The 121,896-nt window shown below is 41.1% G+C and overlaps 6 protein-coding genes and 1 long non-coding RNA gene across 16 annotated transcripts; 2 read left to right on the forward strand and 5 right to left on the reverse strand.

The window, feature by feature from the left end:
• Positions 1-10,134: 10,134 nt before the first annotated feature.
• LOC110526449 (homeobox protein EMX2) lies at positions 10,135-15,135 on the reverse strand. The gene is made up of 3 exons (XM_021607444.2): positions 14,394-15,135; positions 12,828-13,012; positions 10,135-11,371 (listed from the first exon to the last, which is right to left on the reverse strand). The coding sequence occupies exons 1-3, from the start codon at positions 14,779-14,781 to the stop codon at positions 11,198-11,200; spliced, it is 747 nt and encodes a 248-aa protein (XP_021463119.1). The 5' UTR covers positions 14,782-15,135; the 3' UTR covers positions 10,135-11,197.
• Positions 15,136-23,084: 7,949 nt separating this feature from the next.
• Positions 23,085-51,143, reverse strand: LOC110526460 (eukaryotic translation initiation factor 3 subunit A). Of its 6 annotated transcripts, none has more exons than XM_021607484.2 (23): positions 50,966-51,143; positions 48,293-48,483; positions 47,720-47,856; positions 47,047-47,210; positions 45,040-45,239; positions 43,950-44,158; positions 43,619-43,790; positions 37,917-38,021; positions 37,649-37,747; positions 37,072-37,188; positions 36,530-36,715; positions 35,853-36,200; positions 33,465-33,569; positions 33,212-33,325; positions 29,090-29,212; positions 28,686-28,839; positions 27,435-27,634; positions 26,908-26,996; positions 26,790-26,807; positions 26,223-26,644; positions 25,832-25,982; positions 25,458-25,645; positions 23,085-25,161 (listed from the first exon to the last, which is right to left on the reverse strand). In XM_021607484.2, the coding sequence occupies exons 1-23, from the start codon at positions 51,012-51,014 to the stop codon at positions 24,950-24,952; spliced, it is 3,753 nt and encodes a 1,250-aa protein (XP_021463159.1). In that variant the 5' UTR covers positions 51,015-51,143; the 3' UTR covers positions 23,085-24,949. The 6 variants fall into 6 exon arrangements, with proteins under 6 accessions (XP_021463159.1, XP_021463150.1, XP_021463135.1 ...); XM_021607475.2 differs by having other exon boundaries at positions 25,820-25,982; XM_021607460.2 differs by having other exon boundaries at positions 25,832-26,003.
• A 9,497-nt stretch (positions 51,144-60,640) lies between these two features.
• On the forward strand, positions 60,641-65,851 carry LOC110526492 (DENN domain-containing protein 10). Its single transcript, XM_021607506.2, has 11 exons — positions 60,641-60,659; positions 61,348-61,386; positions 61,619-61,776; positions 62,517-62,713; positions 62,807-62,886; positions 62,995-63,143; positions 63,319-63,430; positions 64,150-64,250; positions 64,697-64,804; positions 64,994-65,088; positions 65,262-65,851. The coding sequence occupies exons 3-11, from the start codon at positions 61,731-61,733 to the stop codon at positions 65,427-65,429; spliced, it is 1,056 nt and encodes a 351-aa protein (XP_021463181.2). The 5' UTR covers positions 60,641-60,659; positions 61,348-61,386; positions 61,619-61,730; the 3' UTR covers positions 65,430-65,851.
• Positions 65,852-66,890: 1,039 nt separating this feature from the next.
• On the reverse strand, positions 66,891-75,128 carry LOC110526498. 4 transcript variants are annotated; one of them, XR_005052479.1, is made up of 3 exons: positions 70,057-71,440; positions 68,357-68,551; positions 66,891-68,214 (listed from the first exon to the last, which is right to left on the reverse strand). It is a non-coding gene; the product is annotated as an uncharacterized LOC110526498 (long non-coding RNA). The 4 variants fall into 4 exon arrangements; XR_002473971.2 differs by lacking the exons at positions 68,357-68,551; positions 70,057-71,440 and adding an exon at positions 75,057-75,128; XR_002473970.2 differs by lacking the exon at positions 68,357-68,551 and having other exon boundaries at positions 70,057-71,384.
• Positions 75,129-83,341: 8,213 nt separating this feature from the next.
• On the forward strand, positions 83,342-89,660 carry LOC110526511 (thioredoxin-dependent peroxide reductase, mitochondrial). 2 transcript variants are annotated; one of them, XM_036982113.1, is made up of 7 exons: positions 83,342-83,487; positions 85,592-85,703; positions 85,838-85,979; positions 86,186-86,321; positions 87,436-87,539; positions 89,068-89,251; positions 89,374-89,660. In XM_036982113.1, exons 1-7 carry the CDS (start codon positions 83,452-83,454, stop codon positions 89,425-89,427), a joined length of 768 nt encoding a protein of 255 aa, XP_036838008.1. In that variant the 5' UTR covers positions 83,342-83,451; the 3' UTR covers positions 89,428-89,660. The 2 variants fall into 2 exon arrangements, with proteins under 2 accessions (XP_036838008.1, XP_021463217.1); XM_021607542.2 differs by having other exon boundaries at positions 89,086-89,251.
• A 284-nt stretch (positions 89,661-89,944) lies between these two features.
• On the reverse strand, positions 89,945-102,755 carry LOC110526503 (transmembrane 9 superfamily member 3). Its single transcript, XM_021607529.2, has 15 exons — positions 102,340-102,755; positions 101,050-101,245; positions 100,716-100,838; positions 96,844-97,004; positions 96,551-96,628; positions 96,216-96,347; positions 95,874-96,040; positions 95,663-95,757; positions 95,215-95,345; positions 94,860-94,999; positions 94,615-94,683; positions 93,217-93,363; positions 92,851-92,934; positions 91,773-91,849; positions 89,945-91,588 (listed from the first exon to the last, which is right to left on the reverse strand). Exons 1-15 carry the CDS (start codon positions 102,430-102,432, stop codon positions 91,521-91,523), a joined length of 1,761 nt encoding a protein of 586 aa, XP_021463204.1. The 5' UTR covers positions 102,433-102,755; the 3' UTR covers positions 89,945-91,520.
• Positions 102,756-106,159: 3,404 nt separating this feature from the next.
• On the reverse strand, positions 106,160-120,714 carry LOC110526516 (lysophosphatidylserine lipase ABHD12). The gene is made up of 13 exons (XM_021607556.2): positions 120,424-120,714; positions 115,781-115,908; positions 115,578-115,683; positions 115,247-115,366; positions 115,140-115,170; positions 115,007-115,052; positions 114,506-114,635; positions 109,676-109,713; positions 109,455-109,534; positions 109,252-109,334; positions 107,067-107,145; positions 106,750-106,874; positions 106,160-106,629 (listed from the first exon to the last, which is right to left on the reverse strand). Exons 1-13 carry the CDS (start codon positions 120,507-120,509, stop codon positions 106,602-106,604), a joined length of 1,080 nt encoding a protein of 359 aa, XP_021463231.1. The 5' UTR covers positions 120,510-120,714; the 3' UTR covers positions 106,160-106,601.
• Positions 120,715-121,896: the final 1,182 nt, after the last annotated feature.

The raw sequence follows: 121,896 nt of genomic DNA on the forward strand, positions 1-121,896 counted from the left end.
TTTGCGTGAGAAGACCGATTTTTTTGTGATGTCTCATGGTCTGACTAAAACTGCTTTAGCTCAATCCCCTTCCACCGCAGATGCGGCAGGCCGACGATTGAGATGCAGCCCATGAAAAAACCCCAGATACATCTAGTTTAAATTGACAGATTTTTATGGGGATTTTTTTATTTTTATGGGGATTTTTTTCTCTCTCTCTCTCTCTCTCTCTCTCTCTCTCTCTCTCTCTCTCTCTCTCTCTCTCTCTCTCTCTCTCTCTCTCTCTCTCTCTCTCTCTCTCTCTCTCTCTCTCTCTCTCTCTCTCTCTCTCTCTCTCTCTCTCTCTCTCTCTCTCTCTCTCTCTCTCTCTCTCTCTCTCTCTCTCTCTCTCTCTCTCTCTCTCTCTCTCTCTCTCTCTCTCTCTCTCTCTCTCTCTCTCTCTCTCTCTCTCTCTCTCTCTCTCTCTCTCTCTCTCTCTCTCTCTCTCTCTCTCTCTCTGGGCTATATCACCAAGGAGAGGAAAGGGGTGGGGATTCCTGAATACTCAAATTTGCAATTAGAGACATAATATGCCCATAAAACATTAACAGCCAGGGACCCTACAGTACATCATGATTCAAGTATTTAGCAACACTAGCAAACAACTGATGTGAACACAAGAAGCATCCCGAGTCTAGACCTATTCTGTAATAAAGGAATTTCAAAAAATGATGTTGCTAAGTTAACAGCTTGCGATATACAATCTTAACAAATGCCGCATGGAGAACATTTCAACTAAACCTTTTGAGCATCAATAACAACATAAGGGTCCACACTGAATATTTCATGCAATTCATAACCACGCGTGCGCGTGCATGCATAAACACTGTAAAACAAAATGTTAGGATCTGAACACATAACTTAACACTTTTCTGTAACACTTTTTAAAACGCCTCAAGGCATTTAGAACTTCAATGAAAACGCTTCACAGTGTTTAGATGTAAACACCAGTACATGTTTATTCACTGTACACTTTTTAAACACATTAACACGTTTATTCAACACAAGGCGTTTAGGTTATAAACACTAAATAATTGGGGCTGTTCTTTTAACAGAGAAGGGTGTAAAGCTGTATTTGCATATTTCCCAGCATGCCATTCCAGTGAATGTGAGATACCCACCCATTATTGTGTTTGTTAGTGACAGCGATAGGCCTGTTTCATTCAACGACTAATTTTCCTGATGCCTTATCCAACTGACTAACAAAGTAACTGTTTCAATTAAAAGCAAACCATTTAATACTGATAATTATACATTTCATAAAGCCTTCCATTATGGCCTAGTTATCCTTGTCATTGTGGTCTGAAAATCCTGGATCATGGTCCACATCAAACCAGCAAGTCAAAAAATGATGGTTTATGAAATGATCAGTAAATAGTCATTCTTATCTGAATCCAGCTAGAGGGAGGATTTACCAGGAATTTTTATATCTTATCACCAACAACCTGCAATAGGAATTACTGCTTGGAGAACTGACTTTTTTAAAAAAAAAATTTACCTAAACCATCTAAACTGGAACAACCATCTTAGTAATTGGAGCAATAAATCCAAACCCTTACATATTAGATTATTCTAAAAAAAAATGTATTTATCTTTGTATAGTATAAGATTAATCAATGTGCATGAGGAAACATAGATATTCAAACAAACTATTCTAAAACGCAACCTGCAACAAAGCATGCTGGGAAATATGATCATGATGCCCATCACACATCTTTTTCACTTTGAGAGAGTTGAAGACTCACTATGCAAAAATCACTCCGCCATTTCCTGGTTGCTAAAATTCTAATAGGTCGGCTAATTTCAGTTGATGTGACAAAACAACCAAGTAAAGTGTAGAGAGTCATTGTACTATCTAACCCCTGTGAAATATATGTTCCATAACCAAAAATATTGTATTTTCAGCTGTTTGTACAAAACCTTTAGTAAAAGACCAAAAACTAAACGTAATATTTAAAACTCAATTTCTTTGTGAATTTGGTCAGGGGTCTCCCAAAAAAATTACATATTGCAGCTTTAACGGAAATTAACTCAACACAGTCAAGTAACAACAACATGTGATTAAAATGATTTCTTGAATCAAATGTCCTGTTCAGTTGAGATGAAATGTACAGTGCATTTGGAAAGTATTCAGGCCCCTTGACTTTTTCCACATTTTGTTACATTACAGCCTTAATCTAAAATGGATTGCATAATTTTTTTCCCTCATCAATCAACGCACAATACCCCATAAAGACAAAGTGAAAACAGGTTTTTAGAAGTTTTAGCTAATTTATTACAAATGAAATACCTTATTTACATAAGTATTCAGACCCTTTGTTATGAGACTTGAAATTGAGCTCAGGTGCATCCTGTTTCCATTGATCATCTTTGAGCTGTTTCTACAACTTCATTGGAGTCCACCTGTGGTAAATTCAATTGATTGGACATGATTTGGAAAGGTACATACCTGTCTATATAAGGTCCCACAGTTGACAGGGCATGTCAGAGCAAAAACCAAGCCATGAAGTCGAAGAAATGGTCCGTAGAGCTCCGAGACAGGATTGTGTTGAGGCACAGATCTGGGGAAGGGTACCAAAACATTTCTGCAGCATTGAAAGTCCCCAAGAACACAGCTGCCTCCATCATTCTTAAATGGAAGATGTTTTGAACCGCCAAGAGCTGGTCGCCCGGCCAAACTGAACAATCAGGGAAGAAGGGCCTTGGTCAGAGAGGTGACCAAGAACCCGATGGTCATTCTAAACAGACCTTCAGAGTTCCTCTGTGGAGATGGGAGAAACTTCCAGAAGGACAACCATCTTTGCAGCACTCCACCAATCAGGCCTTTATGGTAGAGTGGCTAGACAGAAGCCACTCCTCAGTCAAATTATTTCCTGAGTGGTGCAGCAGTCTACAGCACTGCATTTCAGTGCTAGAGGTGTCACTACAGACCCTGGTTCGATCCTGGGCTGTATCACAACTGGCTGTGATTGGGAGTCCCATAGGGCGGCGCACAATTGGCCCAGTGTCGTCGGGTTAGGTGAGGGTTTGGCCAAATAAGAATTTATTCTTTACTGACTTGCCTAGTAAAATTAAGGTTCAATTAAAAGAAATTACAGTTTGCCAAAAGGCACCTAAAGACTCTCAGACCATGAGAAACAACATTCTCTGGTCTGATGAAACCAAGATTGAACTCTTTGGCCTAAATGCCAAGCGTCACGTCTGAAGGAAACCTGGCACCATGCCTACTGTGAAGCATGGTGGTGGCAGCTTCATGCTGTGAGGATGTTTTTCAGTGGCAGGCACTGGAAGACTAGTCAGGATCGAGGGAAAGATGAAGTACAGAGATATTCTTGAAAAAAACTTGCTCCAGAGCACTCAGGACCTCAGACAGGGGCGCAGGTTCACCTTCAAACAGGAAAACGACCCTAAGCACACAGCCAACACAGGAGTGGCTTCTAGACAAGTCTCTGAATATCCTTGAGTGGCCCAGCCAGAGCCCGGACTTGAACCATATACTTATATAAATGTAATATTTCAGTGTTTAATTTGCTAAAATTTCAACAACAAAAAAAAATGTGCTTTTTCATTATGGGCTATTGTGTGTAGATTGATCAGAGTGGATAACTATTTAATCGATTTTAGAATAAGGCTGTAACATAACAAAATGTGGGAAAACTCAAGGGGTCTGAATACTTTCCAAATGAACTGTAGGTAAGGTGACAGACATTCCTTACACAGATCTGAGTAAAAGGTATGTAACTTCACATCAATTTATAATGATTCAATGTACTTTAAAGCAGGACTATGGCAAAGTAAACACTAGTGCTAGTGCTTAAAATCTGAACACAAAAGCTGACTATTGTGTTTAATTAATATTACATTCTAAACGCCTGTGTTTCAGATGAGAACACTTATTGGCAAATCCAAATGCCTAGTGTTTATGTTTTAAACACTGACGTTTAGGTTATAAATGTGTCACGTTTCATGGTTATTCAGTGTAGGCTACAGTCTTGACCCAAATAAAAGTAGGCCATATTAAAACATTAGTGAAAAATAAGTCACAAAAACATGATAAGCTCATTTGGATAGGATGCTAAACTTAACCCCACAGTATTTGCAGGTGTATGTTATCTTGAAGCTAAAATGTAACTGTAGCCAATGATAGGTGTAGATGATTGGTAAAATAGGTATAATAATTAAAGTTAAAGTTAAAGTTACCAGGACTATGTCTTTCTTACTTTATCTTAAGGCAGTTGAAAAAAGTGTCATACATTCAAATGTGAATATTACAAATAAGGTGTTACTATAGGGATACAGAAACGTGGCAGTAGTTGTTGAATAAGCTAGGCAGGGCCTAATGGTAATCAATGGTTATTCGTGATAATGAAAATTGTTTACCTCAGCTGATCTTATGGCCTATGCAGCACTATCCAACATAAAAAGGAATAATTCAAAAAATAGTTAGTTTGCACTTCTAGAATGGATAGGGTGTAACTGTCTCCTAAATGTTATATAATATTATCCAAATGAAAGACCTCAATCAATGTGTGTATGTGCGTGCGTGTATGTTTCCTCAGTTATATCAACTACATAACAACATGAAACCTTTGTCACCTATATTTCACAAATATTATTTTGAAAAGGGCACTTAAAGTTGATTCAAAATCTCTGTTTTGTAGTTATTTTTCCATGTTTCTGGCATAGGCATCAAAACCACGCGATCAATATCATTAGAAAAAGTCCGTGAACTATGCAGCCCGCCAATCGGAATAACAATCGGATTTTGTATTTGTAATGTTGTGTTTGGAAAAAATCCTCATCTCAATAAGCCTATCTCTGCACCATACAAGCCCCCCCCCCCCCCCCCCCCCCCCCCCCGCCCCCCGCCCTCGTTAATAATAAAATGAGAAACTGTATCCGAGAAACTACAATGTTTAATTTATTATTATGTAAGCTATTTGGGGGGTGATTATATGGTAATTGCTCATTATTCTTGTATATTTATCGCTGTACCTTATGTCAAGGCCAAGGGAATTGTGTAGGGTTCATTCTCTCGTTTCAAGGATCAATTTCAGAAGCAATTTGTGAAACAGGACAGATCAAGTTTGTCATGACGTCAGATTCTGACAGTGCAACCGCCAAGCTATAAGTATCAGCTCAAAAACATTTTCTTCTCTGACACGACTTTAGTCTACTAGTTGAGATGAGAATGTGAAATAGCAGTAGCTGACACTGTGTAGACTGCACTGTATACAATGTAAAAAAAAAAAGTAACTACCTAACTCATTATAGAAATTGAGTAGTGGCTATTCAAACATCTCCAACGGTCAGTGTATACAGTGAAAAGTATCATTCTAAAATAGTTTGTTGTGCTATGATGTGTAATTTATCATGGTGAACTGATATCAAAACCGTCAGACAAATTGACGTTCAATAATGAGACAGGCCAGTTCCACTATCAACAAGGTCATGTGTACGTACTAATCTTAGGGCTCTATTTAATCAGCATTGCGGAAGTTCAGTTTTACAGCGTGCTTGAAATTTAAAGGCAATGTTCCTGCTTTAGTGGAGACTACGTTCATGGAAAATGTTGCATATGTGGGCTCAATCGGAAATGACCCTTACATTTATTTTGCGGAATATGTCATTCATCAGATTTACAGATTGAATAGAGCCCTTACTGTTAGAGGCTAATGCAGCATCCCGTAATGCTCGTGGCTCTACCTCCAGTTACTGCAAGAGGAATAAGCACTGTGCTCAACAATGCCTGCTAAAATGACAAATGGTCAAATACATAAAACAATGTTAAACATTGACACACGACCCCTAACAATTAGCCTACTAATCAGAACTACGTAGACCTACTGTTTACACTTGAGGAGAAAAAACTACATTTTAGTGTTCACTACAACAAATGGTGATGTTCAAGTAACTTCAATCGTTATAGTACAGAATACATAATGCAATTTACAACTTCAAAAGATACGGATGGTGATTATGGTTTCCGAGTGGCGCAGCGGTCGAAGGCACTGCATCTCGGTGCAAGAGGCGTCACTACAGTCCCTGGTTCGAATCCTGACTGCATCACATCCGGCCGTGATTGGGAGTCCCATAGGGTGGCACACAATTGGCCTATCGTCGTCTGGTTTGGGCCGTCATTGTAAATAAGAATTTGTTCGTATCTGACTTGCCTAGTTAAATAAAGGTTACATTTAAAACATTTTTTTAAAGGTCACTTTATTACTTTAAGTATTGAACACTGAAATACTTTGAGTTAGCAGAACTAATTACTTTTTTTACAGCGTAGCTAGTGTCAAGAAACGTGAATGAGAGGACAGAAGTTGGCATTACCTAGTTTCAAGCAACGTAAATCCGAGTAGGACGGAAGTCGGCATGCACCACTATGGCCTAGGCCCTAGGCCTAACAGTAAATGCAAAAATGTCTTTAAAGTCTTCAAAAAGCGGATCATAAATCACACTTGATATAAGGCTGTACCATGCTTGCAGTCGCTCATCTGTGCATAATGGTGATGAAAGGTAGCCTATGTGAGTGCGAGTTATGAGTAGGCTATAGGGCCCGTGCTACTCTAAGTGCAGATTAGTCTCATTGCCTGTTTTATATAGTGGACTTCATCTAATGTGTGTTTGTTTTTGCAGATATACTTGTTTTCAGTGTTTAGGCTATAGCAGGGAAGTGCGTTATTGATGTGTAATGGTCGCCATCCAAATACCATTCACATTAGCAAAATCAGCGGACATATTTAGACCTACTAATTGCAGATTAGGGGGTTTGGGTCACTGGGATCATTTGATAGGACGGTTCTTTAAATGGCGGATAATTATTTCACGTCAGGTAAGTAGCCTAGACCTTTGGCTTACTTGCTATCCTTTCAGATGGTGTCAGAATCCATATTCCTCATCGAGTATTTAGCAGCCAGGAATGATCTGGCTATAGTAACTAAATAATAAACCCAAGCCATGGGGCTTTGATGATTGATCGTTTCCCAGTCCTTATTAGGGCGGCCAAAAAAAACGTTAGCCTCTGTACGGCGGAGCAGCGCAAGGTTAAATAAGCGGGTCACAAGGTCCCCAGCACTCCTCATACACACAGCTTTATTGTTTGGGAAAGGAATCGATTGATACAGTATATGGGGTCTAGTATCTCATAACTTAACATTCACTGACCCAGATCAAGTTTGAGTGGAGGAAACAGTAGGCCTACAGGAACCACTAAAGATTAACAATGGCAAACAACGTCTTCACATGCCTTGTTCAAAAAGACAGGTGCGCTTTCCTGCGCACATTGGTATTTTATCCCTTGCGTTGCTGCTTTACCTCAGTGAAATTTTTAAAATTTAAACCCCAAGATATGTAAATCCTTGCAATTGTAGGCCTTGTAAAAAAAAAAGAGAAGGTCGAGGCTTTACGCACAGTCATAGGCCTATGCACAGACTTCTATGAAAAATATGGGCCTATCATAGCCTTTATCACAAAAAAACACCGAGTTATGTTGCAGAAAAAGACACCAAATAGTGTGCAGTGTTAATCCAATAGCCCATTTGACGAATATATCCACTATAAAATAAAATACATTTCAGCATGTGTCATAAAGGCATGCAATGCACGGTTTGAATAGAAATGTCCTCCCCGAGCTCCAAATTAGCTCTGTGAATAGCCTGTATAGACCTACTTGTGTAGAAGTGCTAATGTATAGGCTATTCATGGGAACCCGTGTACATTTGAACAGATCCGGTTCTTCATTATAACATTTATTTAATTTCGCTGTATACAATAATCTGCCTTTAAATTCAAAAGACTGGCTTGTTTAAATCAAAAGAGTGTACAATTCATACAACGAGACCCAGTCATAATGAGGGGGCTGTCCTGCTTATTGAGGCACCGCGGAGGGAGAAAGTGCGCCAAATTTGTTTGCAGCGGATCAAGGCTCACCGCCTTCCACTGCACTTTCTTTATCTTAATTCCAACTTGAAAATATATAATTATCTAGTTTGAACAGGACTGCTATCAAATCCTTCTTTAGGCAGGGTAGGGAGAAGCTCGAGTGGATTGCGCGCTCTGAGCCGCTCGGTGTTGCCGGAGATAGGAGTAATGAAGTTGTGGAGTCCGGAGATACAAAGGGCATTAACCTCATTAGCATGAAACCTTTTCTTCTAACTATTGTGGGACCTTTTCAGCCCTCTAATCCCCCTATTTCAAAGCTGGGTTTGTAATAAAGCTTTTAGGGTTTTTTCAAAGCTAATGGTATTCTCTGAAGATTCGTATTGCTGTTATAGTCCATGGGCCGATTAAAACTCCCCATCCATATATGGGGACCGTAGTTTTGTATGTAGGCCTATAGCCCCCCCCCCCCCCCCCCCCCCCCCCCCCCCCCACACACACCACCCCCTCCGAAAAGCTCCTTTTCAAGATGTGAAACAATTATAGAAATAGACACTACACCTCACATCATACACTGTGCATGGTGGGGACTTCACATGTTTAGGAGATACATAGTGTAAATATTAATACAGTTTAATTTTGCAACATTTAAAACAATTTGATGTGCATTTTTCCCATGTGCATTAATTAATTTAATGATTCACCCATTGATCGGGTTCCTATAAATATCTGGGCATTTGGATTGGCAAGGGTAAAAAAAAATATAAAAACATGCTGATGAGCTAGTTTAAACGCCTCTCTCTAAACAGCCGGAAGCATATTGTAGTCAACTTTCCTGCCAGTTCTTGACTATGGTGACACCAGTTACCAGAATGCAGCAGCCACTACTCTTAAACCGTTGGATGCTGTCTACCAAAACCCTTCGATTTATCACAGATTGCGGTTTTAATACGCATCACTGCATCATGTATTAAAAGGTTAGCTGGTCCCCATTAAAGTCCTGGAGGTCACTTCAATATTCCCTTTCTGTTTACAAAACTCTACTACCCAAGCTTTCCGACTTACCTAACTTCGTTGTTGAAGCATAAAAACACGAGATACCAAACCCTTTCACAGAGTTGGTTAACTCTTGAGGTTCCTCGGATCTCCACCGAATTAGGTAAATCCTTTCTTACTTTTAATGCACCTCACTACTCAAACAATTCACAAAACTCATTACAATAGGATGTTCTAGTGAGGCTATGGCAATTTAAATGATTGACTGAGGATTTAGTAGCTGAGGAATATAACATTTTGTAGCTGAGGAATATAACCGTTTTTCTTAAATTGTTTTGTGCTGTATTTTTTTATTTTATTTTACATTGTATCGATGGCTGTTTTGTTTCCATATTGTATTTAAGTGTGTTACTGTGACCAGGGCACCCTTGTGAATGAGACATTGGTGTCAATGGATTTTCCCTGAATAAATAAATAATCAAATGTTATGTTTGAGTCACTTATAAAAAAAGACGTTGGTCTATTAAGCTCTTAGATGTAAAAAAAACAACCCAAAAATATATATAATGTATTTTTGCCGTACAAGCGTAATAGGCTAAAAAATCAAATGGGAAAAGCGTATACATGCGTTGACGCTGTTTTGTTTGTGATCAATTTGTGGGAAGAGCGTGTGTACGCATATCCTACTCGTGGCTGTCGGAGACAAGATTTTAAACAAAGATCTCATTTTGCTGCACATTGCAACCTTCCCTTATCGCTTCGTGAGGGGTAGTCAGATTGTACTAAATTATGTCCAACCAAGCCCCCTTGGATCCACGGATTAAGAGATTAAAGTGGACCACTGGGCAATGCATCCCCTTTCCCCCTCATATTACTCGCATGATAATTGCCTAAACTGATTTGCACTTTCACAAAAGCTCGTAGGACTCTTTGTAGCCTGAACAGACCAGACGCTGCCCCTCTAAATAAAAACGGATTAATGCAGTCTATCAGACTGAGGAGCAAATGAACCACCGGAAAAACAACCACGCACTTGCCACAGACAAATTATTTTGGATTTTATAAGTTCATTTTAACAAGCCACATTGTCTGGATTTCTTCGAAAATGAGTCATAGGCCTATCTCAAATATAGGCTAATTGTGAGACTGGTTTGACGAAAATCAAGATATATGAAGCGGGTGATTGGTGGCAGCCAATAGCCTATAAAAAGTGTTAAATAATACACGCTTGAATTGAAGAGCGTAACAGGTCTCTTTATAAAATGTCAAGATATGAAAGTTGATCTAAAATCAAAACCCTACTTTTACTCCGCGCGCAACATATTGATAAAACTTTATTGACAAAATATTAACAATTACATACTTCTTGGAAGTATACTTTGTGTTAAAATTGTAGCAAACTTAACACAAACACAACATTATTTACATTCTGATAAAAGAGGGTTTAACAGAAACATTAACTTTTAGTATCTCTGTACATGGATACGCTCAGTGCTTGACGTTTTCTCGCCTCTACGGCAGTCAATTCTTGCATTAGTCCTTTGTGGCAACTCTCACGGAAGGGTCAAATCCTGACAATATGCTCGTGACAGAATAACGGAGACATGGTAAAGCTTTAGGTTTAAGGAATGTCCTGGATACTTTCCCTTTAAGTACTTTATCTGTGGTTTGATAAACTTTTATAAAGTTTTCGAAATACATTTTCTTTAAAAACACTATAACGCAGCACTGCTACTTCATACTGTTCTCACAATCACTTTAACACGATAATCATTAATTAAAAGACTGCACACTTTGTAAAAAGGAAGAAGCACAACATATCTGAGATTGAAAATAGAGTTAAAACAAAGTTGTTTTTGAGAAAATTATCAAATTAAAACAACTACCAGAAAGTCTACCATGCAATTTAAGTTTTACAAAAACAGTTGTGGATTTTGGTATCTTGAGTGGAAACGTTCATATTTAGAAACTTTCAGAAGTGCAAATGTCCAATGTGAATTGGAGATTAATTTTTGGGTGGTTCGTGGGAGATTGTAGTGGTGGGTTGATGCGTGGAAGGTGGTCAGGTAGGTGGACTGCGATACTGTCAATCACTTTTGCCTGGGTAATTTGATATGGTTTGACAGACCCATGGTAGTGACAGCAGTGCCACCAATCGGATCTCTCACCCTCAGCTGCCGATCTCCGAAGAATCGAAATGTGACATTGGCTTTACCCTCTCTCTGTCTCTCTGTACACAGCATCCTTAGCCATGTCATCCTTCACGCCACACGGCTGTCCCAGGTTCAAACAATTTCGTATTTTAATCGTCTGAAGTTACATCAATTTCCTCCGGGCTTCCCGATCCTTGTTTAGTTGCGAGTCTCCATCGGTTTATGTGATGGGTCCCCTTCTTCTTCTGTTGCGAATCTGAACCCTCCTCCTCCAACTTTTGACGCTTGAACTTGGTTCTTCGGTTCTGAAACCACACTTTTACCTAAGGGAAATAAATAAAGGCTACAATAAATACCAAAATACTAAACAAAAACGATCCGTGTGCGTAAAGTTAGAATCCAAATAGCAGAATAGCAAAAGAGATACAAGCATAGACTATAAAAGGAGTGCAAAGGCCTAGCATTTTTGCATAGGCTCTCATAGATCGCTGTGTGAAAATTTGCCCAATGCTATAGGCCCTAAATGACTTACAAGTTAGGCTAGAAGTACGGTTATTTTCAGATGGGATATTGCCTAGGTCAAAAATGGCATGTATTGCATGCTCTATATTTTTAATAGTACAAACATAAGCCAATTACCAGACATTGACGTCCCCTTGGTCGAAAAAAACGGGCGCAAACAGGCACATGAATATGCAATGCATAACAAATAAATGTCATTTAATTTCTAATAATTTCCCCAAAAATGTAAAAGCCACATTGCATGTTAATTTTAAGCCTTTTGTAAATTCATATCTATAGGCTAGTGGGCAATATTAATATATACAAGCCATCCGCCTGACAGCTTGGCAAGTGAGGTGCATTTAATGTGCTTTCAGTCAGCTAATTGAAGTGGGTGATGGTTAATTTCTCCCTCATTCCCCTCTGAAAGCCTCGGTTTAGAGAAGAGCCGGTGGTGACACTGGGACAAAAGACACCGACCGTTCCACAAGCTGATAGGCACAAATACGATCTTAAATATGGCCAGGGAAATTCATTGAGTCCGTCTCATTCTTTTTAGCGTGCCATAGATCCTTTAAAATGGTTAACTGGTTAATTGCCATCCATTTTGAATGGAAACATTTTTTTTCCCAAAACAAAGTAATTCAACCCAACGAGGTTGTACAATGATCATTGATTTCATCCAACTAAAAGCCTCAAGGACGATGGTGGTGTAGACATTTATTTTTGTATCTCTGAAACTGTGGGTTTACAGGTCAATCCAAAAGTAGGCCTAATTTTGAAAAATGAATAAACGTGTGTTTTCATTTATATCATTTCCCCCCCTTCATTTCAATTATTAAAATGGAATAGCATTTAGGCCTATGTGAAATTCCTAAATTTGACGTGCAATACGGATTAACCATTAAGCATATGTGAAGTTTACCCCAATAGACAACACATTGTCGTGTTTTCAAGAAATTAATAAATAATTCCCGTAAATGTCATTTATGGGCTGGCATATGAATTCCCAATAAATAATTAGCATATTCAGAGAAATTTAGCATATTCACAGATTCCATAGCCAACACGAAAACAAGTTATTATTGTCCTATAGCCTAATGTAGGTAGTAGGCCTACAGGCTGTAAAACACCCCTTGAAAAACACCCCACAAACCTGTGCGTCATGTCAGGTCTGGTGCAACTTGACACAATCGTATTTTAAATCCATCCCCTATTCAAAGTAGGCCTAATGCGGACTTAACGATACACTTGTGAGTATTCAATTCATTTTCTTACCTGAGTTTCTGTGAGGCTAAGGGTGTGCGCAAGCTGTTTTCGTTCGGCACCTACGACGTAATGGTTTTTTTCAAATGCGTGCTCAAGCCGCAGAAGTTGGGAAGGGGAAAAAGCTGTCCGAATTCTTTTGGGCTTTCTGGCCAGTGCATTGTGCAAAAGGAAGCTCTCCGGGCTTGTTTCGTTACCTGAAAACGACAATGGGAGGGATATTAATTATGATCACTCTTACGTTGCAAACTGAGGCTAAAGAGATGACGATGCTATGCTCATAATTTGGCTATAACGCAGATTTGGGCCTTCTAACTTTTGACTAAAGTCTACGGCAACACTCAATTGAACATTGAAACCAATTTAGTCACAAGCAACACCTTGACAAATTGTTTTGTAATAATTTTAACAATAGCAAATTGATACAGTTTATATTATTCAAATGGAAACAATAGGGCTATGCAGTGGCTAAAATAAGCGCCGTTTCGATAGTCTTTGGTTATCCTAAAAACACTAGGCCTACACATAAAAAATAGCAACACAATGGTCTACAATCACAAAGGGGCCTAGAAGCCTCTATAGCCTAACCCTTTTCAACTTTTCTTTTTAACATTAGCCTACAGTCACTGGTATACTGTAAGTATATGGTGGAGAATTAAATAGACTACATTAGCCTAACATTTTGTCAGAATTACTATCAAGACCCTTATTAAAATAACCATTATGAAAACAGATCGTTCACTTATTATACAATTTGCATGTCACTGTTTTCAGAAAAAGATTATGTGCATCCACCTGCAAAAAAATATAATTTTCTAATATGACAGTCCAATTTGGGGGACGATAAATTAATAGTGCGATTTTAAAATAGTGCATTGTGTACAATTTCGTAAACAGCAGTTTGGGCAATAAAAACATAGCCCACAAATACGACCCAATGCCTATTCCAAGGCACGGATGATTACAAAAAAATACACAGGCATCTATCAATGTAGTTAAGTGTATTTGCACTCAGTTTAAACATTAAGTAAATATCTAGGCCAAATTAAATCATTATTTATTTTTCAATAATCTTTTTTTTGTTGTTAAAAATAACAAGTCAATTAATTATATAGCCCTACACTTTCCAGTTGTAAGGTTTTATACTTATTTTTGTTTCAATTAAATGTTTTAGATGCTAAAGGACTTTTTAAAGTCCACTCTTTGCAATTCCTTTTTTTTTACAAAATGGAAAATTATAGGCTGTAGACTACCAGCAAAATAAATTTGAACCCGTGTCACCACATTGAGAAATACTATGCCGTACATTAGGCTACTAAAAGTACCCTAGCCTATTCCAGTTGAACAGTGTTCTAATTATAACAGACAAAAACAGTTAGTAAAACTGTTCGAGACAAGGCGATAGCACATATATTTCCAAAATTCGATAGCTCACTGATATTTATCATTCGTTTCTTTATTCTCATAATTACATGTTATATTGGCCTACATAAATGCTATGGAACATCCAAAAAAGGGCTTAACAGCATAAATATACGTAATAAATGCGTTAAAAAGACAAATGTAAATTCAACCTACCTTGGAATCTGTGACCCAAGTACCTATATCTATGTATTAGCCATGGGTAAAAAGTTGAGGGGTCCCTTTGCTGGCTGGCAAAAAGATGGTGCGGACTATGTGAGGATGAAAGTGGGTGAGCCAACGCGTGTGGAGGTGGTACCGAATGAACTGGGACACCGGAGTTGTTCTGATGTGAGACCGCCTCAGCGAACACCAAGTCCGGATTAGAGTAGACGCCCCTGCCGCTGGAATGAAACCCGTTCAGAAATGGATTCATCTGGCTGGAGTTTGCATAGCTCAGAGCTGCTGGTCGTATGGGTTCCTCAGACCTCGACACTGGTAGAGGATTATCCTTCGCTACCAACGATTCTATAGTAAAACACCTCTTCGGTGTAGGTTGAAACATGGTTTGATAGTCAAGATTCCCCAGTTTAGAGTTTAAGAGGTGCAGGCGTTCTTCGTAAAAAAAAATAGGTTACTACTCCACACCGAGAAAGTTTGTCAGCATAAATAACTTTGGAACGAAGAGTGCAGCAAGAATAGAAGCCAAAGTAACAACAAATCAACAAATAGCCATAAAGGTGGTCAACTGCGCCAGACAATCCATGGATGTGATCGGTTCCTCACCAGTTGTGCAAGCGATTTGTTAGTTCATGAGCCTAATTAGCGCTGGAGTCACATAAACAGCTTCCTCTGAAGCCTGTAATGGCATGGTGATTGGTCGCTGCTACTCGCCTTAAGGTTGAGGGAAGAGTCTTTAAGTGCGTCAATAGGAACAGGCACGGAGAGGCGGACTCAAGCAAAACGGAACGGATTCGTTCAGAACCAGATCTTCAGAACATTTTTACATAGGCTACTCAGCTGAACCAGTAGAAAAGCTCAAGGTACTTACGTTTGCATTTTTGTCTACCGATAAGGCCTGAGGACAGTCGGTCTTAAAGGGGCCTTTATGTTTATCAGTGTTGAGTTTTATGTTGAAGTATGGGGCTAAGAGTCGGTTTAACATTCTTTGACATAAGTGTGATACGTTGTTAGTATAAAATGTAGCCTACACCATTGACCTGGGTGTGTTTACCAATAGCCACCACATAGTTCTGTTTAAATAGGAACCGAATTTTACCGAATTTAAGGGTACCTTTTATATTAATTTATATTTACCATTATTATGGTAATTACAGCATACCCAACTACATACCCTGGCCTCGTCTCTCCGTGTTTTCATTTTCTCCTATCAGTTTGTGATTAGTTAGGGGTTGAAGGCTCCCCAATTTCTATTGGCCGGAAGATTGGGACGATGGATATTGGATCCACACTATATTCAGTGCAGTTGGTTTGTTGTATTGACATATAAACGACCCATTTAATTTAGGCCTACGTAAATTACCCTAAACACAACTTTTTTTGCGTAGGCTAACTTCTGCTCAATGCAAGTCAAGCATTCACTGACGAAAGGTTTATCATTTGTAACTTGAGGTTTACAAAGTGCATAGGAAGATACAGGCCTATGCACACGCACGAGTTTAGAAATGTATTTGGTATGCCTTTTATTTGACCATTCATTTAGCGGAAATGTCTGTACCATAATAATAAATCCACCTGTAACATATAACCTATTATATGCCGCAATAGGTCTCCATGTCTTAGTGATATCTTCATTATTTTGCTATTGCTGAATTCCATGAAAATGCGCATGATGGTTTTCTTAATCCAATAAAGGACCTCAGTTGGAATAAGATAACTATGTGTTTCTTTCATTTAACTGTAGGTTTTTAAGTCACTGTCATAATTATGATGCTCATCTTCGGGGACATATGATTCAACCCACAAGTAGACTATAAGAAAATGCTATGGGTTGTGAGTCCAAATCTGCCCGGGCTATGAGTCTCGGTAGTTTAACTATGTTTGCGATGTTCTGCTTATTAGATCTACGTGGCCAATCCGTCCTGCATTACTACAAGCCCATTACATTGATGGTAAAATTATTATGACTAACAACAAATCCATTAAAAAAATGGATGATTATGATTATTAATTAGGTCAATTCATATTATGCCAAGGTTACACTTTTGCGAATGAAATCTAAGATTTACTTAAAAATATAAAAGAAAGATATCGAAGGATGACTTCAGTTGAACAAATTTTACAAATTTTACAGCTCATGTAAGGCTTTAGTGCCAAGTCGATCTTATGATAACATGGTAGCAAGCCATGGTTTGTACCTGAAAGCTGGGATGATGAAAACTTAACTGAAGTCAGCACGCATTGTGTTATTTTAACAAATTATAACCCCAATAAGCATTTGTGTTGCACATCGATATTGCAACATTGCACCATTGTAGGCCGTTGTCTCCTTGCGTAGGAATATGCACTATTTCCCTCTATGTGCAGTGTCTTTGAAAAGGTCCTGTGCGTATGATTTACATTTGACCTGCTGTAGGCCTGATTTGATTTGATTTATTTCATTCACGCTCGCAGTCCACAATACTGAATTTTGCAGAATGCACAGTTACAATTAGACAACACTTAAAAAACACAAGATATTGCATTCAATTGAAAAGGTCCCATACGTCTTTCGAAACGTCCTGTGCATATGATTGAACATTTTATCTGCTATAGGCCTGTATTGATTTATTTAATTCATACTCGTCCACAAGACTACATTTTGCAGAATGCACAGTGGCATTTAGACAATATTTTAAAAAACACAATATATTACATTCAATTAAAAAGGTCCCATGTCTTAGGAAAAAATACAGTTAAAAAAAATAATCACAAAATCAAAGTCTGATGGCTGTGGCTGTGGTAGAATTGACCAGCCTTTTTGTCCTTGCGTTGATTTTGGACAGTCGGTTCTGGTTTCAGAGGACTCTGCCAATACTGTCTCCCTTTCTCTGTGGTAGGAGATCATGTGGAGGGTGGTCAGGTTGGTTCATGGCAGTGACCAATCTTACGGCTGCTTGCTCTTTCCGTGACTGTAGTGGTGGAAGGGTCAGTGGGATGTCTCTGTTTTTTTTTGTTATTATCTTGCTTGTCCTTTTCTGTACACAGTGCAGCTTGCTGCTTCTTTGTGTAGCCCAACAGCAAGACATTGTCTGGCATACTCCAGGCATCAGATGGCCTATATATCATAATGGCCTGCATTAGTCAATGAGATAACGGACGTTTTGCAGTTACAGACTGATAAACAGTAGGCTAATGCATCCACTTCAGCACTAAGGCAGAATATTAGTGATAATAAAATAATATAAAAAAATATAACAATTATTATTGTTATTATTAGTTATTATTAGTTCATCAGTATTATTTTCCAGAAATTATGATATTAATAGCGTAATAATAACAATAGGCCACATGCCTATGTAGTAACGAATAAATATAGGTCTACTCAGTTAGATCTACTTTAGTGAATTGATGCTAAGAGGTAAATTAATAAAAACATTGTTAACAATATAGCTAGCAAGATTCCCTTATATTACACTGGTCTCATTCTTTGGATTGTTTATTATTGGAATCCATTCAATGAACCAGGGATGAAGGAGCGTTTCTCATGGGTGTAGGTTCAGTAGGCTAGCTGTTCAAAACTGCGTCACCTACTGGTAGCCTTGGCAATGCAAATATGTACTTACGCGTATAATCGTTTGTTTATCATATATATTTTTTTTTTGCAGTTTTTTAAAATTTCCGTTGCATATCTGTTTGTATAGTCCTAGATTATTTTGGAAAAACTCAACGTTTTTTTTTTTTACAGCATCCATGACGGATGGTTCTAAACCATTATGGTTCGTGCGACTTCTTGGTTTTGACCATAGAGATAGATAGAGGAATCTAGTACCCAAAAGCCTATCTTGTAGCATGAGCAGCGCCCATTGACTACTTTCACAATTTTTAAGTAGTCAAGTGGGTGGGACTTCCTAAGGGTTGAGGAAGAATCACATAATTCCATCCGGGTTATCAGGGGGATCATCCAATGATTTATACTTGTGTGCAAACATTCCATAACGTCAAGTGGCAGTAAATCAAATCACATTTTATTCATCACATGCTTCATGAACAACAGGTGTAGACTAACAGTGAAATGCTTACTTACGGCCCTTCCCAACAATGCAGAGAGAAAGAAAATAGAGATATCATAGAAAAGTAAAACACGTTATAATAAAAACAAAATGAGCAACGATAACTTGGCTATATACACAGGTACCAGTACCAAGTCGATGTTCATGGGTACGAGGTAATTGAGGTAGATATGTACATATAACTAGGAATAAAATGACCTATAATAAACAGTAGCAGCAGCGTATGTGATGAGTCAATAAAAGTTAGTGCAAAAAGGGTCAATGCAGATAGCCCGGGTAGCTATTTGGTTAACTATTTAACTAACTATTTACAGTTTTATGGCTTGGGGGTAGAATCTGTTCAGGAATCTGTTGATTCCAGGCTTGGTGCATCGGTACTGCTTGCTGTGCAGTAGCAGAAAGAACAGTCTATGACTTGGGTGGCTGGAGTCTCACAATTTCCTGGATGGCAGGGTGCTCGGCCCCAGTGATGTACTGGACTGTACGCACTACCCGATGTAGAGCTGGTTGCCAAGCAGTTACCATACCAAGCGGTGATGCAGCCAGTCAAGATGTTCTCAATGGTGCATGGTGTAGAACTTTTTCAGGATCTGAGGGCACATGCCAAATATTTTCAGCCTCCTGAGGGGGAGAAGACATTGTTGCGCACTCTTTACAATTGTGTTGGTGTGTGTGGACCATGATAGATCCTCAGTGATGTGGACACCGAAAGAACTTGAAGTTCTCAACCCGCTCGACTACAGCCCTGTCGATGTGAAATCGGCCAACCTTGGCTTTATATCTGTTCAAACAACAGTTTCTTTACCAACTCATAGAAGTAGTAGAAGAAGAAATTCAATACTTCAAAATCGAGATGGCCTCAAAGGAGCTGCAGGTACTCTCACAGACGCCATAAACGGACAGACACAAACAACAGTCCTCTATTCTTCTCTATGGTTTTGACCAACATTCAGCGATGGTGCGCTGCCGGCCTCCGGTGGACATCTTGTGATAGTGCGGTAGAATTATTAGTATGCTTTTTACACCCGTTATTAAAAAGTTGCAGCTTAACTATTCTTTACTAACACTCTAAATGTGTTAATTTCAGTTACAGGAAACAACAAGAATGTGAGAAAAATGACTGAACTATGTCTTCCTAATTGTACTCATCGAGAAACATATTATGTCATCGCTTTGTATCGTGCTTTCAGAAAGTATTCACACCCTTAGACTTTTTCCACATTTTGTTGTGTTACGAAGTGAGATTCAAATTTATTTCATTGTCTTTTTTTTGGTCAACTTTCTACACAAAATACTCTGTAATGTCAAAGTGGAAGAAAACTTCTAACATTTGTATAACAACAACAAAAAATGAAGAAAAATAAAACACGAATATATCTTGATTAGATAAGTATTCAAACCCCTGAAGCAATACACGTTAACATCACATTTGGCAGCAATTACAGCTGTGAGTCTTTCTGGGTAATTCTCTAAGAGCTTTCCACATCTGGATTGTGCAATATTTGCCCATTATTATTTTGAAAGTTCTGTCAAATTGGTTGTTGGTCACTGCTAGACAACCATTCTCAGGTCTTGCCATAGATTTTTAAGCAGATTTAAGTCAAAACTGGAACTCGGCCACTCAGAAACATTCACTGTAGATTTGGACTTATGTTTTAGACTATCGTCCTACTGAAAGGTGAATTAATCTCTCAGTGTCTGGTGGAAAGCAGACTGAACTAGGTTTTGTGCTTGGCTCCATTCCATAATTTTTTTATCTGGAAAAACTCCCCAGTCCTTACTGATTACAAGTATACCCATAACATGATGCATCCACCACTATGCTTGAAACTATGGAGAGTGGTACTTCCGAATGTATTGTATTGTATTTACCCCAAACGTAACACTTTGTATCCAGGACAAAAAGTTAATTGATTTGCCACATTTTTTGCAGCATTACTTAAGTGCCTTGTTGCAAACAAGATGCATGTTTTGGAATATTCTGTACAGGACTCCTTCTCTGTCAGTTAGGGTAGTATTGTGGAGTAACTACAATGCTGTTGATCCATCTTCAGTTTTCTCCTATCACAGCCATTAAACTCTTTAACTGTTGTAAAGTCACTATTGGTGAAATCCCTGAGCGGTTTAGTTCCTCTACGGCAACTGCATCTTTGTAGTGACTGGGTGTATTGATATGCCATCCAAAGTCTAATTAATAACTGCACCATGCTCAAAGGGATAACATTCAACATTTGCTTTTAGTTTTTTTACCCATCTACCAATAGGTGCCCTTCTTTGCTGTGAAGCATTGGAAAACCTCCATTGTCTTTTTGGTTGAATCATTGTTTGAAATCCACTGCTTGGCTGAGGGATTTTACAGATTATTGTATGTGTGGGGTACAGAGATGAAATACTCATTCAAAAAAATCATGTTAAAAATGTAAATTTCATCCATTTTAAATGCAGGCTGTAACACAGAGAAATGTGGAAAAGTTTAAGGGGTGTGAATACTTTCTGAAGGCACTGATATAGGCCTAGACTATTTAATTATCAAAATTGTGTGTAAAGATGAAGCATTTCAAACAATTCCCCCCCCCCAAAATAATAAAGTAATCGATTATTAAGTCACAACATAGGCTCCGATGCATTGACATATCTAATATAGTAAGCTAATATAATCATGTAATATTTTTTCCATGTTCATCAAATTGAAACGGATGAAAATAACTGTTGAGGCAGAATAATTCCTACAAACTATTCTTGAGCCAACATTTTTGCATAATGACTATTGAAAAAATACACGTGTAAAATATTGCTGAATGATAAGCTTTGTAAAGTAGGACTAGTATTTTCTACAGCCTTCACGTAAAACCAATACGCTGTATCATAACATTTGCACTCTGCTACACTTTTGCGAACTAATTCTTTCGAGAAAAAAAAAATAAGCAAACATATTGGCCAACACAACTTCCCCTATCTTCATAATCATAGCCCTAATATTGCACATTTTAATCGGCCGTGATTTTCGAAACTAAAGGTGTGCGTGTTTGTGTGACTGTGAGTGCGTGTTGACATATCCCACCTGATTTTTCAGACTACGGTGTTAGCCGACTCCTTTTAAATTGACATTAAAAACAGTTTACCCCAGTTCCCTATAAAGGTAACTTTTTTGAAGGAAAAAAACAACCACAGATGTGTACGCAACGGAATAATATTTATGCATTTGACAGCCCTATATTTACAGCATATATCAAACAATCAAACAATCTACATTAGCCCTATATTTGATGAATTTTCTTTTTAGCTTTTTTCGTTTTGTATTTATACATCACCCTTGCCTTTCTGGTTTAGGCTATGTAGCTACTTTACATGGCTTTGCTTCAAATACAACTGCATTTCAATACATCAAGAGGAAATAGTTGTAGCGCATTCCATGCAGAGATCACTTCAAATAGCCTCCTTCCATGGTGGCAAAATAATATAACATATTCTACACGCATTTCAGACACGTCACAGTTGGCCCACCAATAATATATCAAATCAGGCTTAAGATCCAAAATCACACAAATATGTCTATCGAACTAATGAGGGTGAGTGTTGTGGTTTGGGTAGTTAATAGGACGCGTAAAGAATGGACACAGACTGGTTGCATGAAAATGTAAGATTCGAAATGAAACCAACCGTAGCTTCTTTACACATTCTTATGGGTAGAATCCAAAGGTCAAACGAGTAGGCCTACACTCAATGGGGATGGGACTGGGAGATGATTGAACCCTTTGTTACATAGCCTATGCCCACATAATTGTATAGCCAGCCTGGCTACATAAACCCACAAAGAGCTTTGTTACTTGTTTTTACATTCTCAAGTAGAAACATGTATTTCCCCTACAGAGAATTAAAACTAACAGGGAACAACTTTTCTCAAATGAACTAACCTCTGGATTTAAGATTTTCAGCCATTTCAATTGAGATATAAGATTAAATGCGATTCTCTAGCTTTCACTCCCCCTTATGGATTTAAAAGGAATTGACTGCTGTAAGAAATATGCTGGAAACTCTCCCCAGCCATGCTCACTCGAATCCAAGGGTGTAAACCCTATCAGTCCCGAGATTCTAGCAAAAATCGACATTTCATTTATCTGACTTTCATTAATCCAGCTCTTATATTTGTCCTCACAGTGAATTGTTTTACCATTTCATTTTCAGGACAACCAGGGCTACAAAACGATTTGATTGTTGCATTCGTGACTTTTATTTAAAAAGGACCAAGTGTAAGAAAAACTCTACAAAGAACAAGCTATGCTCTAACCAACCCTTCAGGCCTCGAGCCTCAACAGAGAAATAAACTGTTGCCCAAAGTACTTTGTTAATAAAGGCTTTATCTATAAACATGCAATATGGTTGAATGATTTAAAATAGAACCAGACACTAGATATTGAGTGAGACCAATTATACCGAACAAAAATATAAAAGCAACATCAACAATTTCAAAGATTTTACTGAGTTACAGTTCATATAAGGAAATCAGACAATTGAAATATATTCATTAGGCCCTAATCTATGAATTTCACATGCCTGGGCATGAATTGCCCCACAGTGAATTGTTTTATCATTATATTTTCAGGACAACCAGGGCTACAAGTAGAACACAAAACAATTTGATAGTTGCATTCATGACTTTTATTGACAAATGCCAATTAAAAAACAAGGTCTGCCAAAGCAAAAGCCTGATAAAAATGAAGTCATATGAATGCTGTTAAGTACAGAAATGATTTGCTCACTGGGAAATTAATATCTAACTAGTCAGTGACAACTGTGTGGAGTTTGTGACAGCAACTAAACTGGACAGTTTTATCTCCATCTCTTCATGCAAAGACTCAATCATGGACACTCTTACTGACAGTTGTGGCTGCTTTGTATGATGTATTGTTGTCTACCTTCTTGCCCTCTGTGCTGTTGTTTGTGCCCAATAATGTTTGTACCATGTTTTGTGCTGCTACCATGTTGTGCTGCTGCCATGTTGTGTTGCTACCATGTTGTTGTCATAGGTCCCTCTTTAATTAGTGTTGTGGTGTCTCTCTTGTCATGTGTGTTTTGTCCTATATTTATATTTTTAATCCAAGCCCCCATCCCCACATGAGGCCTTTTAGTAGGCCATCATTGTAAACAATTTGTTCTTAACTGACTTGCCTAGTTAAGTAAAGGTTAAAAAAATAAAAAATAACTATGTGAGCTTATTACAGTATAATAGACACTATGTCCTGGGATTTCCTATGATCTATGTAGAAGAGCCTTACCTTCTAACGACTCTTGTGTAGCTTGTGAGCATCATAGATCAAAACATGTCACGTGCAAGTTTGTGAAAGTCTCAGCTTTTCAAAGATTGCTTTTAAATAGTTTGTAGCTTGAACCATTCTGACTCTACAGAGGTTTTTGTATAAAAGACCTGGCCCGGCCCTCGTCTCACAAACACCGCTCTAGTTCAGCCCCCATTAATCACAGACAAATGGTTTATCTACGGATCCAGAATAGACAAACAAAAACTGAACAAAAATATAAACGCAACATCAACAATTTCAAAGATTTTAACTGAGTTACAGTTCATATAAGGAAATCAGTCAATTTAAATAAATTCATTAGGCCCTAATCTATGGATTTCACATGCATGGGCAGGGGAGCAGACATGGGTGGGCCTGGGAAGGCATAGGCCCGCCCACAGGGGAGCCAGGCCCAGCCGATCAGAGTTAGTTCCTCCTCCTCAGACGATCCCACTGGTGAAGAAGCCGGAAGTGGAGGTCCTAGGCTGGCGTGGTTGCACGCAGTCTGTGGTTGTGGGGCTGGTTGGACGTACTGCCAAATTCTCTAAAACGACGTTGGATGCAGCTTACGGTAGAGAAATTAACATTCAATTCTCTGGCAACAGCTCTGTTGGACATTCCTGCAGTCAGCACGCCAATTGCACGCTCCTTCAAAACTTGAGATATCTGTGGCATTGTGTTGTGTGCACATTTTAAAAGTGTCCTTTGTCCCGAGGACAAGGTGCACCTATGTAATGATCATCCTGTTTAACCAGCTTCTTGATATGCTACACCTGTCAGGTGGATAGATTATTTTTGCAAAGGATAAATGCTCACTAAGAGGGATGTATTTGAGAGAAATAAACCTTTTGTGTATATGGAAAATGTGTGGGATTTTTTATTTCAGCTCATGAAACATGGGACCAACACTTTACATGTTGCGTTTATATTTTCGCTCAGTGTAGATACTCTTAAAAATGCACATCAAAATGGGAATCAACTACTTTTTAGGTTAAGAAGCAACTTTAACAAAATACATATTCAATGGCAATAGAGATAGTTGTTGATGAGATGACACATTTGATTTAACAATAAAACAGCTTTGCTATGCCAAAGTTTTCATCAGCTTATGAAAAGGTTAAACCACTAGGAGGCAGGTGACAATAAGGGGTACATTAGCCATTGCGGGGCCATTTTGAAGCAGATGCTTTGAGAAAGGGTGGACTCAGCGGCGGGCCACAGTGGTCCAGCCGTCATCGTCGGTCTCGTCGGTGGTCTTCTTAGGGCGACCAGCGTTCTCTTTGTCTTTCTCGGAGCGCCAGGAGCTCTTCTCTCCGTCCTCTTCACGCTCGCCCTCTCTGGGTCTGGGAGGAGTCGGACGTTCCTCTTTACGCTCCTCACGCTTGTCGTCACCTGCACGGCGCCAGGAGCTGCCTCCTGTGTGCACAGAACCCCGTCTTGTTAGGGGATGGCATCTTAACTCTTAAGTGTTGTTTAAAAATATCTCCTCCAGACTGGAAATACCACCACAGGACAGGAGTTACAGTGGTCTTGATTTTCATGGTATAGGCAATGAATGATATTATTGCTGCATTAACAGGTTGATGCTTGATACCGGTTGACGCTTGCAATAAATACAGAGCAAGTGGGGATACCTGCTGGCTAAATGGTTTAAAATGAAAGCTTTATAGCAAAACTTTAAACGTGTCTGCAGAGGACTGAGCTCATCTTACCTTCTTCAGGCTCTCTGCTGGGTGGGGGGCGGTCACGGTCATCTCTGCGATCAGGTCGCTCTCGACGGATAGGAGGGCGGTCCTCGCGGGCAGGCTCTTCCTGACGAACAGAGTCTCTCCAGCTTTTCTTTGGCGCCTCATCAGCACCTGGCCTTCTCCAGGCACCACCACCTCCACTACCCTCCTCCCTGAAAACAGAGGTCCCCCATTACTCCACAAAAAAACCTACACCTCGCCATAACACACATATGCTACTTTATTTTCACAATATCAGAGAAACCATCCACCCGTTTTGGGCCACTCCTGATCATATGGTATATGAGCCTCCATTATCACAGCAGTGACGTTTGTAGTCCACATACTGTGTGTCTGACCTGGGTGGGCGGCGCTCTGGGAAGCGTTCGCTCTCCTGTTTTTCCTCTCTCTCCTCCCTCTCGCCCTCTTCGTCCTCCTTGCGGCCACCACCTTCGCGGGGTGGACCCCAGCTCTCCTCGCGGGCCTTTTCCCTCTCACGCCAGCCACCACCTGAAGCAGACACCAGAGCAACTGCCCATGATCCAGCACAACGTGTGAAAAGAACTGGCAACAGTTGCCACTACACAAACATTTACTATTGGAAGTTCAATAAATAATTAACAGAATTACAGGAGAACAAGTATAAGGGCGCTTTCAACAACAACACACTTACTACACAAGACAAACATGCAACCACATTAATTCAATGATCCATATTTGGAACAGATTAAATGAAAAACGCATCCATACCGGGTCGGACAGCAGGCTTCCATGGCTTGTCGTCACGGGGCCCTCCCCTCTCGTCATCTCCTCCTCTCCTGGGGCCCCAGGTGTCATCATCAGCCCCGCGTCTGGGGCCCCTGGACTCATCCATGCCTCTGCGGGGGCCGTCATCAAAACCACGCCTGGGGCCATCATCGAAGCCTCTGCGGGGACCGCGGTCCTCGTCCCCTCCCCTTCTGGGACCACGGTCATCATCCCCAAAGGTTCTCCTTGGTGGACGGTCCTCATCCATGCCTCTGCGCAGGGGGCGGTCGTCATCCCCGAAGCCCCTGCGTGGGGGTCCACGGTCATCGTCTCCGCCACGGCGAGGGCCGTCTCCTCCTCTCCTGAAGGGTGGCTCTCGGTCTCTGTCCTCGCCGACATCCTCGCGGCCCTCGGCTCTCCAGTCCCTAGAGAGACAGAGCGAACGTACAGCACAGTTATAAGACAGATATGAGACAGACATGTCACTTTAACCAGTGAACACAAACATACAAAGTATTTTAAACCAGGTAAAATACTTAAAATTTGCAATCTGAATGAAATCCCACTCACTTAGCCTGTACGGTGACACTGTAGAGAATAATAGACCAGTTTTTGATCAGTGAACACAAAATGATTTTTAACCAGATGAAGAGCTTCAAAAGTACATTCTGAATGAAACCACACTCACTTATCAGGCACGGGGCGACGCCTCTCTGATTCAACCTCGGTGCGCCTCCTCCATCCTCCTCCTCCCTCCTCCTTCTCAGCGCCCCAGTCCTGGAGAGGAAAAGAGTGTCCAACACTGAGTGACGGGTTTCATTACCTTTACAACATAATTATGATCATTTTATCCTACTCAATATACCTTTATTAAGCTCATTTTCAAGTTAACAGGGTACTAAGTCGACAGGGTGAAGGACAACATTCATTTCGCATTCTACACCCAAAGTGCCTGTGCTTGTCGCTCTCAGATCGCCGGTGAAATAGAAGTGCATTTCATTTCATGTCGCTCTTTGAGCGATCAATGGAGGAGAATCATCACTGAGCAAACAAAACTTTTAAGTGACTTTGGGTCCATTAAAAGCGCAACATAAAACCCATGTATTAATATTAGATATTGATCTTAACACCCCTTTAAAAGTGAGTCATCTTTGACTCAACAGGCAAAGTGAGGCTGTGGGAAAGTGCTCTGGGAGGAGATGTGTAGTAGGCTACCTTCGCTTCTCCTCTGGGTTTCTCCTCGGACCTAGCAGGGGCCCTCATCTCCTCCTCCCTGCGGCGCTCGCGCTCCTCAATCTCCTGCTGCCGGGCGCGCTGCTTCCTCTCCTGCTCCTCCAGTTTGGCAAGGCGCTCCTGGTACACTGCCTCCTCTGCCTCGCGCGCCTCCTGCTCGATGCGCTCACGCTCCTCGCGCTCTGCAACAACACATGGATAATACGTAGAACACAGGACCACTGAAGACTTATGGGGCAAGCGTCACATTGGACACCTAGACAAACAAACTCCAACCAAAAACAACACTGGACCCAAAATCTAACCTACCTAAATCTGTGCGCATAACTCAAGTTTTTGCACACATCTTCAATTGACATCAATTAAACTATTCCACCAAGGCCTAAAACTAACACCTGCAAAATGCGGGCATATTTTGACATTGGAGGGTAAGACGTCTATTTCACCAGCCATGTTGGTGGCAGGTCAGGGCTACACAGTGAGAATGTTTTACTCGCATCTGTGACTAAAAATAGTCAAATATGATCACATTTATAGTAAAATAAATGCTGCAGTAGCTGTTTTCAAAGTATTTCCGCTGTTTTGTTCCATAGCTGGAAAATTAATCGCACAAAGTCAAAGAACTACGAATCCTATATAGCCTATTCCACCTCGTGATGCAACACCGCCAAGCTTGGGGCTGTGTGCACGTGAAGAGCTGAGTGAAATAATCATTTTTAGAAGCGTTGCACACAGGCATAAAAGTGGGTCTAATTTACTTGATACGAAAGCCTACTTTGTCCTTCTGTTTCTGGATATTTACATTGTTTTGTTCACAAGCTAGGTTGTTTTTCAAAATTTTAGTTTAAAAAGGTAACGCTTCTACTAGTCAGACTCAATCTCACAGGCAAACATGACGAGTCCTTCAAGTGGCTGGTAAACATTTTTGCATCATCTGTGATATTTTGGTTAAAAGTAAAAAATTAAACAATATACCACATTACTTCTTACTAGTAATACATTTGTGTTAGAAACATTATAAAACATTCTCATCTGTTAATTTTGTGTTTTGTTTGTGTGATTTTAGCGAAAAAATGATATTTTGGCTGGTAAAAAAATCAGACTCGCTGGTAGATTGCCCTGTATTCCACCCTTTAAGAAAAACTCAGAGGATCTAGATCTAGATCTACGTTAATTTGACAGTCATTCTATATATCAAGTCATCTCTGGACCTGAGCGGTAACTCTGAGGTACCTTTCTTGAGCTGCTCCTCGTGGATGCGCTGGGCCTCCTCCTCCTTATTGCGGTAGAAGGTGTTGCGACGGTCCTCCTTGCGGTGGATCTTCCTCTCCTCTCGACGCTTCGTCCTCTCCTCCACCAGGCGCTCCTGGAACTGTTTCAGTTTTTCCTTGGAAGGTAAAGAGCAAAGACACTTTAGGCCACACGCATTCAACTCATAACATTCTTACTGAGGTGTATTCTGAATATGATGAAAAAGAACTCCGGCAAAATAACTCGTGGTGGAACACCCTTGACACTGGTATTACTTTTGTTTGGTTATTCCTGCTTTCTTAGTAGCGATTGATAATAGCTCTTTAATGTCATTGCCAATGGGCGTATATAATCTGTGGTTTCATGCACGTTCAAATGGCGTTTACCTCGTAGATGAAGCTGCGAGCATCGGTTATTTTGCCCACAAAGTTCTCCTTGTCCTCCATCATTCTGGACATCCTCTGTTTGTGCTCCAAGGCCTTCTCACGCTCCACCTTCATGTTGCTGATCTACAACACAAAACACATGGACCATAATAGATTTTTTTAATTACACAAAAAACATGGACCAGTCAGCCTGACATCACTAGAGTGCTCAGTTCATGCATCCCATCTATGATGGCTTTAGGGCTGACACGATTTAGTCGACTGGTCGATTTGATAGATAGTCTGTCAGTCGACCGAGATTTCTTTAGTCGAGCAGTTGCTAAAAGAAATTGATTCGCACCTGTCTGAGATGACTGATCCATTGTGGAGGCCATGGGGATGGCACAGTCCATCAGTCTAAGACATGTGATACTGAAATTGTATATGGTTACATTACATAAGAACAATGGTGCAACACTAAAACAATAAAAATATGATTATTTTATAACAAAATGCGCCCTCCGGCGTTGGATAGTGGTCACTTTCCACGGTTCAGAAATACATCAGTGGGCTGTTGAATTGAGGCCCTTTTCCTTGACCATGTTGCTATGTGCATAATAGCAAAGTTAACCAGCATATTGGTATTGAGAACAATGCAGCAGCAGCAGAATGAGGAGATGTGAAAACTTGCCATTGCCTTCTTGTCTACGAAAAGTGAAGAGAGGAAACCAACTTAATTAGATCTATAATCAACAGCCTAACTGTTAAAGGTGCCTGGCTTTATGAATCATCAATATATCTACAGAAATTATACAGATCCTGCTTTCGTTGCCTGTTTGTTTGCTTAATAGCCTACTGATTCCATAAGCCAAAAACGTCACGCAACGACATTTCAAGTAAACAATTTCATCATTTAAAAAAATATATTTAAAAAAAATGTACACTGGTATTATTTATAAATTGTGGTTTACACTGCTCCAAATTGTCAGAAATATTATATTTATAATAATAACGCTCCTTTTTCTTCATCTACTTCTTATTGTTATTACTATTATGATCATAAGTAATGTCATTATCATTAGTAGGTTTAGTATAGCAGCCTTGTGTAACCACCATTGAGCTGCAGGCCTAAGAATGTATCCAGTTTAGTCTTAATACCGTAACTTACTTTAGCCTATATTTCAATGCTTATATAGGCTTCTGCAGCAATCAATAAGTCATAAGTCATTTATGTCATCACAAAGCATAGGAGTCATTCATGATTTGAAATGCAATCAAGCATTTTTTTTAAAACTAAGTGAGCCTTGAATAATTAGCTTAAACAATAAATAAATCGTTCCATTTCGGAAATTGCATTCATGAATGAATGCAACTGTTTTTGGTCTTTGCTGTAATAAAAGGCTTAGCGAAACGGTCAGAGAAATTATATTGTAATCTATACAGCACCTGTTTGGCACAAATAATATGCACACAGCGCTTGCTCCTTATCTTCTTTTTCTTGGTCTTCAATATTTTCCACAATTAGATCAATTTATTCCACACATCTGACTTTCCCTTTACCTCCTTAGCAACCAGTAAGCATTCCCCCGTTTCAAGTTTATTTGTCAGGTCCTCTGCATTCATTTTGCTCTTACATGTGTTACGGTGTTCTGAGTTTGTTATAACCAATTTGATTATGATACGCAATAGGTTTTACTGGGGAGGTTGGGTAATGTAATTATGTACACAAGCACAAAACATCACATCTGTAATTTTTGTCCCGTCCAAATCTGCCATGTCAGTCATTCCAGGCGGAATAGTCTTTGATAATATTAGTCCCGTGCTAATCAACATCCCTGTGTTTTGGGAGAAATGCCTGAGTTTGACAGACGTTGCTCGCGGTTTAAACAAAAAAACAATAACTGATTCGATAAATGTGCATAAGCTATATTTGAATGGTCTACATGTAGCCCATCAACTTTCACAGTGAAGGCTTTTGTTTTATATCTTTTGTGCATAGGAATGGAATATTGCCAAATGCATCAGTAAAACATTTTGAGGCTATTTAACCTGTTGAGTGTAGGGGGCAGTATTTTGATGTTTGGATGAAAAATGTACTCAAATGAAACGGCCTATTTCTCAGGCCCAGAAAATGCATATAATTGTCAGATTATGATAGAAAACACTCTAACGTTTCCAAAACTGTCAAAATATTGTCTGTGAGTATAACAGAACTGATATTGCAGGCGAAAACCGGAGGAAAATCCAACCAGGAAGTGCTGTTTTTCCTGAAACCTCTCTGTTCCATTGCATGCCTTCCATCCATTTAAAGGGATATCAACCAGATTCCTTTCTCTATGGCTTCCACATGGTGTGAACAGTCTTTAGACATAGTTTCAGGCTTTTATTCTGAAAAATGAGCGAGAACGATCACATCGCTTCAAGTGGACGGCTGGGTGCCAGCAGAGTTTTGCATGCGCAACAGCTTGGAGCAGACATTTTCTCTCTCTCTCCTATTGAAAAAGCTACGGTCCGGTTGAAATATGATCGATTATTTATTGTAAAAACAACCTGAGGATTGATTATAAAAAACGTTTGACATGTTTCTACGAACTTTACGGATACTATTTGGAATTTTCGTCTGCCCTGTCTTGACCGCTTGAGCCTGTGTATTTCTGAACATAAAGCACCAACCAAATGGAGGTATTTTGTATATAAAAAGAATCCATGGAACAAAAGGAACATTTATTGTGTAACTGGGAGTCTCGTGAGTGCAAACATCCGAAGGTCATCAAAGGTAAGCAAGTCATTTTATTGCTTTTCTGACTTTCGTGACCAATCTACTTGGCTGCTAGTTGTTTGTAATATTTTGTCTACTGAGAGAGATGTCCTTACATAAACGTTTGGTATGCTTTCGCCGAAAAGCTTTTTTGAAATCTGACACACCAGGTGGATTAACAACAAGCTAAGCTGTGTTTTGCAGTATTGCACTTGTGATTTCATGAAAATTAAATATTTTTTGTGATGTAATTTGAATTTGGCGCTCTGCAATTTAGCGGATGTTGACGAAAATGATCCCGGTAACGGGATGGATGCATCAAGAAGTTAATGCAACCCTTGCTGTTAATAGATCACAAAGCAGCATACAACTGACCTAAATGCTTGGAAATGATAAGTTAACTTTCTCATCCGTAGCCTTAAAACACATCTCAAGTGTAATTGCACTGTTTAGCTCATACCTGAAGGCTGGGGGGGGGGGGGGCATTTAGGACGTACTGCGGATCGCTAAAATATCCTAATGATTATGACCACACTTCCTCAATTAAAATGTTATGGCGACACTATACCAAAGACAGTTTGATGTGGTTTAGAAACTTCGGAAGCAAGCTCGAGTTATCAGTGTTATCATCACGCCTAGAATAAAAGCCTCCAAGCTTCAGTCATAATTGTCAATTTACATAACAAATAATCATAATTACAGGGGGCAGTTTGGAAAAAACGTATCCCGTCCGAATCATCCTCCGGAATAGCGGGCATTCTAGAGTAATAATTACATTAACCAACATTCTCTAGTAATATTAGTCCCATGTGAATAAGTATTTGGTCACATGCATGTGATTCATACATGTGTCATGTAAAGACAGCAAGGGTTGAGGGAATAGGGAATGTTTTTCCTACATTTCGATAACTTCTCAGTCAGAAATGGCTGTAATTATGTTGCAGGCTCAGCAACACGGAGAGCGCGATAAACACTGTTGATGTTCTGTGGTGGTCGCTGCAGCAGGGAGGAGAGAAAGACAACGGGTGCTAGTCACACGGTCATTCGTGGTCCTTTTTTTTTTTTATAAACACAGCGCAGCAAGTCTGAGCCCGGCCAAGCACAATCAAATCAATTGCTGGTCGGACTCCCTCTAGTCATTTGTGTGTCTTAATTATTGAATAAAAGAGTGTGATTAAAGCATCAGACAAGCTCAGTGAATATAGTCGATATGATTAAAACACATAAGATGTGTCAGTATATGGAAAAATACACGTTTTAAGAACAGATAACTCCAGTTCGACCAAGATTTTTTTTTTTGGGGGGGGGGGGGGGGGGGTCGGGGACAGCCCTAGATGGCTTAGGATTTACAAAGACACAGACACTGAAGAAATATATTGCCATACCCTCTCCTCCTCTTGGAGCTCCCATAACTCCATGTCTTTGACACGCTGCTCCTCATAGGCCTTCTTGATCAAAGGGATCTCCTCCAGACGTTTGGCACGCTCAAAGTAGTCAATCTGCAAGGACCAGTCCACACAAACAATGTTGAGTGAGTCATTTCACCCCCTAGTAGAGGTCTTTATGTATCACCTGTTTGTGTAACAGGCAAGACAGAAAACATGGAATCGCCTAATTTGCTGAAAATTCTGTCTTCACCTTTTTCTCCTGGTTCTTCAGGCGGTCTTGAAGTTCTCGCTTCTCCTTCTCCAGCTGCTCTACCTGCTTGGACATGATGAAGTCAGGGTCCAGGTCCTCAAGGTTCTGTACAGAGGGTGGTTAAGAGTTAATTTCATCATTGTACATCCACAATTATTTTCCAAAACCCATTCTAGATTGTATCTACATTCCAGGTTTACACTTATGGTACTGATACAAGTATGACCCATTGGGAAAAAACTTCTTTGACATAGAATTAGAATACTAGAATGAACAGTAACCTTCTTATGATGGCATAAAGGTCAGCCATTTTGGTCACGGAGTTGGGCAACGATGGTTTTCCAGATGTGTTTATATAGTGTAAAATAATTAATTTGAAGAATTTACCTGCACTGTATGTTTGTTAGATAGCAAGCCAGCTTGAGAGGACTGATTCCATTCATTTGTCAAATTAACTGCCAATAAGCCAACATTCCATTCAAACAATTATGTCAACATGATAGGATTTAGTCAATTGATGATAGGATTTAGACTAGCTGTAAATGCAACTTATATGGTATCATATACACTGAACAAAAATATAAACGCAACATGTAAAGTGTTGGTCCCATGTTTCATGAGCTGAAATAAAAGATTCCAGAAATGTTCCATATGCACAAGCTTGTTTCGCTCAAATATTGCACACAAATTTGTTTACACCTGTGTTAGTGAGCATTTTGGGATGCTCTGGATCAATGTGTTCCAGTTCCTGCCAATATCCAGCAACTTCGCACAGCCATTGAAGATGAGTGAGACAACATTCCACAGGCCACAATCAACAGCCTCATCAACTCTATGCGAAGGAGATGTGTCGCGCTGCATGAGGCAAATAGTGGTCACACCAGATACGGACTGGTTTTCTGATCAATACTTTTTTTCCTTTAAAAAAAAAAAAGGTATCTGTGACCAACAGATGCATATGTGTCTTCCCAGTCATGGGGGGCTGTGCTCACTAGCATGGATGCAGATTAGGGCCTAAGGAATTTATTTCAATTGACTGATTTCCTTATATGAACTGTAGAATCTTTGAAATTGTTGCATGCTGCATTTATATTTTTGTTCAGCATAATAGCACTCACAGCTTTCCAAGAAAACTAAATCTGAGACATTTATGATCGGTTACATATAGAGGCTATTTAAACAGAAAATCGGTATAAAAGCAGTATTGTACTTTCCTAATATTGAGTTGCACACCCCCCTTTTCCCCCTCAGAACAGTCTCAATTCATCAGGGCATGGACTCTACAAGATGTCGAAAGCGTTCCACAGGGATGCTGGCCTATGTTGACTCCATGGCTTCCCACAGTTGTGTCAAGTTGGTTGGATGTCCTTTGGGTGGTGGACCATTCTCAATACACACGGGAAACTGCGGACGGTTAAAAACCCAGCAGCGTTGCTGTTCATGACACAAACCAGTGCGCCTGGCACCTGCTACCGTACCCCGTTCAAAGGCACTTCAATCTTTTGTCTTGCCCTTTCATCCTCTCAATGGCATACACACAATCCATGTCAAAATCCATGTCAACACACAATCCATGTCATAATCCATGTCAAGGCTTCAAAATCCTTCTTTAACCTGTCTCCTTCCCTTCATCTACACTGATTATAGTGGATATAACAAAGTGACATCAATAAGGGATCCTAGCCTTCACCTGGATTCACCTGGTCAGTCTGTGTCATGGAAAGAACAGTTGTCCTTAATGTTATGTACACTCAGGGTATTTATAACTATATGACAATATTTAAGGTTGACAACTCCATTACATAACATGCCTTACTTTTATTTTCCTGCATAAGTCAAATCTGGATTATGCCTCTACTGCCCTTCATTTCAATTAGACTGGTTTGGATATCTCCCTGACCAATATGGCTGCCATTGTCACCCCATTCAGGACCTTCGAGGGTTTAAAACATAGCCCGTCTAGTAATCCAAAGATGCACTATGCAGAAATCTCTCCTCCATTTCCTAGTTGCTGAAATTCTAATAGTTTACCTAATTTCTGTTTATATGACAAAAAAAGCAAGTAGAGTCGAGAATCATTGTACCATCTATACCGCTGTGAAATATATTTTCCATAACCTAAAATATTGTGCTTTTAGCTGATGTACAAAACCAAAAGTAAAAGACACAAAAACGAAACTTAATGGAAGCAGAGCACACATAGAACAGATCTACCGATTCTTAAGACTTGCTTTCAATGAAAATTACAGATCTATAACGCACATTTCTATGTGAATTTGGTCCAGTCAATCAAAAAGTTACATATTGCAGCTTTAATAGGATCACTAGGGTTAATATGTTTGATCAGTGGCATAATGTACAGCGTATTTGAGCTTATGTGTAGTTTACCTCTATATCGAAGTATTTGAATGCCTTGGCTCCCAGCTCTGTCTTCTTGATCTGCTCCAGCCGCTCGCGCACCGTCTTCTTCTTGATCTGCTCGTGCTCCTGCATGATGCGCTCCTTCTCGCGTTCCTTGGCCTCCTGGCGCAGGCGCTCCTCTTCCGCTTTGCGCACCTTCTGCAGCTCCGCCTCGCGTTGTTCCAACTCCTCCTTCTCCCGCTGGATGTTGAGGTTCTCTAGGCGCTCCTTGCGCTCCTCGATGGTCTGCCGGCGAGCCAGGATGCGCTGGTGCTCCTTGCGGCCATTCTTCAGGTAGGCAGTGATGGCCAGATGGCTTTGCTCCTCACGCTCTTGCTGGAAATGGCAGACAAGAGGGTAGAAGAGTGAGAGACAGGGACAGGTTTGTTTGAGCGAGAATGAAATGGAGCAATAGAGATTGTGCATGAATGGGGGTTTCATGCGGTATCAATGTGAATTGGTGCTGTATTTGTATGTATATGCATGGAACAATACATACAATATTGGCCCTAAATACCATAGAATAATTTATGGAATGTGCATCGGGGATGATAGAAAAGCACGTCTTGATAATAGATCAGGGAGGACAGCGACATTGTCGACTTGACGTTTTTAGTGCTTGTAATCCATATCCAAATGCTATCTCGACAGGGGGCTGTGCTCACCAGCATGGATGCAGGCTTTATGACCTGGATCGCCTTGGCCAAGGAGGACGACATGGCTGTCAGCTGGTTCCGGATCTGCGCTGAGGGCATGTTCTGCAGGAACGGCCCCACAGGAGAGTCCTCTTTGGTTGAGTAGTTCAGGTCTGAACCAAAGCTCAGGTTTCGAGTGGTGTGGTCAATTCGAACCTAGAACAGACGTTTTAAAAATGTTTTTCACGTGTACCATTCTCACTGCAGGCTGCTGAGGGGAGAACGGCTCATGATAATAACACCTGGAAACCATGTGTTTGATGTATTTGATACAATTCCTCGGCAGTCATTAACACATGCCCGTTCTCCCCAACTTAGGTGCCACCAACCTCCTGTGACCATTCTGTGTAATATAAACAGAAGTGTTCATCTTTTAGTTGTGGAAATACTGATTGAATTCAAAGTGTATCGGTATGAAGACACAAAAACGGATTAAGTTGAAAAGTCCACATTGTATGATTTTGTACAGAGAATCTCATTGTTTCAGGCAAAATCCATGTCCAGTACTCTACCTGCAGATCGCAGTGTCGGGCAGCATCCACAATGGAGCGCTCCAACTGGAAGGCATCCACAAATGGAACCAGGGAGGCCAGACGGCTGAACTCAATGCTCTGATAAATTTGCGCCACCTAATATCCCAATTGAATAAACCGTGTTCAGTGATTAGCTCATAGGACCACAACTTACAACCAATACATGACATGTGTTACAAAGCATTTTGTTACAGTGACAACATGCATTACACACTATAGCGGGGATGGGCAACATCTTGAGGCTCGAAGGCCATATTAGGACTGCTTTTTTTGGGGGGACCATTTTGTTAGTCAAAACCAATTTGTGGGCTGGAAAAAGAGCAGTTAATTTAAAATACATAGAAAGTATGTAGAAGTTTAATCGTCTCGCGGGCCTCCTGGTGCCCGTCCCTGCACTATAGAGTTACAACAAGGACAACAGACATGGTTAATAACAAAGTTCAATTACATTTTATTTGATTAGTTATGGTTTGACACATTTTCGTGACGTTTAACTACGAGTGAGATTAACAGACCATCAAGTATAAAGGGCTAAGACAAATGAGCAATAAGTCACCTGCTGCAGCAGCCGGAGGATGGTGTTACTCTGCAGGTGGGGAACGTACTGCTGGAGGTCCGCCTCTTTCTCCGACTGGTCTCTCACCCAGTTCAACACCTAACAGGAAGAAGGGTAAATTAATCAGCCGTGTAACAAATAGCTGTCGTTTTTAGAGGAATTGTGTGTATGCATTGTACATTGTGTATTGTTTTTTTTGTACAGTTGCAAGTCATATTGCCCAATGTCGCGGCACTATAGCTTTTCTGAATCTGAATTCAAGTGTTACCTTTGCTACTCTTCCGCTCAGCTTCAGTGGGTGGAAGTCCATCTCCAGCCAATTGTACAGCTCCTTCACCTCAGGTACAATGTACTGCAGCAAATTGAACCTCACCTGAAGGTAAACATAACACACACATAGCACTCAGTGAACAACCCCCGACAAAAGCAACAGCAGTTGGTTAACGTGTTTGTTTTCATTTTCAATTATGTAGTAAACAAACATATCTGTACGTGTTGTTCACAAGACTAAAACAAGTCTAGCACTAAAATACAAACTCCTAACATTGTCTGACATATCGGACATTCTGTCAACTGCCTCTTATACCCAGGCTGCTCACAATTATTTTTATTCCCCCCCCACCTTTATTTAACCAGGTAGGCTAGTTGAGAACAAGTTCTCATTTGCAACTGCAACCTGGCCAAGATAAAGCATAGCAGTGTGAACAGACAGCACAGTTACACATGGAGTAAACAATTAACAAGTCAATTTATTTTATTTTTTTTTTATTTTACCTTTATTTAACCAGGTAGGCAAGTTGAGAACAAGTTCTCATTTACAATTGCGACCTGGCCAAGATAAAGCAAAGCAGTTCGACAGATACAACAACACAGAGTTACACATGGAGTAAAACAAACATACAGTCAATAATAAAGTATAAACAAGTCTATATACAATGTGAGCAAATGAGGTGAGAAGGGAGGTAAAGGCAAAAAAGGCCTTGGTGGCAAGGTAAATACAATATAGCAAGTAAAACACTGGAATGGTAGTTTTGCAATGGAAGAATGTGCAAAGTAGAAATAAAAATAATGGGGTGCAAAGGAGCAAAATAAATAAATTAATTAAATACAGTTGGGAAAGAGGTAGTTGATAGGGCTAAATTATAGGTGGGCTATGTACAGGTGCAGTAATCTGTGAGCTGCTCTGACAGTTGGTGCTTAAAGCTAGTGAGGGAGATAAGTGTTTCCAGTTTCAGAGATTTTTGTAGTTCGTTCCAGTCATTGGCAGCAGAGAACTGGAAAGAGAGGCGGCCAAAGAAAGAATTGGTTTTGGGGGTGACTAGAGAGATATACCTGCTGGAGCGTGTGCTACAGGTGGGAGATGCTATGGTGACCAGCGAGCTGAGATAAGGGGGGACTTTACCTAGCAGGGTCTTGTAGATGACATGGAGCCAGTGGGTTTGGCGACGAGTATGAAGCGAGGGTCAGCCAACGAGAGCGTACAGGTCGCAATGGTGGGTAGTATATGGGGCTTTGGTGACAAAACGGATTGCACTGTGATAGACTGCATCCAATTTGTTGAGTAGGGTATTGGAGGCTATTTTGTAAATTACATCGCCAAAGTCGAGGATTGGTAGGATGGTCAGTTTTACAAGGGTATGTTTGGCAGCATGAGTGAAGTATGCTTTGTTGCGAAATAGGAAGCCAATTCTAGATTTAACTTTGGATTGGAGATGTTTGATATGGGTCTGGAAGGAGAGTTTACAGTCTAACCAGACACCTAAGTATTTGTAGTTGTCGACGTATTCTAAGTCAGAGCCGTCCAGAGTAGTGATGTTGGACAGGCGGGTAGGTGCAGGTAGCGATCGGTTGAAGAGCATGCATTTAGTTTTACTTGTATTTAAGAGCAATTGGAGGCCACGGAAGGAGAGTTGTATGGCATTGAAGCTTGCCTGGAGGGTTGTTAACACAGTGTCCAAAGAAGGGCCGGAAGTATACAGAATGGTGTCGTCTGCGTAGAGGTGGATCAGAGACTCACCAGCAGCAAGAGCGACCTCATTGATGTGTACAGAGAAGAGAGTCGGTCCAAGAATTGAACCCTGTGGCACCCCCATAGAGACTGCCAGAGGTCCGGACAACAGACCCTCCGATTTGACACACTGAACTCTATCAGAGAAGTAGTTGGTGAACCAGGCGAGGCAATCATTTGAGAAACCAAGGCTGTTGAGTCTGCCGATGAGGATGTGGTGATTGACAGAGTCGAAAGCCTTGGCCAGATCAATGAATACGGCTGCACAGTAATGTTTCTTATCGATGGCGGTTAAGATATCGTTTAGGACCTTGAGCGTGGCTGAGGTGCACCCATGACCAGCTCTGAAACCAGATTGCATAGCAGAGAAGGTATGGTGAGATTCAAAATGGTCGGTAATCTGTTTGTTGACTTGGCTTTCGAAGACCTTAGAAAGGCATGGTAGAATAGATATAGGTCTGTAGCAGTTTGGGTCAAGAGTGTCCCCCCCTTTGAAGAGGGGGATGACCGCAGCTGCTTTCCAATCTTTGGGAATCTCAGACGACACGAAAGAGAGGTTGAACAGGCTAGTAATAGGGGTGGCAACAATTTCGGCAGATAATTTTAGAAAGAAAGGGTCCAGATTGTCTAGCCCGGCTGATTTGTAGGGGTCCAGATTTTGCAGCTCTTTCAGAACATCAGCTGAATGGATTTGGGAGAAGGAGAAATGGGGAAGGCTTGGGCGAGTTGCTGTTGGGGGTGCAGTGCTGTTGACAGGGGTAGGAGTAGCCAGGTGGAAAGCATGGCCAGCAGTAGAAAAATGCTTATTGAAATTTTCAATTATGGTGGATTTATCAGTGGTGACAGTGTTTCCTATCTTCAGTGCAGTGGGCAGCTGGGAGGAGGTGTTCTTATTCTCCATGGACTTTACAGTGTCCCAGAACTTTTTTGAGTTAGTGTTGCAAGAAGCAAATTTCTGCTTGAAAAAGCTAGCCTTGGCTTTTCTAACTGCCTGTGTATAATGGTTTCTAGCTTCCCTGAACAGCTGCATATCACGGGGGCTGTTCGATGCTAATGCAGAACGCCATAGGATGTTTTTGTGTTGGTTAAGGGCAGTCAGGTCTGGGGAGAACCAAGGGCTATATCTGTTCCTGGTTCTAAATTTCTTGAATGGGGCATGTTTATTTAAGATGGTTAGGAAGGCATTTAAAAAAAATATCCAGGCATCCTCTACTGACGGGATGAGGTCAATATCCTTCCAGGATACCCCGGCCAGGTCGATTAGAAAGGCCTGCTCGCTGAAGTGTTTCAGGGAGCGTTTTACAGTGATGAGAGGAGGTCGTTTGACAGCTGACCCATTACGGATGCAGGCAATGAGGCAGTGATCGCTGAGATCTTGGTTGAAGACAGCAGAGGTGTATTTAGAGGGGAAGTTGGTTAGGATGATATCTATGAGGGTGCCCATGTTTAAGGCTTTGGGGAGGTACCTGGTAGGTTCAATGATAATTTGTGTGAGATTGAGGGCATCAAGTTTAGATTGTAGGATGGCTGGGGTGTTAAGCATGTTCCAGTTTAGGTCGCCTAGCAGCACGAGCTCTGAAGATAGATGGGGGGCAATCAGTTCACATATGGTGTCCAGAGCACAGCTGGGGGCAGAGGGTGGTCTATAGCAGGCGGCAACGGTGAGAGACTTGTTTTTAGAGAGGTGGATTTTTAAAAGTAGAAGTTCAAATTGTTTGGGTACAGACCTGGATAGTAGGACAGAACTCTGCAGGCTATCTTTGCAGTAGATTGCAACACCGCCCCCTTTGGCAGTTCTATCTTGTCTGAAAATGTTGTAGTTTGGAATTAAAATGTCTGAATTTTTGGTGGTCTTCCTAAGCCAGGATTCAGACACAGCTAGAACATCCGGGTTGGCAGAGTGTGCTAAAGCAGTGAATAGAACAAACTTAAGGAGGAGGCTTCTAATGTTAACATGCATGAAACCAAGGCTATTACGGTTACAGAAGTCGTCAAAAGAGAGCGCCTGGGGAATAGGAGTGGAGCTAGGCACTGCAGGGCCTGGATTCACCTCTACATCGCCAGAGGAACATAGGAGGAGTAGAATAAGGGTGCGACTAAAAGCAATAAGAATTGGTCGTCTAGAACGTCTGGAACAGAGAGTAAAAGGAGGTTTCTGGGGGCGATAAAATAGCATCAAGGTATAATGTACAGACAAAGGTAAGGTAGGATGTGAATACAGTGGAGGTAAACCTAGGTATTGAGTGATGAAGAGAGAGATATTGTCTAGAAACATCATTGAAACCAGGAGATGTCATTGCATGTGTGGGTGGTGGAACTAATAGGTTGGATACGGTATAGTGAGCAGGACTAAAGGCTCTACAGTGAAATAAGCCAATAAACACTAACCAGAACAGCAATGGACAAGACATATTGACATTAAGGAGAGGCATGCTTAGTCGAGTGATCAAAAGGGTCCAGTGAGTGGAGAGGTTGGTTGAGGGTCACGGCGATTTAGACAGCTAGCCAAGCCAACCGGTAGCAAGCTAGCATAGGATGGAGTCTGTTGTTAGCCACCTCTTGCGTTCGGTCAGTAGATTAGTGGGGTTCCGTGAGGTAGAGGGGATTAATCCAAATCACACAACAACAACAAAAATAAGAACAATAGATATAGTTATAGAGGCCCGACAAGAAAACATAATAATAATAAAAATAAATAAATTGTCCGATTGTCTATTCAGATAGCAGCCGGTAAGACAGCTAACGGTTAGCGGGCCGCAGATGGGCGTTCAGGTAACGTCGCGACAGAGGAGCCAGCCGGATCTCCTTCAGGTAGATAACGTCGGCAGTCCAGTTGTGAAGGCACGGTGGGGCTCCGCGTAGGCAGTGAAACGGGTCCGGATAGGTGACTGCAGCCCAGGAGTGAATGATGGAACTCAGGAGTGATTGACGGAGCTGGCTAGCACCGGAACAATCGATGTTTGCTCCGGAATCGACGAAAGCCGACTGTCACACGGATAGCAGCTAGCTAGCTGTGAGATCCGGGTATGAATGTCCAGAGAGCAGTTGAAATCCAGGGACATGGAGAGAAAAATTGGTCCGGTATGTTCCGTTCCGAGCCGCGCTGCGCCGTACAAAACTGGCGATAGATTTTCGAGCTAAAGGATAGCTGATGACCACAAACCGTGGTTAGCTGAATACTAACGATTTGCCAGTAAAGAAGCTAACTAGCTTCTGATTAGCTTCTGGATTAGCTTCTGGGCTAGCTCCTGGCTAGCTTCTGGCTAGTTTCTGGCTAGCTTCTTGGAGTTTCTGGCTAGCTTCTTGGAGGATTACAGATCTGAGGTAAATAATATTTTTTTTATAAATATAAATTGGTGAGGCTGGTTGCAGGAGAGTGTTTAGAAGACGAGTTGATGGAAAATAAAAATAAAATGTATGTGAAAAAAGTTGTAAATATATATATATACAGGACACGACAAAAGACGTCTGAACTGCTATGCGATCTTGGAGAAGGAGATGATCAATAACACAGTAGAGAAAAAAGAGAGTCTATATACATTGTGTGCAAAAGGCATGAGGAGGTAGGCGAATAATTACAATTTTGCAGATTAACACTAGAGTGATAAATGATCAGATGGTCATGTACAGGTAGAGATATTGGTGTGCAAAAGAGCAGAAAAGTAAATAAATAAAAACAGTATGGGGATGAGGTAGGTAAAATTGGGTGGGCTATTTACCGATAGACTATGTACAGCTGCAGCGATCGGTTAGCTGCTCAGATAGCAGATGTTTGAAATTGGTGAGGGAGATAAAAGTCTCCAACTTCAGCGATTTTTGCAATTCGTTCCAGTCACAGGCAGCAGAGAACTGGAACGAAAGGCGGCCAAATGAGGTGTTGGCTTTAGGGATGATCAGTGAGATACACCTGCTGAAGCGCGTGCTAGTTATTTCTATACTGTTCCATGCACGTATGTATATACCATGTCATTGATGAGGCTCTGGCGGGTCGGTGGGGACTGCAGGCCCAGTAGTGTGGCCAGCCTTCGGTGTTTCTCCACAATGATGCCATCCATGTCCAACAGGCGGGCGATGTCCGTGCGCTCCGGGGTGATTGGAATGGACAGGGTGGCAAGGAGGACCCTTGTGGACATCCTGAGGAAGAGAGAAAAGAGAGCCGTAAGCACCTGCCTGACCTGCAACCTCGGATCTACCTATCAAACATTGACTTGCGAATGACCGTTCTAGTAATTATATTTCTACGTGCCACATATTCCAGCAGAGCAGAGACTGGTAAGGACTGGGCTAGCATACCTCTGCATCTCCTCCTGGGTGAGGTTCTTGCGCATCTCCCTGGAGAGGTGGTAGAGGCGGTGGAGGGTGCAGGCGTGGAACAGGGCATTCCCAGACTTCCAAAACACAGTGGACACCTTGTTGTAGTAGTTGGCCATAAGTTGAGGCTTGGGGGGCTTCTTGGAAAGGGCAAAGAGACCATGGATGTCTTCCACAGCCTTGAAAGCTTCCTGTAAAAATCAAAAATCTAATTTCACCATTCATAACACATAAAATCAATGTTCATAATAAAATGTAGATAAAAAAAGGGCTTATTGAAAAAAGAAAATGGACAATGAAGTACTCTTCTCCCAGATGCAACCGTTACAATATTGCAAGCTAATTATATATGCAGTGATGGAACTCAAGGCTTTTGGGGACTGGCCAGCCGGGCTAGTAGACTAGCTAAGATGGTACTAGCCCAGTTTATATAGTCATATATGCGAGGTGAGCGCCCAGAAGATATAGACCTATGTATTTGCTTTTAAATTGGAAATTAGATAAGTCAGAGTCAGGCATAAAAACATATTGGAAAACTTCTCGTTCCCGGAACATTTCACAATGTTTAAATGATGTTGTAACTACTATTTGTTTGTCAGTTGTAGTTTTTTTTTTGGTGTTGGGGGTGTTACGTTTGCAAAAAAAAGATATATGTATTTTCTTTGTTGCTAGCTACCGACGACAACTATTCACACACAGCTGTCAAACGCAACAATGTTCCCTTGGCAACCAAACTAAGCTTGTGTGTGTATCTGTTGACCCGCCGCCGCGAAGACAGAGGATCGAGGCTAATGGTCAACTCGCATGCCAATCAACTACACTGTAGCTAGCTACGTCAACATGAGCATTCGCCAGACACCAGCTAAGAAGCCCGCAGCTAGCTTGCCCACCCACCCCAGAGCAGTAAATTGACTTTTACGGTGGAGTTGTTGTTGTAGAGAATTTTAATACATGTGCAAACCACAGCGGTTTATAAAACACCTTAAAATGAGTTTCCCTCGCTCTCTGAAAAACACTTGCCTCAGGCGAGCAGGCGAGCTCAATTTCCATCCCTGCATGTATGACATCATACCTGCCAGAGCTCCATGGCGATGGCACTGTCCAGCTGCACCAGGCGTGTCTCCAGGTGCATAGATTGGCTCTCAGGGTTGTTCAGGTTGATGGCCGTACTCTGGTTGTGGTGGCGCTGGATCTGACCCAGATGCATGCGTAGATTGTCGCACAGCTTCCGGAACTCTGCCTTACGGGTGTACTGAAGGCAGAACTTGAAAGCTGTGGAGCACATCAGGATATGGTTAGGATGCAGAGCAATATACATATTGTTTCATTTACATCAACGTTTAGAACACCGACAGTTGTTGACTTTAGCTTTAATTATGAACCATTATAAGTTGTGATGCACTGATATTAAATTTTTGTCCGATACCGATATCCAATATTTTATTTGCCCCACAAAAAGCTATACAGATAACCAATATTAAAACATTTTGCTGCCTTTTAAGCATTCTAGTACATTTAAATAGTTACACCGCTGCGTCTGTGTGTGTGTTAAGGCACTGCATCTCAGTGCAAGAGGCATCACTACAGTCCCTGGTTCGTCACCCGGGCCGTCATTGAAAATAATAATTTGCTATTAACTGAGTTGCCTAGTTAAATAAAGGTCACACACACACACACTGACCAAAAAGTTATTTTGTTGGCATTTATGTATGTCCCCATTGCCAGTAAAGCATAATGAAATCCTATTTCTTTCACTTACTTGCTGTGCTGTTTCATTGTTTATTTGTTCAGTCGATTCATTCTAAACCAGGATTTCTATGGAATGCCGTTTGGGTCTTTGCGTCTCAAAAAAGATACACGTCAAATAACACTTTTTACGTGTCAAATAACACAACATAATCTGTTTCAGTAGCTATGGTTAGCTAACTATATAGCTAGGTGTCATCATCTAAAATAACCCTAATTTATAAGACACTTCTTATTTGATTAATGGTGGTCGGACCCATTTATGTGAAGCTAGCCACAATAAGGATTAGCAACAATCGTGGACTTTGCGGTTAGCCTTCAAAATAAAAGTATGGCATAATTCTACTCTTTGTATTCATTTGGATCACTGTCAATTAAATACTTTTATTTTGAAGGCAAACCACAAATTCCACTATTGTGCCTAATCCTTATTGTGGCTAGCTTCACAACACACACGACCGGTCCGGTCGAGCCTCACTAGCCCGATGAAGCTAGCTGGCTGCTTTTAACGTTAGCTTTGCGCAACAGTAGCTGGCAAGCTACTTATTTTGAAGTTCAATTTCAATAGGCGAATAACAAGTGGCTACATAGCTAATACTTACTCACAAGGATTCCTAAATCATTGCTAAGAATAATGAAAATGACTGCAGTTTCTACTGGTTATTGTTTTCAGGCTGGTTGTATTGGTGCTAGCTAGATACCAAGCTAAAGCTAGCAACCCCAGTAGCGGTCAAACAAATTATGCTTTATTACCAACGCGGTATTGTAAACACATAGTTCGTTGCCGGTGTTTGCTTATTTGCAGACTGTTTTGTCCAGCTTTGACAGTGCTACTGTATCTTTTTTGACATACAAAGACCCAAACGGCGTTCCATAGTATGTATGTCGTGAAGCTAATAGCAGTGACGCTACTACTTTGTAACTTCAGTAGGGCAACATCTGAAAAATAGCGCACTTGGTAGTGTGTACCGGTGCTCGACCAGTCAGTGAAAACCAACATCACCCACGACAGAGAACGGTTGATTGTCAAGGGCAATGATTTCCATTATCTTGGCTTTATTGGATTTCGCCTTTGAGTTGTCTCGCTGATATTGTCTTACTCTTTCAAATGACTGCTCGATCCACACAGCAAACGTGGGTTAGGTTAGGAATGCTGTGTCGCACATCTAGCGCAAAATTTTACGTGCCGTTATTACGTCATCTACCTACGTTACATAGGTATGCACATAGGTATGTATTTTTTCTCTTTCCATCTATCTGCCACAGTGGCTGTTGGACCAAAAAGTTAATTTCCCACCCTGTACATCATGTTTAATATTCAGATTGTGCTCACCTTGTTGGGCAATGTCATGGTATAGGCGCTCCACCTTGGAGTTGTTACGCAGCAGGTCCAGGCATTGGCGGTAGGATTCCCACAGAAATTTCACCCAAGGAGTGAGCAGCAGACGGTCTGTACGATCCTGGGTGTCTTCACCACTCACAGCACTCAGAAGTACACTAGGATCACACAAGAAGTTATGCATCAATACTTGAGCTCACAGAACTGCACCGTCAACATTGTGGGGTGGCAGGTAGCCTGGCGGGTAGGTGCTTTGGGCCAGTAACCGAAAGGTTGCTGGATCGAATCCCTGAGCTGACAAGGTACAAAATCTGTCGTTCTGCCCCTGAGCAAGGCAGTTAACCCACTATTCCCCGGTCGCTGAAGACGTGGGTGTCGATTAAGGCTGCCCTCCGCACCTCTGATTCAGAGGGGTTGGGTTAAATGCGGAAGACACATTTCAGTTGAATGTATCCCCCTAGTCAGTTATACAACTGTGGTGGTATACACCACCACTTGAATGGTTTACAGCAGAAGTGAAGCATGACTGTTAGCATGGTTAACACCATTAAAGGTAGTAACAATAAGTGTGCAGATAGTCCAATATATCTGAATTATAGTATCAGCCCATCACAATAAAGTTTTAATAGCCCCATACCTCAAAGCTATTTCCTGGTTAAATAAATACCTCTCAGGAGTCTGGATGTTGTCAAGGTCCTCAATGTCCAGGACCATCTGCTGTGACTCCCCCTTGGCGGTCTCGGTCTTCTCCTCGGCCAACTTCAGGTAGGCTCGAACCACATCCTCGAGGGATTTGATGTTCACCTACATCACGAAATAGAGGCTCATGCTTAAAGGTACTGTGGAAATGATGATAGTTCTATTTTAGTGTAAGAGCTGCTTGAAAAGAGCGCCTGAAATTTCTGCCTGTTTTGGTGGGGTGGAGTTTCGGCCTGGCTGGTGGCATCACCAGGCAGTAAATTAGTTAATAGACCAATAAGAAAGAGTTCCAAACCTTTCTGCCAATAACAGGTAGTTTTCAGTTTTCCAATCCCCACTCAGACCACTCCCTGACAGTCCAATCAAAATGATTGCTTGAGAAATTGATCTTACTGAGAATCTATTTCTTTTTGACCATTTTAATTGAAAACAATCACAGTAAGATATTTATTTGATATTGAGATAAAAACGTCTGCAGTGGACCTTTAACTACGGCAGGTGAGTGACGAAGTAGGATAGGGCTGGGTGTGCTTCCACTGACCTGCTGGCAGATGTTCTTGTACTGGTAGAGACCCTCCTTTGCCAGGTGGCTCTTGCGCAGGTCAACACAGAGCTCCAGGTACTTGACCATGATGGGCTCGTGGATCTTCTGCCATGTTCGATGCTTTTTGCTCTTGATGACATCGTACAAGACATCCAAAGCTGGCTGCTTTTTGCCAACCTCCAAGAACTCTGTACAAACACAGCAAATTACATAAAAATGGAGGCAAACAGCAAAAATTGTTTTAGAAGGTGAGTCAGTTGCTACTAACATGTATATTCATGGGACACCAAATGGTTTAAAAACCGATCTGATAGTTGAAGGTAGAGCTATCAACCTAACCATTTAGCTAGCTACTCCTTAGCCTTTGAAAACCTGTCTTATTACACATAGGGTTTTCAGCAGTTAGCTTCCCCCACGGTTGGCTGCGTGTGAACTACAATTCCGACGCTGTATTTTAAAGTTTAGGAACGTCAATAACCATTGCTTGCAAAACAAAAATATACACTTACTGTACCAGTTTTGCACAGATCCATACGCTATGTGCCTCCAGTTGATAAACTACACTTCTTCCCCAGTTACGCTTACACACGTGTTAAGACTGCGCTAGATAGCTAATTGGCACTGGTGACCACCTATATCTTCCATCTGTCTTTCTTAACAAAAGATCCCCGACCAGAACATACTATCATCAGAGGCGCTAAAGCAGTTAGCGTCTATGAATGGGGTAGCTACTCCCCAAACCAGCTATATGTTGACTAACAACAACTATTGGTTCTACTAAGCGACAATATAACGGCAAGATGTGTCAACTGACTCATTAATCCTAATTAAAGGTGACTAGCTAGCTAGCTAGCTACTGCAATTGATTGACAATCTTAGTATGGCCTTGTTTTGGTTATGCAATCTTTATTTTATTTAACCTTTATTTAACTAGGCAAGTCAAGAACAAATTCTTATTTACAATGACGGCATACCATACGACCAAACCCTAACCCGGACGACGCTGGGCCAATTGTGCACCACCCTATGGGACTCCCAATCACGGCCGGTTATGATACAACCTGGGTTCAAACCAGGGTCTGTAATGACACCTCTAGAACTGAGATAGAGAGCTTAGACCGCCGCGCCACTCAGGAGCCCAAAGACAATTCTAAAAAAACATTAACCAGCAGCACTTGTTGCTTTTCAGTTGATAGTTCCCGATTGGCGCAGCGGTCTAACAAGCTGACCACAGCGCTCTCCTTGCAAAATACATTTTGAAATCTGTGTTATTAAATTATTGCACCCACACTGCTCACACGCGCCAACGAACATCTGCGTTGCCAAGGGCTAAAATAGAAGTCCTTTCGATTTCTGATGCAGATCGTGCTGCAAGTCCTGCCTCTCCCATCTCATTGGTTTATAGAAGCAGGTGCGGAGTAGGGGACAGGTCAAAAAGCATTAAACATTTATGGCAATATAGCTAGTTAGCTTGCACTTGCTAGCTAATTTGTCCTATTTAGCTAGCGTGCTGTTGCTAGCTAATTTGTCCTGGGATATAAACATTGAGTTGTTATTTTACCTGAAATGCACAAGGTCCTCTACTCTGACAATTAATCCACACATAAAACGGTCAACCGAATCGTTTTTAGTCATCTCTCTTCCTTACAGGCTTTTTCATCTTTGAACTTATATGGTGATTGGCATCTAAACTTTCATAGTATTACTAAGACTACCGGCAACGCAGTTTGTCTTTCAGTCACCTACGTGGGTATAACCAATGAGGAGATGGCACGTGGGTACCTGCTTCTATAAACCAATGAGAAGATGGGGGAGGCCAGACTTTCAGCGTGATCTGAGTCAGAAATAGAAAGGACTTCTATTTTAGCCCTTTGCAATGCAAACGCTGGTTGACGCCGCAAGCAGTGTGGGTGCAATAATTGAATAACATAGATTTCTCAATTTATTTTGCAACGCTCGCGTGTAGTCAGAAGGCACTGCAGTCCCTGGTTCCAATCCAGGCTGCATCATATCCGGCTGTGATTGGGAGTCCCATAAGGCGACGCACAATTGGCCCAGAGTCGTCCGGGTTTGGCCATTGTTGTAAATAAGAATTTGCTCTTAAGTGACTTGCCTAGTTAAATCAAGGTAAATGTAAAAAAAAAAAGTATAATAGTTAACTAACGTTACATGTGGCCTAAACCGATTAGTTACGGACATCAAAGCGAGTTGGACAAGTTGCTCACTGTGTCACTCACTACTAGTTAGCCGCGTATTATCTCAGCTTGACGATGACGGGATAAGTTAATACGTTAGCCCTTCAGGGCTAGGATGTGCTGATGTTTAAATGTATCTAGGTCAGTGTGAGCAAAGATGGCAGGTACTTTTTTCATGTCAGTGGGACAATCTGATAGTTTGTGTGATTTTCGATTTCAAGCGGCTAATCTTGCTGAATTGGCAGGGCCATGACACATTTAACGTCATTGTGGGTGGTGGAACCCTAACTCTTAGGCCCAGTGACACTGGTGGCCTGAACGAGCGTATACTTGAAACATGGCTTCCCCGCCATGCGTAGCAAGCTGTTACGTTAGCCATGGCAAGCCAACAATGAATACACATAACTTGGGCTAGCTGGTGTAGCTTGCTAGCTAGCAAGCGATGACATCTAGGAAATTACCCTCTACGACTCACCATTTGCTCGTTTGAGAGCATTCTCCGGTCGTTGGAAATATGCCGGCATTTTATGACCTTGCTCGCGGAATGAAGAGAAGGTTGGTTTAGGTGAATTTTACTAATTTCACCGGTCCATCCGAACCAGGCATTCACCCACTCCACAAGCTTCTGGGAAAGGAATTAACCTCGTGAGCTGGGTTGCCAGGTTCGAAAAATCCTAAAAAACGACTAATCAAACGACTACTCAAAACCCGCACAAAAAGGCATGAAAAATAGCCTAATTTTTCCCCCACAGCAAGAGGAGAGTTGCCACATGTATAGTAGTTACAAGTTTATCAAAATAATAATTATTGCAAACTATGACATGACATAATAAACTCATTTGAATATGTTGCAAGAGTAAATATAATTTGCCCTTATTAAACTCGTCAGATAATTTTCCATCAAGGAATGTCGATTTAACTTGTTTGACTGCTATGATTGAGCAATAGGGTATGGTATATGGCCAATATACCATGGCTAAGGGCTGTTCTTAAGCATGACGCAACATGACGAGCCTGGATACAGGCGTTAGCCCTGTAATATTGGCCATATACCACAAAACCCCAGGGTGCCTTATTGCTATTATTAACTGATTACCAACATAAAAGTATTTTTTTTGTCATACCCATGGTATATGGTCTGATATACCACGTCTGTCAGCCAACAGCATTCAGGGCTCGGCTGTCAGCCAATCAGCATTCAGGGCTTGAACCCGTTTATAATCAAGCGATAAGGCCCGAGGGGTTGTGGAATATGGCCAATATACCACTGCTTAGGGCCGCGTTGATTCGTACATACGAACAGCCCTTAGCCGTGGTATATTGGCCATATACCACAACCCCTCGGGCCCTATTGCTTAATTATAAACATTGGAGGTGCCTTATTGCGACTTTAAAAAACTGTTAGGCTATTTTCTGGCAATTGTGCCTTTTATTATATGCCCAATGTTAAGTCTACAAACAGTTATAAATGGCCCATTTGACTTGTCGTTTCAATAGGCATCGACTACAGACAAAATTCTGGGTGTATGGTTGTAATTCAACTTTGCCATGGTTTGCTGAGATAGATGCAGGTAGCCTATAGCCCCAGATAGGCCTACATCTTATTTCAGATAGTCTACAGTAGTCTAAGCAAAATGTAAACAAGATGTAAAATGAAAGATTTAGCAGCTTGCTGAATTCAAATGGACTCTTTTGTTCAACATGAATAGTTTGGCGATTTCTAATGCATTCTAACAACTGATCTGAAATAGCGATGGCTTTGATAACTTCCAATTTAATTAACTAAACATGTCCGTTAATAATTGCATAATAACACAAGGCTACAACAACAATACACTGAAGTTATAGGCTATTTATTAAATCCGTTTGCCAACTCCAAGTAGACTACACAAGTGGCAAAAAATTGATTTGCAATGACTCCAGTGATAGTCATTTAAACATATTTATTGTATCAAATGGTAGCTTACAATGGCATGTAAAATCGGCAGCAACAGGTCACAGTGAAATAAATATATATATTTTTTTAAAGAGAAATGCGAAGACTGCCACGGGTCACTTAAGAGGTAAATAAAATGAAATGAAATGCTCGACCAATACATTCTCACCCGTGACATCGTTTTCTAAGTATGCTATTACAGGATAATCACTAACATGGCAACCTTGCTCGTGAGCGGCCTACATCAGTAACGACATAAGTTCCCGTATGTACACGAAGCGCTTTTCATAGCTAGACAGGCAGTAAGTAGCAAAGTAAATAATTAAATATATAGTACCAGTCAAGAGTTTGGACACACCTACTCATTCAAGGGTTTTTCTTTATTTGTACTATTTTCTACATTGTATAATTATATATTATTTTTCACCTTTATTTAACCAGGCAGGCCAGTTGAGAACCAGTTCTCATTTGCAACTGCTACCTGGCCAAGGTAAAGCAAAGCAGTGCAACACAAACAACAGCACATGGAATAAACAAGCGTACAGTCAATAACACAATAGAAAAAAAACATTAAAAAGTCTATATACAGTGTGTGCAAATGGCGTGAGGAGGTAAGGCAATAAATAGGCCATAGTAGCGAAGTAATTACAATTTATCAAATTAACACTGGAGTGATAGATGTGCAGATGATGATGTGCAAGTTAAAATACTGGTGTACAAAAGAGCAGAAAAGTAAATCATAGTGAAGACAAATAGTGAAGAATAATAGTGAAGACCTCAAAACTATGAAATAACACATATGGAATCAAATAAAATCATTGTATTGGTCACATACACATGGTTAGAAGATGTTATTGTGAGTGTAGCGAAATGCTTGTGGTTCTAGTTCCGACAGTGCAGTAATATCTAACAGTAATCTAACAATTCCACAACAGCTACCTAATACACACAAATCTAAGTAAAGGAATGAAATAAGAATATATACACATAAATATATGGATGAGCGATGACAGAGCGGGCATAGGCAAGATGCAATAGATGGTATAATATACAGTATATACATGTGAGATGAGTAATGTAAGATATGTAAACATGATTAAATTGGCATTATTTAAAGTGTCTAGTGATCCATTTATTAGTGGCCAATGATTTCAAGTCTGTATGTAGGCTGCAGCCTCTCTGTGTTAGTGATGGCTGTTTAAGTCTGATGGCCTTGAGATAGAAGCTGTTTTTCAGTCTCTCGGTCCCAGCTTTGATGCACCTGTACTGACCTCGCATTCTGGATGGTAGTGGGGTGAACAGGCAGTGGCTCGGGTGGTTGTTGTCCTTGATTATATTTTTGGCCTTCCTGTGACATCGGGTGCTGTAGGTGTTCTGGAGGGCAGGTAGTATGCCCCCGGTGATACGTTGTGCAGACCGCACCATCCTCTAGAGAGCCTTGCGGTTGTGGGCGGTGCAGTTGCCGTACCAGGCGGTGATACAGCCCGACAGGATGCTCTCAATTGTGCATCTTTAAACGTTTGAGGGTTTTAGGTGACAAGCCAAATTTCTTTAGCCACTTGAGGTTGAAGAGGCGCTGTTGCGCCTTCTTCACAACACTGTCTGTGTGGGTAGACCATTTCATTTTGTCCGTGATGTGTACGCCAAAGAACTTAAAAACTTTCCACAGTCTCCACTGCTGTCCCGTCGATAGGGGGGTGCTCCCTCTGCTGTTTCCTGAAATCCACGATCATCCCCTTTGTTTTGTTGTAGTAACCAAGATTCTTCAAAACAGCCACCCTGTGCCTTGATGACAGCTTTGCACACTTCTGGAATTCTCTCAGCCAGCTTCATGAGGTAGTCACCTGGAATACATTTCAATGAACAGGTGTGCCTTGTTAATTTGTGGAATTGATTTCCTTCTTAATGGGGTGGAACCAATCAGTTGTGTTGTTACAAGGTAGTGGTGGTATACAGAAGATGGTCTTTTACCAAATAGGGCTATGTCCATATTATGACAAGAACTGCTCAAATGAGAAAAGAAATACGACATGAAGGTCAATCCGGGATATTTCAAGAACTTTTAACGTTTCTTCAAGTGCAGTCACAAAAACCATCAAGTGCTATGATGAAACTGGCTCTCATGAGATGCGCCACAGGAAAGGAAGACCCAGAGTTTCCTCTGCTGCAGAGGATAAGTTCATTAGACTTAACTGTTTCTCAGAATGCAGCCCAAATAAATGCTTCACAGAGTTCAATAACAGACACATCTCAACATCAACTGTTCAGAGGAGACTGTGTGAATTGCTGCAAAGAAACCACTAGCAAAGGACACCAATAATAAGAAGAGACTTGATTGGGCCAAGAAACACAAGAAATGGACATTAGACTGGTGGAAATATGTCCTTTGGTCTGATTGAGTCCAAATTTGAGATTTTTGGTTCCAACAGAGGTGTTTTTATGAGATGCAGAATAAGTGAACGGATGATCTCCGCATGTGTGGTTCCCACCGTGATGCATGGAGGAGGAGGTGTGATGGTGTGGGGGTGCTTTGCTGGTGACACTGTCAGTGATTTATTTCGAATTCAAGGCACACTTAACCAACATTGCTACCACAGCGATACGCCAATCCTTCTGGGACTATCATTTGTTTTTCAGCAGGACAATGCCACAAAACACATCTCCAGGCTGTGTAGGGGCTATTTGACCAAAAAGAAGAGTGATGGAGTACTGCATCAAGTGACCTGGCCTCCACAATCACCCAACCTCAACCCAATTGAGATGGTTTGGGATGAGTTGGACAGCAGAACGAAGGAAAAGCAGCCAACAAGTGCTCAGCATATGTGGGAACTCCTTCAAAACTGATGAAGCTGGTTGATAGAGTGCCAAGAATAGCTACTTTGAAGAAAAGAAAATATAAAATATATTTTGGGGTTTCTACATTATTCCTTATGTGCTATTTCATAGTTTTGATATCTTCACTATTATTCTAAAATTTAGAAAAAATTTAAAATAAAAACCCTAGAATGAGTGGGTATGTCCAAACTTTTGACTGGTACTGTATGTACAGTTGAAGTCGGAAGTTTACATACACCTTAGCTAAATACATTTAAACTCAGTTTTTCACAATTTCTGACATTTAATCATAGTACAATATCACAGTCTTAGGTCAGTTAGGATCACCACTTTATTTTAAGAATGTGAAATCTAAGAATAATAGTAAAAGAGGGATTTATTTCAGCTTTTATTTAATTCATCACATTCCTAGTGGGTCAGAAGTTTACATACACTCTATTAGTATTTGGTAGCATTGCCTTTAAATTGTTTAACTTGGGTCAAACGTTTTGGGTTATAATTCCACATGCTTCCCACAATAAGAAGGGTGAATTTTGACCCATTCCTCCTGACAGAGTTGGTGTAACTGAGTCAGGTTGTAGGCCTCCTTTCTCACACACGCTTTTTCAGTTCTGCCCACACATTTTCTATAGGATTGAGGTCATGGCTTTGTGATGGCCACTCCAATACCTTGACTTTGTTGTTCTTAAGCCATTTTGTCACAACTTTGGAAGTATGCTTGGGGTCATTCTCCATTTGGAAGACCCATTTTCAACCAAGCTTTCACTTCCTGAGGACATTTCTCCAAAAACTATGATCTTTGTCCCCATGTGCAGTTGCAAACCATAGTCCAGCTTTTTTATTGAGGTTTCAGAGCAGTGGCTTCTTCCTTGCTGAGCGGCCTTTCTGGTTGTGTCGATATAGGACTCTTTTTACTGTGGATGTAGATACTTTTGTTCCGGTTTCCTCAAGCATCTTCACAAGGTCCTTTGCTGATGTTCTGGGATTGATTTGCACTTTTCGCACCACAGTACGTTCATCTCTAGGAGACAGAACACGTCTCCTTCCTGAGCGGTATGACGGCTGCTTCGTCCCATGTTGTTTATACTTGCGTACTATTGTTTGTACAGATGAACGTGGTACCTTTAGGCGTTTGGAAATTGCTCCAAAGGATGAACCAGACTTGTGGAGGTCTACAATTGTTTTTCTGAGGTCTTGGCTGATTTCTTTTGATTTTCCCATGATGTCAAGCAAAGAGGCACTGCGTTTGAAGGTAGTCCTTGAAATACATCCACAGGTACACCTCCAATTGACTCAAATTATGTAAATTAGCCTATCAGAAGCTTCTAAAGCCATGACATGGGGGGGGGGGGGGGGGGGGGGTTCGTGACATTGCTGTAACTCTTTAATATATAGAAATATTTCACCTTTATTTAACCAGGTAGGCTAGTTGAGAACAAGTTCTCATTTACAACTGCAACCTGACCAAGAATAAAGCAAATCAGTTCGACACATACAAGAACACAGAGTTACACATGGAATAAACAAACTTACAGTCAATAATACAGTAGAAAAAGCCTATATACAGTGTGTGCAAATGAGGTAAGATAAGGTAGGTAAGGCAATAAATAGGCCACGGTGGCAAAGTAATTACAATATACCAATGAAACACTGGAGTGATTGATGTGCAGAAGATGAATGTGCAAGTAGAGATTCTGGGGTGCAAAGGAGCAAGATAAATAAATAAATACAGTATGGGGATGAGGTAGTTGGATGGGCTATTTACAGGTGGGCTATGTACAGGTGCAAGGATCTGTGAGCTGCTCTGACAACTGGTGCTTAGAAGTTAGAGAGGGAGATATGAGTCTCCAGCTTCAGTGATTTTTGCAGTTCGTTCCAGTCATTGGCAGCAGAGAACTGGAAGGAAAGGCAGCCAAAGGAATTGGCTTTGGGGGTGACTAGTGAGATATACCTGCTGGAGCACGTGCTATGGGTGGGTGCTGCTATGGTGACCAGTGAGCTGAGATAAGGCGGGGCTTTACCTAGCAGAGACTTGAAGATGACCTGGAGCCAGTGGGCTTGGCGTAGTGTACGAAGCGACGGCCAGCCAACAAGAGCATACAGATTGCAATGGTGGGTAGTATATGGGGCTTTGGTGACAAAACAGATGGCACTGTGATAGACTGCATCCAATTTGTTGAGTAGTGTTGGAGGCTATTTTATAGATGACATCGCCGAAGTCGAGTATCGGTAGGATGGTCAGTTTTACCTATGTTTGGCAGCATAGGTGAAGGATGCTTTGTTGCGATATAGGAAGCCAATTCTAGATTTAATTTTGGATTGGAGATGCTTAATGTGAGTCTGGAAGGAGAGTTTACAGTCTAACCAGACACCTAGGTATTTGTAGTTGTCCACGTCATCTAAGTCAGAGCCGTCCAGAGTAGTGATGCTGGACGGGCGAGGAGGTGCGGACAGTGATCGATTGAATAGCATGCATTAAGTTTTACTTGCGTTTAAGAGCAGTTGGAGGCCACGGAAGGAGAGTTGTATGGCATTGAAGCTCGTTTGGAGGTTAGTTAACACAGTGTCCAAAGAGGGGCCAGAAGTATACAGAATGGTGTCGTCTGCGTAGAGGTGGATCAGAGAATCACCAGCAGCAAGAACAACCTCATTGATGTATACAGAGAAGAGAGTCAGCCCGAGAATTGAACCCTGTGGCACACCCATAGAGACTGCCAGAGGTCCGGACAACAGGACCTCTGATTTGACACACTGAACTCTATCAGAGAAGTAGTTGGTAAACCAGGCGAGGCAATCATTTGAGAAACCAAGGCTGTCGAGTCTGCCAATAAGAATGTTGTGATTGACAGAGTCGAAAGCCTTGTCCAGGTCGATAAATACGGCTGCACAGTAATGTCTCTTATCGATGGCGGTTATGATGTCGTTTAGGACCTTGAGCGTGGCTGAGGTGCACCCATGACCAGCTCTGAAACCAGATTGCATTGCAGAGAAGGTACGGTGGGATTCGAAATGGTCAGTAATCTGTTTGTTAACTTGGCTTTCGAAGACCTTAGAAAGACAGGGTTGTCACACCCTGACCATAGTTTGCTTTGTATGTTTCTATGTTTTGGTTGGTCAGGGTGTGATCTGAGTGGGCATTCTATGTTGGATGTCTTGTTTGTCTATTTCTATGTCTGGCCTGATATGGTTCTCAATCAGAGGCAGGTGTTAGTCATTGTCTGATTGGGAACCATATTTAGGTAGCCTGGGTTTCACTGTGTGTTTGTGGGTGATTGTTCCTGTCTCTGTGTTTTGCACCAGATAGGGCTGGTTTTGGGTTTCCACATTTATTGTTTTGTAGTGTTCGTGTTTATCGTTTTTTCATTAAACATGAATCAATATAACCACGCTGCGTTTTGGTCCGCCTCTACTTCACCACAGGAAAACCATTACAAGGGTAGGATAGATTAAGGTCTGTAGCAGTTTGGGTCTAGAGTGTCACCCTCTTTGAAGAGGGGGATGACCGCGGCAGCTTTCCAATCTTTGGGAATCTCAGACAATACGAAAGAGAGATTGAACAGGCTAGTAATAGGGGTGGCAACAATTTTGGCAGATAATTTTAGAAAGAGAGGGTCCAGATTGTCTAGCCCGGCTGATTTGTATGGGTCCAGATTTTGCAGCTCTTTCAGAACATCAGCTATCTGGATTTGGGTGAAGGAGAAATGGTGGGGGCTTTGGCAAGTTGCTGTGGAGGGTGCCGGGTAGTTGATCGGGGTAGAGATAGCCAGGTGGAAAGCATGGCCAGTCATAGAGAAATGCTTATTGAAATTCTCAATTATAGTGGATATATCGGTGGTAACAGTGTTCCCTAGCCTCAGAGTAGTGAGCAGCTGGTGCTCTTATTCTCCATGGACTTTACAGTGTCCCAGAACTTTTGAGTTGGTACTACAGGATGCAAATTTCTGTTTGAAAAAGCTAGCCTTAGCTTTTCTAACTGCCTGTGTATATTGGTTCCTAACTTCCCTGAAAAGTTGCATTTAATGTGAAATTAAAATCAGACATTGTGTGAACACATCATAGTTGAATTAAATAAAATTTTAGATACATTTATTGGTGATACATTGATAATCATCTTGAGGATAAAAGGAATTACAGCTCCAATATTTACATTTTGGGGGGGGACCCAATCAAATCTACATAGAGAAGTTATGTTATAGATCTGTCATTCTCATTGAAAGCAAGTCTCAGAAGCAGTAGTTATGTGCTATGTGTGCAATTTCTATGCTTCACGTTCTTAAATTTAGTTTTTGAATTTTAAATTAGGCTTTGTACACCTGCTTCAAACAGCTGAAAATACTATATTTTTTCTCATGGAAAATATATATTTCACAGCGGTTTAGTTGGTATTAGGATTATTCACACTATACTTGCTTGTTTTGTCACATAAACTGAAATTAGGCAAACTATTAGAATTTTAGCAACCAGGAAATGGTGGAGCGACACCTGCATAATGCATAAAATTGCAGCATCATATTCCATAGCCACAAAGTCAACATAGGCTATATGTATATGAAAACCTAAGCATACAGTTAGCAGTGTGGTTAGGGCTAGGTTTAAAATACATTTTTCAGAAGATAAATTGTAGAAATATGCGTGGTTTATTACTTTGTGGCTATTGGTGCGTTGAAGACAACTTGGAGCTCGGAAAAATACGAGGTCAAATCATGACGTCAGTGATCTTCAGGTCTAGAAAGAGGCTCGAGTTGGATGACCGTTCAAAACCATTTTTCCCAGTTGGAGCTCGTTTTTTCAAGTTCCCAGTTGTCTCGAATGCACTAAAGTCGAATATTTGTTATTTTAATATTGTTTTGAACGCGGCATATGGAAGCGAGCGACAACGGTTTCATTAAGGTCACGTGGGTCGTCCTGGAGTACGAATGAAAAAATAAGCGTCATTAACGGGTCCAAGTCGCGCAGAAAGCTTCAAAATAGAGGTCTTCCGTTTACTTGAACACTCACAAATTGTACATTTGGCTGTATCAAGATGCCTTATTCTGTTTCATTGTTCCTACCCTCCTCTTTTCATGCTATTGTAGGTGTTAAGTCTTATTGTTGAGTGCTAGTGGTTACATTAAATACAGTAAATACATTAAATAAAACATGTAATCGGTACATGTAATTATTTTAATAAGGGGACATCGAAATGTGTATTAAAGAAATTGCTTTTGCAGTCTTCAATATACATGAGTTGACAACGAATGAATGATTGAAAGTTTAATATTGTTAATTTAAATTATCTGTAATAATAGTTTATTTTTCATTTCACTAGATGGCACTGTTCTCCATGTTGCTCATATCCAGGCAGGTCATGCATCTATGTCATTGCAGGTTTCCTAGAGGGGAAATAACAATAGGTCAAGTGAGTTAGATTTTCATTTTATTCACCTTTTAGTTTTGAATACAATAAAAATGCCAGGCCAAAAATAACACAAAACACGGAATAGATTTTGTTCATAAACCATGCAAGCGGCACAATCATGAAATAAACATTGGGATTAAGGTATTTGGTGAGGTTCAATGCTATCTGGGATTATTGGGACATCCTTACCCCAAACTCTAACCCCTACCCTTACCCTACCCCAACCCTTGTGTTAACCATTGCATATTTCAACTTCAATGGGATAGGGACTTCCCAAGGATCCCCGTCCAAAGTTATCCCTGGACGGGGCCAATGTGAAAATGTTCTCTTCAAAACATGTTTAAATCCTGTTCTGTTACGAGTTGACAGTAGTTAGAAAACCACTAATACTTCCAGCAACAGTGTTGGTATTGTTTTTTACAGGGCACTATAACGAAAAGCGTTATCATTAGGCTATAGTTAAGAATAATAATACAGTGAATCTATATTTGTTAATTTTCAAATGTTTGAAACTTTTAACTATACGTTTTGTGATTTTTAAATCAGAAAAACGTCCTGTAACAGTTTTTCGGGGGACTCTTATTTAGAACATTTTACGTATGATCACATGACCTCAAATGCGATTGGTTCACAATGCTTGTGTGTTTTGAAAGCATCAATGTTAGCTAATCATTTATACATTTTGTAGATTCGCTAAATCCAATCGCAGATCTGGACCAGACACACGGTACAGTAACTGTACTTTCATCAACTTTGTGTGTCCTATACTGTAGCTAGCTAGAAGCCTTAGACTATCATCAAACTGTGCATGGCTTCTCAAATCAAATGTTATCACTGTCGAACTACTTGTAGCTAATCATTCATTGTGGCTAATTTGTTGATTTCGGTATAGCCTCTAACCTGCTAGAGCTAATGAACATGTTTTACTCTTCTTTCGTGCTCATCCTATCTCCAAACAGTTAGGAACAGCTAGCTAGCTGTTCGTTTGGTGAAAGTACTTCCTTGCCCAAGACGAGCTGTTATGAGTCCCTAATTGTCAACTCCCACAGTACAACAGAATTGTGATGGGATATGGCGGCACCAGAAACTCAGCTCATGTTAAGCGTTGGGTTAATTGGTAAGGAAAGACATATCCTTCCCCTTTTCTAAGTATTTTTACCCTGCTTTTTTTGGTTGATTTGTGCCAAGTTTGCTCCTGTTCGGCTTTGACTGGCATCACATGATATCAACAAAGATTTGTTTAACTAACCCAAGATAGACCACAGCTTGTCGTTTCCAGGGAGCAAATTAATCATAGTGGGTAGAACCAAGCACGAGTTAGCGAGATCCTATTGGCGCGTTCTAGAGTATTTCCGTTAGGGAACGCCTACGCTGTGAACTGCGTGTATGCGATAACTCAATTCGTCTTTACTCTCCTTCTAAAGAACTACATTTGTAGAAACTTTGGCAAAGGGTGAAGTCTACAAAACTTAGTATGTTCTGTTCATAACAGATTCTAGTTTTGGGAACAGAACTGTATTGAGATCAAATGTTTAATTGATGAGAAGATTTGCAGAATTTCGGCCAAAATCCATCTCCTTCCAGTCTTCTCCCACTGCCCGCCAGTGGGCTTCCTCTCACTACCATATTTGGTAGTCAGTGGAAACTCCAACCGGATGCTTCACATTTATACATCCAGGGAAATATCTGTCTCATTGTTCTATCTGTGATATCAATGTGATGAAGTATTTTACCATCTTTGATTTTACTTCCGGTAAGCATGAGAACAGATTAATTTAGTTAAAGATCTGGTAATATTGATAATAATGAGTTGTGAAAACAATCTGACACGTTATTCTCATATTCTTCCCCACACAGAGAAAGATGTGAATGCAGACACCTTGTGGGTGTGGTGCTATCCCTCAGTCAGTGCTGAGCTCCGGGAGGTCCTGCTCAGTAAGTGCTGTCTCAGACAGGACAGCCGAGGCTTGCACACTTTTGTGTTTGGCCAGTTCCGCCGTACCTGGTACTACATATCCACTGTAGAGGTGCAGGAACCAACCGCTCTAAAGAAGGTACAGTTAGTTTTGAAATTCTCCATTCATTTAAATAATTTTAACCTGTAGGTCTAATGATAAATTATATTGCTCGTATTTCTCTCTTTTTAGGTGACACATTTTTCAATAGTTGTCACAACAAAGGACTTCAACCCTGAGAAGTATGCAGCATTCAGTCGAGTACTATGCAGGTACAGCATACTACGCTAATGCACCCCCATGGCTAAATGTCTGCTTATTTAATACTTCCCCAAAACATATTTCTTCATTCATTTCTTCATGTGTGTTTTATCATTCAGAATATACATCAAACATGGGAGCCCTGTGAAAATGATGGAGGGTTACATTGCAGTCCTCACCAAAGGCGTCTGCCAGAGTGACGAGAATGGCTCCTTTCTCATCAAGGACTACGATGTCAGGAAGGCCTACTTAGCAGGCTCAGTGAAAGGTTAGACATGTACAAATATAAAACACTTATTACAGTATAAGGACATGATTGTTCATACAAGGTGCTTGACACTGTCCAGTTTCCTTATTGGTATGCAAAGAAGCATTTCCTTGAAGAAGCTGATCCCATTCGATTACCAGGATTAGGTAGACTATCTTGTGATTTACTGTTTCAGATGTGGTGTCCCAGTTTGGGATGGAGACCATCATCCTGTACACAGCCCTTATGCTAAAGAAGAGGATCGTGGTCCATCACCCTCAGGTTGAAGCACTGTTGGAGTTCACGAGGTGACTAAGGCAATAGAGAAAATGCACGGAGGAAAAAATACGGGCGGCGATGTAACATGCGTTTCCCAAAACACCACCAGCGCGCAGAGATCGAGAGTTCGCTAAGTGATGTGATCGAAAGAAACCACTGCTTTCAGATCAGCTTTCTCCCATTCAAGTCTTACCTTAACATTAGGATTATTCCACAATACTGATGACAGATCAGCCCCTATGAGATATTATCACCTATGGCTACAAATATTGAGACGGCTTATTCTAATGCTTATCCTATATGCACGAAATTAAGATTTGACACATCGTTTGTGCACATGTAGGCAAAAATAACAGACAGTAGCATACAAATAGCTGAATTGAACTCAATTGAATTAACAAGAAATGTATTTTAAAATCATTGAAATATAGTATAGTGCCTATACTGTATTTATTTGAAGCATCTTATATCCTTCGCTTGTTTGTATCATCTGAGGCCGTTGTTAAATAGCAAGCCTTTTCAAGTGCAACTTTAGTAACGATGGTTTTGGTAAACGGCTCTGAGATTTAACAATAGTCCTACGAAAGTTCTAACGATAAAGATTGCCTTAAGATGATTTGGGGAAACTGGGCCCAGACCTTTGACTGTTCATGGACTTCATTGTTGAAGTGGATTACAATTTATGTTTTTGAGAGAACCAGACATCTTCATATCAAATGTATGATTTTATTGTATTTTTCCCTCCTAGAGCTCTTCCGGCTCTGACATGGCACAGGAAAGACTGGTCCATTTTGCACCCTTATGTCCACCTGACTGACAGTGAGCTCGAGAATCTCAGGACGTGCACTGGTGAGGATGTCTGGTTCATTAGATCCACATTAAAGCAAACTGATTCAGACCACAGGGTCGTGTTCATTAAACACCAAAGAGAAGAACATGGACTGTAACAGTCAGGGACTTCCTTGACCTGTCCAATAGAATGTTCATTTTCTCTTGCAAAATGTTTTCCTTTGCGTGTCTTAATGAACACAACCCAGATTCCCATTGTCTCCCAACAGTCAGTTCCACACACACACACACACACACACACACACACACACACACACATACACAGGAAGACTCATGCAATAATTGACTTGCAGTACATTTATTTACTTGTCTGTTGTTTTGAAAACATGTTCCTTGGAGATTCTCAACGTAGAGTTCTGTGAGTACCCCCATCTGCACTGTCCCTGAAAAGCCTTATGGTGAAGAAATTAATAGTTGATTCACCCATATGCTCACTGTCTCTGCAGGGTACGTCGCAGGATTTGTTGATCCAGAAGTGAGCAACAGATCGGACTTGTTTGACGTATATGTAAACCTCCCAGATAGTGAGATTACTATATCCCAGAGTGCCAAAGGTGGGTGTCTCAATTCTAATCTCCTTCTTATTACTGTAAAAGGCAGTCTGGCCAAAGTGAAGAATGCTCTGTATCTAAAAAATAAATAAATAACGGAATGTAGAGAAACCTTGCTACCTAGTCCTCCCTCAAGCATCCACCATTTCTTAAACAATATGATGTCTCTCCTATCTACTCTATACACCAAAGAGGCCATGTCTATGGGAAAGCTGCACAAAGACATTGGGCTCGTCATTGTCCAGTCTGCAGAGAATGCTGATAGAACAGACGGGCAGATTATCAAGGTGAGAGTTGAAAGTACACATGACATCCTTACCATTCATTCTTCAGTGATCAGAGGTGTGAGGTATGCATTTTCAAAGATGAACAGTGTTCATACAGTAAATATGTTATAATAAGTATCCCGGTATTTAGCACAATCACGAAAAAAGCTGTCTGTTTGCTATGATGTTTTCAGGACATTTCCATAAAGACGAGGGAGATCCTTGCTAACTTGGCGTCATTAGCCGAGGAATGTGAGAACTCTAAAATCACCCTGGAGACCTTAAAACAGCGCCACTTCCCGCCTGCTACAGAGAACTTCCTGTTTCACTTGGCAGCTGCTGAGCAGCTCCTCAAGATATGACCCTTGATCTCCTACATCATGTAACATGCCATGTGGTGTGAGGACACTGAATATTAGCATAGGCATTCATCTATGTAATTATACATACAGTGGCGTGTTAAGGAGAATGTGAAGAACTCAGGTGTTAGGTATTGCACACAATTGCATTCCTGACTCTTAACAATACTAACAGAGCCTACTTTTCACAATGTAACAGACAAATGAGATATACAGACATTGTCTTGTTTTGACAATAATACAATAACATTTACATAGCATTCCATAGTTCAGCAATTCAATAGTTAATCTTAAAACCGATAACAGATTAATTTGAGTTCTCAAGAACCTTGATTTAGCATGTTATATTTCAGAATTAAAGAAAGATCTATGTGAAATATTGTATACTGAACAAAAATATACAATAAATGTAACAATTTCAAAGATTTTATTGAGTTACAGTTCATTTCAGGAAATCAGTCAATTGAAATAAATTCATTAGGCCTTAATCTATGGATTTAATATGACTGGGAATGTTGTTGGTCAGAGATACCTTTAAAAAAAGGGTAGGGGCGTGGATCAGAAAACCAGTCAGTATCTGTTGTGACCACCATTTGCAGCACGACACATCTCCTTCGCATAGAGTTGATCAGGCTACTGGTCATGGCCTGTGGAATGCTGTGAAAGTTGCTGAATATTGGCGTGAACTGGAACACGCTGCTACACATGCCGATCCAGAGCCTCCCAAACATGCTCAACGGATGACATGTCTGGTGAGTATGGAGGCCATGGAAGAACTGAGACATTTTCAGTCTCCAGGAATTGTGTACAGATCCTTGCGTCATGGGGTCGTGCATTATCATGTTGATACATGAGGCGATGGCGGCGGACGAACGGCACGACAATGGGCGTCGGGATCTCATCACGGTATCTCTGCATTCAAATGACCATCGATAAAATTAAATTGTGTTCATTGTCCGTAGCTTATGCCTAGCCCATACCATTCCACCACCACCACCATGGGCCACTCTGTTAACATGGTTGACATCAGCAAACCGATCGCCCAAATCAAAGTTTATTTGTCACGTGCGCTGAATGCAACAGTGAAATGCTTACTTACAGGCTCTAACCAACAGTGCAGTATCTAAGTTTTAGATTTAGATTACGTTTGGATTACTTCCAAATTCTCTTAAACTACGCCGGTGGCGGTTTATGGTAGAGAAATTAACATTAAATTCTCTGGCAACAGCTTTGGTGGACATTCCTGCCGTCAGCATGCCAATTGCACGCTCCCTCAACTTGAGACATCTGTGGCATTGTGTTGTGTGATAAATCTGCACATTTTAGAGTGGTCTTTTATTGTCCCCAGCAGAAGGTTCACCTGTGTAATGATCATGCTGTTTTGTCAGCTTCTTGATATGCCACACCTGTCAGGTGGATGGATTATCTTGGTGTCGTGGAAATTACCACCAGGGGCAGCTGAAGTCAATATTAAATTAATAATGTTTTATTATCAGCAAGCTGGAGATGTTCCAACAAACTTAATGCACCATAGTACATGTCAGTTGGGGCAGTCCTGTTCTCATATACTGCTTACACAGACAAGTTATATTTGCAGGATTTACATTACTCATAATTAATTCATAATTAATATTTGGTTCCTGTATGTGATCGACCAATACCTCACAAGGCGGCTTCTCTCCAGGCTGAGACCTTGAAACTGAGATATCCCTTTTGATTCCCTGAACAATGTTCTGGGCGTACTGCCAATTGGTCTGAGGAGGTGGTCACAGTCACCTGCATGAACCAAGATAGAGGGAAAGGAGATGCTGTGTACAATTCAATGCTATCTCTTCAGACAACATTTTCCCTCACATTCCCTGCTTTTTAAGGTAAGCATCAGATTATAGCTTCTATCAAAGGAGCTTCTATCAAAATGCATCATAAGTAAACTAAATCAATTCATAAAACCACAGACACTTTCAAACCCTTCATTCTGGGTTGTACAATCCAACTAGTAACTGATCGTAATTCCATAGCCCTTACTTGTAAAACCATTGCAGTAGAATGATACAGTTACACATATGCTTCATAAAAACACAGACACTTTCATTTATGGATTCTGGCAATGACACATCAGATGGAGCTTTTGTTGCGATTGGCATGTTAATGACAAATTGGTATCTCAATGCATTTTTTTGTCTAAATTACTATGAATTTCGCAGTGTGCAGACCTCCACAATCAACCTGATACCCCAAATAAACCATTTTGGACAAGCCTAAATCAATTATGGGCACGGTTGACCACCCCCTCCCTGGCATTCATTCTTCTTGCGTTTCTTCATTTTCTTCTTCAGTTTGACCTACCAATGGCACATGTTCAATGTAGATGGCCCTTGATAATGTTCCAATTTCAATATCGGAGGAAAAATCTGATTTTGCAAACAGCAGATGAATCTCTCACCTGAGCTGCCACCATCCTTTACAGTCCATTATGTCTTCTCCATTTTCCGACCAGTACACAGAACCATGAGAGATGTCTGGACGGGATCTCTCTCTATGCTCACTCCACGTGGACTCATGCCGCACTCCTCTGAGAGAAAAAGCAGTTGATAGCTTAGATTGGATGCTGTGCACAGGTTGCTGACTCGGACTCAGGTCTCCGGTAGAAGTGGTGAAGGACAGGGGCCATAGTGAACGCCATTGTTGCCATCACTTCAGCCGGTTAGAGGGCTTGAGGCTCACTCGGTCTAATTATCCCTTCCATGAAGTCTTGATAGATACCATCTGTGGTCACCTTCGCCATAACCTCGAGAGAGGACAGACCAGAACAACAGTTTAGTTTCAGGGTATTTCTGATTCAGGAAATCCAGACAAACTAGTCACTGTATGACAAATTATTAATACCACTAATATTCTTAATACAAATGTCAAAGAGAATAACAACGCACTGTTGAAACCATTTTTGAAAATAGGCTTCTCCTCCCCTATCACATTGGCAACCTCACCGCAAAGATACAGGGTCAGGGAGTTAGAGGGCTGTTCCTGCAGACCCAAACTGGTGCGATTTGTGTTACAAAAAAACAACAACAGCAATACACTTCTTCATATAAACACCTTATCCTTTATCCAATCAAGCTCTCTGTCTGTAACAAAACAAACAAAACACTTATTCATATAAAACAACTTATCCTTTACCCAATCAAGCTCTCTGTCTGTAAGGTTACTTGCTTTGGTCCACATCAATATTTCATATGCACCGAGGGGTATAGCAAGTACTGTCTGGTAACAATCCACAAACCCAACAATCTGATACATTCTGTAGTACAGAGACATTACTAGATAATTGCAAGAAAGTGTTTGACCCCGGGAATACTTCAATCCATTTGGAGTAACTGTCAACCATTACCAACATATATGTTTTCCTTGTACAGGCAGGCATGTAAACAAAATACATTTGCATATTTACCAAAGGGCCCCGGGGGACTGGTAATTCTCCCTTTGGACACATGACTCACATCGGGATTCATGTGTCCAAAAAACAACAACACTGCCAGTTAAATAACATTTGTACTAATTGGAAGAACAAATCCAAATTTAATTACAACCCTTGATAACTCCAGAAGGAAATAATTGTATCCCATAAGGTCATTCAAGGCGTAGTAAAATAGACTAGAGACAGGTTTCCCTCATTCAGGGGCAGCGCTCTCTCCTTCTCATGGTCTGAATCACACATATGACTATTGATAAATTATAAACTTCTTCCTAATTATAAGTGTTTACATATTACATTTAAATCTCACCCAATGTCTCTAGTCTTAATGAGGTTATTCAACCCCAGTAAGTGAATTTGTCTTTGCCTTTTCTTTCCCTGTATTCAGACTCATTATCTAAAGACATTTCAAACATTTCTGTCCCAGGTTTACATTGGGTTTTTCAGTACATTTCTTATCAGGAGTATTTGCATGTGTGCAACCAAAATCCGGAAAATTTAAACTTCAGAAAATGTTATTTGTGTGCCCTTTAAGGTGCATTTTTTCCCAACCTACGAAGAACCCACTAAAACCAAATATAAAGACCCAACATAATAAATCAAACACGGTATTAACACAAATGACAAATATTAATAGCAGGTGGGTTGTGTGTGGGTGCTGGCATGTGTGGTAAAAACAAACAAAATGGCCAAGCCTTACTTAATTTGGAACTGTGTAAAAAAAAATCGTAATCGAGCTTACTGCATCTTGGGCAGGAAGTCTTGATAAAACCATACATATACAGAATCGTACTTCAGATACAGTATCCTGTTAAGCAACATAGGCACTTTCTTATCATTTTGACTTGTTGCATTGACTTGTTGCTGACTGCCCCTTTGACATCAACTAGTCAAAATATGAAACCTGTTGTTTATCAAATCTGATATGTCCCTGATATGTCCCTCAAAAAGTAGGCGCTGGCTTATCAACTCAATACTCGGTACTGAAACATTTACTTGGATTTACTTCAATTTTGGACACAGTTCCACGTATTGAAAACAGATTATTGTTTTAGATGACATTATCTTCTTACTTAAATTACTCGTGTTACCAAAACTATATAATTGAGGAATAATCATTGAAAATGGTCAAAACGTCTCTTATTCAATTACTCATACCTCTGTCCCAAATGTCGCAACGTATCCCTTACAGCCTGTTTGAGTTCAGTGAGTACCACTTATTTTCACTGGCGGCTTATCTATTTGTCCACAGGAAGCTTATCTCTAACCCAAACACCAGATGGCAGCCTCTAATTTAATATCTGTCCCTCTGTTCGTAATGCAACTTTGTATTGAAACTTCAGCTTCTTCAAATTACTAAAATGTGGCATTATTAGTGTGCTATCTGAAAGCCACTAATATTGCCATTCACTTTGTTACTTTCACTAGTCTCCATTTCTGTTTCCTTCAACTAGGACCCTTTCTTCCCAATAGGAAGACCCTCTAAATTACTACTGCTAATACGCATGGATCACTCTCAAACAATGTTCTGCTTTTACTGCTATTGTAAGGGTTTAAAACAAACAAAACAAACATGATAACTTTCTCCAAATTGGAAGGCATTGTTGGCATTTTAGTCTACCCTTACAATGTTACTTATAATATTTATTATTCATTTTTGTTTGATATTCACTTTCTGCTTCACACTTATTAAATGTCTATTATTTTAAGATGAACATGTAATGCGCCAAATTTATAAAATATAAGAGATAAGGGAAGAGAGAAACTTTTGGAGGAAGCTTCCTTTTTGAGATAGCTCTCTAGACTAGGGTTTCTTTCTGGGGCCATGTCTATTATAACTGGACTAGCACTGCCTATCAACCCACTGTAGATGCAGTGTTCTGTTCATAATAAGTCTGGCACCGGAGACAGGATAGACTGGGCCTTAAGGTTAGTTATCATCTCTAGTTTTATTGGTTAGGGGTAAGTGAAGTCCTGTACATTTACCAAAAGTGGATATGCGCCAATCTTTGTCTGAGACTTTATATTACAGACCCTTTAGGCAGTCATACAATGCTTTAACCTTATCTTTATCACATGATCCATAAAGGGACCACACTGAACATTTCTCAGAATACTTTTACACCCCTTACATACATCTACGTGTGGGTATGCAAGTTGTGTATTATTATAACTATTTCCACTGTTACTCTATCAAATTTATAGTAACCCATTATACTATTCATACAGCATATTCAGTAATAGTACTCTCTCCTTTCATATCTTCACATCACACAGAATCCCTATATAACGTTATAAAACAACTTAGGTATTCACATCCACACCACCAGCAATGATCACAGCGCAGCCAGCCCAAGAGTATACAGTTGAAGTCGGAAGTTTACATACACTTAGGTTGGAGTATTTAAAACTCATTTTCAGATTTCAATTTCTTTTACGGAAAAAACAATCTGAGAACGGCGCTCAGAGCCCAATCCAGCCAAATAAATATCTGCCATGTTGGAGTTAACAGAAGTTAGAAATAACACTATAAATATTCACTTACCTTTGATGATCTTCCTCAGAAGGCACTTCCAGGAATCCCAGTTTGACAATAAATGACTGATTTGTTCCATAAAGTCCATCATTTATGTCCAAAAAGCCATGTGTTGTTAGCGTGTTCAGCCCAGTAGTCCATCTTCATGAGGTGCGAGCACTACGTCCAGACAAAAACTTGAAAAGTTCCGTTACAGGTCGTAGAAACAAGTCAAACAATGTATGGAATCAAACTTTAGGATGTTTTTAACATAAATCATCAATAAGGTTCCAACCGTAGAATTCCATTGTCTGAAGAAAAGCACTGGAACGAGAGCTAACTCTGTCGGGACCGTGCGTCACGAGCCTGAGACACTCTGCCAGACCACTGACTCATTCTGCTCCCATTTCCCCCTCATTTATAGCAGAAGCCTGAAACAAGTTTCTAAAGACGGTTAAACAATTTGGAAAATTCCAGAAAATGATGTCATGGCTTTAGAAGCTTCTGATAGGCTAATTGACATCATTTGAGTGAATTGGAGGTGTACCTGTGGATGTATTTCAAGGCCTACCTTCAAACTCAGTGCCTCTTTGCTTAACATCATGGGAAATTCAGAGGAAATCAGCCAAGACCTCAGAAAAACAATTGTAGACCTCCACAAGTCTGGTTCATCCTTGGGAGCAATTTCCAAATGCCTGAAGGTACCACGTTCATCTGTACAAACAATAGTACGCAAGTACAAACACCATGGGACCACGCAGCCGCCACACCTCTCAGGAAGGAGATGCGTTCTGTCTCCTAGAGATGAACGTACTGTGGTGCAAAAAGTGCAAATCAATCCCAGAACAACAGCAAAGGACCCTGTGAAGATGCTGGAGGAAACCAGTACAAAAGTATCTATATCCACAGTAAAACGAGTCCAATATCGACAGAACCTGAAAGGCCGATCAGCAAGGAAGAAGCCACTGCTCCAAAACCGCAATAAAAAAGCCAGACTACAGTTTGCAGCTGCACATGGGGACAAATATCGTACTTTTTGGAGAAATGTCCTCTGGTCTGATGAAACAAAAATAGAACTGTTTGGCCATTGTTATGTTTGGAGGAAAAAGGGGGAGGTTTGCAAGCTGAAGAACACCATCCCAACGTGAAGCACAGGGGTGGCAGCATCATGTTGTGGGGTTGCTTTGTTGTAGGGGGGGACTGATGCACTTCACAAAATAGATGGCTTCATGAGGGAGGAAAGTGATGTGGATATAGTGAAGCAAATCAAATCACATTTATTTATATAGCCCTTCGTACATCAGCTGATATCTCAAAGTGCTGTACAGAAACACAGCCTAAAACCCCAAACAGCAAGCAATGCAGGTGTAGAAGCACGGTGGCTAGGAAAAACTCCCTAGAAAGGCCAAAACCTAAGAAGAAACCTAGAGAGGAACCAGGCTATGTGGGGTGGCCAGTCCTCTTCTGGCTGTGCCGGGTGGAGATTATAACAGAACATGGCCAAGATGTTCAAATGTTCATAAATGACCAACATGGTCGAATAATAATAAGGCAGAACAGTTGAAACTGGAGCAGCAGCACGGTCAGGTGGACTGGGGACAGCAAGGAGTCATCATGTCAGGTAGTCCTGGGCATGGTCCTAGGGCTCAGGTCAGTTGAAACTGGAGCAGCAGCACGGCCAGGTGGACTGGGGACAGCAAGGAGTCATCATGTCAGGTAGTCCTGGGGCATGGTCCTAGGGCTCAGGTCCTCCAAGAGAGAGAAAGAAAGAGAGAAGGAGAGAATTAGAGAACGCACACTTAGATTCACACAGGACACCGAATAGGACAGGAGAAGTACTCCAGATATAACAAACTGACCCTAGCCCCCCCGACACAAACTACTGCAGCATAAATACTGAAGGCTGAGACAGGAGGGGTCAGGAGACACTGTGGCCCCATCCGAGGACACCCCCGGACAGGGCCAAACAGGAAGGATATAACCCCACCCACTTTGCCAAAGTACAGCCCCCACACCACTAGAGGGATATCTTCAACCACCAACTTACCATCCTGAGACAAGGCTGAGTATAGCCCACAAAGACCTCCGCCACGGCACAACCCAAGGGGGGGGGACCAACCCAGACAGGATGACCACATCAGTGAATCAACCCACTCAGGTGACGCACCCCCTCCAGGGACGGCATGAGAGAGCCCCAGTAAGCCAGTGACTCAGCCCCTGTAATAGGGTTAGAGGCAGAGAATCCCAGTGGAAAGAGGGGAACCGGCCAGGCAGAGACAGCAAGGGCGGTTCGTTGCTCCAGAGCCTTTCCGTTCACCTTCCCACTCCTGGGCCAGACTACACTCAATCATATGACCCACTGAAGAGATGAGTCTTCAGTAAAGACTTAAAGGTTGAGAGCATCTCAAGCAGCATCTCAAGACATCAGTCAGAAAGTTAAAGCTTGGTCTCAAATGGGTCTTCCAAATGGACAATGACCCAAAGCATACTTCCAATAGGCTAATTGTTAAAAACTGAGTTTAAATGTACTTGGCTAAGTTGGATGTAAACTTCCGACTTCAACTGTATCATGTTCTCGAGGAAATCTGTGTCAGGTGGCATCAATGAACAGCCCTTACCCGTATCAGCTCTTACCCTCCCATACTTTTCAATGGCTTCTCCTGTCAGTGCTCATTACCTGTAGATTGACGGGTGGTGGATCACAGAACCCCTAGATAACGTTATAGATCGAAAAACTCACACGGAACTGTTGGGGTATTCATTCAGACATGCACCTCTTTCACATCACACAGAAGTCTTAGGTATTCATATCTACACCACTCCATATGTATCTTCAACGGTTCTCTAGCCTTGCAGAGAACATGGTACACTCTAGCCTCACAGAACTATGGTACAGTGGTCCCAGACCACATAGACAATTCCCAGAAATGCCTATAGACTTGCCGCTATTTCCTATACATATGAAACAACACCCCGTGCTCAATAACACCTCGTGCTATTACTAGTAGTCCCAGACTACGATGGGCGGTGGTGGATGGAACCCCTAGATAACGTTATATATTGAAACTTACTATCTAATCACTCCAACCACTCAGTACTAATAATATATCTTATTATCCAAATTTCAATCCTCTTATTATCCACAGTTCAGTCGTTTGTTGAACTTCACCTTACCACTTATCCAAATTTCAATCTCTTAACACCTAACTTCAACACTCACACAACTCTAACATTCACTTAGTACTAGTCCCAAACGCCAGTGACTGGATTTTTTAGGCAAGCATCCAGCCCCACTGGTTGCGGAAACATGTGCCAAAAAGAGTAAATATAGATAACAATTTTTATCGCTGGAGTAAAGTTATGGCCCTTAAAAGGGTTGAAGTCAGATGCAGAGATGGCCTGTTTTCTGCTTGACAGGTTGCAGTACCAAGACATTGCGCCAGCTACAGTAGCTAGCTAGCCAGTTAATGTTAGCTGTGATGTTTATGAATGGAAAATCCGGGTTAGCTTTATGCTATCTAAATGATATGGCTGTCTTCATAAGTAACTAAGGTGTACATGGTATTTACCTTATAAAACCAGTCAGGATATTGACATAAGCATGTGTGTTTTTGAGAGTCATTATCATTTAGAATTAACTTACATTTTAGAACGTATTTACGTTTTGCATTGGCGGCTAGCTAACGTTTCATGTGCATTTCTCTGTTTGAGAGTGATAGAACTGTAATGACGCTCAGCTGTAACGTTAGCAGCTGTAATGGTGCTCGGCAGTATGGTTGCCTTGCCTTTATGAGACCAACCAATACCTCATGAGGCACACTCTGGCATTCTCTCAACCAGATTCACCTGGAATGCTTTTCCAACAGCCTTGAATTCTAAATAAATCACTGACAGTGTCACCAGCAAAGCACCATCACACCTCCTCCTCCATGCTTCACGGTGGGAACCATACATGCGGAGATCATCCATTCACCTACTCTACGTCTCACAAATACACAAATACATACATAACACCTAGACTAGTAAACACCCATAGACATACAAAACCCCTAGACAGGAACAAAAACACATACATCACCCATGTCACACCCTGACCTAAACAAAATAATAAAGAAAACAAAGAATACTAAGGTCAGGGCGTGACAGTACCCCCCCCCCCCCCAAAGGTGCGGACTCCCGGCTGCACACCTAAGCCTATATGGGAGGGTCTGGGTGGGCATAACTCCGAGGTGGCGTTTCTGGCTCGGGACGTGGACCCCGCTCCACTTCTGACTCGTCACACTTACTTAATGTCTCTGGAGCGGGAACCCTCACCGCCGACCACAGACTAGAGGACGCCACTGGACTGATGGTCGAGTCTGGCGTGAGTGGCGCCTCTGGATTGGAGGGAGATTCTGGCGGATCCGGACTGGAGGGAGACTCTGGCGGACTGGAGGGAGACTCTGTCGTAGGAGGCTCCGGTCTGCGGCCCGTCGTAGGAGGCTCCGGTCTGAGGCCCGTCGTAGGAGGTTCCGGTCTGCGTACTGTCGCCGGACGCTCTGGACTGGGTACTGTCGCCGGATGCTCTGGACTGGCGAGGCGCACTGTGGGCCTGGTGCATGGTGCCGGCACTGGTGGTACCGGGCTGGGGACACTCACCTCAGGGCGAGTGCGAGGAGCAGGAACATGGAGTACTGGACCCTGGAGACGCACTGGAGAATTGGTGCGCGGTACCGGCACTGGTGGTACCAGGCTGATGACACGCACCTCAGGGCGAGTGCGGGGAGGAGGAACAGGGCGTACAGGGCTCTGGAGACGCACAGGAAGCCTGGTGCGTGGTGTTGGCACTGGCACTGGTGGTACTGGGCTGGGGACACGCATCTCAGGGCGAGTGCGGGGAGCAGGCACAGGGCGTACTGGGCTGTGGAGGCGTACTGGAGGTCTAGAGTGTAGAGCTGACACAACCCGTCCTGGCTGGATGTTTATACTTGCCCTGCAAATGCAGGGCGCTGGCACAGGACGCACAGAGCTGTGCAGACTCACAGTACGCAGAGCCGGCGCAGGATATCCTGGTCCATGGAGGTATACTGGAGACCAGGAGCGCTGAGCACCCTCCTTCCTGGCTGGATGCCCATTCTAGCCCGGCCAATGCGATGAGCTGGAATAGAGCGCACCGGGCTAGAAATGCGCACTGCAGACACCGTGCGCATCTCTGCATAACACTGTGCCTGACCAGTAACACACTCCCCACAGTAAGCACGAGGAGTTGGCTCAGGTCTCCTACCTCACAATCTTGGGGCTGCCTCTCGGGCTTCCGTGCTAGCCGTGTACCCTTATATCGTCGCTGTTCCTCCCGTGCTAACTCCAACTGCCTCCATGGTAAGTGATCCTCTCCTGCCAGTATCTCCTCCCACGTCCAGGATCCTTTACCGTCCAGTATCTCGTCCCAGGTCCGTCTTTTCACCAAGCGCTGTTCCTCCCTTTCACGCTGCTTGGGCCTTTGTTTGGTGGGTTATTCTGTCACGTTCAATGTATGGAGGAGACCAAGGCGCAGCGTAAGATGAATACATACTTCTTTAATGAAGACGAAGAAACACTAAACAAACTTACAAAACATAAATTAACGTGACCCTATGTAATATACAGTGGAAGAACAAGTATTTGAAACACTGACGATTTTGCAGGTTTTCCTACTTACAAAGCATGTAGAGGTCTGTAATTTTTATCAAAGGTACACTTCAACTGTGAGAGATGGAATCTAAAACAAAAATCCAGAAAATCACATTGTATGATTTTTAAGTAATTAATTTGCATTTTATTGCATGACATACGTATTTGATACATCAGAAAAACAGAACTTAATATTTGGTACAGAAACCTTTGTTTGCAATTACAGAGATCATACATTTCCTGTAGTTCTTGACCAGGTTTGCACACACTGCACCAGGGATTTTGGTCCACTCCTCCATACAGACCTTCTCCATATCCTTCAGGTTTCGGGGTTGTCGCTGGGCAATACGGACTTTCAGCTTCCTCCAAAGATTTTCTATTGGGTTCAGGTCTGGAGACTGGCTAGGCCACTCCAGGACCTTGAGATGCTTCTTACGGAGCCACTCCTTAGTTGCCCTGGCTGTGTGTTTCGGGTCGATTTCATGCTGGAAGACCCAGCCACGACCCATCTTCAGTGCTCTTACTGAGGGAAGGAGGTTGTTGGCCAAGATCTCGCGATACATGGCCTCATCCATCCTCCCCTCAATATGGTGCAGTCGTCCTGTCCCCTTTGCAGAAAAGCATCCCCAAAGAATGATGTTTCCACCTCCATACTTCACGTTGGGATGGTGTTATTGGGGTTGTACTCATCCTTCTTCTTCCTCCAAACATGGCGAGTGGAGTTTAGACCAAAAAGCTATATTTTTGTCTCATCAGACCACATGACCTTCTCCCATTCCTCCTCTGGATCATCCAGATGGTCATTGGCAAACTTCAGACGGGCCTGGACATGCGCTGGCTTGAGCAGGGGGACCTTGTGTGCGCTGCAGGATTTTAATCCATAACGGTGTAGTGTGTTACTAATGGTTTTCTTTGAGACTGTGGTCCCAGCTCTCTTCAGGTCATTGACAAGTTCCTGCCATGTAGTTCTTGGCTGATCCCTCACCTTCCTCGTGATCATTGATGCCCCACGAGGTGAGATATTGCATGGAGCCCCAGACCGAGGGTGATTGGCCGTCATCTTGAATTTCTTCAATTTTCTAATAATTGCGCCAACAGTTGTTGCCTTCTCACCAAGCTGCTTGCCTATTGTCCTGTAGCCCATCCCAGCCTTGTGCATGTCTACAATTTTATCCCTGATGTCCTTACACAGCTCTCTTGTCTTGGCCATTGTGGAGAGGTTGGAGTCTGTTTGATTGAGTGTGTGGACAGGTGTCTTTTATACAGGTAACGAGTTCAAACAGGTGCAGTTAATACAGGTAATGAGTGGAGAACAGGAGGGCTTCTTAAAGAAAAACGAACAGGTTTGTGAGAGCTGGAATTCTTACTGGTTGGTAGGTGATCAAATACTTATGTCATGCAATAATATGCAAATTAATTACTTAAAAATCATACAACGTGATTTTCTGGATTTTTGTTTTAGATTCCGTCTCTCACAGTTGAAGTGTACCTATGATAAAAATTACAGACCGCTACATGCTTTGTAAGTAGGAAAACCTGCAAAATCGGCAGTGTATCAAATACTTGTTTTCCCCACTGTAAGTGCAGACACAAGCAACTAATACATAGACAGGAACAAAAACACATACATCACCCATGTCACACCCTGACCTAACCAAAATAATAAAGAAAACAAAGAATACTAAGGTCAGGGCGTGACAGAGAGAGTCGAAAACAGCAGGTCTGGGACAAGGTAGCACGTCCGGTGAACAGGTCAGTGTTCCATAGCCGCAGGCAGAACAGTTGAAACTGGAGCAGCAGCATGACCAGGTGGACTGGGGACAGCAAGGAGTCATCAGGCCAGGTAGTCCTGAGGCATGGTCCTAGGGCTGATAGAGAGAGAGAGAGACCCCCGAAACAAACTATTGCAGCATAAATACTGGCGGCTGAGACAGGAGGGGTCGGGAGACACTGTGGCCCCGTCTGACGATACCCCCGGACAGGGCCAACCAGGCAGGATATAACCCCACCCACTTTGCCAAAGCACAGCCCCCACGCCACTAGAGCGATATCTTCAAACCACCAATTTACTACCCTGAGACAAGGCTGAGAATAGCCCACGAAGATCTCCCCCACGGCACGAACCCGAGTGGGGCGCCAACCCGGACAGGAAGATCACGTCAGTGACTCAACCCACTCAAGTGATGCACCCCTCCTAGGGACGGCATGGAAGAGCACCAGTAAGCCAGTGACTCAGCCCCCGTAATAGGGTTAGAGGCAGAGAATCCCAGTGGAGCGAGGGGAACCGGCCAGGCAGAGACAGCAAGGGCGGTTCGTTGCTCCAGTGCCTTTCCGTTCACCTTCACACCCCTGGGCCAGACTACACTCAATCATAGGACCTACTGAAGAGATGAGTCTTCAATAAAGAAATAATATCCTACCCCATCCCTCTACCAACAACTGAGGAACTTGTGCAATCACAAGTGAGAAGAGGCGTAGGTAAGTAAAAAACTGAAGGCAGGAATATCAGGTAGAATTGCATCAGACCTTAGAGTGAGTTACAACAAAGCCTGTAGGAGATGATACCTATGCAGTCAATGAATAGTTGTCTTTTTATAATTTCATGGTACAAGGTACACTAAACCTCCACATTCCTCATTCTTTCCCTCCCCCCTAGAGTTGGGTTTCCCTCCCCCCTAGATGGGCTTCTAGGCAGAGTTGCAAAGAAAATGACATATCTCAGACTGGCCAATAAAAATAAAATATTAAGATGTGCAAAAGGACACAGACAGTGGACAGAGGAACTGCCGGAGTCGCCTCCTCACTGTTTACGTTGAGACTGATGTTTTGCGGGTACTATTTAATGAAGCTGCCAGTTGAGGACTTGTGAGGTGTCTGTTTCTCAAACTAGACACTCTAATATACTTGTCCTCTTGCTCAGTTGTGCACCGGGGCCTCACACTCCTCTTTCTATTCTTGTTAGAGCCAGTTTCCATTGTTCTGTGAAGGGAGTAGTACACAGCATTGTATGAGATCTTCAGTTTCTTGGCAATTTCTCACATGGAATATCCTTAATTTCTCAGAACAAGAATAGACTGACGAGTTTCAGAAGAAAGGTCTTTGTTTCTGGCCATTTTGAGCCTATAATCGAACCAACAAATGCTGATGCTTCAGATACTCAACTAGTCTAAAGAAGGCTGGTTTTATTGCTTCTTTAATCAGAACAACTGTTTTCAGCTGTGCTAACATAATTGAAAAAGGGTTTTCTAATGATCAATTAGCCTTTTAAAATGATAAACTTGGATTAGCGAACACAACGTGCCATTGGAACACAAGAGTGATGGTTGCTGATAATGGGCCTCTGTACGCCTATGTAGATATTCCATAAAAAAATCAGCCGTTTCCAGCTACAATAGTTATTTACAACATTAACAATGTCTACACTGTATTTCTGATCAATTTGATGTTATTTTAATGGAATAAAAAAAAGTAATTTTCTTTCAAAAACAAGGACATTTCTGAGTGACCCCAAACTTTTGAACGGTAGTGTACTTATAAACCCTTTTACACCAAGTACATTACAATGACAGAATTTGAAAGAAGCGGTTTAATTTAGTTTTTGCACTAGAGAATTATTTTCCCCTCATAGCAACAATAATATTTCTTCTGAGTTATCTGTTGGAATACATCTCTAGATTAACAGTAAAGGCCCTGATGGACCAAGACCCTTGCTGCTGGACCTCTCTAAAGACCCCTCTGAAGCCTCCACTATCAAGCAACTAGGGGGAGACCTCCCTGCCTGCCTCACAGTCCCAACCCAAAAACTGATGCAGCACTTTCTCCATGTACCAGGCCACACACACACACACACACACAACCTGATGACAGGAACATACACACGGACAGCTTAAGCTCTATGGCTGGCTGGCATAGGGAAGGAATTAGATGAAATTAGCATTAAAATAATGCTGTATAGAGGGCCTACAGTGCCAGACCATTTTCATAGGTTTACTTTACTCTGTAAACATGGCCTTACTTTGGAGAGTACATTAAGAGAGTACATTAAGAGTACTCCTTAAAGGCCCGCCGTCATCACATGATCACCCCATTCAAGTTGCCAAGCAGCTCCTCCTAAAAGGCTCTTCGCAAAAAGTGACATCACAACTTGCAAACAAATCAGTTAATTCAGATGAAATCTATAGAGGTCTTCACACAGCTAGATCCATTGAGCCACCTATGCTGCTACATCTTACCCGGACCACCTGTCAGCCATAGCTCTATTAAAAGATATTGTTGGCCTCTTTAAGCTCCTCTAACCTTCCCATCCCTGTGTTCATGGGGCTCTACCTGCCTCTAGGGGTGTGTATTATGTCTGGGCTGACACACACATCTTTTATTTCTTGTCAGGTGACAAGTGACACAAGATTCTGGATCAAAGGTGTTTTTGATCTGGTTATATTCTGAGTTTCTGTTTTAGCCATTTATCAGTTGACCATTGTTCTTGGTAACTTGCGTTTTATCCTGTTCACATTGCATCTTAACTCCTTAAAGCTGGAATTAGTGAGTCGTCTGCGACCCCCAGGAAGCACCTCTTTTGATATTTAATTTGTAACGAAACCCCACACTGACCTCTTTTTCTCACTTCTCTTTTCGGGTCGAGTTAATCCAGATCTGATACTAATGATGATGACGCTTGTTCAGTAGAACATTTCTTAAAAACGTTGTCCCTGCTACCAGACCTGTTTATCTACAACTAGCTAGCAGCTGACTACCCTGCTGTTTACATTCTACAGTAGCTCCCTCATGCCCAAGCGCTCTCTCATGCATCTTTGCGCTCTCCCACTCTCTCACAACCATACATAGTGTATATATAAACAACACAAGAAGCGGGGTGCGCCTGGGGTCATGGACGACTCACTGATTACCACTTTAAATATGCAATTGAGTTCATTTGTCCAGGGGTAGTTATGTGTTTTATATCCCAGTTGAAACTCCTCTGGAATATCGGTACCATAACCGCATCATTGCACGCCTCTTGTCTTATTTAAAGTGAAATGAAGTGAAGTGAAGTGAAGGCCTCAGAGTGAGTGAAGTCACCATTGAAACGCTATTAGTTTTACCACCGCTAACTAGCTAGCCATTTCACATCGGTTACAGCAGCAGTGTGGTCCCTAGGTGTGAGAATTGTGCAGAAGGGCACGAGACAAAGGAATGTGTAGAATTTTTGAAAGTAGTGGTATGTGTTAATTGTAGTGGTGCCCATGGGGTTGGGGATCAGAAATGTCCAGTGTGAGAGAGGCAGGTTGAGGTTTCCATGGTTAGAGTAGCGCAGAAGTTGTCAAATGCTGTGGCAGTGAAGAAAGATGGGTCAAGGGATCCCAATGGGAGTGGTGTGAGTAATAGATCTGTACCAGTACAGAGGGATACCTAGTCAGTTGTACAACTGAATGGCTTCAACTGAAATGTGTCTTCAACATTTAACCCAACCCCTCTGAATCAGAGTGGTGCGGGGGGCTGCCTTAATCAACATACACATCTTCAGCACCCAGGGAACAATGGGTTAACTGCCTTGCTCATGGCCAGAACAACATATTTTTTACCTTGTAGCTCAGGGATTCGATCCAGCAACATTTCAGTTACTAGGCCCAACGCCTAGTTCTAACCACTACACTATAGGCCAACAGGTGCTATATGCTTCACTAAGATTGTATTGTTTGCATTTTATAGCAATGATTATCAACTGTACTGCATGGATAGAATGTAAGTCGCAGAACATTTTGGTTGTGGTGGCAGCTGCATAGGTATTTGGGTGTAATAAACTTGACGTCATAAGAGTTACAGGGTGTGTTGAGTGGGGGTGTCCCGTCTTTTCAGGCTGTTGGCCTGAAATATAACTAAATAGATATAAATAGTGGAGTAGGGTAGTGGCTTTTTAGTGAGTGAAGGGTTAGATGGTAGTGTATTTGTGTATTATTTGTTGATTTAATTATTTTTAAAATATTTTTTTTAAAGCAAAATATAAGGGAATTGTATTCCAGTCTAGTAGGTGGCCATAATGCAACATTTATTGAATGCCAACCACCGTTAAACCCAATAAAAGAAGAAGAAGCTCACATGGCAGAGGTGTGTTTGCCATGTTCACGAGAGCCTGCGAGCTGAGCGCTGCGCAGATTGCCAAGCGTGATCAAGAAAATCAAGACATTTGCAGAAACTGGCAAACAAACCACAGCATACAAATAGTGTGCTGTGGTTTGATCTGCAATATGTTTATTTATATATTTATATTCAAAAAGCCAATTTTACAAGGGATTGCAAGTGTGTTTTACCTAGCTACATAAATTAAGTGCCATTACGCAGCCTACCTGCGCAAAAGATTTGTATGACGCCCTAAAATAACGTCATAATACAAGATGGCAGCCACCATTGGGAGACTACTAAAGACCTCTGTGAGTTCATTTAGGAATATATGTTTATGTTACCAGTAGTAGTGTGCTGCATTGAAATGCAAACGGTATAATGGCAATTTATCATTTCGTTGGGGCTATATAAATTGGCAATGCCAATTTTAAGAGGAGTTGCAATGAGTCTCATCTTAGATATTGACGGCTACGTCACTGTAACTGCGTGACCGTCTTCAGAACAAATCCCTCTGCTCAAAGGCTTAGCAGCTAATGCCAAATTAAGTAAAAAATCTAAATATACAGTTATTTGTTATACTAAGTGTCTAATGCTCTTCAGCACCAATAACAGTTGTCACGATGTGCAATGTGTCTCTTTTGCCCTCTTTAACGTCAGTGTTCATTTTGGCACTCTTTTAAAACAAATGTTATTTAGTCTAGTCTTAGTCGATTTGACCAATATATCATTAAGTCTTAGGGCCATTTTTGTCATTTGAATAATGATTTTAGTCTAGGTATTTTCAAAATCACAAACAGTGGGTCATTTTAGTCATCTGAATTCCCTTTAATATTTGTCACATTTTCACATCACATTCGTATTGCCTCATTAACCTATAGTAAACATACAGTGCCTTCAGAAAGTATTCACACCCCTTCACTTTTTCCACATTTTGTTGTGTGCCATTGTTGTGTGCCTGAATTTAAAATGGATTAAATACGCCATAATGTCAATTTATTTTACCAGGCAAGTCAGTTAAGAACAAATTCTTATTTTCAATGACGGCCTAGTGGGTTAACTGCCTTGTTCAGGGGCAGAACGACAGATTTGTACCTTGTCAGCTCAGGGGTTTGAACTTTCAACCTTCTGGTTACTAGTCCAACACTCTAACCACTAGGCTACTCTGTCAATGTGGAATTAGGTTTATTAAATTTGTACAAATGAATAAAAATGAATCTGAAATGTCTTAAGTCAATAAGTATTCAACCACTTTGTCATGGCAAGACTTAATAAGTTCGGGAGTAAACATTTGCTTAACAAGTCACATCATAATTTGCATGGACTCTGTGTGCAATAATAGTGTTTAACATGATGTGTAAATGACTGCCTAATCTCTGTACCCCACACATACAATTATCTGTAAGGTCCCTCAGCCGAGCAGTGAATTTTAAACACATATTCAACCACAAAGACAAGGGGGGTTTTCTATCCCTTTGAGCATGGCAAAGTTATATTGAACAAAAATATAAAATGCGACAATTTCAAAGATTTTACTGAGTTACAGTTAAAATAAAGAAATCAGTCAATTGAAATTAATTAATTAGGCCCTAATCTATGTATTTCACATGACTGAGAATACAGATATGCATGCATCTATTGGTTGCATCTTTAAAACATTTTTTAAAAAGTATGGGTGTGGCTCAAAAAAGCAGTCCGTATCTGGTGTGTCTACCATTTGCCTCATGCATAGCGACTTATTCCTTGCATAGCGTTGATCAGGCAGTTGATTGTGGAATGTTATCCACTCGTCCACACGATGCCATACACGTGGTCTGCGTGTCCGAAAACAATGTTGAAGGCGGCTTATGTTAGAGAGATTAACATGACATTTTCTGGCAACAGCTCTGGTGGACATTTCTCCAGTCCGCATGCCATCGCATGCTCCCTCAACTTGAGACATCTGTGGCATTGTGTTGTGTGACAAAACTGCACATTTTAGAGTGGCCCTTTATCTCTCAAGTGAGAGAGAAATATATACGTAGCCTTACTGTTGTTTTACTATTAAACTCAGTGCTGCTATTGTTTTTAATTTTGTAAAGAGACATGTGTTTCTTAACCAGGCAAAGGGTATCTAACTAGAAGGCTGGTGACTGGTTAGCTACGGGGAAACAAGAGTCACCTTATTACTAATTACAAAGAAGCTCTCAATCTCTCCAAAAGCTCATGTCCAGTCCATTTAGTAGTCCGATTTTAGTCACAGAGATAATTTAATCTCGTTTTAGTCAACTGAAATGAAAATCATTTTAGTTCAGTTATAGATTTTTTTTTTTCTGGGTTTATTTAGTCAGTCTCATCAATTGCCACATAAAAATACATGTTTGACGGATAAGTGAATCCATTTTTGTTGATGAAATGAACACTGCTCACATCAAGGTAATAGTTGCATCTGGAGGACTGAAAGCAGCTTTGCCACATGGAACTTCAGTGAGCAAGGCCTCAAGAATTCTCACCCATCCTGCACTGCAGAAGGCCTGTTTATCCACCAGTAGGTATTGACTGTAGACCTTCGGGACAGGGAATGAAGTTGATCAAAGTGAGCGATAGATGCACTTCTTGTCATTGTGATGTAAATATAGAATCAACGTTATTCATTATATCACAATATCTTTCTCCCAATAGGTCCTGCCAAGTGGGCTCCAGCTGTCACTCAACATGCACCACATTTTAAAGCTACAGCTGTCCACAATGGCGAGTTTAAGGAGATGGGCCTAGATGACTTTAAGGGCAAATACCTGGTTCTTTTCTTCTACCCACTCGATTTGTGAGTACCTCTATTCCTCTGGAAAGACACAAATGGATTGCTTTGATTAGCTGCATGTGGTGTACACAATCTGTGACTTTATTCATCTTCACAATTTAAGGAATGATTTAGCGGCCTATTCCCTTTGCACTACAGATACCTAAGCAATAGATTGTGGATGTGACATTCTATATATGTTTTTTAAACATTTCTTTGTCTCCTTACAGCACATTTGTTTGCCCGACAGAGATCATCTCGTTCAGTGACAAGGCCAGCGAGTTCCATGACATCAACTGTGAAGTGGTGGGCGTGTCAGTGGACTCTCACTTCGCCCACCTGGCATGGATAAACACCCCACGCAAGGTACAGTGGGTGTACATAGACTTACCAGTATTCTATATACATTCAGCCGCTAGTGAAAGTCAACACAACCCTTGCATAGTCTTCACATTTTTGCTTTGCTGCCTTAAAATTCAATCTAAAAAGGAATACGTTTGCACAACACTTAGGGCAACATTTATCCATTGTTTTTGTCAAATTTGCACAAGTTCTGTAAATTTGATTGGGAATCATTAATGCACAGCAATATTCAAACCTTGTCTCTGATTTTCAAGCAAATTGAAGTCAAATCGGAGACTGGACAACTCAGGAACACTCGACACCTCTTGTAAAGCCATTCTGGTGTGTCTTTGAACTTAAAGGTCCAATGCAGCTATTTCAATCTCAATATCAAGTCATTTCTTGTTAACAATTAAGTACTGTGATTGTTTTCAATTAAAATGATCAAAAATAAACCAAAAGAGCTTCTTAGCAAAGAGCAATTTCTCAAGCAAGAATTTTGCTAGGACTGTCTGGGTGGGGAGGGGGAAACTGAAAAATAGCTGTTGTTGGCAGAGAGGTTTGGAACTCTCTTGTCTATTAACAAATTTACTGCCGGAGGCAGGCCAAAACTCCATCCCACCAAAATAGGCTGAAATTGTACTATTAGACAGGCACTGTACCAATAGATCCTACTGCTCACCTACAAGGCCCTCCATAACTTTCTGACCTCCTCTACACGCACACTCCCTCCCACTGTCTCTGCTCCTCTGACTCTGGACTACATACCATCCCAAAGACAATACCATGGGGGACTGGGCATTCAGCTCCACTGCCCTCAAACTCTGAAACTCTGCCACTCATCACCACTTTCAAAACCAGCTTCAGAACCCACCTGTTCTGTCTGGCTTTCCCCTCAACTTAGCTTGCCCCCTTACTCAGCCCTAGCTTAAGCTAAGTAGCTTTTATTTCAATTTGAGTTGTTTTATCCCTATTTTTAGTTTTTTTTTACACTCTTTGCTCTACAGTGTCCTTGTTTTTGTTTTTTTAAAGGTGCTTTAAATCCCATATAGTATTATTATACAGACAGTGTTCCATAGACACAAACAGCAGTTGTGTGGCTACATGCTAATCATTTGTCATGGCGTCTTATTCTCAGGCTGGAGGTTTGGGTGAAATCCACATCCCCCTGCTGGCAGACCTCAACAAACAGGTGTCCAGAGACTATGGTGTACTTCTGGAGGGCCCTGGCATTGCACTGAGGTACAGTAACTATGGGTGCGTCCCAAACGGCACCCTGTTCCCAATATACAGTGCATTCGGAAAGCATTCTGACCCTGTCAATTTTTTCACATCTTGTTACGTTACACAGCCTTAATCTAAAATGGATTAAATAGCTTTTTTCCCCCCTCATCGATCTACGACACACAATACCCGATAATGACAAAGCAAAGACAGTTTTTTCAAAATTTTTGCAACTTTATTACAACAAAAGTATTCAGACCCTTTACTCAGTACTTAGTTGAAGCACCTTTGGCAGCGATTACAGACTCAAGTCTTCTTGGGTATGACGCTACAAGCTTTGCACACCTGTATTTGGGGATTTTCTCCCATTCTCTGCAGATCCTCAAGCTCTGTCAGGTTGAATGGGGAGCGTCGCTGCACAGCTATTTTCAGGTTTAACAGAGATGTTCTATCAGGTTCAAGTTCGGGCTACTCAAGGACATTCAGAGACTTGTCCCGAAGCCACTCCTGCTTTGCCTTGGCTGTGTGCTTAGGTTCGTTGACATGTTGAAAGGTGAACCTTCGCCCCAGTCTGATGTCCTGAGTGCCCTGGAGCTTGTTTAAATTAAGGATCTCTCTGTACTTTGCTCCATTCATCTTTCCCTCGATCCTGACTAGTCTTGCAGTCCCTGCTGCTGAAAAACATCCCCACAGCATGATGCCACCACCACACTTCACCGTAGGGATGGTGCCAGGTTTCCTCCAGACATGACACTTGGCATTCAGGCCAAATAATTCAATTTTGGTTTCATCAGACCAGAGAATCTTGTTTCTCATGGTCTGAGTCCTTTTAGGTGCCTTTTTGTCAAACTCCAAATGGGTTGTCATGTGCCTTCATCTGGCTGCAGAGATGGTTGTCCTTCTGGAAGGTTCTCCCATCTCCAGAGGAACTCTGTCAGAGTGACCATTGGGTTCTTGGTCACCTCCCTGACCAAGGCCCTTCTCCCCCGATTGCTCTAGGAAGTCTTGGTGGTTCTAAACTTATTCCATTTAAGAATGATGGAGGCCACTGTGTTCTTGGGGACCATATATAGACAGGTGTGCCTTTTCAAAATCATGTCCCATTAATTGAATTTACAACAGGTGGACTCCAATCAAGTTGTAGAAACATCTCAAGGATGATCAATGGAAACAGGATGCACCTGAACTCAATTTTGAAGTCTCATAGCAAAGGGTCTGAATACGTCTGTAAATAAGGTATTTCCCAAGCTGTTTAAAGGCAGTCAACTTAGTGTATGTAAACTTCTGGCCCACTGGAATTGTGATACAGTGAATAAGTGAAATAGTCTGTAAACAATTGTTGGAAAAATTACTTGTCATGCACAAAGTAGATGTCCTAACCAACATGAGAAATTTGTGGAGTGATTGAAAAAAAGTTTTAATAACCCCAACCTAAGTGTATGTAAATTTCCAACTTTAAATACATATTCAGACAAACTGCCTCGCGTAAATGAACATAGAATTTTAGACACTGTATATCATGGATTTCTAACCTGACATTAAGTAGTTGTCCATTGTTCATTAGGGGACTGTTTATCATTGATCCAAATGGGGTGGTGAAACACATGAGCGTCAACGACCTGCCAGTGGGCCGCTGTGTGGACGAGACCCTGCGTCTGGTGAGGGCCTTCCAGTTTGTGGAGACTCACGGTGAAGTGTGCCCTGCTAGCTGGACCCCTGACTCTCCTACGGTGAGGCCACTCCCCTTCACACCCCCTTTCACTACCCCACCAGGCCCTCAGACATCTGAAATAAATACAAACACCAAAAAATGTGTAGCAAAGTCTTGGTCTCATCAGTTCTTCTTTTTCAGATCAAGCCAACTCCCGAAGGTTCAAAGGAGTACTTTGAGAAGGTCAACGACTAGAGGACTTGCACTTCACAGCTTAATATTCAATAAAGTATCCACAACTGAAAAGAAAACACTGAATAGATATACCAAATATTTTCCATTAGGTTTAGATTAAAAAAAAGGTGCATTTGTGTTCAAAGCAATCAGAAAAAGACTTGTCAGAGTTGAAATATTTCATCCTGTTAGCTAGCTTCATGAACTTAATGTAATAAAGTTTCCCTTTCATCACATTGCTTGTATTGAGCCTACATGTTTGCATTATTTTAATGGTTCTAAAATTGAAGAGAGCATGTACATGAATATTGTAAAGAGAATGAGGTCTGACAGTGTCAAAATAAGGAAGGGGAAAAGCAGCCATCACACCAGTTTTATTCTACCAATTCAAAAGTGTGATCATACACAGATTGTATTTTCCCAAAACAGTGTCCAAAGAATATTGCTTCTGGTCTTGGATAGTTGAAAAAAAGAAAGGAATCAGTTACGAAATGTATAAGCCAGACAATGTAACCATTTACAAACCATGCCTGTATAACCCCTGTACATAAAGATGTTTATTTTGTTCATTTTTTACAGCAAGTTAATATGCAGGTTTAAAATGTCTTTAGACATATAGTACACAACATGAGGTGCCAAAAAATCAACTTCAGTATTGGAAATGAGAAAGGTATTGCCACTTCTCATACATTTAAGGTACATACTGTATTTTACAGCAACAACGAAAAGGTTTTAAAACACTGCAGCACTGTATGTAGCTATGAACACATCTAGTTAAGTGTACATAAATGTCACTTCGGTGGAAACTAGCACAATTGCCTCATTTCATCTGACATTCACAATGTTTCAGGTTATGAAAACCAAAGATAAAACGTGAGGGACATGGCTGACCAAAGAATGGAGAGCCGTTTAAAGCATACATCTAACCAAATAAACAGTCCGTTTTCTGTCATCTCACTCTTTGGCAAGCAGCCAGCACACACTTCTTTGAATTTGAGACTGCTACATGAGATGTCCACAACCAGGGAAAGTGAAGGAAATGTAGATAACGAATGGCCAAACAAAATGGAATTTGATAAGCATATGTTTCGATGGAAACTTCATGCAATTTCAGGCAAGATAACAGCGCCACCCCATCCCAAGCACCAAAACAGAAAAAAAAACAATATATATTTTTGTTTATAACCGAATGATTTAAAAAAAGCCCCCAAAAAAACCCTGTAGTAAATCTGTACAACCAAAATACATTTGAGATCTACATCTAAAGTTACATTATTAAGGTTATATACACTTTTCCCCCTATCCATATATTATCTTTACAAGTAGACTTCATTCAAACCCAAACATTAAGAAAACATAAGCGGGAAATTGAATCACATCAAACATCCATTTAAAACAATCTGTCATTTATACTGTACTTCAAAACCAACAGTTATTCACTTGTTCCTTTCGCAAAATGTTTTTTTTTTTTTTTTCATCTGTACAGCAAACTTCAGCAGATCTAAAATATTTATCTTGGTTGGTTGGTTGATTTTAAACTACTGTATTTGGAAATTAGATAGAACCATTCCCATATTTTGACTAACTCTGATAAGTTAGTATAACATCCAGTATATGTTAAGTGTCTAGTGTAGCTAGTAAAAATGAATGTGGAAGTCAGAATATAATAATAAGGGAATTCTGAGTGACAATAATACAAAATAGAATCAAGTCAGAGCATGGACGCAAACCCAACTCTCCAATATTCTAATACAATAGAACAAAGGCTTTCAATATGGCCTCTTCACTGAAGAGAGCTAGACTATTCCATAATAAAGATCTTTATGTTCTCTGGTGGTGGGTGGGACTGGATTGGAAAAGGGGAAGCCATGTTACGTTTTGAACAGCATCTGCTTCAGAACGTTGGTTGAATGCAATTGATAAAAACAGAACCGGTTAGGATTTTCTTTTTCCGCAGTTTTGCTCTTGTACAATCTTTGTTTTGCAACATTCAAATTCATTCAGAAAAAGAACTACATTTGTACAAAGTGAGATACCGCGAAAAAAAAAGAAAAGAAAAAAAGTATGTTGGGGAAAGCGTCAGCTTATCTGTGGATCCCTTGCTTGCATCTGTCCTAGTCAATTTTCACATTTGTGTAGATCTTCCTCACGAAGGCACTTGTTCCCACATACCCAACAGCTCCTACAAAAATATATTGTTGTAATGTGTCATTGCATCAATAACCATGTATGTTTGCCACTGTCTGAGCTACATTTAAAAGATTGTGTTTACGGAATAACCTCCAAAGCCTAAACTGTAATATCATACGAATTCCAATACTTGGATCAAACAAATCAGATGCTGTGAAGGGTGAAGTGGAACTCACCACACATAATTCCCAGAGAAGAACTAAACACTGCCATGTAGCCAAAGTAAAAGGACGTCTGGAACAGACCATACATCCTGAAACAGATGGGACAAAACAATTGTCAGCGGAGGTAATACACAGGAAGACACTGCTGAAACATCTTTCATACACATACAGTACTGTATGTAGGGATGGGAATTTTGAAAATAATAAATGTCTATGTTGAGGCACTTTCATGAAAATATTGGAGTACTCGCACGTTAGTGTGAAATGAGGCTGAGAGCAAAAGGTTTGCTGCATACTATCCAATTACACATAAACTGAAAACAAAACTTAAAATAGGGTCCAAATGCAGCCGTTTTGAGCTCAATATCAAATCATTTCAGGGTAACAAGTATCTTATTGTAATTGTTTTCAATAAAAGGAAACAAAGATTCTTAGCAAAGAGTAATTTCTCAAGCAAAAATTGATAGGTACCACTCCCAGACAAATTTTCACAATTTCACAGTATTATTCCAACCTCAGATGGGTTAGCTGACAAAGTCACGAAAACTATTCACACGCGTCACACGCTTCAATGGGGCAGTGAAGTCTGTGAGAAGTTGTGATTCTGGATGGCCAGATAACTACCAACAATGACAAGAAACTGCCATGTGGGGAATCGTAAGTGACTTGTTTTTAGCTAGTTTCATCTAGTTTTTGATACCATGTCTTGTTTGCAGGTGTTTTGACTGATTTCATGTAAATGCTAATATGGCTAAAATTAGCTAGCTAGCTAACCAAACAACTAACAATGTATTTGAAAGACAAAAAGTGCTCATTGTGCAAATATACTTATGATTTCAATAAAAATGTTCACTGCACCTGAAATAGTCCAAACAAACACATCTTATGAGTGAAATTCTGTCAGTGATTATACATTTCACCTGTTGAACGGTTTCATTTGTACATTGAGTATTTGAATTGAGTACTAGCGCCCATCCCTCTGACAGAATGCTTTAGGGCAACACAGTCTTGTTTTCTACAGTCAACAGATTATTTATTTCAGCTGTGTACAATATGCATTTTATATAATAAAAATAATATTGGAACTCACTTTGTTTTGAAGAAATAGTAGTAAAAGGAGTACATGTAAACATAAACTGCAGTGGATGCAGCAGAGAGAAAGCTTGTCCATTGCCTGAGAGGAGAAAAAAACATGGAGAACGTAAATTAAAAAGCACAAATACCATAGCCAGCCTGAGGATGGTGTGTTTCAGGATTTTCCTGAACACAATATACTGTATTCAGCTGTGTTATAGTTCTTAAGCTAGACATGCAATTATACTTATGCCTAATCACACCAAGTGGTGTATAAGGCCCACACACACACACAAGGTCCCTCCATTTAATTAATGGAATTAATCCATTTAATGAATTAATGATTCATGTAATTAATTACTACAGATGGTCTTTAACTCACCATCTGTAGTCCTCAGCATTGAGGAGGAAGTAAGTGCAGACAATTGTGACACACACGGTGACAATGCAGAGGATAACCAGGACCAGCATCATGAACCCATATACGTAGTAGATCTTATAGGCCCAAAATGAAGTGAAGATGAAGTACCTGGAAAATAAGAAGCAAACAATGCATTTCCACTTCCAGCCATGCACAGGTTTTATATGGTGAATTAACGATTTGCCAAAACAAAGGACACCACCATAAAGTGTCTAAATAGGGATGTTGGGCCACCAAAACAGCTTCAACGTGCCTAAACATAGACTCTACAAGTGTCTGGAACTCTATTGGAGGGATGTGCCACGATTCTTATACAAAAAAAATATATAAATTGGGTGTTTTGTTAATTGTGGTGGAAAGTTCATAGTCAGACGCCGCTCCAGAATCTCCCATAAGTGTTCAATTGGGTTGAGATCTGGTGACCGAGACAGCCATGGCATATGGCAGGGTTCACCAACTGGCGTCCGCGGGCGATTTTATTTGGCTCCCCGAAGTTCTTCGCAAAAATATTGTTGGACATAAAAGACTGAAAAAATTAAATCAAATCGGCTCCAGGTGATTTTAATTTAGGAAATCTGTTCCAAAATATTCCCACGCATAATACAGATATATATGTGACCATCTACAAAACGTAAGCAAGGTGTGAAATGATTATGTTTTAGTCAAATATTCTAGTTCTAATAATCTAGTTGATCCCTAGCATATGGTTTACATCACATGTCAAACTCATTCCATGGAGGGGCGAGAGAGTGCAGGTTTTTGTTTTACTTGATTGATTGATTAATTAAAAGGTTGATGATTAATTAGGAACTCCCCTCTTCTGGTTGTCTAGGGCTTAATTGAAAGGAAAAAACAAAAACCAGCAGAATCTAGACCCTCCGTGTAATGAGTTTGAAACCCCTGATTTACATTGTTTTCAGGCACATCAAATTATTCAGTGGCTACTCGTGCCCTGTGGATGGGGGCATTGTCATCCTGGAAAGAGATCACTTCCATCATAATATAAATGCTTCTGTGTATTTATTGGCATTTACCTTGCCCTCTAAGGCAGGGTTTCCTAACACTCTCCTCGTGCCCACCCCAGATGTTTCATATTTTTGTTTTAACCCTAAAGTGGCACACCTGATTCAATTAGCCACCTAATCATCAAGCATTTGACTATTTGAATCAGGTGTGCTAGTTTAGGGTTAAAACAAAGGTGTGAAATGTCTGGGGGAGGGGGGCTATGAAAGGGTTGGGAAATGCACCCCACAACATAAGAGCTGCCAGAACCCTAATTTACTCAAGTATTTCCTTTATTTTGGTAGTTACCTGTATCTAGTTTATAGTATAGTGAGGTTAAAGTGAGGCGGGACTTACATTTCAATGAAAATAGAACCAAATGGAAGGATTCCTCCCAGACAGACAATGACAGCTGGCTCCATGAACCTGTAAAATGTGATCAGTCTACAATCAGAGACATACAAGGAGCAAACACAGTCCATATCAGCACTTGGGCCCGAATAAACAAACACTTGGGCCTCCAATAAATATGAAAAAAAATGTCACACATACATGGCTATTATTAAGTAATGCTGTACAACAAAGATCAGAGTCATAGATACCATTTCTTCTCAGGGATTGGCCGTGGCACTGCATTGACTCGACAAGGGAAGTTGGGCTGGCCAGAGAGGTTTCTTCCCAGAATGGTTCCCACAAGGTTGAGTGGCAGGATAACAAACAAACAAATACAGCAAACAGCCACCTGAAAACAAAATGCAATAGTAGAATCCATGAGAAATGTTTCATAGTGAGAGCAAACAATATTTCCAAAAAGAAACCTTTTGGTTCATTTGATTTACACACCAATAGGAAGACGGAATAAATCGGCATGCCAATTTCTATGAGAGAAAAATGTGCTCGTTGTTTAGGCAGGTGTTGGCTAAGCGGAGGGAGTGGGCGTCGACACTCTAAACTCACCATGGTGCCAAAGGGGATGGCTCGGGAGGCATGGTAGTACATGGCGATGAAGTTGATGAAGAAGGCTGTCCCACACACCATGGCAGGGATCAGGAAGGCCCCGATAAACATCTGTTTAATCCACCGTCTACCTATAGGATCAAATATCATCAGTTATCATAAGGGTGCACATTATGGGTGAATTGCAATAATCCACCATGTGTTATTTACACAATCACACTAACAATGTAGCCTAATTTGTCAATACCCATGTCAATAGGTTTCAAACAGTATTCTACACCAGGTATCACAAACAATGGTTTGACAACCCAAGCTACATGTTCAGGTTAAGAAAATGTCATAGGTGACAATGTTCTGCTCGGCAAAACTGCCCTTGCAGAGTGCAGTAATAATGGAATTGTGCTGTGTAGGAACTGAGTTTCTATTTTTAAGAAAAGCCCTTACATACCTCCTTGTTTTGCATACAAACTTCCGCCAAAATAGCCATTGACGGGAGAGGTGGCAGCATATACAAAGATGGCTGTGCTCAGCATAGATCCTCTCCTGTAGAGACAAATGCGAAGCCGCAGTGTGCGTACACACACACACACACACACGTTAGACAGCAGTGAAGAAACACACTATTAGGTTGCTATCTGCAGGTGGCGCCCATCACTTACTCAGTGTACAGATCCTCAATCATGGCCACGATGATGACGATGAAAGAGACCGAGAAGATCTGGCATCCAGAGCCAATAAGGGAGGAGAAGATCATGGGGTGGCTTGACGGCCGGAACACGTCTCCATGGACCTGCTTCCATCCATATTCATCCCCCAGGTCCCTGTCCTGCAGCAGGGAGAAGCAGGAAAGGGCCAGGGGTACATTAAAGACAAAAAGGACATGCAGCTAGCCAAAATTCGACGAAGCACTGGAGCCTAAACTATCACAGCAAAAAAATGTAAGTGCATGTTGTTCAATGTAAGATTCTGTCATTAATGCTACCGAGGCCATGAAACGTTACCATGTCATCCATTTCCTCCTCTTTGCTGTATCTAGCATAGTCTTTTCTTAGCGTTCTCATCAGGATCATGGACACCAGGCCAACCAAGAAGATAACCATCATGAAGGAGTTGAAGATGGAAAACCAGTGAATCTAAAGAAGAGAAAATAGATTTGTTTCATTACCACACCACAGGGAATATCAAAAATGCACACACAGAACCCATCCCTAGATTCTTCCGCTTGATTATAGAACAATGGCATCCTTGAGAATTGGTCAAACAGGCTGGCCACTTTTCCTGTATTGTGCAGTTCAGTGCAAGATTGCATTATTTTTTCGGAGAAAAAGAAACTTACTCTATGCTGGAAAAAAGATGGATCAAGATACTTGTCAAATCTGTCTTCAAACTTCACATCTGACTTCTTCCACTTTACCTGTGGTAAAAAAAAAAGATGTTTTACTCAATTGTTCCTTTGGCGAACGAGCCACGTATGGATGACGGCGACGTGGGTGACCTTACTTTATGTAAAACAATATAAAGCTCTGTGTGGGAAATGTCATCACACTTCAAATACGTATTCAAGCCTGTGTATAATAGAAAAATCCAGTCCCATTTCCCCATCTCTGACAAGAAAATGCAAATACTTACAGAGTACGACATTGCAATTCTTGTGTTGGGCACAAGCTTGACTTTGCCTTCACTTGTCAGGTTGACATCGACAATACGGTTGCCATTGAAGCCGATCTCCAATTTCTTGTAAGTCCACAGATAATGATCCTCTCCATTTTCATCTGCCTCGCCGACAATTCCTAGAAAATAGAGAGAGGTGTGGGATGAGTGCACTACTACCAGAAATGCACTGGCAACTTGGCAAGTCTGGTGTGGAACACAGTAAGCAGATCCAGGGCTTAAAGTCTATATTTATTCATACTCAGAATAGTATTCCGTATGGGTATGAAAACTTGGGCCATCTGCCCCCACCTCCTGTGCATACATATATTTGTACATACATACAGTGCTTTGCAAAAGTATTCAGACTCCTTGGGTTTGTTCAACATTTATTGCCTTACAAAGTGGGATTAAAATGGATTTCATTGTCATTTGTATCACCAATCGACACAAAACTGTCAAATTAGAAGAAAAAATATTTTTATTTTTTAATTATGTAAGTTAAATAAAGTAGTGAGCCCATTTGTTTAAGGAAGCCTAAATTCAAGAGTCAAATTTGGCTTAACAAATCACATTTTAAGGTACATGGACTCACTGTGAAATAATAGGGGTTGACATGATTTTTGAATGACCCTTCCTCGGTCCCCCTAACAAATCAAATTATTGGTCACATACACATGGCTAGCAGTGTAGCGAAATGCTTATGCTTCTAGATCCGACAGTGCAGCAGTATCTAACAGGTAATATCTAACAGATTCCACAACAAAACCTAATACACACAATATAGTAAAGGAATTGGATAAGAATATATAAGTATAAAATATATGGATGAGCAGTGAGAGCGTGGATTATGTATGAAACCACCCAGACACATGAAAGATAGTCATCCTTCTGAACTGAGCAGCAGGACAGGAATGAAACTGCTCAGTGATGTTTAAAATCACCAATGTCCTCATAACAACTACAGAGTTAAATGGCTGTGACGGGATAGAGCCGAGGACGGATCAACAACATTGTAGTGACTCCACAATAATGAACTAAATGAGAGTGAAAAGAAATATACAAAATAAAAAAATAATATTCCAAAACATGTATGCAACAAGGCACTAAAGTAATACTGCAAAAAGGAATACACCTTTTGGCCTAAATGCAGTCTTATGTTTGGGGAAAATCCAACACGCCACTAACTCCCACCTTATTTTCAAGCATAGTGGTGGCTGCATCATGGTATGGGAATGAAGAAGGCATGACAATGCCTCTTGGGAGGTGGAAAAGCTTTAGCATGGGCCCTCAGATCCTCAAAAGGTTATACAGCTGCACCATTGAGAGCATCTTGCCTGGCTGCATCACAACTTGGTATGGCAACCGCTTGACATCCAACCCCAAGGCGCTAGAGGGTACAGTAAGTCTGGTGAGTATGCAGGCCATGAAAGAACTGGGACATTTTCAGCTTCCAGGAATTGTGCACAGATCCTTGTAACATGGGGTTGTGCATTATCATTCCGAAACATGAGGTGATGGTGGCGGATGAATGGCATGACAATGGGACTCAGGATCTCGTCATGGTATCTCTGTGCATTCAAATTGCCATCGATAAAATGCAATCTTGTTCATTGTCCGTAGCTTATGCCTGCCCATACCATAATCTCATCGCCACAATGGGGCACTGTTCACAACGTTGACATCAGCCAACTGTTTAACTTTTTTAAGTGTTTAACTTTTCTATTATTTCTCACTGCATTGTTGGGAAGGGCCCGTAAGAAAGCATTTCACTGTTAGTCTACACTGGTTGTTTTTAAGTAGCATGTGACAAATAACATTTGATTTGGATGCCTGACATTGGCAAATACTGGAGAGTTTCAGAATAAAAAGTAAATACGATGAAGCACAGGCTAAATCCTTGAGGAAGACCTGCTTTACGCCAGGGACTGGGTGAAGAATTCATCTTTCAGCAGGACAATAACCTACAACACAAGGCCAAATCTACACCGGCTCTGCTTATAAAGAAGACGGTGAATGTTCCTGAGTGGCCATGTTACCGTTTTGACTTAAATCTGCTTAACAATCCATGGCAAGACTTACTGCCATCTAGCCATGATCCCCAACATCTTGACAGAGCTTGAAGTATTTTGAAAAGAAAAATAACATTCCGGAGTGTTGTGTGTAGATGAAAATTGTTTAAAAAAAATGACAAATCATTCTCATTTTGTAACACAAAAATGAAGAAATACAAGGAGTCTGAATACCTTTGCAAGGCACGGTATATAAATGGCAGCTGTTTAGCCAATGTATACTACAGGACCAAAAGTATGTGGACACCTGCTCGTTGAACAGCTCATTCCAAAATCATGGGCGTTAATATAGAGTTGGTACCGCCTTTGCTACTATAACAGCCTCCACTCTTCTGGGAAGGCTTTCAACTCGGAACGTCGCTGCAGGGACTTGCTTCCATTCAGCCACAAGAACATTAGTGAGGTCGGGCACTGATGTTGGGCGAAATTGCCTGGCTCACAATTGGCATTTCAATTCATCCCAAAGGTGTTCGATGGGGTTGAGGTCAGGGCTCCGTGCAGGCCAGTCACGTTCTTACACACTGGGGCCTCCTGAGTGGCGCGCAGTGGTCTAAGGCACTACATCGCAGATCTGAAGTGAGCAGTGTTAAAAAGCAGCGAGGCTTGGCAAGTCAAGGACTCTCGACCTTTGCCTCTCCGGGGTCTGTTGGGGAGTTGCAGCAAAGAAACAAGACCATAAGTACCAATTGGATATCACAAAATTGGGGGGAAAAGGGTGTAAAAAATGTATAAATAAAAAAAGTTATTCCACACCAATCTCGATAAACCTCAAACCCAGAGTTGTCCGTCGGACTGCCATATGGTGAAGCGTGATTCATCACTCTAGAGAACACGTCCAATGACAGCAAGCTTTTACACCAATCCAGGTGACGCTTGGCATTGTGCATGGTGATCTTATGCTTGTGTGCCGCTGCTCAGCCATGGAAAGCCATTTCTTGAGGCTCCCAACGAACAGTTATTGCACTGACGTTGCTTCCAGAGGCAGTTTAGTAGTGAGTGTTGCAAATGAGGACAGACAAAAACTATTTTTGGGCCTACCACTTTGCGGCTGAGACGTTTCTACTTCACAATAATAGCACTTACAGTTGACCAGGGAAGCTCTAGCAGGGCAGACATTTGACCAATTGACTTTTTGGAAAGGTGGCATCCTATAACGGTGCCATGTTGAATGTCACAGAGCTCTTCAGTAAGGCCATTCTACTGACAATGTCTGTCTGTGGAGTTTGCATGGCGGTGTACTAAATTTTATACACCTGTCAGCAACGGGCGAGGCTGAAATAGCAGAATCCACCAATTTGAAGTGTATCTATTTATGATGGTTTCCCTTTAGAAACAGGTCATTGACCATGATTGATGTCTTGGTTACCTGTACCAAGTTGAAAACATAATAAATCTGTAGTAAGGCTAGGCTGATTCACATTACAACTATAGGCCCAATGAAAAGATCTGCTGTGAACTCAAATACAATGAAGTTCAGGAAAATGTGGTTTGTAGGCACCATTCAATGTAAAAGACCTCTATGTTTAAGACCTTCCTCATTACAGAACTGGGCCCATCTCAGCCATGGTGAACTAGGCTTTTCCATACATAACCTTATGTAATGTTCAAACTACTTTCTATAACAACCAGTGTGAGAGGCAACAGATAAGCCCAGAAAAGTAGAATGTTCAGAATGAACTTTGGATGCTTTCTTTTCAACTGCCTCTGGAGCATGACTTTGAATCCTCGTAACTAAATTACAGGACAAGTCACAACAGGCTGTGTAGCAAGATCACTCACCCCAGATGGGTAAGTCATCAATGTACATTTGGTACCAATAGTGATTCTTAATGGCATATACAAAGGCATCCCGTTTGGCTTTGTCCAGCTCGATTTCACAGTACGTTGTTTGCATGACCTCATCTGTGAGAACAAAACAACATAAAGTGTTGGTATTAGTATGGCATAACACACTACAAGAAGATATGCAAGTGTAGGCTGCTTTTGGATCTAACCTCATGCTAGGAAAGATTATATTGACTACTCCAAATCAAACAATGCTGATCAAATAGTGACTAATAATATAACTCTTTATTAAAGGCACAGCTGCCTGTGGGTGTAGCTTTTTGGATACCTTTGAACTTGATGTCTAGGCCACTGAACTCCAGCTCGACTCCCTGCAGAGCCTCTCCTAGCGTTTCATGGTAGTGGCTAATAGTCTTTTTGGTGCCCACACAGAAGGGCAGGGAGAAGTATTTGTATGTTTCTTGTCTGTTGTGGTAAGGCCCCACCGTATTCATCCATAACACCACCTCTTCTTTATCTGTGTACTACAAAGGGGAAGAAAGACATTACACATTTCAAACATGCTATACTTGTTTTGCTTGTCGTCTGATGGCACCATTCTGTATTCTATTCAGCCAACATGCTAGTCAAAAATACACAAAGTTAATATTTAAATGACCCATGTCAAAAACCAATGAACGAACACATGACATACAAGCATGAGTCAACAGCAACGAAATGCATACAGGTCTTTTCAACCTGAGTGACAGCTATCAAGTTCAAGCTCTGTCATTAGTCGTTTTCATCTTGACAGTTATGGGCAGAACACAATGCAGATACAACAACGTGCTTTATCAATGCAAAAACTCTCCTGATCACATTTACACTGACAACATGGCATTGGTAACTAAGGATGTCTGCATGCAGCTAGCTGGTTGGTTGTGTAGTTAGTTAACGTTACCTAGCCAGATTTTCCTTCAGCACTAAGTGCGGATACAAACGTAATAGCTGGCTACGGTACTACAGGTTGAAGCATGATCAAACCACACATCAAGACGTGCAAAATAATGTTATTCCCAATTGTACCAGAAAACACGGAAAGCGATTTTGTCTTGACCATTGGATGTCCTACATAGAATGACAGGCCTGAATAACCGGATATGGAGTCTTCGCACTGACATACTAGCTAGTTGGCTAGGGCATCTTCCTAGCAGATATTTTGGAATATTTAGCTAACTAGCAAGTCAAGCAACTAAATAACCAAATCCTATGGATGACTGGTTAAGCAAATGATTGCCCCCAATCAGATGTAGCTAGGCCTACTACTATGCACGGATGTCACTGGCTGGCTAACTACTGCTTGCTAGCTTCTTTGCTAGCTAGCTTCTTTGCTAGCAAACGTTAGCTAGCTAATGCTACGTGGTCCCCCACGTTAACTTGTTCGCGAACGTTAGTTCTTGTATTAATTATTTATCAACCTTTAAAGTGTTTCACCTAAAATATTAACTACATACATTATTCCTCTTATCGCACATATAAGCTAATCGGTTTACTAATATAGCTAACGAGCCAGAATGTGCATTAATTTCACCACCACACACACGGCTTTCCATTTTCAATCGGCCTCAAATTATCTTACCGTGTGTTCGTGTTCATCTGCCTCGATCGGCATTAATAACTCGGCAAACGAAAAAAAGGCCACAACTGCAATCTTCCACCTGGAAGACCCCATCCTTTTCTAGGGAAAAGTTTACAGATTTGGGATGTTAGCTTTCTTAGGGCTATCCCACCTTCTTCCTGGTTGTATGACAGTGGCAGTTTTTTAGGATGCTCTTCAGACGCATATGGCGTAAATTGCCTCACGAGCTCACATCGTATTCGCATGTGATTGACGCGTACATGTCACATGGCTTGTACTCGCCAATCAATGTCGAAGGCGATGAAGAAACGTTGAATAATGTAACTCCGGCTGTTGGCTTACACATTCCGCCACTTTCAGCCACGTCATCCGACTGCGAGAACCAGAATTGCCTCACCTTTGTGTGCATATAACCTGAAACCTGGCCCACTCAAGTGTGCAACTGCAGACCATAATTCGGGGCGTTCCTGCAGGTGGCCATCCCTGAATCTGCAGGAACGCCCTCCTCCCCTTTCATGAACCCCCCCAGGCAGAAACCCCCTTATGAATGTGGGTCAAAAGGGAAATAAAAGTATTATCTGAGTTTTTTCACTCCCGCCTGGCAGGTCAGTATTTAACAGAACTGCGAGAGAACAGTGCCCGACAGGTGGGGCGAAGGACTGTATACCGGTCACCCCCTGCCTCCCGCTAGTACATCAGGTGGGAGGCTGGAGCGACACAGTGTGCTAACTAGCTATAGTTATACACATTTTTGCTACTGGTGTGTAATAGCTATTGGTAGCTACTGTTGTCGTCTCGCCTCTTCTTCTGTGAGGTTAATCGGCAGTTGGCATCCAATGTTATGGTGCATTACCGCCATCTGCTGTACTGGAGCCCCCCTGCCTCCCGCCTATGTACTGGAGTCATAGCTTAAAAAATGGACCAATAGAAGTATAAAGAGAGGTTCATGCAGATGCAGGAATGCCCACATGCAGGAACTCCCAAAATGGCGGGCTGCAGTTGCACCCTTCTTGGCCCACTTCTCATGTATGATTATTATTGCAGCGTTGGAACTAGAAAACTCAGCAATTTTCGACAGTTTCCTAGTTCCGACTAGTACTTGAACGCGGCATACACTGGTGATATCTAACTAATTTAACAGATTTGTCATCATCATCATATCTGCTTGGAATACTAGGTACATCTCATTACATCATGTGACATAAAATATGTATAACTGTATCATGTTCCACTGTAGTGATTTGTGTCTCTTTTAGTCTTTATCTCAGACTTAGCCAGCCATGTAAAACATCCAACAAGGACTTTTTAATTTATTTGTTTGAACCTTTATTTACAGTGCCTTGCGAAAGTATTCGGCCCCCTTGAACTTTGCGACCTTTTGCCACATTTCAGGCTTCAAACATAAAGATATATTTTTTTGTGAAGAATCAACAACAAGTGGGACACAATCATGAAGTGGAACAACATTTATTGGATATTTCAAACTTTTTTAACAAATCAAAAACTGAAGAATTGGGCGTGCAAAATTATTCAGCCCCCTTAAGTTAATACTTTGTAGCGCCACCTTTTGCTGCGATTACAGCTGTAAGTCGCTTGGGGTATGTCTCTATCAGTTTTGCACATCGAGAGACTGGAATTTTTTCCCATTCCTCCTTGCAAAACAGCTCGAGCTCAGTGAGGTTGGATGGAGAGCATTTGTGAACAGCAGTTTTCAGTTCTTTCCACAGATTCTCGATTGGATTCAGGTCTGGACTTTGACTTGGCCATTCTAACACCTGGATATGTTTATTTTTGAACCATTCCATTGTAGATTTTGCTTTATGTTTTGGATCATTGTCTTGTTGGAAGACAAATCTCCGTCCCAGTCTCAGGTCTTTTGCAGACTCCATCAGGTTTTCTTCCAGAATGGTCCTGTATTTGGCTCCATCCATCTTCCCATCAATTTTAACCATCTTCCCTGTCCCTGCTGAAGAAAAGCAGGCCCAAACCAGGATGCTGCCACCACCATGTTTGACAGTGGGGGTGGTGTGTTCAGCTGTGTTGCTTTTACGCCAAACATAACATTTTGCATTGTTGCCCAAAAGTTCAATTTGACAGTGGGGGTGACGTCATCGATGCACTAATTAACGAAGCCGGTGACTGATGGGGTAAACTCCTCAATGTTGTCGGATGAATCGCGGAACATATTCAAATCTGTGCTAGCGAAACAGTCCTGTAGCTTAACATCCACACCACTTTCATATTGAGTGTGTCAGTGGTACTTCCGATTTGAGTCTTTGCTCGTGAGCAGAAAGCAGGAGGATAGCGTTATGGTCTGATTTGCCAAAGGTAGGGTGAGGGAGGGTCTTGTATGCGTTTCTGTGTGTGGAATAAAGGCAATCTAGATTTTTGTCACCTCTAGTTGCACGGGTGACACAGCAGATGTTCTGACCTTACACATTGCACTCTTTGAGAGGTAGTTAGCAAACCATTCCAAAGACCCTTCAGAGACACCAATACTCATTATCCGACCCACAAGAATGTAATGGCCTACTGTATAGAAAACTTTGGAAAAGGCAGTAAAGATAGCAGCACAACTTTGCTTCGAGTCAAGGGCAGTGGTGACATAATTTAGGGCCTTTAAGGTTGCAGTGAGACATCCTTAACTTCAGAATTGGTGGGTCCCTTGCGGGACGGTTGAGACAGGTAAAAAAGGTGAGAGATATGCTCAGCAATAACAGAGGATGCAACCTTAAAGAAGAAAGGATTTAAACCATCTGACCTAGATGTTTTCTTAGGGTCAGGTTTAAGGAGCTCCTTTAGCACCTCAGACTCTGTGACCGCCTGCAGAGAGAAGCTTGGCATGGGAAAAAGAGGGAGGAGCATCAGGGCTAGTCACATTAGAAGGGCTGGGAGATGAGGAAGTGCTGGACGGGCAAGGAGGTGTGGATGAGTCAAATAGAAATACTGACTTAATGAAGTGATTAAAGAGCTCAGCCATACGTTCCTTGTCAGTAACAACCACATTATCAACATTAAGGGACATAGGCAGCTGTGAAGAGGAGGGTTAATTATCCAGGTATCTCACCATTTTCCAGAACTTCTTGGGGTTAGATCCAGAGAGAACAGCTCCTTAAAGTAACTGACTTTGGCCTTCCAGATAGCCTGAGTGGGCGCTTATCCAAACCCCCCCCAAAACTCCATTCATTCTCCATTAGGCTTTGTCCAATGAACCATGGTGCAGTTACAGTGTCTACAAAAAGACAGCATTACTATTGCTCTCTATTGGGGCTATTAACAATAGATGGGCCAGGGTGTACATGCACATTTCCAGATATCATCAGCAGTAATACAATCAGGGCACAGCAGAAGACAGGGAGAGCTTTGCAGTGTGAATGTTTTTGAATGTGCATCAGATGGCAACAAGATCATATTGTACAGCAGTTTTATCAGGTAACGAATACAAAGCCGCCGAGAGAGGGTTAGAATAAGATGGAAGGCCTTGTCTGTGTAACCAATAGAGTCAGAGTCGTGAGTGTGGAAACAAACATTCCCACTGGGCACTGGCGTCAGTTCAACATCTAGTATTGATTTGGTTGAGTGGTCAACTAACGTGAATTCAAATTGAAATCAACAAACAATTTCACCCCGTCATTGGATTGAACATTTTTGCTAATTTAACCAGTTTTTCATGTTGATTCAACATCCTCACATTGAATTATTTGGTTGAAATTACATGGAAACAACGTTGATTCAACCAGTTTTTGCCCAGTGGGTAGTCTTTCCCACGGTCGGGTAAACAAGCAAGTTCATAATCAAAAAAGAAGCAGGAGTCATGGAGTGAGATTCATGAGCATCAATCAGGTTTTATTTGTACTTGTAAACATGATTTTGGAATCTGGGGATAATACTAGCCAAAAAGAAAAGTTTTCAGCAGTAACTTTTCTGTAATCAATACAAAGAATTTGCCTAAGTTTGACACTTTAAACATTGATTAGTCATCATTCTTCACATTTGTCATTCATAAACAAGATTTTGTCATTTGCACATAGGCTATAGCTAGATAATAATGCATTGGCTAAGTAACTGCTTAACTTTACTAACAATGTAACTTGTATCTGATATTAGGTCAATGATTGGACCATGTGATTGAAGGTCATCCTACTGATTTGCCTAAAGGTAAAGAGACACATTTATGTGTAAACTGTTTATCCAGGATTTGCGGTCCTCTAGATATGTTGAAACACTTGATGTCCAAAGGCTCTTCTGCATAGGTCACTGGATTAGGGGGCCAATGTATGTACAAATTCCCTGTAACAATATGGATGAAAACATTTTTACGTTTATTGTTAGAATGAAATGATTTAGAATCAGAATTGCAATTTTTGCCAAATAGAAACTGCAACTGAAGAGTTGCCAAGATTTTCTAACCGGATGATGTCTGGCAGGTGAGGGTCTTTGTATAATCCATTGTGATGGTACCCAAGGGATCCGGAAAACGGTATCATCTTCACTTGATTTTCTGAGTTCTGGGCGCTCTGTGCTATTTCATACAGCTTGATTGGAACATAACAAAGAATTAGAAGTGGAAAAGTCCTTTATTGTAACTATCATGTTTCCAGGAAATCTTCTTGATATATATATTCATTCAACCCATACAGATAACATCAGAAATGTTGCTTGGGATACTATGGACAGATGACAATAGAGGAATTATTGTCAGTTACAGTCAAAGTATCATGCCACACCTGCTGAGCCATGTGGATGGGCACTATGTGGTCATCCTCTGCATGAAGGATCAGAAGACGACTCCTCATCCTCTTCAAGCTGTGGAGAATTGATGAAGCATCACTTTTCATGAACAGTCAACCTCAATCTCTCAGAACGATTCTCAAACACATTTGGTTGCAGTGCATTCAGAAATATTCATACCCCTTGACTTATTCCACATTTTGTTGTGTTAAAAGCCTGAATGTGATCAAGACTAAGGAGATGATTGTGGACTACAGGAAAAGGAGGGCCATTCTCATCGACGGGGCTGTTGTGGAGCAGGTAGAGAGCTTCAGGTTCCTTGGTGTCCACATCACCAACAAACTAACATGGTCCAAGCACACCAAGACAGTCGTGAAGAGGGCACTACAAAACCTATTCCCCCTCAGAAGACTGAAAATATTTGGTATTGACTCCGTACCGGTACACCTTTTATATAGCCTTGCTATTGTTATTTTACTGCTGCTCTTAAATTATTTGTTACTTTTATTTCTTTAGGTATCTTTCTTAAAACGGCATTGTTGGTTAAGTAAGCATTTCACTGTAAGATCTACACCTGTTGTATTCGGCGCATGTGACAAATACAATTTGATTTTAATTCAACATTTCTTTCACCCATCTACCCCATAATGACAATGTGAAAACATGTTTTTAGGAATGTTAGCAAATTAAATACAGAAATATCTAATTTACATTAAGTATTCACACCTCTGAGTCAATACATGTTAGAATATATAGATTTTTAAATCCCTATTCCTTGCCAATGATAAGCATACCCATAACATGATGCAGCCACCACCATGCTTGAAAATATGAAGAGTGGTACTTAGTGATGTGTTGGATCTTCCCCAAACATAACACTTTGTATTCTTTGCCACATTTTTGGCAGTTTTACTTTAGTGCTTCATTGCAAACAGGGTGCACATTTTGGAATATTTTTATTCTGTATAGGCTTCTTTCTTTTCACTCTGTCATTTAGGTTAGTATTGTGGAGCAACTACAATGTTGTTGATTCATAGTCAGTCTTCTTCTATCATAGGCATTAAACTCTGTAACTGTTTTAAAGTCACCATTGGCCTCATGGTGAAATCCCTGAGCAGTTTCCTTCCTTTCCGGAAACTAAGTGCGGAAGGACACCTGTGTCTGTATAGTGACTGGGTGCATTGATACACCATCTAAAGTGTAATTAATAACTTCACCATGCTCAAAAGGATATTCAATGTCTGCTTTATTTTACCAATCTACCAATGGGTGCCCTTCTTTGCAAGAAATTGAAAAATCTGTGTTTGCAATTCACAGAAATTAAGTAGTCATTCAAAAATCACATTAAACACTGTTATTGCACCTTATTATGTGACTTGTTAAGCACATTTTTACTCCTGAACTTATTTAGGCTTGCCATAACAAAGGGGTGGAATACTTATTGACTCAAGCCATTTTGTAACGTTCGCCGTATTTGATGAGACCAAGGCGCAGCATGATATGAATACATTCTATTTTAATTAAAAAACACACTAAACAACCGTGCCGCTATTAAACCGAGTGCTGACACAGGCAACTATACATAGACAATAACCCACAAAACCAAAATGGAAAATGGCAACCTAAATAGGATCCCCAATCAGAGACAACGATAAACAGCTGTCTCTGATTGGGAACCAATTCAGGCCACCATAGACCTACATTTACCTAGACACACCAAAACCCCATAGAATACAAAAAACCCTAGAGAAGACAATAAAACACATACCACCCTCGTCACACCTTGACCTATCCAAAATAATAAAGAAAACAAAGATAACTAAGGTCAGGGCGTGACACATTTCAGCTTTTGATTTGAATTTGTAAAAAATAGTAAAAACTTTATTCCACTTTGACATTATGGGGTATTGTGTGTAGGCCAGTGACATAAAATCTCAATTGATTCAATATTGAATTCAGGCTGTAACACAACAAATTGTGGAAAAAGTTACGGTGTGAATACTTTGTGAAGGCACTGTAACAGTTAGTTATTTTGATTTGATTTCTTATCGCATTTCGCAAACCTGTACTAATAATCTCAAAATAAAGGATGACAAGAACACTGAAAAGTTGCATAAACCAAAATAAATGTACAAGAAAATGTTTTGTTTTCATTTGAATCTAAATCGAGAAAATACGTACTTTTCATCATTAGGGAAGATGACATTGTTTTCTGCCATTGTGTCCAGGAAAAAGTACTCAAAACCTGGGAACTTCCAATAAAACTGAGGACACAAGAAAATTAAAGAGGAAAAGAAGTGCAGTTTAGTACATTAATACATTCTAAATCACGGCATTTTAAGATGTACTGTATCGCCATGGAGAGGAGGGTATGTTAGTCTTACCCAGCCAAACGGATGATGGGCACCCCCCTGTCGAATGTTGGTGTATGCTCCCTCGATGATCACACCATCAACAACAATCCCTGATAAAAGCAAAATATTATGAGTCTAACTACATCAGGTCAACTTCCATGAACTGAGTCACACAAAAAAAACATTCATGAAATGTGCACTGTACTGTAACTAGAGGGTATAAAACGTTTAATGGGTCCAGTAAAGCCTACCTTGTTCAATTAGTTTGACTGCAGTGTTAGTGGCCACTCTGTACAAACACGAGGGGTAAAATGGTGTTTACTGATCATGTCTCGTACTTTGAGTCACTGTCAAAATGTTCTGTCATATTTCTAATTATTGATTGGATTATTTCAATCGTCACCGTTAGTGGTGGTAGATAAGTAGTAGTAGTGACAGATTCTCTAACTTAAACATCTCACAAATATATATATATATATATATTGTTTATGAGGGGTGGAACAAGCAAAAAAGTAAACAAATAAGTGTTAATTAAAAAAATATGTTTTCTCACACACACCTGATAGGTGCAGGGAAATGTGTTGTTTCTTACAGGGTCAGCCATAGAGAACAAATTAGGGTTAAGTGCCTTGCTCAAGTGCACATCGACAGATTTCTCACCTTGTCGGCTCGGGTATTCGAACCAGCAACCGTTCGGTTATAGCTAGGCTAACTGCCGTCCAGTCTCTTGAATGGACAATGCTTACTTTTCAAAACAAACATATGATATGATTTAAATCATGAAAAGCCGACCAGTGGAATGGAATACATATCTATTTGGAGTGTAAGGCAAAGGTAATAAAACGTACAGGTCAAGCTAATCAAGGTAAATGTAAAAACGTTAAAAAGTAATCATCGGTAATATTGTGTTTGCTTACTTAGTAACAGGCACAATATTACCTTTGATGACTGTAATGTCATTTTAATGTCTGGGCTTTGTGTTATATTCATGTGCTGTTCTATAGACCAATTTCTGTGTTCATGCAAGTGGCTGACTGTACAAATCCTCACTATCAGTAGCTGCAATTTGGCAGCACGCCCAGACCTTGTTTTGAGAACGAAAGATATCTCAGTTCCAAGGTCTCAGATTAGAGAGGAGAAGCCTGGTCAGGTATTGGTCTGTCACATGTTATGAACCAGTATTGGTTTGTCACATGGATGAAACAAAAAAAAGGATAAGGATGAATTAATTATGCTAAATCATGCAAATATAACTTGTCTGTGTATAGCTGTATATAAGACAACTGCTGGGTCTGCTCCTGATTGACATGTGTACTATGGTGCATTGAGTTGGTTGGAACCTATCCAGCGCTCTGACAATAAATAATAATTCATTTCAGATTGACTTTGAGTGCCCCTGTGTAAGAATTTTTCCTTTACAGATAAAGGATCGTCATTTGAGCCAGTTTGCGACAATAATCCTGCAGTAACAGGAAATGTGAAATATTATGTGGATTATAATTAATGGACATTTTCTAGCGGTTGATACATTTTTTGTTAGGTCAGATCAAGTCTGAAATTTCAAAGTGGAAATCACAAACTTTAGAAGTCTTTATAAAACTCAAATACACTACAAGTTTACATTTCCTGCTGAACAGGAAAATTCACAGCAACAAAACAGTGATCAAATTAAGAATCCTACATCTGTACCTTTGCCTTACACCACAATTTCATTACATGAGATGTGCATTTAATTTGAAAGTTTTTCATGATTCTAATCATGGTTATATGATTTAACTGTTATTTGTTTGATTTGAAAGCTCACATTGCTCATTTAAGAGACTCCAGTGTAAAGTTTAATTTAAAGCTTACTTGTTTCATTAGATTTTTTGCCACCCCTCATAAATGTGTGAAACTGTGCATCAGATCTGGGATAACTACAGTGCATTCGGAAAGTATTCAGACCCCTTGACTTTTTCCACATTTTGTTATGTTACAGCCTTATTCTAAAATTGATTAAATATTTTTTTCCCCCTTATCATTCTACACACAATACCCCATAATGACAAAGCAAAAACTGGTTGTTGGCAAATTAATAAAACCCTGAAATATTACATTTACATAAGTATTCAGACTGTTTACTCAGTACTTTGTTGAAGCACCTTCGGCAGAAATTACAGCCTCAAGTCTTCTTGGGTATGACGCTACAAACGTGGCACACCTGTATTTGGGGAGTTTCTCCCATTATTCTCTGCAGATCCTCTCAAGCTCTGTCAGGTTGGATGGGGAGCATTGCTGCACAGCTATTTTCAGGTCTCTCCAGAGATGTTTGATCGATCGGGTTCAAGTCCGGGCTCTGACTGGGCCACTCAAGGACATTCAAAGACTTTTCCCGAAGCCACTCCTGCGTTGTCTTGGCTGTGTGCTTAGGGTCGTAGTCCTGTTGGAAGGTGAATCTTCGTCCCAGTCTGAGATCCTGAGCGCTCTGGAGCAGGTTTTGATCAAGGATCTCTGTACTTTACCTCGTTCATTTTTCCATCGATCCTGGCTGGTCTCCTAGTCCCTGCTGCTGAAAAAACATGCTCCCATCACCATGCTTCACCGTAGGAATGGTGGCAGGTTTCCTCCAGATGTGACGCTTGGCATTCAAGACAAAGAGTTCAATCTTGGTTTCATCGGACCAGAGAATCTTGTTTTCGGGGCCTTTTGGCAAACTCCAAGCAGGCTGTCATGTACCTTTTACTGAGGAGTGGCTTCCGCCTGGCCCCTCTACCATAAATGCCTGATTGGTGGAGTGCTGCAGAGATGGTGGTCCTTCTGGAAGTTTCTCCCATCTCCACAGAGGAACTCTGGAGTTCTGTCAGAGTGACCATCGGGTTCTTGGGCATCCTCCCTGACTAAGGCCCTTCTCCCCCGATTGCTCAGTTTGGCTGGGTGGCCAGCTCTAGGAAGAGTCTTGGTGGTTCCAAACTTCTTCTATTTAAGAATGATGGAGGCCACTATGTTCTTGGGGACCTTCAATGCTGCAGACATTTTTTGGTACGCTTCCCCAGATCTGTGCCTCGACACAATCCTGTCTCGGTGCTCTACGGACAATTCCTTCGACCTTATGACTTGGTTTTTGCTCTGACATGTCTGTCAACTGTGGGACCTTATATAGACAGGTGTGTGCCTTTTCAAATCATGTCCAATCAATTGAATTTACCACAGGTGGACTAATCAAGTTGTAGAAACATCTCAAGGATGATCAATGGAAACAGGATGCACCTGAGCTCAATTTCGAGTCGCATAGCAAAGGGTCTGAATACTTATGTAAATAAGGTATTTCTGTTTTTATTTGTACATTTGTAAAAGTTTCTAAAAACCTGTTTTCGTGCAGTCACTATGGGGTATTCTGTGTAGATTGGTGAAGAAAATGTTTTTTTCATCTATTTTAGAATAAGGCTGTAACAAAAGGTGGAAAAATGGAAGGGGTCTAAATACTTTCTGAATGCACTGTATAGTTTTAACTATGCTTTGTGGAAAGTAACTCGTTTTGGGGGGAATAAATAGTTATTTTGACTACAACTATTTGATTTACAAATCACAAAAAGGACTACTTTTTAAAACTATTTGAATACAGATATGAGAAAGTACCTACTTTTTAAAAACTATTTGAATACATTTCTGAGAAAACACCTACATAAAAAAACTTTTGAATACGGACCTCAGGAAGTGACTACTTTTCAGAAACTATTGCAATTGGCTGCCTTCAACTAATGGCACAGTTGTATGGAACTGCATATAGAAAGAGAATGAATAGAACACAATCTCCTATGCTATTCCAATCTGACAGTCATATTTGATCTACACAATACATTTATATCTGAACATTCTGTAAATGTAAATTCTCCTGAATGTCTACATAATCAAGTCAAACCATTAAACAATTATATTTAGTACATATGTATAAATAAGTTGTGAGTGACTCTTTCAACATGCCTCTGTAAAGGTCGAAAGCAGCAATTCATTTTATGATACCTGAAAATACTGAAGAGAAATTCAAATGAATTTTTGCAAACATTGCAAATAGCGAGTTGGATGCTTAGCAAAAACAACGTTGAACTTCTTTGTCCATCTGTTTTAATGGTTCTTATTTCCAACACACACTATACCATCTTTAAAGGGATACTTTACTCTGAATTTGACTCGAAATACAAAACTAACATGATTTTCCACCTACCTTGGCTGTAGTTAATTCCAGAAGGCCGTTTTGGGATATATTTTGTTATACTTAATAGAGCAACATTTTATTAGCATGTTGTTACATGATACTTTGGTAATTGCATTTGAATTACATAGCAAAGAGCTGAGCATTTTTGAAAGTACTGTACACCATTCCTCAGTGTACACTGTACACTGTTCCTTATTCCACTTAAGTAATCACTCCATTGTTATTCAATTAAAAAGCCATTTCCAAAGTTCTATGTAACAACTATGTTGCTAATGTAATAATCACAAAGGTACTAGTACTACACATGTATAAGAACTTGATGTTTAGTGTTACTGTATTACTTTGTCTCACTCACTATGAAAATGCATTTGCTAGTCATTTTGAATCTGCAAAAGTGGTCTGCTCAAATATGTTGAGGTGATTGATTCCATGTCCCTCATGTATGTAATTCTAGGCTATAAATTATATTAAGATTCATATCTATATCGGAGAGCCCTCCAAACCATGTGCTAATGATGATATATTTAGACTAATTCAACTAACTGTTCTTCATAAAATACTTTGCAGCCATCAAATACATAATTGTTTTTCAAATACCTTCAAATATGATTTGGTTTTCTGAGGCATTCAAAATACTTTAAAATATTATGTTTTATTGAGACATGTATTTGAATATTAAAGAAAATAGTTGCCTTTTAGTTGAAACTCTATATAAACTATATTAGACTACCTTGAGTATTTGAAAAGTTAGTATTTTAAAAGAAACGTCCAAATACGACTATTGTTTGCCCAGGTCTGCTGCGCATCGTCATAAATAATCATTTCCTCTCGCTTATCTCATCTCTACAAACTGAACCATCCACCTGAAGGCACACGTTTGGTCACTCACCCAGTGCCAAGAGAGTGTCCCCATAACACCACCAGACTGCTCCCACTGCGGGCTTTTACCCACTGGTACAAGTAGAGGGTGTCAGTGGTTAGACCAACTTCAGTGGGCTCTCCGGTGGAGTCCCCAAAACCTGTTAAGAGTTTCTTATATCAATGGTTGTTCATTATGCAAACATACTAGTCTATGTATAGGCCTATGATGTCATGTCTGTCTGCCTGAGTTAACTTGATGCAGAGTTGTGCAATGATTTTTATCTGACCACAAGGGGGCAGTCACAGGCAACCCACACCAGAGGGTGAGCTCTAACGCAGTTTAAGGAATTGGGAGTTGGTTATCGGACTCTCCTTACAGCAAGCAAGGTAAAATAACGCTGTCACACCACAAAATGTAGACTAACGCTAGGTTATCAAGGACGTGTGTAACAATTATTCAAATGTATTCAGACTAAATAAATAAAGCAAATATGTTTCAACGGTCTAGTCAAACGTAAGTTTAACCAACCTCTGTAGTCCAAAGCCAAAACATGGTAACCTATTGCACTCAGCACCTGTGGACACAAAGGCCAATCACACATTTATCAATCACCAATGTCATTTTCTGCCATGATGAAGTAATGTAGTCGACAGTCACTTACACGTACTAATCCCACACGGTGATTTGCTGCCCTGTATGAAAGAATGTGTACTTTTAGATTCAAAGTGAGAACAATATTATTGTATAGGAATCCATTGTTCTTAGTACCTTGTGCCTCCATTGCCATGGAGATAAATGATAATTGGCATTCCAGCTCCCAAAGAATCTTGGTACCATTCCAAGTCCTTTCCCTGTGCCTCCTTCCACTGACTTTCAGGGACTGTGTGCCTTGAAGATATTGTACAGTGACAACACTTGTAAGTGACAACATTAGGAAGTGACAACACGTGGAAGGGACGATGTGTAGACTTTGATGTATAAAGTTCAATGCTGTCTTTATAAAAGCTATACTGTCCAGTGGCAGTGAGTGTACTTCTGAAGTAAGGTAGGTAGGCTACATTACCCTACTCACAAAGTAACCTGGAGAAAGCCTACTCACCAAACACCCAATGAGATCCCTTGCTCAGATTTAAGGTACATGTTCACAGTGTGGTTAAGATACAGGTCAGCTGGCTGGCTAAGGTTGACGAAGAATGGGACCCTGACTAAAAACAAGGAGAGAAACAGACGATATGTTATATGATTTGTTATTCCTGATTTGTCCAGTATTTTGGATAATTATCATGAATAGCTTACACTCACCTCTGTGAGAATACACCAGGTGTTTTATGATGTCAGGGAACAGTCGCATCATGAAAGGCACAGAAACATAAATGACACACACAACCAGGAGACCTCTTTTGACCCACCACAACAAACTGGAGCTAGGTCTGTGAGATAGAGAGAGAGAGACAAAAAGCGTCAACATTGCAATGACTAAGGTCCATGCTGTGTCAGCAGACATTACTGGATATTGGCATTGAAGTGCATTTTAGGCCAATAATAGTTACAGAGTCTTTTTGTAGGCGCTAATGGAGACTAACTCCGCGATGGCTCGTTGGCCAAAGCCTATGGAGAAATAAATGGGCTTTTGGATAAACACAGAGAATAAGGTCTGTGGCAAACATAAGCTTAGAAGATCTTATACGTTTTCGTTCTATGAGATAATATTCAACAACTAAGATCACTTTTTGAATTTTGAAGCTTATGTAATCAAAATAAGCACATAAAGGCTTCATAATTAATAAAGGTCATGTTAACTGGCTGATATTATCTGATCGAACAAAACTAATAAGATCTCCTTAAGGCCTCTACGGAGCCGACGGAGTATCGCAGTGTCATTGTACGTCACAAAATGGGCTGCTCCTTGCATGCACAAGTGCGCCCCAAGAAATTTGGAACGCAGCGTATGAGCGGACTTGAGGGGCAGTATTGAGGAAGTTTTGCAACGGAAGTGATGTGTGTCTACTTCACATGGACATGCTCCTACTGTTACTCTACTTGCACGTTTGCTTTTATTTTCGACTGTCGCTACACTCAATTACAGTGCGTTCTGAAAGTCCTCAGACCCCTTGACCTTTTCCACATTTTGTTACGTTACAGCCTTCATTTCCAAATTGATTTAATTATGTTTTTTTCCCTCATCAATTTACACACAATACCCCACAATGACAAAGCAAAAACAGGTTTAGAAATGTTTGCTAATTAAAATAATAAATAACTGAAATACCTTATTTACATAATTATTCAGACTCTTTACTATGAGACTCGAAATTGAGCTCAGGTGCATCCTGTTTCCATTGATCATCCTTGAGATGTTTCTACAACTTGGTTGTCAATTGATTGGCCATGATTTGGAAAGTGATACACCTGTCTTTATAAGATCCCACAGTAGACAGTGCATGTCAGAGCAAGAAATAAGCCATTAGGTCGAAGGAATTGTCCGTAGAGATCCGAGACAGGATTGTGTCGAGAAATAGATCTGGGGAAGGGTACCAAAACATGTCTGCAGCATTGAAGGTCCCCAAGAATACAGTGGCCTCCACCATTCTTAATTGGAAGAAGTTTGGAACCACCAAGGCTCTTCCTAGAGCTGGCCGCCCGGCCAAACTGACCATTCGAGGTAGAAGGGCCTTGGTCAGGGAGGTGACCAAGAGCCCGATGGTCACTCTGACAGAGCTCCAGAGTTCCTCTGTAGAGATGGGATAAACTTCCAGAAGGACAACCATCTCTGCAGCACTCCACCAACCAGGCCTTTATGGTAGAGTGGCGAGACGGAAGCCACTCCTCAGTAAAATGCACATGATAGCCTGCTTGGAGTTTTAAAAAAAAATTCTAAGACCATGACAAACAAGATTCTCTAGTCTGATGAAACCAAGATTGAACTCTTTGGCCTGAATGCCAAGTATCACGTCTGAAAACCTGGCACCATCCCTACGTTGAAGCATGTTGGTGGCAGGATCATGCTGTGGGGATGTTTTTCAGTAGCTGGGACTGGGAGATTAGTCAGGGTTGAGGGAAAGATGAATGAAGCAAAGTACAGAGAGATCCTTGATGAAAACCTGCTCCAGAGCACTCAGGACTTCAGACTGGGGAGAAGGTTCACCTTCCAACAAGACAACGACCCTAAGAACACAGCCAAGACAACGCAGGAGTGGCTTCGGGACATGTCTCTGAATGTCCTTGAGTGGCCAAGCCAGAGCCAGGACTTGAACCCGATCGAACATCTCTGGAGAGACCTGAGAATAGCTGTGCAGCGATGCTCCCCATCCAACCTGACAGAGCCTGAGAGGATCTGCAGAGAAGAAGAATTTGAAACTCTCCAAATACAGATGTACCAAGCCTGTAGCATCATACTTAAGAAGACTCGAGGCTGTAACCGCGGCCTAAGGTGCTTCAACAAAGTACTGAGTAAAGGGTCTGAATACTTATGTAAATGTATATTTGAAAAAATGTATTACAAACCTGTTTTTGCTTCCTCATTTTGGGGTATTGTATGTAGATTTGTGAGGACCTTTAAACAAATAATATTTTTAAAGTAAGGTTGTAACATATCAAAATGTGGAAAAAGTCAAGGGATCTGAATACTTTCCCGAATGCACTGTATGTCTGTATGGCGTTGTGGACAGCCAAGAGGCCGAGCAGAGGCCAAATGGCCCATCAACAGGTGGTTCATCATCTACCCGACCTGGCTCATCACTTCCCTGGCCCTTCTCACCAACGCACCTTCCAGACGTGCCATCGCTCTCTGACCTCCTCCGCCATCTGCCCGACCCAGCTCCAGTGGCCGAAGAGGACGACAGACGAGAGTCCTTTGGAAGTTGAAATAATGCAACAGCGACAGAGTCCAGCAAGTGTCCTCTGACGCCATTGAACCATGTCTTCCTCCTGACAACCGTATTGCATTTGTCCGGGACATGACATTTCACTTTTTCAGGATCATCTAACAGCACCTTGAGTCCGCTCCGTCCGGTTCCGAGTGCGACAGCCTACGTCTCAACCCAAAAACAACCCAGGTCTCCCCAAAAACGGATGTTGGGTGCTCAAGACATTTGTGTAGATGTTGGTGGTGAACAAATTTTTCTGTATTATAATTTTTTTTCTTATTCACAAGTTATGTTGGTGGGTAATTTACATGTTAAGGTGGTGGGTAATTTACTAGTTTGCCTTTGCACATGTCCCCTCCTGTGATATTTTGTTTATCGAAAGAAATACATTTCTAGCAAAAGGTCAGCAAATCTCTTTATCTGGTTATTTATACATGCAGCAGAAAATATTGCTATATTCTGAAGCAGTCACTCAGTAAGCTTGTAGCGCTTTGTACATGGGCTATGTAGGGTTCTGTTCTCATTGTCTACAGTTGGACAGCCCTTCTCACAGATGTGCCATAGCAGGAAGATCCTCATTTAAAATGGTTAAAAGGCCACTACGCCTAGGTGGCGACCCATCATTCACCTGTTTTGAGCTCCACATGTTTGCCTGTTTTGCATGTAATTTTGGCATTAATACATGTCACATATTAGTTTGCAAACAATGTAAATAAATCATTGAGTTAATAAAGCTGCATACAAACATGGTGTATTTTTCTCTTTCTTGAGTAAGGCAGCTCCAAAATGCAGGTGTTTCAGCCTAGCTCAGTGCTTTCTGTGGTGGTGGGGAAGCCAGCGGAAAATACGGAGCATAGGGGTTGATAATGTTCTCTAGTCGTGCCGTGATTGGCTCAGTGTTCTGTCACTCGTGGGGACACTACGTCACCGCAAAATCTATGGGGAGAGCTCGAAAATTCAAGCCCCTTGAGTGTTGCCATAGAGTTACATTAGAAGTGCCCATCCAAGTAGGCTCAAGGTCATTGGCCACAGATAAAATGATGTCAATTCACGTTACATCTACCGTAGCTTTGATTGGACTGACCATGTCAACATCATACTTCAAAATCTTAGTTAGCAAGCTATAACCCCCACCTGTGGACGTCGGGCCCTCATACCACCCTCATGGAGTCTGTTTCTGACCGTTTCAGCAGACACATGCACATTTGTGGCCTACTGAAGGTCATTTTGCAGGGCTCTGGCAGTGCTCCTCCTGCTCCTCCTTGCACAAAGGCGGAGGTAGCGGTCCTGCTGCTGGGTTGTTGCCCTCCTACAGCCTCCTCCACGTCTCCTGATGTACTGGCCTGTCTCCTGGTAGCGTCTCCATGCTCTGGACACTACGCTGACAGACACAGCAAACCTTCTTGCCACAGCTCGCATTGATGTGCCATCCTGGATGAGCTGCACTACCTGAGCCACTTGTGTGGGTTGTAGACTCCGTCTCATGCTACCACTAGAGTGAAAGCACCGCCAGCATTCAAAAGTGACCAAAACATCAGCCAGGAAGCATAGGAACTGAGAAATAGTCTGTGGTCCCCAGCTGCAGAACCATTCCTTTATTGGGGGTGTCTTACTAATTGCCTATAATTTCCACCTGTTGTCTATTCCATTTGCACAACAGCATGTGACTTTTATTGTCAATCAGTGTTGCTTCCTAAGTGGACAGTTTGATTTCACAGAAGTATGATTGACTTGGAGTTACATTGTGTTGTTTAAGTGTTCCCTTTATTTTTTTGAGCAGTGTAGTTCAATTAATGTATTGTTTAGTGTTGTGTTGTATATTGTAGTGGCTTTGCTGGCATGCATAAACAACAAAATTGTGAGTTTGCTCCACCAAGAAGTAGATTATAAAATCGCCACTCCTCAGACCTTATTTTCATTCGGACTATATCCAAAAACCTCATTCATTTCCCGCATAGAAATGGCTGAACGAACCCGAGGTTTAATTTCAGTTTTTTAGGACTACAAACGGGCGTGCTCCTAACAGGCGTATTTATTTACTATACTATAGTCCAGCGAGCATAATTTTAGCAATTTTACCTCGGTTGCGCACTCGATGACACAACAGCTTCATCTCCGGCAGTCTTCTGCTTCTTGGAGTCACGGTCACCAGTCCTCTTCCTCATCCTGAGACGTTTACTAATCTATTTACTATATGAGCCTCCAGTCCTCTGCATAATCAATGCAACCTGTACAACACTGTCGTGAAACTATATGGTCTGATCTAGATTGACATCTAGGCTTTGTGACTAACTACTGTACTTTGTCTTTGTCGCCTACCGTACGTCTGTTTTTTTTGTGTCTAATGCTGCGTTCGTAACCAAGTGGAAAGTTACCACTATAGAGTTAGATAGAGAACTCTAGATGATAAAACTTGTTTGTCATTGAGGGCTTCCACCATTTCCCACTAGCAATTTCCAGTTAGAGGGCCATACACATGGATTTTTCCCAGTCCTATGTGGTAAACAGAGAACCAAAGAGATATAATCTTTATATATGTCCTATTATGGCATTTGTGAGCACACAAGCAGCGCCATTGAGGCTATCTCCATTTCAAAGTAGTCTGGTTTCTTCTTTTACTGCTTCTATGAGTTGGTAAACAAACTGAAAGGTTGAATACGGTCACCTAGAGTGCGTTATTTGAACAGTTATGAAGCTAAGGATCGTGATTTACTACCACCCACATTTATGGAATATTTGCTCACAAGTGTAATTCATTGGCTGATCCCTTATGACGACCCGGATGGAATAATGGGATCATTCCTTCAAACATAGGAAGTCCCACCCAGTTGACTAATCTACAATGATTTAAGCCCTCAATGGCAATGTCCATATGAAAACATGTTTAATCTATCTGGTCTCCTCTATCTAACTCTAAGGTGGTACATTCCCACTTCCCAATTGGTTATGAATGCAGCATAACTCATTGGCTCTATAATATGTGGTCAAAGATGGCGGATAAAGTCAGTTCCTGTCTGCTTAAGGGGGTGGCTCTCCCATAGGCACCAATGCAATAGCAGCTGGGACTGGTCTACTTAGTTCATTGACCTCCTTTGTAACAGAAAAAATGAGGGAGTGGGATGTCTCACTTCCTCTTCCGTCTCTGATGTGGGTGAAAGTACTACAGTAGTCCCACATTGTTGATAAAGAAATGAGGGAGGAGTAAAGGTTTAAGGTGACCCAGAGTAGCCTATGTACAGGCCACGCAAGAACAACTCCGGTCTACTTTATGAATTTATAAATTAGAAATATGTATGGCAATCATTGAAAATAAGGAACACAGTATTTCATAGAACACAATCCCAAAGCACAAAGGCCTATTGCATACTTCAGTTTGTACACTAGATGGGGATAAAATGGGGATAAAATAATTTTGTTAGAGGGCACTTTTCACATGGCACATATACAATTCAGTTGGCTACCTACAGTATAGGGCTATGATGTAGACCTACACTAGTACTATGTGCTGTTTTGTATGTGCTTATATAGAATAAAATAATATAATCCACTAGA

Source organism: Oncorhynchus mykiss, chromosome 1 (genome assembly GCF_013265735.2).
Source record: "Oncorhynchus mykiss isolate Arlee chromosome 1, USDA_OmykA_1.1, whole genome shotgun sequence".
Taxonomy (NCBI): domain Eukaryota; kingdom Metazoa; phylum Chordata; class Actinopteri; order Salmoniformes; family Salmonidae; genus Oncorhynchus; species Oncorhynchus mykiss.

Bases quoted from the DNA above. Each gene is read 5' to 3' on its own strand.
- LOC110526449 (XM_021607444.2), bottom strand. From the start codon at position 14,781: ATGTTTCAACCTACACCGAAGAGGTGTTTTACTATAGAATCGTTGGTA. The intron at 13,013-14,393 runs GTAGGTTGAATT...TGTCGTTTTCAG, and splicing joins CTTGGGTCACAGATTCCAAG to GTAACGAAACAAGCCCGGAG. The intron at 11,372-12,827 runs GTAAGAAAATGA...TATTTCCCTTAG, and splicing joins TTAGCCTCACAGAAACTCAG to GTAAAAGTGTGGTTTCAGAA.
- LOC110526460 (XM_021607452.2), bottom strand. From the start codon at position 51,014: ATGCCGGCATATTTCCAACGACCGGAGAATGCTCTCAAACGAGCAAAT. The intron at 37,189-37,648 runs GTGACTTATTGC...TTGGGATATTAG, and splicing joins TCCTCCGGCTGCTGCAGCAG to GTGGCGCAAATTTATCAGAG. The intron at 25,162-25,457 runs GTAAGATGAGCT...CTGTGCACACAG, and splicing joins CAGCAGAGAGCCTGAAGAAG to GAGGCAGCTCCTGGCGCCGT.
- LOC110526492 (XM_021607506.2), top strand. From the start codon at position 61,731: ATGGCGGCACCAGAAACTCAGCTCATGTTAAGCGTTGGGTTAATTG. The intron at 62,714-62,806 runs GTACAGTTAGTT...CTCTCTTTTTAG, and splicing joins AACCAACCGCTCTAAAGAAG to GTGACACATTTTTCAATAGT. The intron at 62,887-62,994 runs GTACAGCATACT...TTTATCATTCAG, and splicing joins TTCAGTCGAGTACTATGCAG to AATATACATCAAACATGGGA.
- LOC110526511 (XM_036982113.1), top strand. From the start codon at position 83,452: ATGGCAGCCACCATTGGGAGACTACTAAAGACCTCT. The intron at 83,488-85,591 runs GTGAGTTCATTT...GCTCACATCAAG, and splicing joins GGAGACTACTAAAGACCTCT to GTAATAGTTGCATCTGGAGG. The intron at 86,322-87,435 runs GTACAGTGGGTG...TCTTATTCTCAG, and splicing joins GGATAAACACCCCACGCAAG to GCTGGAGGTTTGGGTGAAAT.
- LOC110526503 (XM_021607529.2), bottom strand. From the start codon at position 102,432: ATGGGGTCTTCCAGGTGGAAGATTGCAGTTGTGGCCTTTTTTTCGTTT. The intron at 93,364-94,614 runs GTAAGTCCCGCC...CTTATTTTCCAG, and splicing joins GGTTCTATTTTCATTGAAAT to GTACTTCATCTTCACTTCAT. The intron at 92,935-93,216 runs GTGAGTTAAAGA...TTCTCCTCTCAG, and splicing joins AATGCTGAGGACTACAGATG to GCAATGGACAAGCTTTCTCT.
- LOC110526516 (XM_021607556.2), bottom strand. From the start codon at position 120,509: ATGAGGAAGAGGACTGGTGACCGTGACTCCAAGAAGCAGAAGACTGCC. The intron at 115,909-120,423 runs GTAAAATTGCTA...TCTATCTCACAG, and splicing joins TCATCGAGTGCGCAACCGAG to ACCTAGCTCCAGTTTGTTGT. The intron at 115,684-115,780 runs GTGAGTGTAAGC...CCTTGTTTTTAG, and splicing joins CCTGGTGTATTCTCACAGAG to TCAGGGTCCCATTCTTCGTC.